The sequence below is a fragment of the Crotalus tigris genome, unplaced genomic scaffold (genome assembly GCF_016545835.1).
Source record: "Crotalus tigris isolate CLP2741 ecotype Arizona unplaced genomic scaffold, ASM1654583v1 scf7180000024427.8105951120:4207309, whole genome shotgun sequence".
Lineage (NCBI taxonomy): Eukaryota > Metazoa > Chordata > Lepidosauria > Squamata > Viperidae > Crotalus > Crotalus tigris.
In genome coordinates this window covers 3662813-3778626 of record NW_024100595.1, presented here as the reverse complement: position 1 = coordinate 3778626, position 115814 = coordinate 3662813, and the positions used below count along the sequence as shown (strand labels likewise).

The following is a 115814-nucleotide window of genomic DNA, read 5'->3' as shown; positions in this document are numbered from 1 at the left end:
AGAGGCTCTTTAGTTCCTCTTCACTTTCTGCCATTAGAGTGGTATCATCTGCATATCTTAGGTTGTTGATATTTCTCCCGGCAATCTTAATTCCAACTTTTGATTCATCATAGAAAGCTATGTTGTTTCATTCTATGGAGAGTCTGTCATCCAGGCCATGGTTATCCCAAAGGTGCTTTTTAAGGAGGCACCTGGACTTCCTTGTTTTTCCTTGAAGATGTTTCACTTCTCATCCAAGAAGCTTCTTCAGCTGTGACTGGATGGTGGGGAATGGAAGGATTTATACTCCTTGCAGACAGCTGGTCATTTGCATTCCTTTAGAGTAGGGGTAGGCAACCTTTGCTCTTTTATGACTCGTGGACTTCAACTCCCAGAATTCCTCAGTCATCACAGCTCAGCTTGGAAACCTCCCTTTCCCCTCAGCATGGCTGGCTCAGGAATTCTGGGAGTTGAAGTCCACGAGTCATAAAAGAGCCAAGGCTGCCTATCCCTGTTTTAGAGAGTTGTTGAGACCACTTGGAGGCTTGTCTGTGTCCTCAGGGGTCACCTGGGTGGTGCAAATGGGTGTGGAGCCTTCTTGGAACTGCCGAAAGGACTGTTGTGGAGCTGTGCTTTTTTGCATGATGTTTTCTGCCCTGTGTCCCGTTGTTTTAAGGACTGCTTTACCATTTCATTATACTATACTGCAGGGGTGTCAAACTGCCGGCCCATGGGCCGGTTTCATCATACCAAAGCCACGCCCACCCCATTGCTGGCAATGCAAAAAGAGTTGCAATACATCATGACACGTCATGTGAAGGGTTTGACACCTGTGCTATACAGATATAGGAGAATATTCGTAGGGTTGAAATGAGGGGTCCTTGGTGCTCTCTGAGCTTGTTTGGTTTTTTTGCAGGCGTTTCATTACCCAACTAGATAACATCATCAGTGCTCGCATCAATGACGAAGTTACCTAGTTTGGTAATGAAAAGCCTGCAAGAAAACAAACAAGCTCAGAGAGGACCAAGGACCCCATATTATACCATAGGATGGTGTTTTCATAAGCTTTAGAGCTACAGTACATGCTAAAAGTGGGCTAAGTGTACTGTGTGTGTGTGTGTGTGTGTGTGTGTGTGTGTGTGTGTGTGTGTTAAGGAGTAAAGAAGGCTGAAGCAGTTGCAAATATTTTACTATAGCCATTTCGCTTCTTTGAAACCAGGTTGTCCAATGTGGGGAAGAAAATTGGCTGCACCCACGGAGGGATTTGATGTCTAGAAAAGATGCTCAGTTACAATCTTTGCACCACTAATCTAAATGAACAGCATAAGATACATCTTTCATAGCTTCAGAATGCTTGTTATGCATTCAGGAGGGAGGAGTGTGTTTAATCAGCTGAACTTTTGGAGAAAAGTGCTTTCTGCTAAATGACAAGTCTTTAGGCCCAGCTAGCCCAGAACTGCCTACAGTAACTCTGTTTCTACGATCTGGTTTCTTTTGTTAACTGAGCTTTGGTTATGGATTAACCTAGTTAATGAAACACCGAACCAACTTTAGCCCAAGTTTGCCAATGTGGCAAAGTGAAAACGTTGCCTTCTTCCAGGAAGTTTTTAACTTCTTCAGTCTGAAATTTCTTGTTATCTTTCATCTAACTTCTAACCAGGTCTGGCATTATCTTTTCAGGATCAGCCAATGTCATTTAGATCAGAGATCTCCAATCTTTCTGGGCTCGCAGACCGGGAGGGAAGGAGAGCAGCTTCATAATTGGTGCGCACGTGCACAGGGCCACGCACACTGGCGTGCCACTAGTGGACCCGTTTGTGCATGCAGAATGTGCTGGCGGCATGTGCATGTGTGAACAGCCACACACACCCCCACAGCGACTAGCGGCGCATGCGGAAACAGGCTGTAGACACCCACCCTGCACTAGCGTCCCCGTTCGTGGCCGTGTGCATGCACGAATGGGGCCGCGGGCACTAGCACAAATGGAGAATGCGTGGGCACTAGCACAAATGGGGAATGCGTGCCCATGCGTGCACACACCGGCCAGCCATTTCTGCAGCCATCAGCCAAGAGCCCACAGCCTGGTCCCAGGCCGTGGACCATAGGTTGGGGACCCCTGCTTTAGATGGTTGCCTTGTGAGGGGCACAAGACATGGACTTTGTAACTTGTTAACTAATATTACATTGTATTTTAATTTGACTTATTTTTCTTTCTTTTAAAATGGTGATATGGGTTTATTATTACAGACTGGAATGTAGGAAAACTTTTTATCCTGTTGCTATATGAATTGATTGATAGTGTCTGCACAATGACTCCTCATAAGATAGAGACAGCTTTTTAGCACTAATTGGCATCTGGTCTGTCTCGTGAACTCCAAACAACCTTTTTGTTTATTAGCCTCCTAAAATTTATACACTTTCTGTTGGCATACTTCGTTTTAATGAACACGTGTGGTATTATGGGATGCAAATCAATAACATGACTACATGTAATTGATTGCCTATGCAAAGGGGAAGTTACTTTTATTCTGTCCAGTCACCTTTTTCTCTATAACAAAGAATGTTGGATGGGTTTCTAGGTTTTCCTTTTTCATAGGGAGATCCCACTTTATCAGAGTACTCTAATAAATTGCTTTTAAATTATCTTCCAGCTCAGTTACTTATTGGAAAAGGTGCACTGAGGCAGAACCTAAGGTCAGATTTGGCCTTCACCCTCTAGCTGTCCCTAAAGTAGAAAAGGTCAAAAATGTAGTTTTATGACTGAGCTCGTCCAGGGCCTGCAAATACGGCCTACCTATTCCAGAATTTGAGAAAGGAGAGGTCATTTAAAAATGACCCTTGACAAAATATGTTCCATGCATGCAAAAAATGTTGATTTCAAGAAATACCCACTTTTGCTTTAAGATAAAAAAAACACTACAGATTTCTGAATGAGGAATAGGAGTTTATAAGCTATGAAAATTACAATGTAAAATTAAACACTTATAAAATCATAGAGATAAAAATGTGAGCGGTTATTGCTAAATCAAACAATACTACACTTTCACTAACTACTACTGTCTTAACCTGGTATGAATGAATGTCTTCATTCATGATGCATTTAAGAAATTGTGCGACTATACCCTATAGGTCAAATTGAATGGATACAACGGCATTTCTTCCTTGAGGCAAATCCACAACTGGTGAACGACTTACTAATGCCACATACGTTTGCCAAATAATGCACACAAGTGTCTCTGGTATATATGGATTGTAAATGTGGATTGTCACAATTTCTGGATCACAGTGTTTCAAACACACTTGGAAAAAATATGTTTGGCCAATCTTAAGAAGAGGAAGCCCAAAGGACAAAAATGCATTCACACCTGTCCGTGAATTCTAATGAATTCTGTATCTTTAGTAAGTAGCTTACAACGTTTTTTTTCCTTCCTAAAAAAGTTAGCATTATTATTTTTGTTCTCTGGCTGCAACTGCACACCACAAGCATCTGTGAGGGCCATGTGACATCACACACCATGGTGCATTACAGGCAGTCCTCAACTTAAGACTATGCCAGTAGTCCTTGACTTACGTCCACAACTGAAACCACAATTTCTGTTGCTAAGTGAAACAGTTGTTCAGTGAATTTTGCCCCATTTTATCACCTTTCTTGCAACAGTTGTTAAGTGGCTCACTACAGGCCATGGGGATGTTGCAACGGTTGTGTGAAAAACAGTCATAAGTCACTTTTTTCCAGTGCTGCTGTTAGGTTTGAACAGCCAGGCACACTGGCTGAGGAATTCTGGGAGTTGAAATCCACAAGTCATAAAAGGGCCAAGTTTGAAAACCCCTGTCATAGGTCAAGGACTACTTGTATGCAAATGACTTGAATGATGCAGTTGATGAAAATGACATAATTACGGCACGACATTACAAACGTGGCTTCATTGGAGCTCCTAAACATGTCTCAGCCCTACTCATTCAGTGGCCAGAAGCATCCCTTATGAGAAATCATAAGCAAACTTCATTTTGCCTCTTATTATCCAGCAAACTATGGCTTTGCTCATTTTCCTTGACATCCTTCAACTCTGAGCCGTTGGTCTGCCTTGTTTGCCTTTCCTACCAATTAGTCTTGGCAGTGGGCATAAATGGGGCATCTTTGGGGTGGCAACTGAATCAAAGCAGAAACTCTTCCTGTTATAAGTGGGTTAGAGCGGATTTTTTACATTCTACAAGACTCCTGGCTTTTCTAACTACCCCAACTCCCAAGTTTTCAACAACAGAAATAACCTACAGGAGAAAATTTTCTCCTCAGAATATAAAGCCTGGTGTCTCAGGTGCATAGAATCTAGAAGTATTTGGGAAGAGGTCAAGATGGTAGCTTTGAACCCATGTGAAGAAAGCCCTGCACTTTTTAATGCCTCTATAAAAAGAGTCTTTAGAGCAGGGTGGGCAACTGGCCTTTTTATGACCTGTAGACTTCAACTCCCAAAATTCTTGAGAATTCTGGGAGTTGAAGTCCACGGGTCATAAAGGGGCCATAGTTGCCCATCCCTGCTTTAGAGCAGGAATCCTCAACCTTGGCAACTTTTAAGATTTGTGGACTTCAACTCCCAGAATTCCTCAGCCAGCAAAGCAAAGCTGACTGAGGAATTCTGGGAGTTGAAGTCCACAAGTCTTAAAGCTGCCAAGGTTGAGACCCCCTGCTTTAGAGCATTTCAGTGGAGACTTAATTCCAGGCCTTATTTGAGCCTTCACATCAAAGTTTGATCTGTTTTCTCTGCTGGCAAAGCAGCATTGGATGTGTCCTCCGCAAATAGAGAACATAGAATAATAGAGTGGGAAGGGACCTTGGAGGTCTTCTAGGCCAACCCCCTAGTCAAGCATGAGACCCTATACCAGTGGTGGCGAACCTATGGCATGGGTGCCAGAGGTGGCAGTCGGAGCCCTCTCTGTGGGCACGCATGCCATTGCCCCAGCCTTGCCTCCCCCTGCGACCCCCTCCTCACCAGCAATCCCCCTGGAGGAGAGTCAGCCCCGAGTGTGGCCCACGTGGAGCAGTGCAGCCAAGGACATGGCAGCCAGGCAGCGTAGACAAGACCCTGTCCTCACACCCCATCATGCACAGTTGATGCTGCGGGGCATGGGTAAGGGCGTGGCTGCCATGGCACTGCTGGTCTGCCTGGGCAATCTGCAGCAGGCCCTGGAGGCAGTGAGTGGTCCTGCAGGCAGGTGGGGTGGGGTGGAGCAGGGGCGGGGCAGGGGATGGAGCAGGGGCGGGGCCAATTTTGGGGCACTCGGTCTCTAAAAAGTTCACCATCACTGCCCTATACCATTCCAGACAAATGTCCATAACAGAGTCACATCTTGCTTGCCATTAGTTCCCAGGTTTTCAAAGCCTCTGGTATGTTACTTAACTTTAGCATTATTAAATAATTAAATTGTGCATCTTGCTCTTTTCCCAGAATATCTGTTTCCATGCTGCAAAATATGGATTTGGAATGGATATAAAATTGTATCCTTGCTTTTAAATTACAGGCTGCTCTTTCGTGCTGAAAAACTAAGCTAGAAGATAGAATTTAGGGAGCTTTCGACCTTCCTAATCTGTGGTTTAAAACAGAATTTTACTTTTACTCTCTCGTATTCCCAATATATAAATCACATTTCTGCATAGGTAACGTAAACCGCTTTTCTCATTTCTGTAAGTCTCCGTGATTGCTTCTGGTCATAGGCCTCCCTTCCCACAGCTATGTTTCATTTCCATGCATGCGTAAAACGTGAATGCTTCATATAAACAGTGTTGTCACAAGGGGGCAGCAGGCAGTACTGTGGCAATATCAGGTTGCAGAGACAAAAGGCTTGGACGCACCATATTTAGCTAATAGTATGTCACATTCTCCCACATAGATCCATCTATCACAGTGGTTCTCAACCTTTTTAATGCCGCGACCCCCACCTGGTCGTAAGTCGAGGACTACTCAACCGGTCGTAAGTCGAGGACTACTCAACCGGTGCACCACCATTTGCAGAATGGGACTTTTGGCGGGCTCAGCAGGGCAGAGACAGCCTGGACAATTCCTATTGGCTTTTGAAAGCCAATAGAATTAGACTCTATTCAAGAGAGTCTATTCTATTGGCTTTCAAAAGCCAATAGAATAAAAGGGAGTAGCACAGCTAAGGAAAAGGGGAAAAGAAAATGGCGGACTGCGTTGTTTGGCGACCCCCGTGAAATGGTCGTCCGACCCCAAATGGGGTCCCGACCCACAGGTTGAGAACCACTGATCTATCAGAAGAAATGGGAAAGACAGGCCTGAAGCTTGAGGTTACACTTCAGAGGAGGGGGTAGGCTGCGAAGCTTGTTCCTCTGTACGGATCCGCTTCAAGGAGGGGCCTTCTAACAAGAAGGACTCCTCCACTTCAGGTGTGCGTTCTTCCATGTCCGTGGTGAGTTCCAAACAAGCTGCTGTGTCCGTGGCCTGGAAGACAAGCAAAGGAAGTCCTTAACCAATGTTTCCCAAGCTCCGCAACTTTGTGCTGACTTCAACTCCCATTATTCCCCAACTAGCAAGCGTTGTTGTTGTTGTTAATTGCGAAGTCGTGTCCGACCCATCGCGACCCCATGGACAGCGTTCCTCCAAGTCTTCCTGTCCTCTACCATCTTCTGGAGTCCATTTAAGTTCACACCTACTGCTTCAGTGACTCCATCCAGCTCATTCTCTGTCGTCCCCTTCTTCTATTGCCCTCAATCTTTCCCAGCATTAGGCCCTTCTCCAGTGAGTCCTTCCTTCTCATTAGATGGCCAAAGTATTTGAGTTTCAACTTCAGGATCTGGCCTTCTAAAGAGCAGTCGGGGTTGATCTCTTCTAGGACTGACCGGTTTGAACGCCTTGCAGTCCAAGGGACTCGCAGGAGTCTTCTCCAGCACCATAGTTCAAAGGCCTCAATTCTTTTGCGCTCAGCCTTTCTTATGGTCCAACTTTCACAGCCATACATTGCAACTGGGAAAATCATGGCCTTGACTATACGCACTTTTGTTGGCAGGGTGATGTCTCTGCTTTTTAGTATGCTGTCTAGATTTGCCATAGCTTTCCTCCCCAGGAGCAAGCGTCTTTTAATTTCTTGGCTGCAGTCCCCATCTGAGGTGATCTTGGAGCCCAGAAAAATAAAATCTGTCACTACCTCCATTTCTTCCCCATCTATTTGCCAGGAATTGAGAGGGCCGGATGCCATGATTTTGGTTTTCTTAATGTTGAGTTTCAAGCCTACTTTTGCACTCTCCTTCTTCACCCGCATCAAGAGGTTCTTTAGTTCCTCTTCACTTTCTGCCATTAGAATGGTATCATCTGCATATCTTAGGTTGTTAATATTTCTCCCAGCAATCTTAATTCCAACTTTTGATTCATCTAGCCCTGCCTTTCTCATGATGTGCTCTGCATAACTCCCATTATTCCCCAACTAGCAAGCATAACCCTCATCTAAACACTCAACTCATCCTCTTATCTCAGATTCTGCAGCCTAAACCCATCGTTCAGAAAAAGGGGAAAGCCACAACATTGTGCTCAAAATCTGATCCCATATTTGTGCATGTCGAATAATATTGGGAAATTCTGCTTCGGAAATTCTGCTGGGACAGGATTCTCATTTTGTACTGGAAAACAAGGTAAAAACCCAACCTGCAATTCTGGGCGATGAGAGTACAGGTAGTCCTTGACTTATGACCTCAACTGAGCCCAGAACTTCTGTCGCTCAGCAAAACATTGGTTAAGTGAGGCTTGCTCCATTTTACAAGCTTTCCTGCCCCAGTTGTTGAGTGAATCACTGCAGTTGTTAAGTTAGTAATAAAGTTGTTAAGTGAATCTGGTTTCCCTATTGACTTTGCTTGTCAGAAGGTCACTAAAGGGGATCACATGATCCCGGGACGCGGCAACCGTCATATATATGAGTCAGTGGCCAAGTGTCTGAATTTTGATCACGTGACCATGAGGATGCTGCATGAAAACTGGTCATAAGTCACTTTTTCCAGTGCCATTGTAACTTCGGTCACTAAATGAACTGCTGTTAAGTCAAGGACCACCTGTGCCAGAATTCCCCATCCAGCCATCAAGATTACCAGAGGTTAGGGTTAGGGTTAGGGCAGTGGTTCTCAACCTTTTTAATACTGGTCGTAAGTCAAGGACTACTCAACTGGTCATAAGTCGAGGACTACTCAACTGGTGCAGCACCGTTTGCAGAATGGGACTTTTGGCGGGCTCAGCAGGGCAGAGACAGCCTGGACAATTCCTGTTGGCTTTTGAAAGCCAATAGAATTAGAGTCTATTCAAGAGAGTCTATTCTATTGGCTTTCAAAAGCCAATAGAATAAAAGGGAGTAGCACAGCTAAGGAAAAGGGGGAAAAAATGGCGGACTGCGTTGTTTGGCAACCCCCGTGAAATGGTCGTTCGACCCCAAATGGGGTTCCGACCCACAGGTTGAGAACCACTGGGTTAGGGGAAGAAATAATTAAAAAAAAAAACTAGAATGTGCAGAGATGGATAGACTTGCTATGAGGTTGAAAGAAAAAGAAGAAACAGAATACTATCAGACTTGGGACTTGTTTTATCAATGGCTGGAGAAAAGAATAAAGGGTTAGGAATTAAAAAAGAAAAGAAAAAGATTACCAGAGTTTAGTAACCCTAATCTTAACACTCAACTCACCTTCTGTTTCACATTCTCTGAACCCGTCTCTCAGAAAAAGAGGAAAGCCACAACATTGGGCTCAAAATCTGATTCTACATTTGTGCATGTCGAATAATATTGAGAAATTCTGCTTTGGAAATTCTGTGGGACGGGATTCTCATTTTGTACAGGAAAACAAGATACCGTATATTCTGGCGTATAAGACGACTGGGCATATAAGACCCCCAACTTTTGAGAAGATTTTCAGGGTTTAGAAAGTCGTCTTATACGCCAGAAAATACGGTACAATATTGAATTTCTGTTTATAGATGAGCACAATAGGAGCTCCATTCCTTTGCTGCTAGAAAGTGAGTGTTGCCCACCACTGCTTCCCTAATGCTTCCTGAACTCAGCTGGTATTGTTTTCCCCATATATTTTATTGATTTTTTAAAACATAAATCACTTAATAGTTGGTAAACAGTGTGTTTGCTGGGTTTACATTTGTAAAGAAAAATTTAAAAATTTAAATGGGATTTTTGAATGCTTTGTCCTGCTGGCTGTGGAATTCTGGGAGTTGAAGTCCACATGCCTTAAAATTGTCAAGGTTGAAAAACACTGTGTTAGTGCTTATTTCTGTAAAAAAAAAAATAGGGCTGGCCACTAGGGGACAGATTGGTTTTAAATTCAGAGAACAGCTACCCGGCGACTTTTGAGAAGATTTTCAGGGTTTAGAAAGTCGTCTTATAAGCCGGAAAATACGGTAAAAGCCAAACCTGCAATTCTGGGCAATGAGAGTACAGGTAGTCCTCGACTTACAACAGTTCATTTAGTGACCATTCAAAGTTACAACAACATTGAAAAGAGTGACATATGACTGCTTTAACAACTGTCGCACCTTCCCCATGGTCACATGATCAAAATTCAGACGCTTGGCAACTGGCATGTATTTATGACGGTTGCAGTGTCCCGGGATCATGCGATCACCTTTTGTGACCTTCAGACAAGCAAAGTCGTTGGGGAAGCCAGATTCACTTTACAACCGTGTGACTCACTTAACAACTGCGGTGGATTCACTGAACAACCATGGCAAGGAAGATCATAAAATGGGCGAAAATTCACTTAACAACCATCTTGCTTAGCAACAGAAAAGTTGGGCTCAGTTGTGTCATCAACTGAGGACTATCTAAGCACATAAGTATGTTGTGTTAAATTCAAGAGGGCGTTAAAAATTTTAAAGCCCCAAAGTGGATTGACCATTTTTAATATGTTTTTCTCTTTTTAAAAAAAGTTTTAAATTATTAAAATAATAGGATACAAAAGGGAGTAAGAGAATGGCTAAGGCAGAACAAAGAATAACTGCAAAGAAGACACCTGATCAGGGAAGACCAACAATATATTGTAGACGAGAGATGGTTTTGCTTCATTTTAATAATAATAATAATAATAATACAGTTGGAAGGGACCTTGGAGGTCATATAGTCCAACCCCCTGCTCAGGCAGGAACCTGAGTGTTGGAGCACTGAAAATTTTTAAGAAGAGACTGGACAACCATTTGTCCGAAATAATATAGGGTTTCCTGCCTGAGCAGGGGGTTGGACTATATGACCTCCAAGGTCCCTTCCAACTTTATTATTATTATTTTTGATAACGTTTTATTCATAATAATTTACTCATTTTCACACATTAAAAAAAGTCTCAGGCTTTGATTGCCTGGTGATGGCCATCTTGACTTTTTTGACCTCTTGCCCCCCCCCCAAAACCTCGGCTTTTTTCCACAATCAGCACAATCACCTGGAAATCAGACGTCTTAAGATCTGGTTCTTCTTTGCTAAGTTTGGGAGGGTCGTCACTTCCCTCGAGAAGGAGCACCCCAGAATCTGTATGCAGAAAAGGAATCAATCAAAACCGGCTATTCCCAGCATATTTTCTGAAAAATGCAGCCTTTCTTTCCCCTGCCCTCCATCATCTTAACGAATATCCATCCTCAAACTTACCTTTTGCAGACTTGGGAGAAGAGATTTATGCTAAGGTTCAAAACTGAAAATGTAGCGAATCAGTGGAAAGGTTCGACAGGATAACACAGCGAGAATGAAAAGCTTAAATACAGCTATGGCACAATGTACAATTTTATCAGGGCATAATAGCAGATCTCAGTTTTATAAATTGCAGGAAAGACCTGCTGGAGGGAGGGAAAATGAGTTACAGGTCCTCAACTTAACCGTTCCTTTAGTGCAGGGGTCTTCAAACTTGGCCCTTTTATGACTTATGGGCTTCAACTCCCAGAATTCCTCAGCCAGGCACGCTGGCTGAGGAATTCTGGGAGTTGAAGTCCACAAGTCATAAAAGGGCCAAGTTTGAAGACCCCTGCTTTAGTGGCTATTCACTGAAAAACATGGCTTAAGGCGGCTCCTTCCACTTTACACCGGCTGTGTGGTCACATGACCGAAACTCGGGTGCTTGGCAACCAGCATGTATTTACAATGGCTGCAGATCATGTGATCATTTGTGACCTTCCCAACTGGCCTCTGACAAGCAAAGTCAATAGAGAAAACTAGATGACCACAACAGAAATGGTGGTAAAATATCCTCAGTTATTAATGGGAGTTCCAGGCTTAATTATGCTCATATGTCAAGGAATGCCATAACACAGAACAGCTTCAATCTCTCAAAACATCATCCCAGTTTTCCACATGCAGAAGGTTTGCTGGGCCAACACCACTGGCCTGCCTCAATCCAGAGACAGGCAAACTCGGGCACAATCTTAGAAGCAAATAGTCCTTTTTACCTAAAGCTAAAGACAGCAATAGAAAATTAGTCAGAGGCTTAGCCCAGGTCAAGATCTAAACATGGGAGGAATGGATTGTGAAAAAAATCAGAATTTGCTGAATAGCAAAGATGACCTACTCACTGGGTCAGAGAGAAAAAACATCAAAAACTTTTTATTAAAAAAAAACTGGAAACCATATAGGGATTTTCTGTTGAAAGAAGAAAAAAAATGATATAATGATTTATGGCTTCAAAGATGGAAAAAATGTGGATTTAAGGGCTGGATTGAAGGGATTTGTGTAGTATCCAAGAGGAAAGAGGGGTGATAAGGTTGCAAAACTCTGTTGAAAAGAAGGCTGGAGCTTATTCTATCTCATACCTCTCTTTTCTTTTTTTCTTTTAATTATGCACTTTTAAAAATGGCTTCTCTCTTTTTCTTCAGATATTTTTATTTTGGGTACAATTCTCAATACAAGTAAATTTTTAAAAAGAGACCAGGGATCCAATAAACAAGGGGACTGGAGGCTAAAACATATAAGGAAAGGTTGCTGGAATTGGGTGTGTCTAGTTTAATGAAGAGAAGGACGAGGGTGGACATGATAGCAGTATTCCAATATCTCGGGCTGCCACAAAGAAGAGGGAGTCAAGCTATTCTCCAAGGCGCCTGAAGGCAGGAAAAGAAGCAATAGGTGGAAACTAATCAAGGAGAGAAGCAACCTAGAACTAAGGAGAAACTTCCTGACAGTTAGAACAATTAACCAGTGGAACAACCTGCCTTCAGAAGCGGTGAATGCTCCAACACTGGAAAACAGCTCAGCTGAGGTTTGAAAAGTTGTTTTTGATGGGGAGGGCACTAAGTAAGCCAAACAGAGCCAACACTACCCCAAACGCCTGGGGTTGGAGTCTACTGCTCGCCTAGTTTGGAAAAGCAGGGGCATCAGCCTGGCAACCAAATGTAGGCTAGTTTGGTCTATTTTGTTCCCCGTAGCTACCTTTGGTTGTAAAAGTTGAGCTTTAAATAAGCAAGACAGGAAGAAAATCATTTGAGCTATGGGGCTGGAGAAGGCGCCTGCATATTCCTTGGACAACAATGGTGACTAACAAGCAAGTATTGGAGTGCATAATATTAGACATGTCAATAGAAGGCCAAATCACAAAACTGATCTCATTTCGGCCATATCATATAGGGGCATTCACTGGAGAAAGCCATTATGTTTGGAAGAGTGAATAGAATAGAGTAGAGTAGAGTAGAGTAGAGTAGAGTAGAGTAGAGTAGAGTAGAGTAGAGTAGAGTAATCTTTATTATCATTGTGTAACTCACAATGAAATTAAGTGCTGTCCACAGCGCACCCTACACACAAGTAAAAACCAAATAAGAACATATATTATATACAAACATCCTTCACATTCTATTCACCATTGTGCTGCCCCTAATAATGCACTTCAATGTTGCACTATACCAGGGGTAGTCAACCTTGGCTCTTTTATGACTCGTGGACTTCAACTCCCAGAATTCCTGAGCCAGCTAAGCTGGCTCAGGAAGTCTGGGAGTTGAAGTCCACGAGTCATAAAAGAGCCAAGGTTGACTACCCCTGCACAGTAGTATTTAATATGATTACAGCTCTGGGACAAAAACTCTTTTTCAGCCTATTTGTCTTTCTTTTTATTATCCTGTACCGTCTGCCTGATAGTAATAGTTCAGAAAAAGAAGGAATGGTAATTATTGTAAAAGGAAACCAGGCCGTCAAGGAACATCAAAGCTAACACCAGGCAGAGCCGAGAAAAAACTCAAAAGAAATAGGGCACGATCGGAAGAAAGGGAGAGACCTGGCCCACTGAGTTGCTAGGACATGACTGAAGGGATAATATCTACATCTGCCCTCCAGAGCTCAGCCTTATGGATCCTCAAAGCATGCTTCTGCTTGGGGCTGAATGGCTGCTGTCAGTGGGTGCAGACAAGGCAGGGGGTCCTGGGGGCTTGTTGGATCAGCCTCCGCCAGGATGGATCACTAGCTTCAATCTTGCTCGAATCACCAGGACTTACAGGTAGCCCTCGACTTACAACAGTTCATTTAGTGACCGTTCAAAGTTACAACGGCACCGAAAAAAAAGTGACCTATGACCGTTTTTGATAGTTACGACCGTTGCAGCATCCCCATGATCACGTGATCAAAATTCAGATGCTTGGCAATTGGTTCATATTTATGACCTTTGCAGTGTCCCAGGATCATGTGATTCCCTTTTACGACCTTCTGACAAGCAAAGTCAATGAGGAAGTCAGATTCCCTAAACAACCAGGTTACTAACTTATCAACTGCAGTGATTCACTTTATAACTGTGGCAAGAAGAGTCGTAAAGTGGGGCAAAACTGACTTCACAAATGTTTCGCTTAACAGCAGAAATGTTGGGCTCAGTTGTGGTCATAAGCTGAGGATTACTTCTTTATCCCTAGATGCTCCCTACTCTATATCCGCCTTGCAAGATAGTCCACACAAGAAGCATGCCCAGACATACTAACTCTAAGGCAGGGGTTCTCAACCTTGGCAACTTTAAAACTTGTGGACTTCAACTCCCAGAATTCCTCAGCCAGCAATTCTGGGAGTTGAAGTCCACAAGACTTAAAGTTGCCAAGGTTGAGAACCCGTGCTCTAAGGCTACATTAACGCATGGGTGTCAAACTCAATCACGTCACGATATGTATCCTGACTTTTTTTTGCCTTTGTGAAGCCGGGGTGGGCATGGCCTGCACGTGACGCATCCGGCCTGTGGGCCACTAGCTTGACACCCCTGCATTAACAAAATCGTGCCAGTCTGAAAGTACATCTCTCCCCCCCTCGCCTTTACAATGAAAGAAACTAGGAAGGATCCCTTTTGGGATATTTCCAACGGCCCCATTTGTTCTGCAGGCTCAGCTGCCTCAAATCTAACCTTTGCATGGCTCTTTCTCCTGTCTCCCAAAGGCAGCCATTCCCACATATCATTATAGTTTGTCAACCTGGGCAACTTGAAGATGAGTGGACTTCAACTCCCAGAACTTCCCAGGCTGGAGAATTCTGGGAGTTGAAGTCCGTGTATCTTCAAACTGCATAGGCCAGTGATGGCAAACCTTTTAGAGACTGAGTGCCCAAACTGCAACCCAAAACCCACTTAGGTATCGCCGGATGCCGGGTGGACATGGCCCATTGGGTGGGCATGGCCCATTGGGTGGGTGTGGCTGCGGTGGTAACGGCAGTCTGGGTGGGACTAAAAAGTTCAATCAATCAATTCCAACTTTGCGAGATCTTTTTTTTTCCCCCTTGAGAAGTTGAAGTTGATTGATAGAACTTTTTTTTTTTTTTTGCACACAGCAGCAGAGGCCTAAAGCGAAAAGGTTTTATAAAACCCAGCTGAAGGCCTAGGACTGGGGCGACGGCGTGCGTGCCACCTGTGGCATGTGTGCCACAGGTTCGCCACCACGGGCATAAGCTGAGAAACTGTCCTCCTTCTCCTCCCCCTTTCCCCATTGCTCTTCCTCCTCCTCCCCCTCCTCCTCCTCCTCCTCCTCCTCCTCCATCCAGCCAGGCACAATACAAGACAACATGGTCTGTTGCTTAATGCCAAGAAATCTCTTCCCAGATGCTTACCTCCCTCTTGCCCCAACAAAGGGGGCTGCTCATCTGTCTTCAACTCTCCTAAGAGGGTGGGAGTCACTGTCTGGCTTCGATCCGGGGTGGGGGTGGGGCTTGTGTCACCCCCTTTCAGCAGGGACGTCTCCGAAAGAGAACTCTGGCTGCTGTTCTCATCTGGTGGAAAACAGAAACAGGACCATGAAGAACCGTATCTGGAAAGTGGGAAGGGTTTTTTTTTTTTATCACTAGGGGTGCATGGAGACTCCAGGTTCAGTGACAGCGTGCCATTGATGTCCTATGAGTGTCTTGGTCTCCGCTGTTGGAACCACTATGTGGAATGAAAAAGGATGAAGCTCAAACCACATTGATAAAAAAAAACCAACACCAATACGATTGGGAAGGAACAAAAATCATTGGGCATGCCAACACCTGCCACACGTGTGAATTTATTGAGGCCTCGTATTCTACCAAAGGAGCAATTAACAAGCATATTGATCTAGACCAGGGGTAGGCAACCTTGGCTCTTTTAGGAGTCATGGACTTCAACTCCCAGAATTCCTGAGCCAGCATAGCTCAGCATGGAAACCTCTCCCTTTCCCCTCAGCATGGCTGGCTTAGGAATTCTGGGAGTTAAAGTCCATGAGTCCTAAAAGAGCCAAAGTTGCCAACCCCGATCTAGACCCAGCATATGAATATGTAGGAATTCAGACCATTCGAAGTGCCAATCAACAAGAGAACCAATCAGCTGCTCAGAATTTAAATATAGCTCCAAACGAACAACCAATCGCATGACCAACTGACCACGGGACATTTATAAGCTAAGGAGAACAGGACAAGGAAATCCTGATGATGATGTTACCTAGTTTGTAATGAAACGTTCAGAAACTATATTGAAACAAGCTTGGAGAGCGAACCACTGCCAAAATATGAGGGGGGGAGGAGGATAGCAGTGTTCCAATATCTCAGGGGCTGCCCCAAAGAAGAGGCAGTCAAGCTATTTTCCAAAGCGCCTGAAGGCAGGACAAGAAGCAATGGATGGAAACTGATCAAGGAGAGAAGCAACCTAGAACTAAGGAGAAACTTCCTGACAGTTAGAACAATTAACCAGTGGAACAACCTGCCTCCAGAAGCGGTGAATGCGCCAACACTGGACGTTTTTAAGAAGAAACTGGACAGCCATTTGTCTGAAATGGTATAGGGTTTCCTGCCTGAGCAGGGGGTCGGACTAGATGACCTCCAAGGTCCCTTCCAACTTTATCATTATTATTATTATTATTATTATTATTATTATTATTATTATTATTACTATTATTATTATTATATAAAACCCGAGCTACATTTATTTTCTATTATTTCAAAGATGAAGCGACAAAGAGTGAGGCAAGTTGTAATTCAGTGACATCCAAAGGACCAAAGGTTTCATAGAACCGTAAAGCTGGAATGTACAGGAGGTCCTCGACCTGTGAGCACAATTTCCGTTACCAAGCAATACAAATGTTAAGTGAGCCCAATTTTACTTCCTTTTTTTGGCCAGGCTTGTGTGGGACAACAGCACCCCCGTTCCAGAGAAAGAAATATTTTGGGAATGTTTCGGTTGCCACAGTGTTGGGAGGGGGGATGTGTGCTTTTAAGTTTAGTCAAAACAATAAATTGTCTGGTGGGAACCAAGGTCATTGCTGCCTGAGTTTTGGCGGTCTGAGACTTCCCTTTCCGTTAGAACGCCTGCCGGGGAATGTGATTTATGACATATTACTGGGGTGGGAAATGCAACTTTGGGACATTGTAACCTTTGAGAGGGAACTTCAGTCTTGGTTTCACTTTTGATGTTGCCGATACTTTGTAGCCAATAAATATGTTCTTTAAGGAAATCTCTTGCCTTTGAGTTCTGTTTTTACTGGTCTCATCGGAACTACGACACTGGTCTTTTTTTAAAAAATGGAATTTTCTCTCCTTTCTTAGTCTCTGGAATACAAGTACCCCTCGACTTAGAACCATTTATTTAGTGACCATTCAAAGTTACAAAGCACTGAAAAAAGTGACTTATGACTGTTTTTCACACTTACGACCACGGCAGCATCACCCATAGTCACGTGATAAAAATTCAGACGCTTGGCAACTTCGTATTTACGTCAGTTGTAGTGTTCTGGGGTCATGTGATTTTCTTTTGTGACCTTCTGACAAGCAAAGTCACATTCACTTAACAACCATATTGTTAACGACTGCAGTGATTCACTGTGGCCAGAAAGATCATAAAATGGGGCACAAATTTAACAATTGTCTCACTTAGCAACACAAATCTGGGCGTCTATTGTGTCAAGGCCTACCTGTATCCTGTGTAGGGAGGGCCTGAGATGCCAAATTTTACAAGGCCCTTGTTAAGAACTAGAAAAACATCCTTCCCTCCCCCTTCCTGTCCCAAAATGTACCGTTCAGGTCCAACATGAGCAGAGCAGAACTGCTTCGAGAAAACCTTCTCTCTTTGGTGGGCTGCTGCTCTTTGCTACCTCTCAGGCATCTTTTCTCCTGCAACAGAAGAGAGGGAAGCAAATAAGTGCAACTAGAAGGGCTCAAGACAAAGGCCTCATGTGAAACCAGCCAGCCTCTTTCTCACCTCGTCTCGAGGGTCCATAATAGGGACCCACTTGTAGATCCGTAGAGAGGTGTCTCCCACCGTCACCCAGCGCTTTTCCCTAGAAAGAGAAAAATGGCAGGATAAAATGGGACGGCTTGTAGGATCTCTCCACTTGTGACCTTTGGATGTGTTTGACCAAAAAAGTAAAATCTTCTCTGATTTGAAGGTTAAAAAATCATGTGAAGTATTAATACCACTTCACAATGCCTTAGTAAGGCCACACTTGGAATACTGCATCTAGTTTTGGTCACCACGATATAAAAAAGATGTTGAGACTCTAGAAAGAGTACAGAGAAGAGGAACAAGGATGATTAGGGGACTGGAGGCTAAAACATATAAGGAACGGTTGCTGGAATTGGGTATGTCTAGTCTAATGAAGAGAAGGATGAGGGGGGACATGATAGCAGTGTTCCAATATCTCAGGGGCTGCCACAAAGAAGAGGGAGTCAAGCTATTTTCCAAAGCGCCTGAAGGCAGGACAAGAAGCAATGGGTGGAAACTAATCAAGGAGAGAAGCAACCTAGAACTAAGGAGAAACTTCCTGACAGTGAGAACAATTAATCAGTGGAACAACCTGCCTCCAGAAGCAGTAAATGCTCCAATACTGAAAGTTTTTAAGAAGAGATTGGACAGCCATTTGTCTGAAATGGTATAGGGTTTCCTGCCTGAGCAGGGGGTTGGACTAGATGACCTCCAAGGTCCCTTCCAAATTTAGTATTATTATTATGGATCATCGCAGTCAGCCAGATGTTCAGACTGGATTTGGCATTTTGTCTACCTATCGAGTCCTTACCCAGGATCTGGGATAGGCAGATGTGGATGTTTGATGGTATTACAGATATCGTTGCAGAATGGAAGCAGTTCCTAGTAAGGCTGCCTTTTGCAATTAACTAATAGGGAATTTGTCAATGCCAATGGTGTTCAAGTGGTGCTCCAGTTGTTTTGGGATTGCACCCAAGAAGCCTATTACTATTGGTACTACCCTTGCTTGTTGGTATTATTATTATTATTATTAATAATAAAGGTTTTCCCTGTCCAATCATATCTGACTCTAGGGCAGACATGTCAAACTCGCGACATCACGTGACGTCGTGCAACGTATCGGGACGGTTTTGCCATTACCGGCAATGGGGTGGGCGCGGCTTCCGGATGACGCATCCGGCCCATGGGCTGGCAGTTTGACACCCCTGCTATAGGGGGCAATGCTCATCTCCATTTCCTAGCCAAGGGAGCCAGTGTTATGCAAAGACACTTATGTGATCATGTGGCCGGCACACACCAAGGTGCACAGAACACAAGGTACCTTCCCACTAAAGTGGTACCTATTTATTTACTTGCATTTGCATGCTTTCAAACTGCTAGCTTGGCAGGAACTGGGGCAAGGATGGGAGATCGCCCCATTACACAGTACTTGAGTCTCGAACAGCCAACTTTGGGGATAAAATTAGGGGAAGCTCTTGTGTGTGTCATTTTGAGCCCTTAGAGCAGAGGTCTGCAACCTTGGCAACTTTAAGACTTGTGGACTTCAACTTCCAGAATTCCTCAGCCAGTTAAAGTCCACAAGTCTTAAAGTTATCAAGTTTGAGGTCTCTTGCCTTAGAGCAGTGTTTCTCAACCTTGACAATTTTAAGGCATGTGGACTTCAACTCCCAGAATTCCACAGCCAGCACTGGCTGTGGAATTCTGGGAGTTGAAGTCCACATGCCTTAAAATTGTCAAGGTTGAGAAACACTGCCTTAGAGAAAAGTAGAGAGATAAGTGCAATAACTAACCACGTTAACAGCCACAGCAGTATTGAGCTGAGATGTTCAGAGATTGCATTTACCAGAAAACAAAATCAAATGATTTTGATAATTTCAGATTCAACAGAAACAGAGAAAGCAATCAGACTATACTCCCCCACCGGAAAAGCTGCTGGCCTTCAAACTGTTAAGTGGCTTCAGCTAACGCCCCTCATGTGACGATTTGAGGAGGAAAGGGGAAGGATCATGGGCAAGGCAAAATTACCCAAAATATAACATCAGACACTTGGATCAGCCGTTCTGGTGGCGGGGCGGGCAAGGGACAAGGAGGAGCCATTTGCAGAGATCCCTTCCAAGATACAGCAACATTTTGGCCTGCTCGTGTGGAGTGCAACCATCCTACCCCATTTCCCTGGGCAGACAGCACTGACATCAAAGCGGTAGAAAAACATCTGGCTTTCAGCAAGCCTTCCAAACCAGCCATGGGGAATTCTGGGAATTGAAGTCCACCTGTCTTAAAGTGGCCACGGTGGAGAAACGCTGATTAGAAGTACGCATGCTCTGCAGACATGGTGGAAACATAATCAACCATCAGTTGCTTCCCACCAAAACAGGTCTTTGAGGTCCCCTCCGAATGTCAAAGTTCACCCATCCTGTGCCAGTTTAGAACCCTTCTAAACAGTCACATCTGCAGGGGATAAGCTGCAGTTTCTCACCAAAGTCTTCCCTGGCTGCCCCCATCCCCAAATTGTGCTCACCATCTCCGGACATGCTCAATAGCAGCCATCACTTTCTTGATGTCATCTTTTGCCCTGCTCCTCGTTTCGGCTCGAATGGCACGTCCTGACATGAGGTCAGAAGTTTGGAGAGTTGGAAAGCTGCGGTGGATGGAGAGGGGAGACAATCGGGAGGTTTCTCTCCGGACTGTTGGTTCTGAGTTGGGCTCTTTTGTTCTCTTTATCCCATTTCTCTCCCTCTTTCTTTCTTTGATCGGTTTCTCTGCACCCTCTATCTTCTTTTGCTCACCGAGATGCTCGGAGTGCTGGGAAGATTCTGAATGCACATCCCTTTGCTATTAATCCATCAAATGTTGCCCACCACCTGTCTCTGTCGTGCCATCCATCGATCTTCCTCCGTCAGTTTATTCCAGTTGTTTTTTCCTCTTGTTTTCTAGTGTTTCTTTTTTTTTTCCCCTTCTCTCTATCTCTAATTTTTTTATCTCAGCCTTCATCTACTTCTTTTCTCCGTGGCTCTCCACCATTCTTCCTCTCTCTGTTCGCCTCCTTTAGCTGTTGTTCTCCTTTTGCCCAAAAAAAAGGAAGAGAAGAAAGGAGGGGTAAAAAAAAAAAAACAACGGAAAAAAAAGCAGTTCGCCAACGGAAGAACTATAATATAGTTCTTTCAGGTTGCTTTTTTTTTAAAAAAAAAATAGATATTTCAAACTTCGTGAGCGCCCTCTAGTGACTGGGAGAGCTGGAAACTGTACAGTAGGAACACAAAGTTGCATCCTTTCAAAAAAAAAATGTCCTGTCGTCCTGAGAAATGGTAGGAAGTTGGCAAAACAGAACAATCAGGGTTAAAAACATATATATTTAAAATCACCACAATGATATTATTTTGCATCACCATCCATCTTGGGGATCCAAACAGGTGACATATTTGAGCTGAGTGCTTTATGGAAAAATTCACAATGGGAATTAAATTATGTTTATTAGAACAGAATGAGCAATCAGTCATCCAGAAAGATTGGTGCAGATCCTGGATTTAGTGGTCTTATTATCCAAGGGTGAGGATCTTCTTTGGGCAAACCTGTACATTATTATTTATATTATTTAATTAGACATGCCTGCATGTCTAATTAAGTGTCCCTGACTATAAAAATATATATATTTTTTAGAAAAAGAAGAAAGAAGAAAATAAGAAGGAAGGATAACCAGGAGAAGTTTTTCCATAACTTGGGAATTGGCCTGAAGCTAATTTGATGCTGTTCTGGTCATTTCCTACTCTTCCTTGGTCACGAATATCCAACCTTTATTAGTCTGAGGATCTCCCACCAGTGAGTCCAAGGCCTGTTCTGGAAAGCTACAAGTAGTCTTTGATTTACAACTACAATTGAGCCCCAAATTTCCGATGCTAAGCAAGACAGTTGTCAAGTGAGTTTTGCCCCACTTTGCCACCTGTCTTGTACAGTTGTTAGGTGGCTCACAGCAGTTATCAAGTTAATAACACGGTTATTAAGTGAATCTGACTTCCCCATTGACTTTGCTTGTCAGAAGGTCGTAAAAGTTAATCACAAAACCCCAGAACTTCAATCGTCACAAATACATGCCAGTTACCAAGTGTCCAAATTTTGACCCTGTGTCCATGGGAATGCTGCAAGGGTCATAAGTATGAAAAATGGCCATAGGTCGCTTTTTTTAAAGTGCCGTCATAGCAATAGCAATAATATGTAGACTTATATACCGCTCCATAGTGCTTCACACTGCTCTCTGAGTGGTTTACAAGGTCAGTATATTGTGCCCAACAATCTGGGTCCTCATTTTAGTGACCTTGGAAGGATGGAAAGATGAGTCAGTTTTGAGCCGATCAGGATCAAACTCCTATGGCCAGAGTTAGCCTGAAAAATTGCATCATCATCATCATCAAGTTGGAAGGGATCTTGGAGGTCATCTAGTCCCCTGTTCAGGCAGGAAACCCTATACCATTTCAGACAAATGGCTGTTCAGTCTCTTCTTAAAAAATTCCAGGGTTGGAGCATTCACCGCTTCTGGAGGCAGGTTGTTCCATTGGTTAATTGTTCTAACTGTCAGGAAGTTTCTCCTTAGTTCCAGGTTGCTTCTCTCTTTGGTTAGTTTCCATCCATTGCTTCTTGTCCTGCCTTCAGCAGCTTTGGAGAATAGCTTGTCTCCCTCTTCTTTATGGGAACCCCTGAGATATGGGAATACTGCTATCATGTCACCTGTTGAGTCCTTGGCGAAAAGCAGACGCGAGAAGCAGTTGTAGTTCTCAGGTTTCCTTTTATTCTGTGTTCAGCTTACAAGTGAAGGCTTCAGCAACGCCCAAAAGCTCCTAGCCTCTTATATAGGCAGTTCCTGGGTAATTGTGTTACTTTTTCCGCGCCAGCACCCGCGCATGCGCACAGGCGCTGGCGACAGCCTGTCTGGTCCCGGGCAGCTTGCACCTGCCCGGGACTGCCTGCAAACGCCCTGAGCCCGTTTGCAAGGCTCGGGACATAACATCACCCGTCGTCTTTCTCTTCATTAAAGTAGACATACCCAATTCCAGCAACCGTTCCTTATATGTTTTAGCCTCCAGTCCCCTGATCATCTTTGTTGCTCTTCTCTGTACTCTGTACTCTTTCAACATCTTTTTTACATCGTGGTGACCAAAACTGGATGCAGTATTCCAAGTGTGGCCTAACCACTGCGCCGATGCAACTTTGAACGCTCACTAAATGAATGGTTCTACTTTGACTACCTGTACTTGAGGACTTTTAATAGGCATAGTGGGCACCTTAAGTATTTGAGATTGTTTTGTCTTGCAAAGCTTTCCAAAAATGTGATATAGGGCCCCATTTTTTCCCTCTCTGTTGAAATACTCTGAGGACCACAAAAGATGGATACATGAGGTCCTTTTTGCACCACATTCTTAAGTGGTTTATTTTGGGGGGATCCTCCCCCGTTTCCTAGTAATATGGGCTTTTACCGTAAGATTCAGATCAACTGCTTACTATATCTAAGGGAGAAAGACAAATTGAATGTGATCCTGAAATCCCCAATTCTTCAGTTTAGGACAGTCTTGGGGTCAAAATAATTCAGCTAAACTCTTAGATAAACTTGCTTGCAAAGGAAGTCCCACTGAATGTGTGAAATGTACATCAGAGCAGACATAGGCAAGATTACAGCATTAAGCTGGGCTCTGACAACATGCTAGACTTGGCCAAGTTGGATGGTTTGTGGATCAGCATAGTGTGTGAACTCATCTCTTTTGTTTCAGATTTATGATGTAGACATGGCGTTTGTAAACTTGTTTTTTGGGTTTAGCATGACTTGGGAGCCTGGCTTTAATCTCCATGTCCATGTGTTCTTCCTCTGGAATCAGTCCTAATCCAGAACAAAACTTTTCTGGATTAACTTGCTGGAGAGGGCGCTGCTCGTCCAGTTATTTTGCTAAGCACAAAAGAGATTTCTGGCAGGGGACAAAGGCACCATTGTGGCTGTACCCTGAGGGTTTCTGGGCTGCATGTTTTGAAAATACAATTACAATCAAATCTGTCTCTGGCCCTGATAAGAATAAATGAGTCTCCTTATCAAAGAGGGAGCCGGAATCAAAGGAAACACAGCCTCTTTTGTATTACCATAATAGAAACCAATAGGAATAGTGTTAATTAACCAGCAGAACTGTCACAAAGTTGAATCCATTATTAAGTGTTAGAAGATCATTTAAATTTTAGATCTTTCCTAGTTGGCATAGGATAGTATTCTTTAAGACAGTGGTTCTCAACCTGTGGGTCGGGATCCCATTTGGGGTCAAAAGACTATTTCATGGGGGTTGCCAAACAACGCAGTCCGCCATTTTTTCCCCCTTTTCCTTAGCTGTGCTACTCCCTTTTATTCTATTGGCTTTTGAAAGCCAATAGAATAGACTCTCTTGAATAGAGTCTAATTCTATTGGCTTTCAAAAGCCAATAGGAATTGTCCAGGCTGTCTATGCCCTGCTGAGCCCGCCAAAAGTCCCATTCTGCAAACGGTGCTGCACCAGTTGAGTAGTCCTTGACTTACGACCGGTTGAGTAGTCCTCAACTTACGACCAGTTGGGGGTCACGGCATTAAAAAGGTTGAGAACCACTGCTTTAAGACATATCCAAACACAGGCTGGTCACTCCTTCAGTGGACTGATCATCATAGGTTTGGGTGGACTTTCCAAAAAAAAAAAAAATCACAAAACTTGGTCACAATCATAGATCAGAAAGTAGAGGAAAAATCAACATAATGGAAATGCTGAAATGGTAAAACTATCACATCTAACTAGACAGCATACTAATAAGCAGAGACCTTTCTGACAAAGGTCTGTACAGTTAAAGCTATGGTTTTCCCAGTAGTAGTAGTAGTAGTAGTAGTAGTAGTAGTAGTAGTAGTAGTAGTAGTAGTAATAATAATAATAATAATAATAATAATAATAAAGTTGGAAGGGACCTTGGAGGTCATCTAGTCCAACCCCCTGCTCAGGCAGGAAACCTTATACCATTTCAGACAAATGGCTGTCCAGTCTCTTCTTTAAAACTTCCAGTGTTGGAGCATTCACCACTTCTGGAGGCAGTTTGTTCCACTGGTTAATTGTTCTAACTGTCAGGAAGTTTCTCCTTAGTTCTAGGGTGCTTCTCTCTTTGGTTAGTTTCCACCCATTGCTTCTTATCCTGCCTTCAGGCGCTTTGGAGAATAATTTGACTTCCTCTTCTTTGTGGCAGCCCCTGAGATATTGGAACACTGCTGACTCTGAGAGTCTGACCCTAAGGAAGGCTGAGCGGTGAAGAATTGATGCTTTTACACTGCAAATTGCTAGGTAAAGAAACATGCAATTGAAATTGTTGTTATAATCATAGATATTTCACTTTCATTTCCTGGTTAAGAGCTTCTCAGAACTTTTTTCAAATTATTTCAATAATAAAATAATTTTCCCCAGCCAACCACAGATAAAAGTAGTCCTCCACTTGCAACCATTACTTTGGTGACCATTTGAAGTTACAATAGCACTGAAAAAAGTGATTTATGACCATTTTCCACACAACCATTGCAGCATGATCAAAATTCAGGGGCTTGGCAACTGGCATGTACTTATGACAGTTGCACTGTACCGGAGTCATGTGATCACTATTTATAACCTTCCTAGCTGGCTTCCGACAAACAAAGTCAATGGGGGAAACCAGATCCACTTAATGACTGCATGATTCACTTAACAACCAGAGTGATTTTCTTAACAACTTTGGCAGTAAAGGTCGTGAAATGAGGCACAACTCACTTAACAACTACCTTGCTTAGCGACAGAAATTTTACGGTCAATTTTTATTGTATATCGAGGACTACCTCTGTGTCTAATTCCTCATTTGGGGATAAGGTGGTTAAGAAACCAACTGACTGAAACCAATCACCATGATCTCTGTTGAGTCCGTGGCGGGAAAACAGACACGAGAAGCAGCTGGAGTTCTCAGTTTCATTTATTCAGCGTTCAGCTTACAGGAAGATGGCTTCAGCCTCGCCCAAACGCCTCGCAGCCTCTTATATAGGCAACTCCCGGGTAAAAGGGTTACTTTTCCCGCGCCAGCACCCGCGCATGCGCACGGCGCTGGCGACAGCCTGTATGGTCCCGGGCAGCTTTGCACCTGCCCAGGACTGCCTGCAAACGCCCGAGCCGTTTGCAAAGGCTCGGGACATAACACCCCTTTCCCCCGGGCTAAAACTACTACCAACATACAACATTTATTTTATATGACATTTTGCTCCCCAGTGCTCCCACTGATTACTGGCTTTTGCCTTGCCAGCAATGTTATGTAATCTTCTAGATACTTAGGAGATTTCTTTGCTCTCTGTGACCTTCTTAGCTCTGGGTTACTGGCATAAGTCCCCTGACTGGAGGGAGGCGTGAGCCTGTTCTCTCTATTGTGCCCTGGTGTCTTCCAAGGACTGTGCCCCGATGCCTGGCCTGCTTGCTTGCCCACCGGGCTCGTCAGGCCAGGGCTTCTGTTACTTTGTGACCTGGTTGACCTACCTAGCTGTAGACCCTCAGGCCCCTTGAAGTGATAGCCGCTGCTGGGCGTCTCTGTAGAACCTCCTAGGTCAGTCCAAGACCTGTCAGGAGGCTGTCCATTCCCTGAACCCCATTCTGTGTTCGGGCTCATGTGGGTTTCTGTACTTTCCCAAAACTCAGGTGTTCCCTGATTTGTGCTAGGATTGTTGTAGTCGGGACTTGGTTCCTCGACTAGCTCTGTGTATGTTTGACCCCCTGTAGGATTTGGGGTAAGGTCAGGCCAACCTTGGGAATTGTGTGCCAGCTCTCTTGCGGGGAATGATTTGTTGGGATGCCCCGGGTATCCTCCGTTGCTGGAGTGCTGTGTGATGTGTGTGGAAAGTGAGTATGCCCCCGGGGTGACTCCCTGGCTGGAGTAGGCGTGAGTGCCTGTTGTGTGGGTAAGCTCCATGACTTTCTTTTCGGAGCAATTGCAGAACCTTGGGATGGAGCCGTTTGTGGCTCCCTCAGTGGAGATGGGCAGTAGCTCTTGCCCTTCCCTTTGCTCCAAAGGGTCCCCCTCCCCCCCTGGAAAAGACCCAGGAGTCTCAGCAGAAAAGTCTCGCCTAGAGCGAAGTTGGTCGATGTGCCGACGCAGGACACGACCGTTGTCCAGGGCAACCTCGTAGGAGAGAGGACCTGTGATCCTGGACACAGAAGCGGGGACCCATGTATGACCAGGCCCGTAATTGCGAGCCCAAACCGGGGCACCCACAAGTAGTTGTCTAGGTGCCCTAGGATGTGAGGTAGATGAAGGCAGTCTGTCCGGATGCAACCGGTCAAGTCTAGTAGTAAGTTGGCGCCCCCAACGAAGTTCAGCTGGACTTCTCCCTGTAGAAGTGGACGGTGTGGTGCGATAAGAAAGGAGAAAGTCAGCCAACCTGTGATGCCAGTCCCCGTAGGTGAGTCTCTTCAAGGCGTCCTTTGCGATGCGCACCATGCGTTCAGCCATACCGTTGGTGGACGGGTGAAAAGGCGCAGACGTGGCATGACGAATCAGGTTTGCCTGTAAGAAAGCTTGGAATTCGGAGGAGGTGAATTGAGGGCCGTTGTCGGACACAATGACATCTGGCAGCCCGTGTGCAGCAAAAATCCCCCTCAGTACCTGAATAGTCTTTGCAGTGGTGGTGGATGAGACAGGCACAACCTCAAGCCATTTTGAATGGCTGTCAACAAGGACCAAGAAGAACTGGCCCTGAAAGGGCCCAGCGTAGTCAATGTGCACCCTAGACCATGGGGACTGTGTTTCCTCCCATCTATGCACAGGAGCTTGGGGCATCTCTGGGCGAGATCGTTGGCACAGGTGGCATGCGTGCACCTTAGCCTCAATATCTTTATCTAAAGCAGGCCACCACAAGTGGCTGCGTGCAAGAGCCTTCATACGAACAATGCCAGGATGACCCTCGTGGAGGGATTCTAAGACCCTAGTCCTCATTGAGGTGGGAATGACAACTCTGTTTCCCCAAAGCAGACAACCCTGAGAAAGGGACAGTTCGTTTCTTTTGGACCAGAAACTCTGAAACTCAGGACTAGGGCAGTGCTCAGGCCACCCGGACAGGACCCAGGAGCGGACACGTGAAAGTGTGTGATCTGTACCTGTTTCAGCGGTAACATCCCTGGCACTAAGAGGGAGCTCGGGCAAGGCTTGGATTGATAGAATGTTGACAGCTGGCGCGGGGTCAGCTTCTACTACTGGCAGAGGCAATCTACTGAGGCCATCAGCATGGCCCATTTCTTTCCCAGGCTTGTGGAGTAATGAAAAATCATATGCAGACAAAAAAATAGACCACCTAAGCATTCTAGGGGAAATGATGTGGGGAGTCTGCTTACGTGTGGTAAACAGTCCCAGCAGAGGCTTATGGTCAGTGAAGACCGTGAAATGCCTGCCATATAGAAAATCGTGGAATTTTTTAATTCCAGCAACAACAGCCAGAGCCTCCCTGTCTATCTGAGCGTAGTTGCGCTCGGCAGAAGACAGTGTTCTGGAGTAGTATGCAATAGGAACCTGAGTTCCATCAGACCTGAGGTGACTCAGGACAGCTCCAACCCCGTAGGGGGACGCATCACAAGCGATGCACACAGGGAGAGACTCGTTGAAATGTGCAAGAACACTGTTAGAAGTGAGCAAGGCCTTGACTTCTTTAAAGCAAGCCTCATGCGCTTGTGACCACAGCCACACAGCCTGTTTGTCTAGTAGCCTGTGAAGAGGCTCAGCTACACTAGCTTTATGTGGAAGAAAAGAATTGTAGAAATTCAGGAGGCCTAGAAAGGCCTGAAGTTCGGCCTTAGACTTTGGCCTGGGTGCATCTAAAATAGCAGTTAGTTTGGATTCAGCAGGATGAATCCCAGCAGCATCAATTTTGAATCCCAGAAATTCAGTAGAAGGCACCCCAATCTGGCATTTGTCTTTTCTGAGCTTGAGGCCTGATTTCCTGAATCTTAACAGGACAGCCCTAAGCCTTTCAGCTAGAATGTGTGTGGAGTCTCCTGCAATCAAGACATCGTCAAAGTAGGGGCAGACCCCTGGTATACCTCGTAGTGTGTTTTCCATAACGCTTTGGAAAATCCCAGGAGCGACATTCACTCCAAACTGTAGCCTTTTTACTTTAAAGGCTCCCCTGTGGGTCACAATGGTCTGAGCTATGGCAGCATCATCATCAACAGGCAGCTGTTGATATGCTTGAGCTAGGTCAAGCTTTGCAAAAACACGCCCCCCCTTGAGAGAGGCCAGGATGTGACTGACCACAGGAACAGGATAGGCATGTTGCTGCAATGCCTTATTGAGTGTGCATTTGTAATCAGCACAAATGCGAATGTCCCCATTTGCCTTTAGAGGCGTGACAATGGGGGTCTCCCACGGGCTGGAATCAACAGGTTCTAGGATTCCCTGTTGGATTAGTTTGTCTAGTTCAGTGTCAATCTTACTTTTTAAAGCAAAAGGGACCCTTCTTGCTTTAATCCTAATGGGAGTGACAGTGGGGTCTAGCTTTAAGGACACAGGTGGTCCTTTGAATGTGCCCAGCTGGGGGCTGAAAACATCTGCAAATTCTGTGCAGACTTCCTGTAGGTCGAGTGTTTGTAAGCTATTGAGTCCTGTGACGTGTATCCCCAGGGCCTCAAACCAATCGAGTCCTATGAGACTCGTTCGTTCACCCCCTACTACTAATAAGTCTAGTGGACCTTCAAAACTCTTGTATTGCACGTTAAGGGTGGCCTCCCCCTTAACACACACTCTTGAGTTCTGAAAATCTGTTAATACAATATCAGAAGGCCTTAACTTGGCCTTAGACCCACTCTGGAACAAATCTTCCTAAATGTATGCAATGAAATGATGGACAGGGCAGACCCTGTGTCTAGTTCCATAGATAATGGAACCCCTTGTAGCTTCACGTTGAGTGACAGCTTTTTCTTCATGGGCTTGTGTGTGCCTGTTCTACAGATGCTTCTTCGCGAAGCGCAAAAACCTACCCTATTCTGGCTGGGGAATCTGGTACCCTTCAGGCGTTCTTCTTGGGGTTGTGCCTTTCGTCGGCCCAGGCACACAGCTGCAATGTGCCCTTGTTTACCGCATGCCCGGCAGGTAGCGGAGCGGAACTTGCAGTCGGTTCTCCTGTGGCGACCTCCACAGCCGATGCACTTGAGCGGAGCCGAAGAGCTTCCCTTCTGGTTCTCTTCCTTCGCGGGGTGTAGACGGTCGACTTCCTCGTCCGGATCCTCCTCGGAGTTTCGTCGGACGTCTTCCTGGTGCACGGACGCACCCTCTGCACTGTTTCTGATCGGCCGCATGTTTTTGATGGCGCCGCCTGCTGCTTCTTCTGCGGTGACTTCCCTTAAGGCGTCTTGGAAGGATAATTCTTCCTTTGCGAAAAGTCTCTGTTGTAGCTCGCGATGCCTTAACCCGCACACGAATCGGTCCCTCAGTCGTTCCTCGAGGTCCTTGAACTCGCAGGGCTTGGCGGCCTTCCGTAACGCGGCGATGTATTCCTTGGCTGACTCACCGGACCGTTGATCCCTTTGTTCGAAGGTGTGGCGCCATGAGATAACGGACACCTTGGGATGGAAATGCTCCTTCAGCAGCTTCTTCAGGTCTGCGTAGCTTACAGACTCTACTGGGACAGGTGCTGCAAGATTTTCTGCGATTTCGAAGGCGTCTTGGCCGCAAACGCAAAGCAGGGTGGCCGCCTTCAAGCTATCTTCCCTCACTTGGTTTGCCTTGAAGTAGTTCTCCATTCTGGATACGTAGGACTCCCACCGCTCTGGATGTGAGACGTCGAATTCCGAAAGCCTTCCGATTTTCGCCATCTTCGGATCTTCAGGAGACGGGTCTATCAGCCAGCCTACCCCCGAATGCGCACCGGATTGGCGGGCAGCTGCCGAGTCGACGCCGTTCCTCTTTCGCCGCTCAGGACTCCTTGGGTAAGCTTACACTTCTTCCTTTCCAGGTAGTGCAAGGCATCCCATCCTCGTCGCCAGTGTTGAGTCCGTGGCGGGAAAACAGACACGAGAAGCAGCTGGAGTTCTCAGTTTCATTTATTCAGCGTTCAGCTTACAGGAAGATGGCTTCAGCCTCGCCCAAACGCCTCGCAGCCTCTTATATAGGCAACTCCCGGGTAAAAGGGTTACTTTTCCCGCGCCAGCACCCGCGCATGCGCACGGCGCTGGCGACAGCCTGTCTGGTCCCGGGCAGCTTTGCACCTGCCCGGGACTGCCTGCAAACACCCGAGCCGTTTGCAAGGCTCGGGACATAACAATCTCCAGTTAACTGCTTCAGGCCATTCAAACTTAATTTAGAATATGGGCACCCGGATAGTCTCTTGGAAACAACAGAGAAACAGGATTTAGAAGTTTCCCTGGACAATGAGATCAAAAGTGCTGCCAAGGGAATCCACAGGATGTGTTCCCTTCTTGTTGGGTGACCATAGGCAGCTTTAGATTCAGGCCTGAAGCCCCACTGAGATTGATCTGGGTCCCGAAGAGGAATGCCTGGGATTATCCAGGATTTGGAGCATACAAATGTTCCAAGCATGTATTTTGGCTGGCGTCCTTAATCTTCTTCTAAAGTACCATCACTCCTGCTACCAGTGCAAAATAGCCAGACCTGTTATCTGGCCAAGAGATTCCAATGCGTTGTTAAGAGACCGTCTCTTGAAAGGCTGATCTGAAATTGTGTTGGGGCAAAGTTAAGTTCTGAACTTCCAAATGATGTTTCAACAGAAACCAATCAGCTAAAGATTCAGAGGCAAGAGAGGTTTCCATGTTGACCTGCCCGTCTTCAGCTCCTTAAGGCAGCCCCAGATTTATGCATTTGTTTATTTATTTGCTTGTACTTATGATATAGTCCAACTCCAATGGACTTTGGCTGGTGAACAGTTGCCCAAGGGAAGGAACACAAGGACTGGCAGATGGGTGAGTTCCCTCCATGCCCCCATGGCCCCCAAATGCACATTTCAACTCTCAAATCTGAAGTGCTGCCCAGCAGATGGCTGAATTCTTCACATTTTAATGCAATTAAATTAAATTAAAATTAAATTAAAGAATTCATTTCTTAGAACTGTTCTCCTTGGGTCAGTCTACCTCAGTGGTTCTCAACCTTTTTAATGCCGCGACCCCCAACCGGTCATAAGTCGAGGACTACTCAACCGGTTGTAAATCAAGGACTACTCAACTGGTGCAGCACCGTTTGCAGAATGGGACTTTTGGCGGGCTCAGTAGGGCAGAGACAGCCTGGACAATTCCTATTGGCTTTTGAAAGCCAATAGAATTAGACTCTATTCAAGAGAGTCTATTCTATTGGCTTTCAAAAGCCAATAGAATAAAAGTGAGTAGCACAGCTAAGGAAAAGGGAAAAAAAATGGCAGACTGCGTTGTTTGGCGACCCCCATGAAATGGTCGTTCCACCCCAAATGGGGTCCCGACCCACAGGTTGAGAACCACTGGTCTACCTGCTCTTTTACATAGTGTAACTTTTGTAGCTCTTATTTAAGTGTCTATACCAGTGTTTCTCACCCATGGCAATTTGAAAATACTGTATGTGGACTTCAACTCCCATTATTCTCCAGCCGGGAGGAATTCTAGGAGTTGAAGTCCACACATCGTCAGGTTGCCCAGGTTGAGAAACACGGTCTATTATACTATGAGAGAACTGTGGGACGACCATGATGGCTAGGCTCAAACTCCATCATTGAACAGATTCGTGGATGACACCAGGAGTAAGGCATGATTTATTTATTTTGGCTTTGCCTAGTTTGCTATGTGAAACCCAATTTAATGCAATTTGGCATGACTAAAGCAGGGCTTGGCATGACAGGTAAACCACGTGGCATTTCAAAGGATTTCGAATTTATTGGGGCATAAAATTCTACATTCCTGCATCCGGATGAAATGAGCTGCAATCTAGGAAAACCTCCTGCCATTAAAACGTGTTTTTTAAAACCTTGAAATGGCTTTTTGTGGTCCCTTTTCCCTTTACGGTAACTTACTGAAGAGTTATTAAGATTTGCAGTTTTTATCTTTTTTTCATATTGTGATTCATCTGCCCCATCCCTTTAGCAATGTGGATGAAAAGCAGGATGTGAGTACAGTATAAAAAGATAGTTTTATTATATTTATTATCAACTCTGAGTTCAGTTAAAGTGACAACATAGACATTTAGATAATGTTCTGCGCAAGATTTTTTTTTTTTATGACTTCCCGGTGTCCCATGACTTCTTGGTGTTTTCCCATCCAAGTTTGAACCACCCAGCTTATCTTTTTTTTTCCCCTGCAGTTTCCGTTTCTATTTTTAGCCTTGGGAAAACAGATAAAAGTGTACTATAGAAGATACAAAAATATATTACCACCTTTCTTTTTTGTTTCCCCCAACCCAGAACAATTAAATTTACCTAAAAGACTTTTTTCCCTCTGAAGAAATAGATAAAGTACATTTGTTGTCTTAATTTTGCAAGAATATAGTAACTACTTCTTCTTCTTCTTCTTCTTCTTCTTCTTCTTCTTCTTCTTCTTCTTCTTCTTCTTCTTCTTCTTCTTCTTCTTCTTCTTCTTCTTCTTCTTCTTCCTCTTCTTCTCCTCCTCCTTCTTCTTCTTCCTCCTCCTCCTCACTTTTTAAATTATTTTCAATCCAGAGCCATTTTCCTTTCACTAAAGACAATAGAGTCCCTTCCTTGTAGTTCCATAATTTTGGAGTCTCCCAGGGTTTTTTCTGGAGTGGCATCCCATGAGGGGAACGCCTTCTCCTCAGAAAGGCCTCAGGCATCATTTCACCACCTTGCAAAGACCTTTCTGTATTTCCCTCAGGCTTTTCTATGGGCTTTTATTTATATCTTTTCCAGTTTTTCAAGGAACGCCCCGCGGCTTTCTAGTTTATGCGGGTTTTTTTATTCTAGTCCATCCTGTACTATTTTCTCAGTTTTTTGTATTACTGGAAACCACCCAGAGAACTTCGACTATTGGGGGAGGCGGGGAATGGGGGGGGGGAATGTGTGTTCAATTTTTAACAACTCCATAAAACGAACTATTGTTTCCTTTCTCTCCTGGGGAGGAAAAGAAGCTGCCCCACCCGCCACCCCCTTTCTTCCTTGATCCATCCAAGGTGTCCTTTTTCTCCACTGGTTAAGCAAGCCGCCCATTCCTGCCCAAACCAGCGGAGGGGGGCGGGGGCGGGGGGGGCAGAGAGAGAGAGAGAGAGAGAGAGAGAGAGAGAGAGACGAAAGGGAAGCCGCCGGTGCAGACTTCGGTCCCAAGCAGGAGGCGGGCTGTAGGTGATCTCAGCCTGTTGCAATCCTCCATCCCGGGCCGGCGCGAGGACAGGGGGCGTGGCCAGCCGCTATAAAAGGTCCGGCGAGGAAGGGGGCGGGCAACGAGTGGCGGGAAGAGGCGCCGGGGAGGGTCGCAGGATGGAAGTGCTGTCAGGTACGGCGAAGTCAGCCAAAGTGGGGGGGGGGGAACCGGGGAAGGGGGGGGCGAGCGAGGTGAAGCACAGCACGTGCTTTCCCAAAGTTTTCCTCGGAGTCTGCAGGTGTCTCTCTCCCCCCCCACCACCACCCGCGAAGAGGGACGGGGGAGGTTCGGTTCAAAGGGGCTCGAAACGATTTCGCGTGTTATCCGCCGCCGTTCGCGGTTCTGGAACGCTGCCGTCTCGTGCCCAGCGGCGGTGGCAAGCTCGCCTAAGGCTGGCTGATCGAGAGAAAATAAGCCACGGTGAAATAAACTCCCCGAGGGGGAGGCATCGCGCGTGTCCCATCGCACTGCCACAAACGCCGGCTTTGGCGCGATCCCAGAGGCTCAGGTTGCGCCGCGAAGGTCGAATCGGGGTGCCAGGGAGCGAAGCTTGCTGAAAGCGGCGGAGCGGGCTGGGGAAGCAGCGGAGGTGGGCGGCAGCCGGGTCCTTCTCGAGCGAACTTTTCCCCCAGTCGGCCGCTTTCGTTCCCTGTTCGTCTGGCAAGCTGAAGGGAAAAGCCAACGAGATTGATTGATTGATTAGATTGATGGATCGAATATGCCCACCCATCTCACCGAAAAGGCGATTCTTGGGATGAATGACTGGAGGCTGCATTGGACCCTTCTGGCAGCTCGGTGGCCGGGTTCACACGACCCGGATGACTGGTGCTTAAGTGAAGCGTGCGTTCCCAATTGATCCAATTGCTTGCATTTTTTACTTACTGTATTGGACTGTCAACAAAGCCACACAGCCTGGTTTTGCATGGCCAAATAGCCAGCCACGATATTTCTCTTTACAAAGTCGTAGGAATGGAGCGTTTTTCCAAGACCTGTTTTTTTCCTTCCCTCCTTCCTTCCTTCCTTCCTCCTTCTTTCCTTCCTTCCTTCCTTATACCGTGTTTGACAAGAATTACCAACTTTCTGTGGGTTTTTTACAGTTGCTTTTTGTAAAAGACAGAGACCTGTGCTTTGGATTCTCTGAAGTTATTTAGGAAGCCCGAGGGAGGGACTTTACCGGTTGAACCACTGCCTTTCCTGCAGCACGGTTAGTGCATGCAGTCACTTCTTGAAAATAGCAAAGCTCCAAATACCGTTAAGGATTATGGCTGTTGTAAATGATCTTTTGCTGGTGGGATGAATCCAGGTCAATGAGACACAAGTGCTTGCAGGAAGATGGCCAAGCTGCTTTTTTGGTCAAATGTATTTCATGAATGTAAGATCATCATATTTATCCTCTGCATGCATCATTCAGAAGAGCTCATGTAATGCCATGGCTGCGTTCACACACATTACCAAGCTGCCAAGCCTTTTGTTGAATTTGTGTTTAACATTTTGTTAATTATGAGCAAATGTTTATTTGCAGATGTAAAGCAGATCAATATAACAAAAGTTTCAAGTAGAAATTTGCCCCCTAACATCATGATTATTACTGGACTACCTTAGGGCAGTGTTTCCCAAACTTGACAATTTTAAGGCATGTGGACTTCAACTCCCAGAATTCCACAGCCAGCGTTGCTGGCTGAGGAATTCTGGGAGTTGAAGTCCTCATGCCTTAAAATTGTCAAGTTTGGGAAACACTGCCTTAGGGGGACTATTACCTCAGTTTCCCAGCTGTAGTGAAAGTTTAATGTTAGCTAACTTTGGCATTCAACTCTTAGCACTGTTGCTGAAAAACTTTATAACCTATAGCTTTTTTAAAAAAAACCTCCCTCTGCAAATAAAACTCTTTTTGATAATGATGAATTTTGCATCATTCATGGAATCTTGCAATCTCCCAAGAATTCTGAACTTTAATAGTGTAGCATCACTGAAATGAGAAATAATTATAATCAGTTAGATACATCCAACATCATAGATCCCAATGTTTGCTTGTTTGTGACACGGGCTTCTGTAAATTCGGATTTATGTTTCTTGTGTAGCCCAAACCCAATTGGTTGTAGTTGATTCAGGAAGACCTGTGAAGTAAACCATGGTTTAAGAAGGTAGATGGAGGAAGTGTTTCTGTGGTTTCTTCCACTAGACTTTTGTACATGGACTAGCAGCGCAGTTTCAGGTTTCAAGAGGAGCAGTTGAGTGCATAAAGATTGAATGAGCCCAACTTGTAGGGATTCACATGACAGACGATCAGTTAACTCCCATTGCCTGATTCACACAACCAAAACCAAGATAGATTGTATAAGCTCAGCCTTTGAAAACCCTTCTCCCTCAACAGCAGTGTTTTCCTAACACAGTGGTTCTCAACCTGTGGGTCGGGACCCCATTTGGGGTCGAACGACCATTTCACGGGGGTCGCCAAACAACGCAGTCCGCCATTTTTTTCCCCTTTTCCTTAGCTGTGCTACTCCCTTTTATTCTATTGGCTTTTGAAAGCCAATAGAATAGACTCTCTTGAATAGAGTCTAATTCTATTGGCTTTCAAAAGCCAATAGGAATTGTCCAGGCTGTCTCTGCCCTGCTGAGCCCGCCAAAAGTCCCATTCTGCAAACGGTGCTGCACCAGTTGAGTAGTCCTCGACTTACGACCGGTTGAGTAGTCCTCGACTTACGACCGGTTGAGTAGTCCTCGACTTACGACCGGTTGAGTAGTCCTCGATTTACGACCGGTTGGGGGTCACGGCATTAAAAAGGTTGAGAACCACTGTCCTAACATGTTGCCTCTGACTAGTACTGAACTGCACCCGCACAACATTTGGTCAGTGTGTCCAAAGCCAACTGAGGTTGATGGGAGTCTTGGGCCAACATATTTAATGTGGAGAAAGCTTGGACTCCGCCTCCTTGATTGTTTTGGACCTTGCATATTAAGCACATATATTTTGCCCACCCCCTTTTGGTTGTTCATGTCCTCTGTCCAGATTATTTCCTTCGTTGTAAAACCTCTGGAATGTTCCGTTCTCTTCATTCTTGCTTTCTGCCTCCGGCACCTCCCCCCATCCCAAAGAACAACAGATGTAAAGACTGATGACCTCACACCTTGAACTTGAAGTTGAAGTTAATCATTGATCTTGGAGGGTAATTTTAAAAGACATTTACCGCTTGGCAGTTAGAATGCCTGGCACAGGAATGTACAATTTGCATTTAGAATGGCCAGGGAGAATATTTGGTATTTCCAGATAAAAGAGCAGACAAATTGAGGAAGGGTAGGTTTCTCCTTCATCCAATCAAATGTAACTCCTGGGTCTTATTTTCTATGTCTTCATGCAGTTTGCCAGCCAGATAATTTACCACAGAGGGACGCTTGTGTTGCTTGGTTCCCAGAATCTTGTATACTGCTCTTGAATATAGAAGATCCACTTAGTTATAGTTAGAAGCTATTGATACGGTAGATCAGGGGTAGTCAACCTTGGCTCTTTTATGACTCGTGGACTTCAACTCCCAGAATTCCTGAGCCAGCTTAGCTGGCTCAGGAATTCTGGGAGTTGAAGTCCACGAGTCATAAAAGAGCCAAGGTTGACTACCCCTGCGGTAGATCTTTCTTCTCTATCCTAGTTTGAAACCTTTAGCAAACATCCTCTTTTTTTACTCACTCTTCATCCCAGTCTCAGTTTTCTTCAATCAGGCACTTTCCAAATTTACTGGCCCTATAATTCCCAGAATTCCACACCAGATAGGAATTCTGGTAGCTGCAATCCTAACTCTTGGTTGTCTTAGAGTCAGACAATGTTCCTCAACCTTGTCGGTTTTAAGATTGGTGGACCTCAACTCCCAGAATTCCCAGCCACAGCAAGACTGGATGGGGAATTCTGGGAGCTGAAGTCCACTCATCTTAAAGCTGTCAGGGTTGAGAAACACTGATCTGAGGGGTGTCTTCTTCTAAGAGGGAAGGCAGAGCCCATAGGAAAGGATTACAGTAGACAGAATAGGCAAAAAAAAGTTTATTTTTAATCAGATAAAGTTATATAGTACCATTCAGTTCCACAAATATCTCCCCCCAGGTAACTAGGAAAAACACATACAGCTGATGAAAAGACCAGTAGCTCACAAAAACTTATGACCTTAATAAAACATGTTAATCTGAAAAGTTGCCGCCGGGTTCCTGCTGCTTTGAAGTTGCCATCAGTAACCCACGATCTTCCCAAACTGCATCAGGCTGCCTTGAAATTGGCAATCTAATTGAATAAACTTAAAAGGGAGACATTCTAGGAAGGATTAGAGGCTTGGCACAATTTTGCCTTTGTTAGATAAAAGAATTTCTATATAAATTATCTCTGTGAGTGACTTAAGAGCAGGAGTCCCCAACTGGTACTGGGCCACAGCATGCCAGCAACCGGTCCACACAAACAAGCAAAGCCCCATCTGCGGGATGCAGGCAGCACACAAAACCACGCACTCTCCAGTCCGTGGAAAAACCCCTGTCCATGGAACCGGTTCTTGGTGCCCAAAGGGTTGGGGGCCTCTGACTTAGAGTCTTTTTGCTGTTGAACACATCAGCTTTTTCCAACTGGGTCCTCCAAATATGTAATGGCCTTGCTGTCTGGAACAATTAATAGTAGTAGTAGTAGTAGTAGTAGTAGTAGTAGTAGTAGTAGTAGTAGTAGTAAAGTTGGAAGGGATCTTGGAGGTCATCAAATCCAACCCTCTGCTCAGGCAGGTAACCCTATACCTGGAAGGATGGAAAGATGAGTCAATTTTGAGCCAATCAGGATCAAATTTCTATGGCCAGAGTTAGCCTGAAAAACTGCATCATCATCATCATCAAGTTGAAAGGGATCCTAGAGGTCATCTAGTCCAGCCCCCTGCTCAGGCAGGAAACCCTATACCAGTGTTTCTCAACCTTGACAATTTTAAGGCATGTGGACTTCAACTCCCAGAATTCCACAGCCAGCATTACTGGCTGTGGAATTCTGGGAGTTGAAGTCCACATGCCTTAAAATTGTCAAGGTTGAGAAACACTGCCCTATACCATTTTGGACAAATGGCTGTCCAATCTCTTCTTAAAAACTTCCAGTGTTGGAGCATTTACTGCTTCTGGAGGCAGGTTGTTCCACTGGTTAATTGTTCTAACTGCCAGGAAGTTTCTCCTTAGTTCTAGGTTGCCTCTCTCTTTGATTAGTTTCCATCCGTTGCTTCTTGTCCTGCCTTCAGGTGCTTTGGAGAATAGCCTGTTCTTGTCCATCCATTTAAGACCCAAGAATAGCCAGTGGCCATGCATTAATGGGAACTGTGTGATACTCTTTCGACCCCTTCTGTTTTTCCACCGAGAGATTAAAGAAAAAGGTGAAACTTCATAGCCAAGCTTCAGAGTTTTTCCTGTTTTGCACACAAAATGATGGAATTAGATGAGATTTTGTTTCTTGCCTGCATTCAAAGGGTGGTCCTCAACATGCCATCAACAGGTTCCTCCTCTGTGCTATTTTAGAGGCTTCTGGACCAGATGATAGCAGTTGTAGGATATCCGGGAGTCGGTGGAAGAGTTTCCTCCTTTCTGTAGTTAGCAAGTGTCAGAAACTTCAACATGCTTTGACAATCATTCCTGGTCCTTCTAATAAGCCCTGCAGTTTCAAAGTCCTTTCCTTGAACACAGATAGAAAAGTTAAAAAGAAAAATAAATGTGCTGAAATCTACAGGTGTGTCCAAGACGCACGCAGGTCACGGGAAGGAGAGTACATTGCAAACCAGAAAAGAACAAAAGTCTCTGTTTGAAAGAGTTTACAGGCCAGGAACTCCAGCTACATCTGTGTGGCACAAAATAACAAATCCTTAAAAAGAAAAGAAGAAAAAAAAAGCTTTTAGAGTTTTTTTTTTTTTAAAAAAAAAACACAGCCATGCAAAAGGCCAGGACTTTTCTACTTGGCTACATTTTACAGCATTAAATGCTGCCCAGAGAACATGTATGCTAAACAGGTGACAAAGATCTTTATTTAATGAGAGCTGCGATTCTCAAGAGATCTGCCTCCCTGATTTTTGGGACTGGCAACTTCAGCATTACTTCATCACTTTACAATTCCATATGTCAGTGATGGCGAACCTTGTAGAGACCAAGTGCCCAAACTGCAACCCAAAACCCACTTATGCATCGTCAGGTGCCAGGTGGGTGTGGCCCATTGGCTGGGTGTGGCCCATTTTCTGGGCGTGGCTGCGGTGGTAACAGCAGACTGGGTGGGACTAAAAAGTTCAATCAATCAATTCCAATTTTGTAAGATCTTTTTTTTCCCATGAGAAGTTGAAATTGACTGATTGATTGAACCTTTTTTTTTTTTTTTGTACATGGCGACGGAGGCCTAAAGCGAAAAGGTTTTATAAAACCCAGCTGAAGGCCTAGGACCAGGGTGACGGCGTGCGTGCCCACAGAGTGAGTGCCGCCTCTGGCACCCGCGCCATAGGTTCGCCACCACTGCCCTATGCTATCTCTGGAAAATCCTTTGGACCTCGGGCTAATTTCTGGCATCTTCAGTATTGCTATCCTTTTTGTCTTCCCTTTACTAAGTGTGGGATTGTAAGTTCGTTTTGAACTGTAAATAGCAGGTATCCACCTGTTTCTGAAACACCCAAAAATAGGATAGGACAGGATACCATTGATATTATAGGTAGATACAGGTAGTCCTTGACTTACGCCCACAATTGAGCCCAACATTTTTGTTTGCTAAGTGAAACATTGGTTAAGTGAGTTTTGCCCCACTTTATGGCCTTTCGTGCCACCATTGTCAAGTTGTTAGTAACACGGTTGCCCCATTGGCTTTGCTTGTCAGAAGGTCGCAAAAGGTGATCATATGACCCCAGGACATGGCAACTGTCATAAATATGAGTCAATTGCCAAGCACCTGAATTCTGATCACTTGACTATGGGACGTTGCAAAGGTTGTAAGTGTGAAAAACAGTCCTTTTTAAAGTGCTGTTGTAACACTACATGAACTAAATGAACTGTTGTAAGTCGAGGACTACCTGTGCGGCATAGAAGTGTTTCTCAACCTTGCCAACTTTAGTTATGTCTGGACTTTAACTCCCAGAATTCCCCAGCCAGCCTGCTGGAATTCGAAGTCCATACATCTTAGAACTGCTCAGCTTGAGAAACCCTGCTGTGTAGTATTTTTCATCCTTGCTCACTTCTGATGCTGTACCCTAGAATTTGAGTTATTCTTTACAATGAATTGGTTTCCTTTTTTCTGTCTCTTAACTCTGTCCACCCACCCGGATGTCTTCTAGGTTCTGTGGCCTGCAAAAAGCAGGATAACATGCATGGTATTATTGATACAGGTATTTGAATGTTTAGAGGTTTTTAAGAAGAGACTGGGCAGCCACTTGTCTGAAATGGTATAGGGCCGTGGTGGCGAACCTATGGCACGGATGCCACAGATGGCACGCAGAGCCCTCTATCTGGGCACACGCGCCGGTGCCCCAGTCCTAGGCCTTCAGCTGGGTTTTATAAAACCTTTTCGCTTTAGTCCAGCGGTTCTCAACCTTTGTGTGACGGCGACCCCGTCACATGGACGCGCCGCGCATGTGCGGCAGCGCCCCCATGCGCGGCGCACATGTGCAGCGGCGGCCCCTGAGGGGGAAAAATGGCGGATCGCGTTGTTTGGCGACCCCCGTAAAATGGTCGTTCAACCCCAAATGGGGTCACGACCCATAGGTTGAGAACCGCTGCTTTAGTCCTCCATCGCTGTGTGGGGGAAAAAAAAGGTTCAATCAATCAATCAATTTCAGCTTCTCGTGGGAAAAAAAAGATCTCGCAAAGTTGGAATTGATTGATTGAACTTTTTAGTCCCACCCAGTCTGCCGTTACCACTGTAGCCACACCCAGCCAATGGGCTACACCCACCCAATGGGCTATGCCCACCTGGCACCCAACGATACATAAGTGGTTTTGGGTTTCAGTTTGGGCACTCGGTCTCTAAAAGGTTCGCCATCACTGGTATAGGGTCTCCTGCTTGAGTAGGGGGGTGGACTAGAAGACCTCCAAGGTCCCTTCCAGCTCTATTCTGATTGATTGATAGTTACTAGTTCTTGGGCCTAATGTTCCTCTCGATTCTGTCTGCAGTGGATTTGCCGATGTCCTCCGGATGTTCTCGCACCCAGCAAGAAATCGCTGTAAAGATTGAAAGGACGCATAATCTCGCCCTCAGCATGCAATTCAGCTCAGGACAACTGCTGTCAAGCTATGTGAGTCCTGAATATAAGTGGAACAAATTAATGGAGGGTATGGGCCTCTGTCCACAATGGGGGAAATGTGTTTTATTTAATTTACAATGCTTCCAAAGTAGAACAGAAGAGTGGACTTTGGCCTATGCAAATTGATAATGATTTGAATTTCCTGAATGAAGGACCTTGGTATTTTTCTCAGAACAAATGTGTAAAAACTGTTGTACCGTAGCAAGTGCACAGAAACAACTTGTTAATAATTCTCGGTTTTTCAGAATCTCAGATAAAGATGTATAATGTATGGCAGAGGTCCTCAACCTTTTGGGCACCAAGGACCGGTTCCGTGGAGAAAGATTTTTTCATGGACCGGAGAGTGTGTGGTTTTATGTGCTTCCTGCATCCCACAGATGGGGCTTTGCTTGTTTGTGCGGACCGGTTGCTGGCATGCTGCAGTCCAATACCCGTCCATAGACCAGAGGTTATTTCCTAACCACCCCACTCCCAGCCCCAAACCCACTGGGTGACCACAGACCAATTCTAGTATCTCAGCCAGACCTAAAACTGTCTAATAAAATGAATTGAGAAAAGTAACTGCAATGGTCTTATTCACTCATACATTCCCCATCTACCCAGTAATATGGATAGAAATAGTCCTTGACTTATAACCATTCATTTAGTGACCATTTGAAGTTATCAACAGCGCTAAAAGAAAGTGTTTTATGACTGTTTTTCACACTTCACAACCACTGCAGCATCCCCATGGTCATGTAAATAAAATTCGGACACTTGGCAACTGGCACATATTTATGGTGGTTGCAGGATCCCTCCAGGTCATGTGATCCCCTTTTGCGACCTTCTGGGGAGCAAAGTCGACGGGGGAATGCCAGATTCATTTAACAACCTCATCACTAACTTAACAAATGCAGGGTGTCATGTGTCTGACTAATGAAACACTTCAAAGAACTTTCAGGCATTGTTTAACCTAAAAAGCCTTTATTAGTGTAACGGAGTGTCAGCACGGCATGGAGGATGCCAAGATCTGAATTTCCCTTCCTTTGCACATAACATTCCAGGCATTTCCCCTCTCCTATTTTGGGGTCATGATTCACATCTTCCAATTAACCTGGAGGGCAAAGATTCACACGCTTTTCCCTCCCTCTCTCAGTCTCATCTGAATTAACTCTAAAAATACCAAACAGTTCTGCATATTTTGTCAAAGCAAGAATATTCAATATAAGCAGCATTGACATCCGGCCCCCCTTACAAAAAGGATAGGTCCTGTATGTGAATAAAAGCATAGGTCAGGGATTATTTCTTGGTTTGTTGGGGTGCTTCGCATGAAACCTTTTGATGAGTCTGTCAGCTTTCACCTCACTGGATTTCACCCAGGTGGCTTCAGACGACGGGTATCCCTTCCACAGGGATTCACTTAACTGTGGCAAGAAAGGTGGTCAAATGGGGCAAAACTTACTTAACAACTGTCTCACTTAGCAACAACAATTTGGGCTTAATTCTGGTCCTTAATTGAAGACTATCTGTAACTTAGTCCTATCGAGAAGGTGTCCGTCGTTTTCTGAAGATCCAAAAATCCAACTTTCGAAGAACTGACGGTCTGACTTCTCTCTGTTTAGGTGCATCACCAGGGGATGCCATTTGGTGATCCTGATTTCAACCCACCCATTCAACCCTTTCCAGGAGTCCCGTTGCCAACCCTGTCTACCACAGACTGGCTGGGTCTCACTGACCAGGAGCGGCTGCAGCAGAATGCCTCGGCCTTCTCCAATTTGCCGGTGTACTTAAACAGTGTGAAATGCCAGCAAATGGATCTGAATCCATTGGAAACCGAATTACACCGTCAGTTCGAATCTTCAAGCCTGCGCTGCCTGGGTCTGGAGAATAACCTCAAATCCATCATGTCTTCCCTGGACATCGCGCCGGGTCCAGCCGTATCCGCTCAGCCTCTGGAATCTGACAACAGCTTCCTTATGAAACTCACAGGCTATTACATTTGCCATCTCTTCCGAGACTGGGTCAACAGATGTGAAAAGGACATTGCCTTATTAACTAAGAAATATCCTGTCTAAAAATGCTTCTCCTTCCACATTGAGCAATGGCAGAGCTGGAAATGTGGAGGGCACAATGTGCCCCTCTCCCTGTTTAACTAAACCATGGGTTGGATCAATTTATCCTTTTTCTTGAGTTCACACAAAAATTAGCTATGAATATGCAGCACCTTTAACCACCGAGTCAGTTGCAAATCTAATGGTTCTGGTAGTATCCTGAAACTTGCTTAGTTTTAAGCTAGTTTGTTTGCATCTTATCCTGTTGTGCAAATTCGGCTTCCTTCTGTTAGCTTATGGTTTGATTACCTGTTCTGTCCAAGAAAATGGGTTTACTTAGTAACCAGGTTAAGGGCGTTGCAGCTATTGAACCATACTCAGAGTGCAGGGCTGCAGTTCGCCCAATTGTTAACGTGTCTTACAACAAACAAGGCTGAAAGTTAACAACTGTCTTCAGATCAGGAAACAAGGACTTTCAATTAAGAATCTATCTATATGCTATTAGAACAATTACTGACAATCCTTGACTTACAATCATTTGTTTAGTGACTGTTCAGAGTTAAAACAGTCCTGAAAAAAGTGACTTATGGCTAGTCCTCACACCTATAACTGTTGCAGCATTGCCACAGTCATGTGATCAAAATTCAGACATTTGGCAGTTGGCATGCATTTAATAACTGCCCTGCTTAGCCACAGATATTCTGGTCCCAATAATAGTCATACGTTGAGGACTATATACAACTTAAAGCTGTATAAAAGCTCTGAAATCACAAATAAACTTTGCATGGTGGACAACTTAGCTTATTAATATGTTCCAGGTGGGGAGAGGGTATCTCTTTTCTACTTAGTGAGAACCCAGAAGAGATGGCATGGTGTTTTCAAAGCAAAAGGTTTTCCATTGCATCCTTCATGGCTGCAAAACTGGCCAGTTTCTTTCAGTGAGCTTCTCCCAATCTGGTTTTCTCTGGAACTACAGCTCCCATAATCCCATAGGCAACATGGGGGATGAGATTGTAGGCTGGACAGCCAATTCTGCTCTAATCACATCTTTCTCCTTGGCAAGGCCAACAAAACAGAGATGCGATAGTCCACATTTGGAGGGCGGATTTGCAAACATGCAGCCCAATAAGTCACTTTGATGCACCATCCCTTCTGAATGTGGAAATGAGAATTATGGCTATGTGCTTGATTGTAGGCTCTAGTGCAGGGCTTTTCAACCTTTTCACCCATTGTACCACTTTTAGGATATGGCAATATCCGAGTACCACCAGTCGCTTAGCAAGGTGTCAAAAACTTGATGACCCCAAAAAAAAAAAAGGAAAAAAGTGATAAAGTAACAGGTAGTCCTCGACTTACAACAGTTCGCTTAGGGACTGTTCGAAGTTACAATGGCACTGAAAAAAGTGCCCCCCAAGCCACAGACGAGAAGACACCTGCCCGCCCACCTGGCAGCGTTCTTCCTCCTGTCCAAGTTGTTGTGAGCATTTCTGTTGAGGATTGGCAGCGGAGGTGGAATGGGGGAGTGTTTGGTTTTTATTCCCTCCGTCTGCTGGGTGGTTGCAGCAGGTTTTGGTCCCTTCACATGACCCTGGGACATTGTGACCGTCATAAATATGAATCAGTTGCCAAGCATCTGAATGTAAATCACAAGACCCTGGAGAGGCTGCAACATTCCAGCTGATTGGCGCTTCTTCTGGGCTCAGCAGAACTGCCAGGATCAGTGCCGAGCTCCAGCTGGAACCTGGCGCTGAGCCTGGGGCTTCCGCTGAGCCCTGACAGTCCTGAAGAAGCGCTGATCAGCTGGAAAGCGGCACTGATGCTGGTGCTTCCACTGAGTCCTGACAGCCCTGCAGCTCCAGCCGTCTCTTGCTTGTGCAGTGCTGCCACCAGTTCAGCTCATTCCCCTCCCCCGCTACCACTTTTCTAGGATGGTCGCGTACCAGGTGCCAATGTACCACAGGTGGTACCCGTACCACTGGTTGAAAAGCTCTGCTTTAGTGCAGGGGTAGGCAACCTTGGCTTTTTCATGACTCATGAACTTCAACTCCTAGAATTCCTGAGCCAGACATGCTGAGGAGAAATGGAGAGGTTTCCATGCTGGCTCAGGAATTCTGGGAGTTGAAGTCCACGAGTCATAAAAGCCAAGGTTGCCTACCTCTGCTCTAGTGGGAAATATGATTCAGCTGACTTTTAATTTACAGAGCAAACCCAGGTTGCTAAGGTGGCTGAGTTTTAGGAGTTTGCTTAATTTTAGGTTTTCTGAAATAATTCCATTCTCCCCTCTGAATCAGTGTTTTTCATTAAAAATGTATGGACTTCAACTCCCAGAATTCCTCAGCCAGCATAGGGAATTCCCCAGCATGCTGGCTGGGAAATTCCAAATCCACATACCTTTAACTGGTTGAGGTTGAGAAGCATTGCTCTATGTCAGTGTTTCCCAAACTTGACAATTTTAAGGCATGTGGACTTCAACTCCCAGAATTCCACAGCCAGCGTTGCTGGCTGTGGAATTCTGGGAGTTGAAGTCCTCATGCCTTAAAATTGTCAAGTTTGGGAAACACTGCTCTATGTAATACTGAATATTCAGAAACTGGTCCTCAGTGTTGAAAAACTTGGGCAGTTTATTGTCCCTTCATTGATGCTGTTTATTTCTCAGTAGCACCATCCCATTTTAATGATGAGTTCAGGTTGTGAGGGAGGATTTTTTTAAAATTGCTTTTTTTTTACTTTTGTATTAGTTTTAATATTTGCTATGTTCTTTATCAATTCCTCCAAGATTCTTAGCATTGTGAATTTTTATCCTTTCTCTTTTCCAGCTAAAATTCCAATTGTGAAGTTTCTTTCCTCTTGGATGTATCTTCCCAGCTAAGGGATTTTTATTTCTATATGGTTTTCTAATTAAATGTATATGTATTGTATATAGAGCAAAACTTAAATTTATAATCGTAATAAAACTATTTTAGTAGAGCCGATAGGTTTTTTTCCTCTTTTTTTCTTCTGCTGCAATGAACTTATAATTTACTAGACTGATTCGCTTCTAGGGAAACAGTGCAAGCCTTTCTGTTGCCAAGAAAACTTCACAGTTGTATGAATAAAATCACCAGAAATTAGTTTCAGATTATCTTAAGTTGAAAAATTCACCTAAATGAGAGCACCTGACTGATCCTGGCTGATCTCCAAAAGCTACATAAAGTTGGATGTTATTATTACTTGGAAGGGAGACCACTAAGAAATCTCATGTAAATTTGGGCAGGCAAAACAACATATCTGAGGAAGGTAACAGCCAATGATTGATAGGGCTGTATCAGTCATTGGGACCCAAGCTGGACTTGAAATCAGAGTTTTAAAAATAGTTTTACCCAAAGTGATTACCCTAATTCACACATCTTACTAAGCCATAATTAAGTATAATTTATTTGATTGACTGATTTTTATAGCCACCCATATCAGCAAGTGACTGTGGGCAGCATTGATCATTAAATATAAAGACAATTAAAAACCATTTAAAATGGTTGTTGCTACCATTGCCTGAATACCTTAAATCAGTGATGGCAAACCTTTTAGAGCAGTGGTTCTCAACCTTTTTAATGCCGCGACCCCCAACCGGTCGTAAGTTGAGGACTACTCAACCGGTCGTAAGTCGAGGACTACTCAACTGGTGCAGCACCGTTTGCAGAATGGGACTTTTGGCGGGCTCAGCAGGGCAGAGACAGCCTGCACAATTCCTATTGGCTTTTGAAAGCCAATAGAATTAGACTCTATTCAAGAGAGTCTATCCTATTGGCTTTCAAAAGCCAACAGAATAAAAGGGAGTAGCACAGCTAAGGAAAAGAGGGAAAAAATGGTGGACTGCGTTGTTTGGTGACCCCCGTGAAATGGACCCACAGGTTGAGAACTACTGTTTTAGAGACCCAGTGCCCAAATCGCAACCCAAAACCCACTTATTTATCACAAACTGCCAGGGCCGCATCAGCATTGTGGTGCCCTCAGGGGAGGGCATGGGGGCATGGCCCATTGGGTGGGCATGGCTGCAGTTGTCACGGCAGACTGGGTGGGCATGGCTGGGGTGGGCATGGGCACCTTGATGTTGCTCATGGAGCGGACACCTGCAGGGACCGGCCATGGTTGGGGGAGATCCAGGGGGTCTCTGGCAGGTGGGGCGGTGGGCAGGAGGCCCAGCATAGATGGGGAGACACGCAATCCTAGCTGGCACTGGGGGCCCATAGCGTCGATGGGGATCCGGCTTTCCTTGCTCAGGGTGGCCTTTGGCTTGCTGGGTGTGGGTGTGCTCTACGACCTCTACTCGATCTTGCTAGCTGGTCGCTTCGCCTCCTTTGTGCCCGGTGGGGCTGCCGCTCTGGGCAGTGGCAGCAGCCTAATGGACCTGCGCAAGCTGCTGGCAACGGTGGCGTGCGTGCCCACAGTGCCATAGGTTCACCACCACTGCCTTAAATCATTAAAGTCAAAAGCAAGCCAACCCTATCATAAAATATGGTGTTCCTGAATTATGACTTCAACAATCAACTACAGCTCCTTTAAACCTTACTTCATATATTTATTGCTTTCCACAAAGATGCACAAAGATCTTTACAGCTGAAGCTAACTGATGGTGTGAGAGTGCCTATTTCCCAGTTCTAATGCCAATCTGAAGAATTTAGGGGCTTTTAGTTTACGGGCCAAATGACCTACCTCAAATTAAAACATCCCAATCTGAGACATAGGTAGCAATGCCAAGCTGTGTCAAAGAGACATGGTCCCCCAAATATCTGAATGCAGCTCTAAGAGGCTTGTCAAACGTTTTATGCCAATCTATTGTCTACAAATAATCCTTGAAGTACAACTATTTGTTTAGTGACCAAAGTTACAACAGCACCGGAAAAAGTGTGCTTTATGACCAATTTTTCACACTTGCAATAGTCACATGATCAAAATTCAGACCCTTGGCAACCGACTCATATTTATGACGGTCGCAGTGTCCTGGGGTCGTAGGATCATCTTTTGCAAACTTCTGACAAGTAAAGTCAATGGGGAAGCCAGATTCACTTAACAACCCCAGGTTACTAACTTAATAACTGCAGCGATTCATTTAACAATTTAACAAAAAAAAGATGGTAAAATGGGGTAGAATCCACTTTACAAATGTCTCACTTAGTAATGGAAATTTCGGGCTCAGTTGTGTTCTCAAGTCGAGGACTATCTGTATTTTGCCTGAAGGGCATACATGGAAAACTAGAGATGAATCATATTCCAATAAAAGGAACATAAACATAAATTTAAATATTCTTCTGATTGTAGCATTCTTTTGGGAAGTGTGTGCCATAGCACAATTCTGACATGCATTGTTCGAATCTTTCCCAAAGATAAACAATGAATTTTGTCTCATTTACCATTGTTCTTCCTTATCTGCCAAATGTATTTGCTCTGGGAGAAAATATACCTGATCCAGGGAAAACGGGTGTTTACCTTTAAATGAGAATTTATCATTTGTTCAATTCATCTGTTTCCTGGTTGCACCTATTCATTGGAAAACAGGTAAAAAGGTTTTTTAAAAACTCCAATCCAGGTAGCTTTGGGGAAATGAAATACATCTCTAGACTTCCAGCAGACTTTGGTTTCTTCATCTGCAAACATTGGGGCTTCATTTTAACACCACATCAATTCAGCCCTACCTAATATAAATAGGATTCTCAACTGCTCAGAAGCCAGAATCTGCCCCGTTGGTGCTTTTTTGTGGCAAATTGTCAAAAAGCAAATGACAGAACATATTGCAGTTTCATTCTCAAAAGCTATGTAATGTACTGACAGTAATCTGGCTGATTTTTAAAATATATTTATATGAGTGGGTAGGCAGTTATGGGCACACCTCAGTACATTCAAGTAACACAACTGCCCAGTGGTGGGATTCAGCCGGTTCGCACCACTTCAGCAGAACCAGTAGCTAATTTTTTGTTGCCCAGGCCCAGAATGGACTTCCAGAAATGGCATCCATACAGAGAACCGGTTGTTCACATATTTGAATCCCACCACTGCAACTGCCCCATGTGCTGTCCTGGTTCTCAGTAGACTTCCAGGTACAATTTCAAGGTATCAGTTGTCACCTCTGAAGCCCTACCTGACATGGGATCATAAGACCACCTTTCTTTCTGCCCACCCCATTAGAGCCACAGGGTGGGAATGCTCCAGGATCTGTGGATCAGGCAGGATCCAAGAATCAGGCTGTCTCAGTTTCCTTCCGTCTAGGTCAGGGGTCTTCAAACCTGGCGACTTTAAGACTTATGGACTTCAACTCTCAGAATTCCTCAGTCAGCCATGGAGGAATTCTGGGAGTTGAAGTCTTAAAGTTACCAAGTTTGGAGATCCTTGCTCTAATCTAGATCAGTGGTGGCAAAACTATGGCACGCATGCCAGAGGTGGCACTCGGAGCCCTCTCTATGGGCACACGTACCATTGTCCCAGCCTTGCCTGCCCCCATGACCCCCTCACCAGCAGCCCCCCCGGAGGAGAGTCGCCCCCGAGCATGGCCCATACAGAGCAGTACAGCCAGGGACATGGCAGCCAGGCAGCCAGCCAAGGACATAGCAGACTCTGCCCTCACGCCCCATTCCGCACAGTTGATGCTGGGGGGCGCAGGCAGAGGGCGTGGCCACCATGGCACTGCTGGGCTGCCTGGGCAATCTGCAGCGGGCCCTGGATGTGGTGAGTGGCCCTGCAGGCAGACAGGGTGGGGGCAGGGCAGGGGGTGGGGCCAGTTTTGGGGCACTCGGTCTCTAAAAGGTTCGCCATCACTGGTCTAGGTCATCATTCGTGCTGATATTCTTTCAGAAGTCCTTGAAGATGTTGGAGGTCCCCTCAGCCATAGGATCTGGAGATTAGGTGACCCCCGTCACTATTTCTCATTGTTATCATGGGAGCTGGGTTTGTGTAATGGTATGTAGGAATGACCTTGGGAGACCTGGCAAAGAAAGACTGCTCAGGGAAAGATCAGATAAGAGGGAGTATAGCCCACAGCTGTATAGTGGTTGGAGCAAGAGGTTCTTGAGGGTCTCTCTCTATTCTTGGGCTATAAAGGAGATAGCAGGAGAATTGTTCTTCCAGACATTAACAGAAGATTTTGTTAATGTAACTTTACAATAAAATAGAATTAACTTCATTGACTATGCAAAAGCTTTTGATTGTGTGGATCACAACAAATTGTGGCAAGTTCTTAAAGAGATGGGAGTACCAGACCATCTCATTTGTCTCTTGAGAAACCTATACGCGGGTCAAGAAGCAACAGTGAGAACCGAACACGGAACCACTGATTGGTTCAAAATTGGAAAAGGAGTCCGGCAAGGCTGTATACTGTCACCCTGCCTATTTAACTTATATGCAGAGCAAATCATGAGAAAGGCAGGGCTAGATGAATCAAAAATTGGAATTAAGATTGCCGGGAGAAATATCAACAACCTAAGCTATGCAGATGATACCACTCTAATGGCAGAAAGTGAAGAGGAACTAAAGAGCCTCTTGATGTGGGTGAAGAAGGAGAGTGCAAAAGTTGGCTTGAAACTCAACATTAAGAAAATCAAAATCATGGCATCCGGCCCTCTCAATTCCTGGCAAATAGATGGGAAGAAATGGAGGTAGTGACAGATTTTATTTTTCTGGGCTCCAAGATCACCTCAGATGGGGACTGCAGCCAAGAAATTAAAAGACGCTTGCTCCTGGGGAGGAAAGCTATGGCAATTCTAGACAGCATACTAAAAAGCAGAGACATCACCCTGCCAACAAAAGTGCGTATAGTCCAGGCCATGGTTTTCCCAGTTGCAATGTATGGCTGTGAAAGTTGGACATAAGAAAGGCTGAGCGCCAAAGAATTGAGGCCTTTGAACTATGGTGCTGGAGAAGACTCCTGCGAGTCCCTTGGACTGTAAGGCGTTCAAACCGGTCAGTCCTAGAAGAGATCAACCCCGACTGCTCTTTAGAAGGCCAGATCCTGAAGTTGAAACTCAAATACTTTGGCCACCTAATGAGAAGAAGGACTCACTGGAGAAGGGCCTAATGCTGGGAAAGATTGAGGGCAATAGAAGAAGGGGACGACAGAGAATGAGATGGCTGGATGGAGTCACTGAAGCAGTAGGCGTGAGCTTAAATGGACTCCAGAAGATGGTAGAGGACAGGAAGACCTGGAGGAACGTTGTCCATGGGGTCGTGATGGGTCGAACACGACTTCGCAATTAACAACAACAACAACAAAGAATTAACTTATCTGTTCATATTTCTTATCTGGTCTTTATAAGGCTGACAGTTTGTTTTCAGCTACTTTTTGTATTTATTATCCTGCATGTTTGTTTGAATTACCTAGCATTGCAATGGTGAGATGTTTATATACATTGATTTAAAAATGTATATAATTGCCCAATAAAAGTGAGCTGACCCTCTCTATTTAATATTCTCTGGATTCTTCCCTGTAGCTGCTAACTCCAAGTACCTGCCCAAAGTCCATTCCCTAGAATTGCTCAAACTCCATTTTAAAACAAGTAAAAAAGGAATTGTTAGAGTGGTGATTTTGACTACACCTTTAAAAATGGTAGTACAAAACCTGGACTGCAGGTACCCAGATGGCCACTAGATGGCAGCATGTAGACACAGGAAAAAAAATCTACCCTGTTTTTTGCTCTCACCTAGTGGGCACAAAAAGTTTATATATTGGGTATACTATTTAATTTGTATGAGAGGAAAATACCCCAAGTGGAGAAAATTGAGAAGTTAAAAACATTTCAAGTAGAGGAGTAGGTCCTAATTGGCCTACTGGGCAATTGAATCTAGCTGCCATTTTCATTTCTCACAATGCTTCAGCCAAACATCACACTGGAGAATTATGGGAAATATACAGGAAAAGTACATCCCGTAGACCAGGGCTGTAATAGGCAGGAAGAATAACCTTGAGGAATGGGAGGAAGTCACACAATCAACACAATGGTCAGATAAAAGAAATCTGGGTTTGGGCCAGAACTGTAATATGAAAAAACACCTCAGCAGTGAATCCTCCCTAGTTCTTAGGAAGTTATAAGTTCTGTTGATGTCCTTATAACAAGAATAGGAGTGCTGTGGTGTGGTGGCACAGTGGTTAGAGTGCAGTATTGCAAGCTAATTCTGCCGAGTGACAGGAGTTCGATCTTGACGAGGTCAAGGTTGACTCAGTCTTCCATCCTTCCGAGGTCGGTAAAATGAGGATCCAGATTGCCGGGGGGGGGGCATATGATGACTCTGTAAAACTGCTTAGAGAAGGCTTTAAAGTACCATGAAGCGGTATATACTGTAAGTCTACGTGCTATTGCTATTAGCGTGTATGCTTCAGTTTCCAAGTAGCCTAACTTGGAAGGCTGATAGGAATAATACTAGAAGGACCCTGACTAAGTATCCTCGTCAGGGACTTCAACAAAAACTTTCTGAAATCTTCTCAGAAAGGATAACTACCTTGGCCCAGAATAAGGTCTGTTTTCTCCAGTCTAGATTTCTACCTTTTTTCTCCTAACTTTTTGGCACTCTTTGATCTTTTCCTGGCCAAATGCTACTCAACAATCCCCAGGGGTGTCTTCCTAGTACAGCCATGTAATAATAATAATAATAATAATAATAATAATAATAATAATAATCATCCCCCAGTGAGGCACTACCTTGACGTGGTTGTGGGGCTTGTGTACTCTGAGGAAGATGAGAGCTATGCCAGAGGTTCAACCATACTGGTCAGGTCTCATCAGAGGAGTCAGACAAAGAGTGTCTCTCCATAAAAAAATATGGTGAGACGTAAATTGCAGAATGCCATACCGGCTCGGACGTCGCCCGGGTTAACAAAGGTCCGCACTAGATATTGAGTTCCGGGATATCTGGTGAAAAATGGGTTACAGGACTCAGGACTGTTTGGCTGAGCAACCAGGGCCAGCAGCTGCAGAACTACTGGAAGAAAAGGTGTTTACACCGTCGCAGATACACAGTGATGGAAAACAAAGAAATAATGATCTGTTACTACAGATCAAGTCCAACAAGAAGAGGATATCTAAAACAAATGCACCAGTTCTGGAAAGAACAACATCCAGAATCAGAAATAACAGAACAGAGACTAGCAGATCAACGCCGATTTATAACACGAAATAAAGTATTCACAGAAACAGAATTGGACGAACTGCAAAGGTTTACCCAGGGCAAAGAAATCAAAGCCTTACCAGAAGTAATTCAGAATGTAGAGGCAAACCAGGGGGAGTTGGCAGTGAAGGAATCCAGCAGAGATATACAACTGTTCTCATTTGGAAATCAGGCACCTCTACCTCAGGAAGAACAAAACCCTCTAACTAAAGAAATAAAAGAATTGAAACAAAGAATAACTGAGCATCTAGAACAGCACAAAAACAACAGAATAAGGCTACCTGCATTGAAGCTTGTTCCAAAGAAACAGCTAGCACAAGCATTAACAGATGCAAATATTGCAATATCAAGTATAAGCACCAATTCATTGCAAGAAACAAACCAACTAATGTACAGCACAGCTGCAGTTATAACAGAATACCTGGGATGCAAAATCAACAAAGAAGAAAAACAAACAAACAGGGCACCAGAAAAATGGAAGGTTAGACTAGAAAATAAGATCAGCAAATTAAGATCACATGCAAGCAAGCTAGAACAGATGAAAGAAAAGAAGCTGAAGAACAAGAAGACAAAAGAATACCTAATCAAGAAATACCACTTAGAAACAAGGAAGATCAAGGAAGCACTGGAAATAATAAAGCACCAAATAACAGCTATAGCCAGGAAAATCCGTAGATATGAAGCTCGAATTGCAAACTATAGGCAGAACCTCCAATTTCAATCCAATCAGAAACGTTTCTACCAATCCATCAATGGAGAAACTGCAAGGAATCAGTCAGTACCTGACAAGGAAGAAACAGTGCAGTTCTGGAAGCAGATATGGGATAACCCAAAGAAATACAACAAGGATGCGGCTTGGTTAAAAGAGGTGGATGCAAATAAAACAGAAGTTGAAATGAAAGAACTAGCAATAACAACAAAAATGGTAGAAAAAAGAGCAAAGAAAATCAAAAATTGGTCAGCACCAGGTGAAGATGAACTGCATGGGTTTTGGTTGAAACATCTAACTGTTATACACCCACTCATTGCCAAACAGTTCAACAATATACTACAAGGAGGAGAAATTGAAAAGTGGCTAACAACTGGGAAAACCTACCTAATAATGAAAAATCCAGCAAAAGGGGCAACACCAGGTAACTACAGGCCAATTACCTGCTTACCAACAACTTTCAAATTACTAACTGGTGTAGTAGCTGATGCAGTACAACAGCATCTAGTTGAAAACAATCTCTTTCCACCTGAGCAGAAAGGAAACCGCCCCAATAGCAGAGGAACAAAAGATCAACTCCTAATAGACAAAATGATCTTGGAAAACTGCAAGAGAAGGAAGACCAACCTGAATGTGGCATGGATTGACTACAAAAAGGCATTTGACTCTCTGCCACATGATTGGATAATAAAGTGCCTAGAAATAACAGGAGTCAGTAGAAACATCAGAAAATTTGTGCAAAGATCGATGGCACAATGGAAGACACAGTTGCAGATCAATGGTGAGAGGCTGGGAGAGGTTAATATCAAGAGAGGAATATTTCAAGGAGATTCATTATCACCATTACTATTTGTTATTGCACTGTTTCCTCTGTCAACAATACTGAATAACTCAGGACATGGCTATCAAACATCAAAAACATCTGCCAGACTATCCCACCTCCTTTATATGGATGATCTGAAGCTGTATGGAAAAACATCATCTGAAATAGAATCGCTGCTCAACACTGTCCGTATATATAGCCAAGATATTGTAATGGAGTTTGGCTTGGACAAATGTGCCACACTTACTATCAAACAAGGAAAAATAATGAAAACTGAAGGAATCAAGATGCCCCACGAAAATAACATTAAGAATCTGGATGAGGAAGAGTACTACAAATACTTGGGTATCCTTCAAGCTGACAACATCAAGCACACTGAAGTCAAGAAAAAGATTAGAGGTGAATACATCAAGAGAGTGAAGAAGATCTTAAAGTCCAAACTCAATGGAGGAAATACCATAAAGGCAATCAACACCTGGGCAATCCCAGTCATTAGGTACACAGCTGGAATAGTGGACTGGACTCAAGCAGAACTAAAAGCAATGGATAGGCAGACCAGAAAAATAATGACAATGAATCATGCCCTTCATCCACGCAGTGACATTGATAGACTTTATCTACCAAGGCAAATAGGTGGGCGTGGAATGCTACAAGTACATCAGATGGTTGAAGAAGAAAAAATGGCTTTGGAAGAATATCTGAAGAACAATGATGAAGATGCACTGAAATTAGTATATCAGGAAGGCTTACTAACTACTGGAGAGACCAAACTGGCCTACAAGAAAGACCAAATGAAGAACAGAATAGAGGCATGGGAAGACAAAGCACTACATGGCCAATATATGAAAAAAATAGCTGGGAAAGCAGATAACAATAAAACCTGGCAATGGCTAAGAGCAGGAAAATTGAAGAAAGAGACCGAGGGACTAATTCTGGCTGCACAAGACCAAGCCTTAAGGACAAATGCATACAAAGTCAAAATTGAGAAGACAGCAACAGACAGTAAGTGCCGCCTATGCAAAGAAGCTGAAGAAACAGTGGACCACTTGGTAAGCTGTTGCAAGAAGATTGCACAAACTGATTACAAGCAGCGGCATGACAAAGTAGCAACAATGGTGCATTGGAAGATCTGCAAAAAATATCATTTGCCTGTAAGCAAAAACTGGTGGGATCATAAAATAGAGAAAGTCATAGAAAATGATAAAATTAAACTGCTCTGGGACTTCAGAATTCAAACAGACAAGCACCTGCAACATAACACCCCAGACTTAACAATTGTCGATAAGAAAGACAAAAAAGTCTGGATAGTGGACGTGGCAGTGCCTGGAGATAGCAGAATAGAAGAGAAAGAACTGGAGAAGATAACAAAATACAAAGACCTACAAATAGAAATAGAAAGACTGTGGCAAAAGCAAGCAAGGGTAGTACCAATAGTCATAGGCTCCTTGGGTGCAATCCCAAAACAACTGGAGCACCACTTGAACACCATTGGCATTGACAAATTCGCTATTAGTCAATTGCAAAAGGCAGCCTTATTAGGAACTGCTTCCATCCTGCGACGATATCTGTAATACCATCAAACATCCACATCTGCCTATCCCAGGTCCTGGGTAAGGACTCGATAGGTAGACAAAATGCCAAATCCAGTCTGAACATCTGGCTGACTGTGCGATGATCGATAATAATAATAATAGAAAGACTGTGGCAAAAGCAAGCAAGGGTAGTACCAATAGTCATAGGCTCCTTGGGTGCAATCCCAAAACAACTGGAGCACCACTTGAAAACCATTGGCATTGACAAATTCGCTATTAGTCAATTGCAAAAGGCAGCCTTACTAGGAACTGCTTCCATCCTGCGACGATACCTGTAATACCATCAAACATCCACATCTGCCTATCCCAGGTCCTGGGTAAGGACTCGATAGGTAGACAAAATGCCAAATCCAGTCTGAACATCTGGCTGACTGTGCGATGATCAATAATAATAATAATGATAATGATGATGATGATGATGATGATGATGGTGATGGAAGGGACCTTGGAGGTCATCTAGTCCAACCATCTGCTCAGGCAGGAAACCCTATTATACCATTTCAGACAAATGGCTGTCCAGTCTCTTCTTAAAGACTTCCAGCGTTGGAGCATTCACCGCTTCTGGAGGCAGGTTGTTCCACTGGTTAATTGTTCTCACTGTCAGGAAGTTTCTCCTTAGTTCTAGGTTGCTTCTCTCCTTGATTAGTTTCCATCCATTGCTTCTTGTCCTGCCCTCAGGCGCTTTGGAGAATAGCTTGACTCCCTGTTCTTTAGGGCAGCCCCTGAGATACTGGAACACCGCTATCATGTCCCCCCTCGTCCTTCTCTTCATTAAACTAGACATACCCAATTCTAGCAACCGTTCCTTATATGCTTTAGCCTCCAGTCCCCTAATCATCTTTGTTGCTCTTCTCTGTACTCTTTCTAGAGCAGTGGTTCTCAACCTTTTTAATGCCGCGACTCCAACCAGTCGTAAGTTGAGGACTACCCAACCGGTTATAAATCGAGGACTACCCAACCGGTCGTAAGTCGAGAACTTTCCCTGCCTGGGAGCGCCGCGCATGCGTGGTGCTGCCCCCTGCGCCAGCCGAGGCATAGCTGGCAAGTAGCAGAGATGGCGCAGGCCGACCACCGGCTGGGCCACCAGCTGGCCCAGCCCAAGGGAGGTAAGGCACCTGCCGGGCCCCACGCGTGCCAGCAACCCTCCCTGCGCCCGCTGGCCTCCCACCTCCCACCCCTGGCCCTCTTTTACTTACATTTTTAGTAGTTGCTCAGCAGGGAGGGGTGGAAACTTCCAGACAGCTTGCCTTAGCTGCAGACAACTTGCAGCACTGTTTGCAGAATGGGACTTTTGGCGGGCTCAGCAGGGCAGAGACAGCCTGGACAATTCCTATTGGCTTTTGAAAGCCAATAAAATTAGACTCTATTCAAGAGACTCTATTCTATTGGCTTTCAAAAGCCAATAGAATAAGAGGGAATAGCACAGCTAAGGAAAAGGGGAAAAAAATGGCGGACTGCGTTGTTTGGCGACCCCCATGAAATGGTTGTTCAATCCCAAATGGGGTCTCGACCCACAGGTTGAGAACCACTGTTCTAGAGTCTCAACATCTTTTTTACATTGTGGTGACCAAAACTGGATGTAGTATTCCAAGTGTGGCCTTACCAAGGCATTGTAAAGTGGTATTAATACTTCACGTGATCCTGATTCTATCCCTCTATTAATGCAGACTAGCACTGTGTTGGCCTTTTTGGCTCATATTTAAGTGATTGTCCACTAGAACTCTGAAGTCCCTCTCACAGTTATTACTATTGAGCAAGGTACCTCCTATACTATACCTGTACATTTTATTTTTCTTACCTAAATGTAGAACCTTACTTTTTTCACCACTGAATTTCATTTTGTTTCACCACAAAATTTCATTTTGTCCTCCTTCACCTGTATAGATGGGGAGGGATTCAATATTCTGTAGAAAAAAAGAAGGGGCAATCACTTTTTTTTTTTCACTGTCAAGTTTGCAACTCTAGTGGGAAAACCTGATGGCTAGGTCTTCCGGGTACACAGTTCGCAAGCCAAAACAAGCACAAACATTCCTACAAAACATTGATACTCGGCCAAAATTGCCACTAAGGAATATTTTTACATGCTAAAATGCTCAGTTGAAAACAAATGGCACACAAAGAGCCAAACGCACAACTGAATGTGACTGTCTAATGGTCTGTGGGACCAGACCAGCCCCCCAGAGAAAGAAATATTTTGGGGAATATTTAAAAGGCAGAATATATTTCCCCAAAGGAATAATAGAAAATCTTAGGCAGAAACCACCAATCCCCAAGTCTCTCTGTCCCAAGCAGAAATCAGGCCAGCTTTTAGAAATGCAGATGTAATAATCCATTCAGGAAGGTTGGAGTCAGGAAGCTAGAAGACTAGGAAGACAAAGACAGCTAAAATCTACATACCCCACCCAAACTCTAAAAGACATGACCTTTGGGGACACAATAGGGTTAACCCACCAATACCAAAAGGACACACTCAGACTCAGGTCAAAGTACATGACACAGGAAATACAAAGATTCAAACAGGAAGAGCTCCAAATACAAAGCCCAAAGAAGATATAAAAACCCACCACTCCTTACTACATGTGGTCAGTTTTTCCAGAGCGATCTTTCTGTCTGGCTCTCCTCTTCAATAAACTGCAACCTTCTTTCTAAAGCAGCCTCCATTTTGTTTATTCCCAGCTTGGACTGGACCCTGATGAAGATTTCTCTCTCAATGGGTCCCTTCTCCAAAGAGATTACAGCTACAGTCCTTCACCTCCAGCTTTTTTCAACTGCTACCTGAGCCGTCTCACACAACCGCCTTCCTCTCCCCCATCAAAGAGAGACAGCGATTCAAAAAGCTGCCCCTGTTGAATTTCTGCCCACAAAGGCAGAGTTGGGACCCCACCCTTCCAGTTTAGCGCCATGCCACGGAGGCCAGAAGAGCTGGGGATAAAGCGTGCCAAGGCTCACCCATCAGGGGGCAGCAGTGGCCAAGTCTGTAAGTGGCGAATGGCAAGAAGGAACCATTGTGAAGAGGGCAAGCGAGAGAAGTCAAACCCAGCATGCCATAGCTGCCACTACTTAGAAGTCCGCGTTTCAGAGACCACACTCAGCCTTCATAGCTTCCGCTCGTCACTCAGCTGTTTCATCCATCAGGGATGCAAACATTCCCATCAGATCCACTGCTGTTTATCATTTCAAGAGCCAGGAACCGAATTCTGAGGAAAAGAAAATTGGACGCAGTTTGTGCCCTTCCTCTTCTCCCACACCCATGAAGAACAAAAAGAGTCTTATTTCCAAGGTTGGGGAACTCTGTAAGCAGCCTGCCAGGACATTGGCATCCTTTTCACTTCCTGAGAAGTGACGCAGAGCTTGACTGCACGAGAGGCAGCTTCTTTCAAGGATAATGAGTTTTTTTGGCCTCTGGTAGAGGAAGTGCCCTTTAAGTAGTGCTGGAGAAAGAAAAGAAGAAAGCCATGAGATAAGCAAGCAAGTGAGAAAGCAAACAAAAAAGAACAAGACTCAGCAGATGTATATCTACTCTGTCAGTTTTAAGAACAAACACAAAAGCCTTGCTTAAGTCAAATAAGTCTGAAGAACCCTTAACAAAACAAAAACAGCCAAAGGTAAAGGTAAATCAGCCAGCAAAACCAAGATCAATTAAAAGCAGCATGCTGCTTTATAAACGCTGGAGAAGTTTTAGAGGGGAGAAAGTAATCTTGCTCTTTTGATTGACAGGTGGTCACTCAAAAGGACAGGTTAATTTCTCTCCCAAGTAAAAACAGGCGGCAAAGGGATCAGGAGCATAACAGATGTTTCTGCATATTACAGAGGGCTAGACTAGATGGTCTTTCTGTTTCCTTCCGACACTACAAAGCTATGATTCTAGAACAGGGGTAGGCAACCTTGGCTCTTTTATGACTTGTGGACTCTGGGAGTTGAAGTCCACCGAGTCATAAAAGAGCCAAGGTTGCCTACCCCTGTTCTAGATCCTTTTAGGGTCCAGGGGTTCTCAACCTTGGCAACTTTAAGACTTGTGGACTTCAACTCCCAGAATTCTTCAGCCAGCAGGCTGAGGAATTCTGGGAGTTGAAGTCCACAAGTCTTAAAGTTTCCAAGGTTGAGAACCCCTGTTTTTAGGCAGCTATTCATATCCTGGGATAACCACTTGAAGATCCCTTTTTTCAGGCAATGGTGGAGCAGGAAGGAGAACAGGTTTCATGTGTGGCAGCAGCAAAGACATACACGAAAAGTGCAAGAATATTTCTTCCAGTTTTTAGTTTTGGCTGAGTTTTGGTTCCTGGCCAAATATAAACAGAATTCTGGCCGAAGATTTAATCCATTAATTTGCCCCTTACATGTTACACCACATTTCTGGGACAACACAGTATACTGTTATAGTAATGTGAAAAGTAAATAAATTAATAATGAATGAGCTTTATGAGCAATTAAGACCTCTTTCGCAGCCAAAATAACCAACAATTTACCTGCTATCTAGCCCACACTTCATTTTATTCCATTTATGCTAAGTCCTTAAAAACTTCATGGTAACTCATTCAAGCTGGATAGGACACTACACTGAACCTTAGTTTCTTTTAAGTCCTGTTTAACAAGTGATATTGGCCCAGTTGGTACATAATGCAAAAACATAAACCAGGATTTACAAACACACATCACTGGACTGCATGAAATTTCAGCTACACAAATCATACTGTGTCACAATGTGGCATGTATACTCCCAGACTTAAATAGTCTTCACATTCTCTGTAGAGTTGATTTTGCAGGATCATTTCAGCACCATCTTCAGCCTAATTTTGCTGAGATTTTAGCTACCAGAATTAGGATGCTAAGAGAGAGATTCTTTGGCACCAAGCTAGAAACCAGGAGGCTATGAGTTCTAGTCCTGCCTTAGGCATGAAAGCTGGCTGGATGACTTTGGGTTCATCACCAAGAGATAGTGAGTTCTGGTCCCAGCTTAGATATGAAAGCTGTCTGGGTGACCCCCACTACCACCCATCCCCGCTCCGCCGTGCCCGCTGGACCACTCACCACCTCCACGGCCCACCACAGATTACCCAGGCAGCCCAGCAGCGCCATGGTGGCCACGCCCTCTGTCCGTGCTCTGCAGCATCATCTGCGTGAGACGAGGCGCAAGGGCGGAGTCTTGTCCCCGCTGCCCAGCTACCAGGTCCTTGGCTGCGCAGCATTGTGTGGGCTGTGCCGGGGGCAACTCTCCTCTGGAGGGCTGCTGGTGAGGGGGCCGTGGGAGGAGGCAGGGCTGGGGCAACAATGTGTGTGCCCACAGAGAGGGCTCCGAGTGCCGCCTCTGGCACGTGTGCCATAGGTTTGTCACCACTGTCCTAATTGCATTAGAAAGAAAAAAAATAGGATACAAAATTAGGGTGCAAAAATCCAACTAACTCTAGATGGCAGCAAAATGATTAAAAAACCCTAAGTTTTGGTTGCCACCTAGTGGAAATCCAGATACTTACAGCCCAGATGTGATTGTCCCCACAATATTATTCTCCTTAACCAAAGACCTCAGTTTGCCCAAACCTTCTCCCAAGAAAGGCTCAACATGCATTTTAAGATGTGAATTTTTATTATACAAAATAAAATTTTGTGTACAAATGTAGCAAACAAACACCAGGAGATTCCGCAGGAGACGCAGAGGTATCAAAAATAGAATATTTTATTTGTTTAAGTTACTTAAAAATGCTGATTTCATGACGTCAATTCATCTCTACAAATGCGAAAGTCTTAAAATGTAGAAAAACCAGGTAGCAAGTCTGTGCATAAATTGCTCTGGAGAATTCAGTCCTACACATTTGTATAAAATCCATATCAACTCTGAAAACAAGCAGAGAGGCTTATCCGGTATCAGTAAATATAGCTACAAACATCAAATGATTGAACTCCATTATTATGTAAAGCATGTTTTTTGTACCATCTTCATTTTATTATTATTATGTAAAGCATGTTTTTTGTACCATCTTCATTTTACTATTTATTTTGCCATTATTTTTTCATCCTTTTTTTAAAAATCACACACACCATTTGCAGAATTGTATGGTCAAGTTTTATAGCATTTTTGCCCAAACCCAGCATTTTTGGCAAAACTGGCCCATACTGAACTGGGGTTTTTTTTGGGGGGGGAGCAATTTTAGCTCGCGGTAACTATTCTCCAAAACACCAAAACATCTTAGACTAAGTAAAGACTTAAGTAAGACTTAAGTAAAGACAAAAATCTCCTCCCATGGTCTTTCATTAAATACTATATAAATAATGCATCTAAATATATCTCTGATATAAATTATTATTATTATTATTATTATTATTATTATTATTATTACTACTATTAGTGTAACAGTCTTTGCATTTTACCCCAAACAGGACTCCCAGAACGGCTAGAGAAGATCCATAGCATAGACCATAGACCTACCCAAAGGTCAAAAAAGTCAAGATGGCAGCCACAATGACATGATTTAAGTCCCACCCCCTTTTTTCAAACATGTTTCACATGCAAAGGGGCAGGATGGGGCTCTGATCACATGGTAGAGGCCACCATCTTGACTTTTGGGATCCCTCCTCTTGTGGCACCCCCTACACAAAAGGAATTGAAGTAGGGAAAGAGAAGGCAAAGGAAATTCACACAGTATGATCAAATTCTTTTACAACCCACTGAAATCAAAGGTCTTTTAGTAGTCCAGACTTTAGCAAATGGGATTAGCATTCCATCTGGTCTGTCAGCACATGGTATGACTCCTGCCCCGTGCAGGAATGTTATTTAGTGTTATTTCTTCATCCCTGTCCATGTGGGCACCCAGCAAAGCCTGGCATCACAGTAACCTCAGATGTCAACTTGGCCAGCAATAAGACTCAGCCTCTCTCCCTGCTGTCCATCCAAAGAGTTTGAAAATGTCAGTAGGAACTTTCTGCTCATAAGAGAGAACTGAAAGACTGTGTTACACATTTGCCACAAACCAGAGAATACAGGTAGTCCTCGATTTATGACCAATTGCTTAGCAATCGTTCAAAGTCACGACAGATCTCTCCAGAAATACTTACAACCTGGTTCTGAAATCTGATGTCAATCTCTCCCCTGTGGCCACATGATCACATTGGAGGTGCTCAGCAATCAGCCCCTATTTATAGCCATTTGCAGAATTGTACAGTTAAGTTTTATAACATTTTTGCCCAAACCCAGAATTTTGGGCAAAAATGGCCCATATCAAACAACCGGTTGGCTTAACAACCGTAGCATTCATTTAATGACTTCCACAAAATAGGTCACAAAATCAAGTCAATCATGTGGGTCACGACTTGCAACCATAACGGGTATGTTCCATTATGGTCATAAAGTTGAGGACTACATGTAAGTACAGGTAGTCCTCAACTTACAACCGTTCATTTAGTGACCGTTCAAAGTTACAACAGCGCTGAAAAAAGTGACTTATGACCATTTTTCACACTTATGACTATTGCAGTCCTTATGATCATGTGATTTATATTCGGATATTTGACAACTGACTTATATTTAGGATGGCGTTTCACGTTTAACAACTGTTGCAGCATCCCCATGAATATATGATCAAAATTCAGGTACTTAGCAACTGGTTCATATTTATGACGGTTGCAGTGTCCCAGGGTCACTGTGATCACCTTTTTGTGACATTCTGACAAACAAAGTCAATGGGGAAGCCAGCTTCACTTAACAACCGTGTTTCTAACTTAACAATTACAGTGATTACAAATGTGGCAAGGAAGGCTGTAAAAATGGGGCAAAACTCACGTCACAAATGTCTCGCTTAGCAACATAAATTTTGGGCTCTATTGTGGTCGTAATTCAAGGACTAACTGTATTGGTAAATCCAGAGAGCTGCCAAAATGGGTCCATAATGCCACATTAGGGAGAATCCAGGGAACTGGAGTCCCCAACACTTTTGAACATCCTTGCCCTACAGAAGGCTGGCAATGCTCATAATGAAAAGCCCTTGGAAACCTGATCTCTGCTGAATTAAAATATGTGTTTTCCATTGAAAAATACAGGGCTTCAGTAGAGCACTACTGAACAGATGCAAGAGACATCTCTAAACCTCATCAAATCAAAAGATGCATGTAAGAGAAGAACCCCCATGTCACAACTGGCTTCTTGCCTTCAATTATGCTCCAGAACTGACTGTTGGCAACATTACAAGAGAGCCAATCAGCACCATGCACAGCCAAGCAAGGAAGCCAATCAGCTCAGAACATTCTTGGTTTCTTCTGAAGGCTTGAAAACTGGGATTTTCCAGGACAGAAGTCTGGGTTAACTTAACAAGAAAGTTCCCAGATTTATCACACTACGGTGTGCTTGTCTTTTGCCTATACCTAAATTCCCTGAGAAATCTACAGTGGGGTGTAAAAAACAGCGGGGTGTAAGAATTATCTTCCCCTCCCAAAACACTTTGAATAAATCTTAAAAAGGGTATTTCTTCACAAGAAGATTGAAGTCTCGTACAGTCCGATCAATCCATTGCTTGTACGTGGAACACACCACGTATCCCCGAACTTTTTTCTCAAAAGTGTTTGTTTTAACTGCGTCCAATGTGAGAGGGTCAGTAACAGGCGAGGGTGGGGCCCTCAAGGCAGATATGATGATGGTCAAGTTGTTAACAAGGCCCTGGACCTGGAGCCGGGTATCTTTCAGCATGTTTAGAAGGCCATCTTCGGTGGGATTGAGTTCAAACTGATCATCCCAGACCAGCTGCAAGAATTCTGAGATAATGCTATAAGCCTTGTAATTCTTGTCCAGACGGTCAAGGTCACTGAGGAGTCGCCATTCCAGGAAAGAAATGGCAGCCGCTGGGACTCCATCATAACTTAGTCCTTGGACATGGAAATCTTTATCCGTAAATGGACTACCTTGATGTCTCAGCTGGGGGGAAAAAAAAGAAAGATACAGATATCAAGAGAAAACGTAAAGTGAGCACGATACACAAGATTGAGTTGACAGCATCACACATTTAACTCCATTGTCAAGTCAACTCTGCTGGGCAACTTTCTTTCTTTCAAGGTCTACTTGGTGGGCAGAGCTGGGGAAAGCACTGAACGGAGCATCTTATGGTCTTTCTCTTACTCTCACCTGACCAGTAGGCTGAGGAACAGGACAAATAGTTAAGGTCTCAAGAGCTTTTGCAGACAGCATTTCGAATGAGAAATTTAGAGCAGGGGTCCCAAACCCCCAGGGCCACAGCCCGCTACCAGGCTGTAGCCTATTCAAAACCAGCCTGTGCAAGTGGCAGGCTGGTGCGTGCGCGCACGCATGGCTCAACTCACACCAGTGGTGGGCTAGCATGCACACGCCGCATATGTGCATGCACTGGCCCACTGCTTGCGTACATTGAGCTGCTCACACATGTGTGCGTGTACCCTTCTGCCTTGCATGGCCCAGTTCTTGCGCAGTCTAGTTCCTGCATAGCCCAGTTCCCTGTCCCTTCCTTCCCAGCCAAGCCACAAAGGTTGTGAACCGCTGCTTTAAAGCATCAGATTGTCCATCTCAGCTCCAGAAATGAAGCTGCAGGTAACCAGATCTTCAAAACAGGAGCTTTTAAAGCAACTACAGGAGAGAGATCTTTCTCACATCCTTCTCACTGCTGCTACCAGAAGAGTTTATTTTCTTGGTTATGGCTTGGGTTCTTCTGAGGACTATCTCCATAGTCCAGGGGTCCTCAAACTTGGCCAGCATGGCTGACTGGGGAATTCTGGGAGTTGAAGTCCACAAGTCTTAAAGTGGCCAAGTTTGAGGAGCCCTGCCATAGTCTAACGTTAATGCTAGTTCTAATTCCATCCAGCTAGTCCCTAACTGTCTCCCCTTTAATGTATGTAGCCATAGTGTCAAATGGGCATCAGAACAATAGAGTTTGTGGCATGGAGCCCAAACTACAGGTAGTCCTAAATTTAACGACACAATCAAATCCAAAATATCTATGGCTAAGTGAGACACTTGTTAAGTGAACTTTGCCCCACTTATGACCTTTCTGGCCACAGTTGTTAAGTGAATCTGGATTCCCCCAAGGACTTTGCTTGTCAGAAGCTCACAAGAGGCGATCACGTGATGCTGCAACCGTCATAAATATGAACCAGCTGCCAAGCATCTGAATTTTGATCTGCTGACCATGGGGACGCTACAAAGGTTGTAAGTGTGAGAAACGGTCATAAGGTCATTTTTTCAGTGCTGTTGTAACTTCAGGCCCTAAACGAACTGTTGTAATTTGAGGACTATTTGTAAACAGAGAGGACCAAGATAACAGTAATCTCCAGTGCTTGAAGAGCCCAAATGGTCTACTCCATGCCCCTAAAGGGAATATCGGCTGAAATTATTAGAAAACTCAAAGTTTTCTAGAAATAGAGCAAAAATCTCTGGAAAAAAATAAACCTTAAGGAGAACCCTCTCCTTTGGTGTGCTGGTTAAAGTATTGGACTGACATTAGAAGAGAGTGATTTTAATCAGTTCTCAGTTGTGGATGCTCATAGAGCGACTTTGAGCTGGTCTCCTTCTCTATGTCGAGCCTATTCACTTTGTTGTGGCTGTGGAGCAAAAGAGATGCTCCTGAGAGAGCGCTGGGTCCATCCCTTGAGCACCTCACCAAAATGCAGAGTAAAAATCTAATTTTAAAATATAAACAATATCAGTGGGAACAAAACAGTGATGGAACCGATCAGGGGGGAGAAGCAGAGAGTGAACAAGATTAGCACCAGGGCACTCAGTTTTACCATATGTTCTTGGGGGTGTCTTCTGGGGGGGGGTCTTTTGTCAGTTTCTATGAAGAGGAACTAAAGAGCTTCTTGATGCGGGTGAAGAAGGAGAGAACAAAAGTTGGCTTGAAATTCAACATTAAGAAAACCAAAATCATGGCATCCGGCCCTCTTAATTCCTGGCAAATAGATGGGGAAGAAATGGAGGTAGTGACAGATTTTATTTTTCTGGGCTCCAAGATCACCTCAGATGGGGACTGCAGCCAAGAAATTAAAAGACGCTTGCTCCTGGGGAGGAAAGCTATGGCAAATCTAGACAGCATACTAAAAAGCAGAGACATCACCCTGCCAACAAAAGTGCGTATAGTCCAGGCCATGGTTTTCCCAGTTGCAATGTATGGCTGTGAAAGTTGGACCATAAGAAAGGCTGAGTGCAAAAGAATTGAGGCCTTTGAACTATGGTGCTGGAGAAGACTCGTGCGAGTCCCTTGGACTGCAAGGCGTTCAAACCGGTCAGTCCTAGAAGAGATCAACCCCGACTGCTCTTTAGAAGGCCAGATCCTGAAGTTGAAACTCAAATACTTTGGCCACCTAATGAGAAGGAAGGACTCACTGGAGAAGGGCCTAATGCTGGGAAAGATCGAGGGCAACAGAAGGAGGGGATGACAGAGAATGAGATGGCTGGATGGAGTCACTGAAGCAGGAGGTGTGAGCTTAAATGGACTCCAGAAGATGGTAGAGGACAGGAAGACCTGGAGGAACGTTGTCCATGGGGTCGCGATGGGTCGGACACGACTTCGCAATTAACAACAACAAAAATGATTCCAGGATTCCACCTTGTTGAAGCTAAGCCAATACAAATTGGTTGGCTACTCAAAGACCCCCAGGAGCCCTTAAGCTCACTTTGTATTGGCTGAAACACTTAATATACTGAAGTCTATGAAAGCTACCGAGAAAATGATCAAAATCTACCCTTCCTTCCTGGACATGTGAGTCTACTTTAAGATGGGATTTCCAAAAGTTTAACTATTGTAAGTGAGCTAACAGGATGTGGATGCTTGCTTTGTCACCTCTCAGTAGCGTTGGGGAGGGGCTATCCATCCAACCCAGCCTCTTCATCCCTTAGGAATTCCTCGCAGGGAGGGCTGAAGCCCCCCCCCCCAAAACAGACCTCTACTTGTTTCCCAAACCACTCAACCACAGTTCCTCCTTGAGCAATCCTTTTCATGGGCACTGCAGGCATCTTGGCCGTCTGCCTGGCTCTAGGTTGTAGATGACCTACTCCGTCTGGCATCTGGGGCCTGGGCAACTTGAAGGAGTGAGGCATGGGAAATACTTGGGCACCCAGCCACTCTCTGCGGGATGAAAATAATGCCAGTCGAACGGGTGGCAGGTTGGAAGGGGAACGGGTTTCTCTTCTTCCCCCCTCCCCCCCCCGATCGTGTTGCAGAGCCAAAACACACTGACAAGAACAGTAGGCTAATAACCAGCTTTTCTCGTCTGGATTTGATGGCAATAGCAAATTGGCTCTGGATTCTACCAAGGCACAATGGTACAGGGATTCTGCCTTCCCTACAGGGTGTTCTCCTACAGGTAGTAGTCCTTGACTTACAACCACTCATCTTGTAACTGTTCAATGTTATAACAGCGCTGAAAAAAGTAACATGGCAAGTTTTCACACGTATGACCCTTGTAGCAACGCCACGGTCATTTGATCAAAATTAAGACACTTGGCAACTGACTCATATTTATGATGGTTGCAGTGCCCTGGGGTCATGTGTTCACCGTTGGCAACCTTCTGACGAGCAAAGACAACAGGGAAGCCAGATTCACTTAACAACCAGGTTACTAACTTAACAACTGCAGTGATTCACTTAACAAACTGTAGCAAGAAAGGACATAAAACGGGGCCAAAGGTACTTAACAACTGCCTCCCCTTAGCGAGAGAAATTTTGGGCTCAACTCTGATTGTAAGTCAAGGACCATATTCATTTGCTTGATTCTGTCATCTGGAGACGGGCACTTTGCCCGAGCCATAGTATTTTTTGGCATAGGGCAAGATCAGTCCTGCATTTCCTACTGACACTCTGGAAGGAGGTAGGGGCTGGCTGGTGACCAGCTTTTAAGCAACTAAGGAATCCGGTGGCCCTCCGAAGTAGCCTTCTCCAAGGGCACGTAGGTGAGCACAAAACATATATTACAATGCAAGGTCTACCCCTTTGTGTGACATTTGGGCACCACTACAAAAGAATGCCGCCTGCTTCGTGATGTTACAAGATGTGTTTCGTGATTTCGGCATCACTGTGGTCAGACACAAACCCTCCAGAGGTGCAATTTCAATTTCCCAAATTTTCAGGAACTGATGTTCACACCCAAGGTTGGAGAAGTTACAGGAACTGATGTTCACACCCAAGGTTACAGAAGTCCACTTCAGCTGAACTATAATTTCTATCTGTCCCCTGGATTGTAGTGTAAATTGTAGTTCAACAGGTTATGAATAGTTGCGTGATCGCCACCACTACTGGCTCAGTCCCTTCCTTACAGCTATTTCCTGACAAAGATGTACATATTGTGCAATTATAGAAGGATTGTTGCTTTTTTTGGAACACTTTGACCTAACGGCTTCTTGTGCTATCAATCAAAATGCATGCTAGATCAGTGGTTCTCAACCTGTGGGTCGGGACCCCATTTGGGGTTTAACAACCATTTCACGGGGGTCACCAAACAACGCAGTCCGCCATTTTTTCCCCCTTTTCCTTAGCTGTGCTACTCCCTTTTATTCTATTGGCTTTTGAAAGCCAATAGAATAGACTCTCTTGAATAGAGTCTAATTCTATTGGCTTTCAAAAGCCAATAGGAATTGTTCAGGCTGTCTCTGCCCTGCTGAGCCCGCCAAAAGCCCCATTCTGCAAACGGTGCTGCACCAGTTGAGTAGTCCTCGACTTACGACCGGTTGAGTAGTCCTCGACCTACGACCGGTTGGGGGTCACAGCATTAAAAAGGTTGAAAACCACTGTGCTAGATAAAAAGAAAGATGGAAGAAACAGTGCATCCACCTTCTCCTTGGTGGGGAAAGTGGTAGGGGCGCAGGTTATGAGAGTTGAGTACTGCAACACATGGATTATCTAGACACGCACAGCCTATACTACTCAATCTGGACACAGGATTGAAAACATATTGCTTAGCCTCATGGATGACTTGTGACAAAGCTTAAAATCAGTGTTCCTCAAACTTAGCAATTTTAAGATGCCTAGGGAACATCCTGGTTGGGGAATTCTGAGAACTGAAGTGCAGACACCCTAAATTGCTAAGATTGAGAAGCACTAGCTTAGATGGGAGACTCATGACCATCCTTGTCTACTAAGTGGCTTTTGGTACTGTTGATTACAGTGTGCTCCTGGACCACCTATGAAGGCTGGGTCTCAAAGCTGGCATTTCACAATGGTTCCATCCTTCCAAAGTGAAAGGTTTGAGTTAGTTGTCAGGAAGAAGTCACCCATTTAAGTGCTCCTCAGGGTTCATTCGTCTCCTCGCTCCTATTTAACAACCACTGGGAAATAGCAACTACTAATTTGAAGTGAGGTATCACGAGTCTTCAGATTATACCCAATTATAAATCTCCATCCTGGCTCAAAAGAAGGATGTGGGAGAAGCCCTAATCCAAAATTTGGAGACCGTCAGGATCTGAATGGGTAGATTTTGAGTCATTCCAAGCAAGACGAGGTGGATATTTATTCAGAAACCTGCTAAATCTGGATTATACCATCCTGAACTCTCAACGTACCCTTGGAGAAGAGGCCTGGTACCCAAAGGTCCTTGTGGCCTCAGCACTGCTGCTGGAAGGACCTTTGGTCAGCTTAAGCTAATACATTAATTATGACCTTATCTGGAATAGGGGCATACTTGTCATTTCCTATATAGCAGTGGATGGCGAACCTTTTAGAGACCGAGTGCCAAAAACTGGCCCTGCCTGTTCTGTTTCAGGAAAAGAGGCATTGAGATGAAGCAATGAGTTCCAACAGTCTCCTTTATTGCAACACCAACAGAACAGGTTTTAAAATGGTGCAGCCCCCTTTTATAGCCCCCCTGCACAATACCTTGCTGGCCAATCATTGCAAAGGTTGGAAGCAGCCTTTCTTGTCCCGGGCATCCACATGGTCTGCCCGGGCCAATCGCTGCAGCCTGGGCCTGCCGGTCCAGAACTTAACACTGCCCCCACTCCACCCTCTGCATCACCCCCACCATGCCTGCCTGCAGGGCCACTCACCACCTCCAGGGCCCGCTGCAGATCGCCCAGGCAGCCCAGCAGCACGATGGTGGTCATGACCTCTGCCCGTGCCCTGCAGCATCAACTGTGCACGATGGGGCATGAGGGCAGAATCTTGTCTACTCTGTCTGGCTGCCATGTCCTTGGCTGCACTGCTCTGTGTGGGCCACACTTGGAGGCGACTCTCCTCCAGGGGGGCTGCTAGTGAGCAGGGGGTTGTCGGGGGAGGCAAGGCTGGGGCAACAGCACGTGTGCCCACAGAGAGGGCTCCGACTGCCGCCTCTGGCACACGTGCCATAGGTTTGCCACCGCTGCTATATAGATTACCACAATTTGCTTTACATGGGGCTGTCTTTGAAGAGTACCTATCAATCTATAGGTGCAAAATGCAATGATCCATTTGCATACTGGACACTCTTGTTAGGTCATGCTACAAAAACCAGGCAATCACCAAGATGTTTTCAAGTTTAAGTGAAGAGCCTGATTATCATCCATAACGCTACATCTGGTTCATGGTCTTGGTATCTTTCAGACCATCCTCTAGAATTCTGTCTATTCGGTCTGAGGGCCTACAGAATGCCAACTGAAGATCCTTTCCCATCAAGAGCTTCAATGGGAAGAGTCCAAAAGCAGGCATTCTTCATAGGGACATCTGGCCCTTATGATAAGAAAGGTCTCCTGGCCTACTGAAGCTCCAATTTTGCTGCACTGGATGGCCTTTGGGACTTTTGATGCCATAGAACCGGCTGATGCCAGGAACATGCATTTTTCTAAACTTTCTAAATTATGCACCGTGTTTTTAAAAAGCGTATTATTGCATTTTATTGTATTGCCTACAGTTACTGCTTTTGAACACTCGTTAGAATTGCCTTGACTTGAAGTGGTTTATAAATGGATAAGTAAATTAAAATAATAGGGAGTAAAAATATATGATAGGAAATTTTATTTGCATAATGCTGCTCTTTTATTACAGCAGAATGGGACTGGGGGAGAATGGTCTTTTTAAAAACGTTTGTTTAATGATCACTGCTGAACAGTGACTTTTCAAATGTTCTCATCTTTCTTATTAAGGAATTTTGCAGGATATAACTCAGGGAATTCGCCATAACATTCACGGTGGGCACACTTAGTACCTACAGGTAAGGGGACTGTTCTACTCTCTTGGACCTAGCAGAAATTGAGAATGTCACCTATTAAACACCAGGCAATGCTTCCTTGTTCTGATGGGTGGTCTTTCTTGGTACCCTGAGAACAGAAGCAACTTCAAGGAAAGTTTGAGATTCCCCCAAAAAGTTTGCAGAGCCCCGATGCAAAATCTGTACAACTTGCTCAAGATCTCCAGATCTTTCAGGATAAATAACTTACATAGGTCTCAAGGAGGATGGAACTATTGCCTTTCAGATGAGAAGCCAAGTTGAAGGTTTGCTGGATAACAGTCTTAACAGGACCATCCTTTTCAGGAGAGACAGCATGGACCAGGCTTGCGCAAATTAGGCAGAGGCTTGTAACTGGGGGAAAAAAAAAAGAGAAAAAAAAACGCATCAGGTTTGATGGACCTTCATATGGTTCCCTTTCCTGGATGAGCCATTGCCACCCTTGTGTTTGCCCTCTTCGGTAAGACTCATCTTGATGACTACCCAGAAGGAGATCATCAAGACCAAGGAAGGTGTTCAGAGAAGGCCAATGAACCAGTGACAATAGAAAGAAGGAATAACAGAACAGCAGAGTTGAAAGGGACCTTGGAGATCAACTAGTCCAGGAATTCCCAATCTTGGCAACTTTAAGACCTGAAGACTTCAGCTTTCCAGAATTCTGGGAGTTGAAGTCCACAGGTCTTAACTTTGCCAAGGTTGGGGACCCCTGGACTAGCCCAACCCTTTGCTCAAACAGGAAACCCTATGCCACTTCAGACAAATTGTGTCCAAATAATGCCTGAATTGAAAACCTCCAGTGTTGGAGCACCCACAATGTCTGGAAGCAAGTTGTTCCACTGATTAATTGTTCTAACCATCCGGAAATTCATCCTTAGTTTTAGATTGGTTCTCTTCTTGATTAATTTCCATCTGTTGCTTCTTGTCCTGCCTTCAGGTGCTTTGGAGAATAGCTTGACTCCCTCTTCTTTGTGGCAGCCCCTGAGATATTGGAATACAGCTATCATGTCCCCCTCGTCCTTCTCTTCTTTAGACTAGACATACCCAATTCCTGCAACCATTTTTCATATATTTTAGAAACCGTTCTTCATATATTTTAAGGATGGAGGAGCCATCAAGGCAAGGGTCTCCAGAAGAGAATCATCCTTTTGAAGGAACCGGGGCCTTCGCCAAGCTCCGATGATGCTGATTTCAGAAACCCAAGTCTCGTTCAAAATTCAGCCTCCTCTTCCACTCAAATCTACTGATGCCCTTTGCAGCTTTCATGATCTTCCTTCTCCTTGATCATGTTCTTGGGATTGCAACAAGAGACCCCCTCATAAACACGAAGAGATGGGTCCAGACTGAAATGGTTGCAAAGCCACTCTCGCTAGTCGACTCCAACCATGTTGCCTCACAAGGAACAATCTCATTCACATGAGGCCACAAGTTGGCGAATACTGTTAATGTGCAGCAGCAAATTGTCAATGCTTTTGCTTATTGTTTTAGGCTTATCCTTATGAGGAATCACCCAGGAGGCCCACTTTCAAATGCTTCACATTGTCTCCAGCATTTACACCTCAAGTAACAAAGATACAACTGAAAACTGGCTTTTTTCAGCATCTTCATCCAAGAAAAAAAAATTGCAATAGGCACCCCTGACTTTAAAGATCCATAATAATAATAATAATAATAAAAAGTTGGAAGGGACCTTGGAGGTCATCTGGTCCAACCCTCTGCTCAGGCAGGAAACCCTATACCATTTCAGACAAATGGCTGTTCAGTCTCTTCTTAAAAACTTTCAGTGTTGGAGCATTCACCGATTCTGGAGGCAGGTAGTTCCACTGGTTAATTGTTCTCACTGTCAGGAAGTTTCTCCTTAGTTCTAGGTTGCTTCTCTCCTTGATTAGTTTCCATCCATTGCTTCTTGTCCTGCCTGTCAGATGCTTTGGAAAATAGCTTGACTCCCTCTTCTTTGTGGCAGCCCCTGAGATATTGGAACACTGCTATCATGTCCCCCCTCATTCTTCTCTTCACTAGACTAGATATACCCAATTCCAGCAGCTTTTCCTTATGTTTTAGCCTCCAGTCCTCTGATCATCTTTGTTTATTTATTTATTTATTTATGAGACTTATATACCACTTTAAGTGCAAGCACTCTCTAAGCGGTGTACACCAGTAAGCAATGTATATATATATATATTTATATTGCCCCCAACAATCTGGGTCCTCATTTTACCTACCCCGGAAGGATGGAAGGCTGAGTCAACCTTGAGCCGGTGAGATTTGAACCACTGACCTGCTGAACACAGTCAGCTAAAGTGGCCTGCAGTACTGCACTCTTAACTGCTGTGCCACCTCGGCTCTTATTATTGTTATTGTTGCTCTTCTCTGTACTCTTTCTAGAGACTCAACATCTTTTTTACATCATGGTGACCAAAACTGGATGCAGTATTCCAAGTGTGCCCATCCCAAACAGCAGGGTCACAACAGTCCTCAAAGTTTTCCACCCGCTCCCCAAAGAATTCTCAACCCCCACAGATTTGTCAGCCTCAGAATGGCCCATCCTGAAGACTTACCCAAACCTGGATTCATGACTAACTTGCGAGTAAAGTTGGCCAACCGTTTTGAGTCCCTTGGGAAGACAAGCTCCTATCTGTCACCCCCTAATGGTGGATGAAGGTATCTCTTCTTTCCAAAAAAAAAAAAAACTTTTCTGAGTGAAAGATGCTCAGGTGCCTTTTCTCCTCCTCTCTGTCTTCTTCCTCCCTCCCCGTCTCTTCAGACCCGGCGCTCCTTTGTCGGAGATGGCAGCTCGTGGTTGGTACATGAGTTTCCAAGAGTCAGCTCTTTATAGACAGTCCCCAAGGTGTTATCCCCTCTGAAATTTCCCAGCCCTTGGTCCCTCCCCTTGGTAGCAAACACTCCCACAACAGAAAAGGGGGGTAAAATAGCCTCATTCTTCCTTCTAGCTCCTAAAACAGAAGCAGGGGGGGTGCCGGTAGAGATGCAAAGGCGTGTGAGAAAGGGTGGGGCTGCTAGTGAAAGCTGTTGAATTTCCTGGACAGGTGAGAAAGAAAGGAAAGGCATGCACGACAATGTTTGGAAGCTCATAGGGCAGATTTTTTTTTTCACCTCCAGAGAACTATGAGCTGTCAAACAGACAGGATGCTGCAGGTTGCTTTAGCAAGATTTTTTTCTCTTAGGCAGGATCTGGCTTTGGATGCTCCAGACCTAAATGCTCAGGGCAACCATTCCTAGCCCTTCGTACTGCCTTTTTTCTTACCTTATGTCTCTAGTCCAGCATATCTCAAAGTTGGCCACTTTAAGATGTGTGGACTTCAACCCCCAGAATTCCCCATCCTGGGGAATTCTGGGAGTTGAAGTCCACACATCTTAAAGTCACCAGGTTTGAGAAAGACTGGACTAGACACATGGCCTGGGAGAAGAAGGGGCTACCCATTTCCACCCCGCCAAGGCTTCTGACACCCTTTCCGGGCTGCCACAGATCATGGCGGGCATTCCTCAGCCACAACTGCCAACAGATTGGGCAGACTGGAAAAAGGATAAGAAGAGGAAGCGGAGGGGAAATTGATGGCTGCCTCGGAAGGCTGTGAAACTGGCACGATGCCAAGCCTGTCCATCATGGACTGAGGATGGTCAGGTTGCTCACTACCTGTCAAAGCAGCCGATTCCTTTCTCAGAATTGGGTCCTGAGTGGAAGATCAGCCTCCAGTGTTAACTCCACAGTGGAACCAACTCTCCGCCTAAGACTGTTTGCTATGAGGTGGGTGGCAAATAAATTCAATAAACAAATAAATAAAAAATACAAATAATTCCTAGCTGCAATCCACGCCGAGTGGCACCCGACAGGCAAAGCTTTAGAAGAGCATATCTGTAGCTCGGGGTTGAACTCTGGGGTCTTTGATGTCCTCTGAGCTTGGTTGTTTTCTTGTAGACATTTCATCACCAAACTACGTCACATTATCAAGCACTAGTAGGAAGAGGCAGAGAGAGCAAACCCCCTACCCAACCAGTCCTGATGATGTTACCTAATTTGGTAACAAAATTTGGTCTGCAAGAAAACAAGCAAGCTTAGTGGCCACCAAGGACCCCACAGGCAAAGCTTTTCCTGTTGTCACAGCCACAGCCAGGGAGGACCCTGTTGGATTTCTGCTCACTGTTAAAGCCACCCAATCCACTAGATCAGGGGTGTCAAACTCAATTTCATTGAGGGCCGCATCAACATTGCGGTTGTCCTCGAGGGGCTGGGTGGGTGTGGCCAGGGTGGGTGCAGCCTACTGGGTAGGCGTGGATGTAGTGGGTGTGGCCTACTGGGTGGGCAAGGCCAGCTCTACATTGTTCACGTCAAGGGTGCCTGTGGGGGCCTGGGCAGGAGTGGGACAGATCTGAGGATCTCTGGCAGAAGGGGGTGGGACCAGGGCAAGTACCAAGGCATGGTCCATTTCTTCATTCCTCACAAAGGGTGACACCTCCCCAGCATGCACCCAGGGGGCGGGGCCAATGCGGCAGGGGCCAGTCCCTTGCTGTTTCTAGATGGCCTTGTGGAGCTAAGACTGAATGCGTTTCAGCATAGATGGCCACCCCAAAATTGTACATTGGCTCCCAGCCGGCCTGGGCTAGGGCCAAGGCAGCAAGGGCTGTTCCCTCACTGTTTTCAGGATGGCTTCGCGGGCCACATGAAACCACTCCGCGGGCCGCATCCAGTCCCCGGGCCTTGTGTTTGACATGTCTGCACTAGATCTTCCAATCTTGAATTTTGAGCCATCTCAAATCTGAGCCTCCAGCTGAAACTTCTACCACTGTTGTGGTCCAAGTATTTCCAGGAAGGAATGCTCCTGCCAGGGATGGTGTCAAGACTCAGATCCTGGCACTTCCTCCTCCTGCGAAAGGGGACTATGTTGTCACACATCGCTCTGTATACCTGGGGCTTCCTGGACGATGGTGAAATGAGGGAAAGTTTAAGTGCCACTTTTACTAGCAAGGGGGGAAAAATACCCTCTCAGCAGGAAAGAATCCAGGGGCCATCAGAGATGGCGAGTGGGCAAATAACTCCGGACCGCGTTGTGCCTTACCAGCTGCCAGTTACTGGCCTCTCCGCACGTCTTGGCATCAGGTTACTATTTGCACAGAAATTGCAGAAGTTGAAGAAAGAGGAGCTGCTGACAGAACTGGGCGGGCTGCCACTCCTGAGTCTTATTCCAGCTCCATGGGGTATACGGGAGGAGGCACTGGCGGGAGGGGGGGCAGCTGGGGGGGGCAAGCACTTACTCTTCTTGGCCTGGCCCCAAAGGAGGAGGAGATGCCCGCCTGCTTAATCGTCCTGCAGCCAAGCAAATATCAGCAGGTGAAGCTGAGGTTCCTGGTGCCACTAGACTGTCCAGGTGAGAACAACTAAATTCTCCAGGTGGGAGGAACGGACTTGGCACTTCATGAATACGGCAAAAATAGAAGGTTGGGTTGCCAACCCCCACCCCCCCACCCCCCCACACACACCTTCCCCAGCCAGGCTCCTATGTTTACATGGCAGACTGAAATCCAACAGGTGTGGCTTATTGTTGCAACTGGCTTTTCCTTCTGACCTTCTACAGCTTTCCCTTTCTGCTAAAGGTCTTCAAGACCGCCTTTGCCACACTCTCCATCATACGTCAACAGAAACCAGCTGCTAGAAACTTTCTTACATGCCAGGGCTTATCCCTTAACCAAAGGGGACAGAAAGTGACATCACTTCGTTGACTTCGTAGACTTCCTGGATTTCAGGCAATCAGATCAGCCAAATGGAATTTCCACCTTCTGGGTTATTAATGGCAAAAATCCTTGGAGGGAGAAGGGCTGGATTCGTCTGTCTAGGAGATTAATCAGATTTGGCAGAAAAATCTCAGATGGGTTATGTCATTGTCCCGTCTCTGACCTCCATCTCCTCATGCATATGTATGTGTGTGTGTGTGTGTGTCTCAGCCAGCGTGGGTGTTTCTTTCTTTGGCCAAAAAATATACACCAGGTCTGCTAGTAGGAATGCCTCACCCTGCCCTCCAGGTTTCTCAACCTCAGTTTCCCCTCCCCAGTTCTTGTTAAGTAGGTTCCAGCAGAGAATCTGGAAACAAAGTAAAATTATTATTATTATTATTATTATTAATAATAATAATAATAATAATAATAATACAGTTGGAAGGGACCTTGGAGGTCATCTAGTCCAACCTCCTGCTCAGGCAGGAAACCCTATACCATCTCAGACAAATGGCTGTCCAGTCTCTTCTTAAAAACCTCCAGTGTTGGAGCATTCACCGCTTCTAGAGGCAGGTTGTTCCACTGCTTAATTGTTCTAACTGTCAGGAAGTTTCTCCTTAGTTCTAGGTTGCTTCTCTCTTTGATGATTGATGAATGTTTGCCTGGCCTCTCTCTACAGGTAATCCTCAACTTACAACAATTCATTTAGTGACCATTCAAAGTTAAAACAGCACTGAAAAATGAGACGTATGACCATTTTTCACAGTTAGGACCTTGGCAGCATCCCCATGATCATGTGATCAAAATTCAGCTGCTTGGCAACTGGTTCATACTTATGACCGTCGCTGTGTCCCCATGTGATCATCCCCTTTTGCAACCTGCTGACAAGCAAAGTCAATGGAGAAGCCAGATTCGCTTCACAACCGGGTTGCTGCCTTATCAATTGCAGTGATTCACTTAACAACTGCGGCAAGAGAGGTCTTAAAATGGGGCAAAATTCACTTAAGATATGTCTCACTTAACAACAGAAATTTTGGGCTCAATTGTGGTGAGAAGTTGAGAATTAGCTGTCTTCTCAGAGGGACATAATGGCTGTCAAATGTCAGGAAAGGGCAGTGCGTCTTAGACAGCATTTTTGTGCACCTGTACAGTACAGTACTCCATCAGGATGTGCTATCAGGCAGATGAAGGTAAGTAGGAAGTAGCTAAAGAGCCTCTTGATGTGGGTGAAGGAGAGTGCAAAAGTTGGCTTGAAACTCAACATTAAGAAAACCAAGATCATGGCATCCATCCCTCTCAATTCCTGGCAAATAGATGGGGAAGAAATGGAGGTGGTGACAGATTTTATCTTCCTGGGCTCCAAGATCAACATAGATGGGGACTGCAGCCAAGAAATTAAAAGACGCTTGCTCCTGGGGAGGAAAGCTATGGCAAAACTAGACAGCATACTAAAAAGCAGAGACATCACCCTGCCAACAAAAGTACGTATAGCCAAGGCCATGGTTTTCCCAGTTGTAATGTATGGCTGTGCAAGCTGGAGCATAAGAAAGGCTGAGCACCAAAGAATTGAGGCCTTTGAACTATGATGCTGAAGAAGACTCCTGTGAGTCCCCTGGACTGCAAGGGGATGAAACTGATCAGTCCTAGAAGAGATCAACCTTGACTGCTCTTTAGAAGGCCAGATCCTGAAGTTGAAACTCAAATACTTTGGCCACCTAATGAGAAGGAAGGACTTACTGGAGAAGAGCCTAATGCTGGGAAAGATTAAGGGCAATAGAAGAAAGGGACAACAGAGAATGAGGTGGCTGGACAGCATGACTGAAGCGGTAGGCATGAGCTTAAATGGACTCCAGAAGATGGTAGAGGACAGGAAGGCCTGGAGGAACGTTGTCCATTGGGTCGCGATGGGTCAGACACGACTTCACAATTAACAACAAGGAAGTAGAGGTATACATCTACAAGTAGTCAAAAATGTTGCCCAAAAATGCTGGGGAATTCCGGGAGTTGAAGTCCCCACATCTTAATGTTGCCAAGGTTAAGAAACGTTGAGTTAAAAGAGCTGGCCTAGATATGGGTCTCAGCCACCTCCTTTTGCAAGTCATGTTCCCTCAATCTCCTTGACTCTATTTGAAGCATAAAAAGTGGAAGATGAAAGACAAAGAGGCTTGAACTCTTTAGAACTCATAATCGTCAATTAGTGGTGAGAATTGGCCATGTACTGCAATTAGATAAACCTGCAGTCCAAATAATAATAATAATAATAATAATAATAATAATAATAATAACCTCCTTTATATGGATGATCTGAAGCTTTATGGAAAAACATCATCTGAAATAGAATCGCTGCTCAACACTGTCCGTATATATAGCCAAGATATTGTAATGGAGTTTGGCTTGGACAAATGTGCCACACTTACTATCAAACAAGAAAAATAATGAAAACTGAAGGAATCAAGATGCCCCACGAAAATAACATTAAGAGTCTGGATGAGGAAGATACTACAAATACTTGGGTATCCTTCAAGCTGACAACATCAAGCACACTGAAGTCAAGAAAAAGATTAGAGGTGAATACATCAAGAGAGTGAAGAAGATCTTAAAATCCAAACTCAATGGAGGAAATACCATAAAGGCAATCAACACCTGGGCAATCCCAGTCATTAGGTACACAGCTGGAATAGTGGACTGGACTCAAGCAGAACTAAAAGCAATGGATAGGCAGACCAGAAAAATAATGACAATGAATCATGCCCTTCATCCACGCAGTGACATTGATAGACTTTATCTACCAAGGCAAATAGGTGGGCGTGGAATGCTACAAGTACATCAGATGGTTGAAGAAGAAAAAATGGCTTTGGAAGAATATCTGAAGAACAATGATGAAGATGCACTGAAATTAGTATATCAGGAAGGCTTACTAACTACTGGAGAGACCAAACTGGCCTACAAGAAAGACCAAATGAAGAACAGAATAGAGGCATGGGAAGACAAAGCACTACATGGCCAATACATGAAAAAAATAGCTGGGAAAGCAGATAATAATAAAACCTGGCAATGGCTAAGAGCAGGAAAATTGAAGAAAGAGACCGAGGGACTAATTCTGGCTGCACAAGACCAAGCCTTAAGGACAAATGCATACAAAGTCAAAATTGAGAAGACAGCAACAGACAGTAAGTGCCGCCTATGCAAAGAAGCTGAAGAAACAGTGGACCACTTGGTAAGCTGTTGCAAGAAGATTGCACAGACTGATTACAAGCAGCGGCATGACAAAGTAGCAACAATGGTGCATTGGAAGATCTGCAAAAAATATCATTTGCCTGTAAGCAAAAACTGGTGGGATCATAAAATAGAGAAAGTCATAGAAAATGATAAAATTAAACTGCTCTGGGACTTCAGAATTCAAACAGACAAGCACCTGCAACATAACACCCCAGACTTAACAATTGTCGATAAGAAAGACAAAAAAGTCTGGATAGTGGACGTGGCAGTGCCTGGAGATAGCAGAATAGAAGAGAAAGAACTGGAGAAGATAACAAAATACAAAGACCTACAAATAGAAATAGAAAGACTGTGGCAAAAGCAAGCAAGGGTAGTACCAATAGTCATAGGCTCCTTGGGTGCAATCCCAAAACAACTGGAGCACCACTTGAACACCATTGGCATTGACAAATTCGCTATTAGTCAATTGCAAAAGGCAGCCTTATTAGGAACTGCTTCCATCCTGCGACGATATCTGTAATACCATCAAACATCCACATCTGCCTATCCCAGGTCCTGGGTAAGGACTCGATAGGTAGACAAAATGCCAAATCCAGTCTGAACATCTGGCTGACTGTGCAATGATCGATAATAATAAAAATCATTAAATCATAATCATTGTACTAACGACTTCCAGGCAACAAATTGGTTGGTTATACCTTAAATGCTAGCAAACTAATTCTGTATTACATTTGCTGTATCATCCTTGCTCTGCTTTGTACTTTCTTAAATATCCTTGTGTATTTTATTATTTAACTCTACGATGTATCTGTAAGACGCTAAGAAAAAGATGCAGGTATGTCTTGAGCAAAGGTTTGAAGTTGCAGGACACAGCTTGACAAACTCTGTGAGTTTATTGCTTTTTATATACTTGTTACATACACCAGCTTAACCATTAGATGCTGACAAAGGTTTCTTCATTGGAAAATGTCTTCATGTGAGCAACCATTTCCTAGTAACACATTACATGATCAAAGACCAGGTAAAGAGCAAACAGGAGAAGGAACTAACAAAGGCAAGAAAAGATAGGAGAAGGAACTAAGCATATTATCCATTTAGATAGGTGAGGCATTAAGTCAAAAGAGTATGACATTCTGGCTGCTTCACTGGGACAAAGAGTATCAAAAGGTTATGAGGTTTGTGGGGGGGGGGGAAGCACGGCAGTTTGCTGCGTGTGCATTTTTCCCCACAGTATCTATATAGCACCGTATAAATGTATAATAGCTGTATGTATAGAAAGATCTTTTAATCAGATATATTAAGCCATCTTTGTTTTAACCACAGTTTGTCAAACAAGCCACAGATTGTGCACATCTAAGAAACAGGGTCATAAACTACGGTATGTCTTCAGGTTCACACAGTGGGCTGAGACCAAATGAAATAATAATATTAACTAGCGTAAAAATAGCAACTCTTCTGGCTACTTCACTGGGAGAAAGGGTATCAAAAGTTTATGAGGTTTGTGGGGGGGAAAGCATGGCAGTTTGCTGCACGTGTGTTTTTCCCCACATCTCAGTCTTCTCTATTTTATTAGTGAGGACATTATCCTAAGCTGGAGTAGTTAGTGGGTCTTAGTCAGGGGACATATAACTTTGCATTTGTTTATATAAAACATAATTTGTTCCTGAGGTAAGTTAATGGTAGTTTAGTATGGAAAATTGAAAGTAGAGAAAAAAAAGACATTGAATAACCATATATGTGCATAATTAAAGGATACCTCTCAAAAGGAGGTAAATTTAAAATTCTTTGACTGACATGTATATAATGAGGTTTTTTAGGTGAAGTAGTACAATTGACCATTTTTGCACAAGTAAGATTTGTAGGAACAGCTACAATTGGTGTATGTAAAACAATAGCATCAAGGAGTAATATGTAAGAAGCAGGACCCAAGTTTGACATAGTTGCATAATGAAATTCATTGTCTGATAGAAAATTTGCTTAAACCAGTATAATTTTTTAAAACTGAAGCTGGAACACACACAGGTATAAGACGGGTAGAGAGTAGATTTTCCATGTCATATGATTCAGAAATACAAAAGTCTGTCACTTGTGTTACATTAACTAATTGCACCCAAATTTTATACTTCATCTGTGATTCTAAAGGATGAGGTGGGAGAGCTTGAGCCCCTACACAGCAATTAAGAAGGAAAGAGAGGCAAAGAATGACTAAGAAATTTGCAGTCAAAATCACAAATATGGCAGTGCATAAATTCTCTGGTGTAGGTTCTTTTCCCTGTTGCCGCAGAACCTCCTGTGTTTTGGATGTTAGGTTCTTCACATTGCCTCAGGTCGTTGGCCGACTGCGATGGAGAGAGCAAAAGGGACGTTGTGCTGTCTGAAGAGTCACCTTCTTCATTTCTGGTATTGGGTTCTGGATTTGATGCCATGACATCTTTGGCTGGTCGCACACACCGGGCTGGAATCCAGAGAGGGCCTGTAGGAGCAAGCACAACAGCATAGCCTCGCCCCCAAGTTAATAAGGGAATTGGACCTAACCAGGTTTTATCAGGCAATTGCCGATAATATACCAATGGATTAGGGAGCACAGTTTTCTGCTGAAAGTGATGCTGGTAGGCAGTAGTTTTTTGAAAAGAAATATTCAGCTGATTTAAAGTTATTAGGACTTTATTAACTTGATGAGTTATTCATGCCAAATTAGGTACCCTTGATCCCTCCTTTTTTATTTGTTTGTAAAGGCAGTCCTTAAATGACTGATGCGTATGTGAGAAACAAAGTATAAATGCTTTCAGCCTTGTAATAATTGCTGTAAAGTTAAAAACAAAGCCATAAGATTGGGGTCGATCCTGGGCATGATGTAAGCACCTGGAATATTAAAAATAAGTTGGCACACATAATGAGAGTCAGAGATTAAGTTAAAAGTTTGTTGAGAAAAAATGTGGAAAGCTAAAGTAGCAGTAGATAATTCTGAGCGTTGTACTGAGGATTGCACTGCAGTGTAGCCAGATGATATGAAATACTGCCTATATAGGCAGCTAAAGAGCACTGAAGAGATAAGTTATTCTGAAAATAAAATTGAAAATCAGATTTTGGGATAGGAAGAACAATATTAATTAAGTCAGTCTCATTTCAAGGACAAGCTTGATTGTGTCCTAAGGTTATTATTTCAGCAACAGCCTGGATAAAAGATAAAACATTTTGGGATGGGATAAGTAAAACTATTCAATACAATATACTTTTTGTGCTTCTAATACAGCTAATACTCCTGTAAGTAGCTTACTAGTAAGAAATATCAAAAGTGTTAAGTGACAATTTTTATGTGGAATTCTGTCCACAAATTGAGTACTCAAGATGTCATTAATTTGCTCACCTGTGGCAAGTGCTGCAGGTGGAACTACAATGAGATCTCCAGGTTGTTTTCCTTTGGTCAATACGTCAAATTCCAAGTTAATCAAATACCATTCAGATGGAAACAAATTTCCATTAAGTTGGTTAAACATTTAGAAATTTAAGCAAAACAATTCAGAGTAATTTCTTTTGGTTGATGGATATAGAGGTCTAACTAAACAATTTAAATTCAACAATTCCCCCCCCCAAAAAAAATTGTCCAACAATTACTGTCTCCTCTTTCAAGTAAAAATTTGCAAGCTGAAACTGCAAGAATGGGTATTAAATTTCATCCCCATTCTCAAACCAGAATTCTAAGCAGAGAAAAAAAAGTTTAAAATGAACAGTCCCCCCCCCCACTCTTCTTTCTGTCTCTCTCGCTCTTAAAGCAACACAGCCAGTGGAAAAACAAAACAGACAGGATATTTTTTTCTTTACAAACTTCTCACCACTAAAAAATAGTTTTCTCTCCTTCACATGCATTTTCCATAAATTCTCTCACACATTCTCCATGGGACTCTTCTCATGCAAACACTTACTATTGCTTTTCAATTTACTTTTACAACAATAAAATCTGCAATTTACTATTTCTTTCACAGCCTGGGAGGGAGTGGGTGGAGGGTGGGGTTTGAGGGCTAACACAAACACTTAGCAAATTAATTCATTCACTTCCATTCTAATTGCTTGCATAAATAATTCCACATACAAATATTTCATTTCATATTTTCTCCAGGCAAATCATTAATTTTTAAATAAGGCCTTTTTGTGTGTTGTTATTGGAGAGGGTTTTGACCCTCTTCCAAGTCTTGGAAATAACACAGAACAACACAGACAAACATATATACACAAATACTAATAAAACAACATTGATTTAGACATATGGCTTGTCCTGCAAGAAGCGAGAAAAATCAGGAGATGATTCCAACCAAACATGTGATTTTTATAGGGCCCTTTAACCATCTCCTATTTTTCTCACTATTCCAAGCCCAAGCGTAATGTTCTGAGTGGCCACACATATACATAAACAAAACACACACACATCAATTTGGGGTTTGAGGTTAAAACAGGCCTCCCCTTTTTATTAAAGAGGAGGGGAACATTTATGGTTATTTCCAATTTATCCCAGCAACTTTAAAAGACAGTGGGGAAAGACTAAAAGGAATATTGAAGGTGTGAAAGGAGGAGTGGAAAGTAGCAGCCTCCTCTCCTCACCTTTGAGAAAGGGGAATTGAATAGAGCCAGATTAAAGGGGAAAGAAGAAAAAAAACTTGCTTTCAGTTCTTTGAATTTTCTTGTTTTTTTCTTCCATGGCTTTAGTTGTTATCAGATAAACTAGCCAACCAGAGGTTTACAAAGTTTTTCAATGTTGTCTTGTTAAAGATTATTTGTACTTCTACATATCAACACAAAGCACCATCAGACATTGTCTGACAGGGTTAAACTTAACAGCTACTTGAAAAACATCCCAATTGTTCAAAACACATTGCAGAGGAGTACATTTTGATTTAATTTGTTTCTTTAAATTCCTCTGACGATTCCCCATATATTATTATTATTTTTCTACTTCAAGATTGCTCCTCTAATATTTTCCTTATGGGGGTGTATGATGGCCGTAAGGAGGCAAAAGAATTAGCCTCTTCAGAAGGAGCTGAAAATCCAATTAAGGATGCTTTTGGAGGCACGCTTTTTACTTTGATCCTAATCAGGTGGGAGGCTTGTAGTTAATTGTTGCCCTGCTGAAGCATCTGAGCCAAATTTTTCCACTGCTTGATGGCACTGATGCCATCAATGTAATACCTGTACCGGAGCCCAAGATTCAAGATGTAAAGTATGCCCTATCTTTTCCCAATCTTGTAACCTAAGCGTCCAGCGCTTAGGATATCAAGGGCAATGTTTCCCTACCTCCTCCACCAGCTTCCTTATGTCTGCCTCAGGCATTTTCACACCTGAGTTGTGTAACAGGAATCTGAGTTCCTGTACATGTTTCTGCTGGTTCTGAGATAGATTGCAACCCATACGTACCACTGAGGGGTCCCATAGGACGAAAGTGCACAGGGGTCTGTTCCAGACGCTGGTAAGTATGTTGGCTGTTGCTTTCCCTCGGAAGAGGGGGCTGTCCCAGTTCAGGGGCCATATGTAAGACGCTAAGAAAAAGACGCAGGCATGTCTTAAGCAGAGGTTTGAAGCTGCAGGACACAGCTTGACAAACTCTGTGAGTTTATTGCTTTTTATATACTTGTTACATACACCAGCTTAACCATTAGATGCTGACAAAGGTTTCTTCATTAGAAAATGTCTTCATGTAAGCAACTATTTCCTAGTAACACATTACATGATCAAAGACCAGGAAAAAGAGCAAACAGGAGAAGGAACTATCAAAGGCAGGAAAAGATAGAAGAAGGAACTAAGCATATATCTGTTTAGGTAGGTGAGGCATTAAGTCAAAAGGGTATGACCTTCTGGCTGCTTCACTGGGACAAAGAGTATCAAAAGGTTATGAGGTTTGTGGGGGGGGGAAGCACAGCAGTTTGCTGCATGTGCGTTTTTCCCCACAGTATCTATATAGCACCGAATAAATGTATAATAGCTATATGTATAGAAAGATCTTGCAATCAGATATATTAAGTCATCTTTGTTTAACCACAGTTTGTCAAACAAGCCACAGATTGTGCAGATCTAAGAAACAGGGGTCATAAACTATGGTATGTCCCCAGGTTCATTCAGTGGGCTGAGACCAAATGAAATAATAATATTAACTAGCATAAAAATAGCAACTCTCTTGCATATATTACTGAAGGGTACAAGTTGCTTTACCAAAGATACTGTGGAAAGAAAAATCTTCATCACAATCCAGACCAAACTGGGAATAAATAAAATAAAGACTGCTTTAGAAAGAAGGTTGTAGTTTATTGAAGAGGAGAGCCAGACAGAAAGATGGCTCTGGGAAAGCTGACCACATGTAGTAGGGAGTGGTGGATTTTTATACCTTCTTGAGCTTTTGTTTGGAATTGTTCTTGTGGCATGAACTTTGAGCTTAGTCTAAGTGTGCCTTTATGGTATTCTGATGGTGGTGGGTTAATCCTATTATGTCCCAAAGGTTATATCCCGCTTCCCCGGGGGTGTGGCTGATGACTATGTCCTGTGTTGGATTTTTTTGGTGTGAGGGATTGTTGATTCTAGGGATCTTTGTTTTTCTAATCCCATCAGTTCTAAGCTTCCAGGTGCCAGTCCTTCTGAAAGGATTATCACATCTGCATTTCTACAGAGCTGGTTTCTGCGTGGGGGAGGGAGACTTGGGGCTATTAAGAAAAACTGGACATGCTTTTCTGCTTTTTAAAGATCCTTTGAGAAAATATAATATTTTTCCCTTTTTAATAGTCCCCAAAATATTTCTTTCTCTGGATTCTTCCCACAATAGGGAATGGATGGGACCCTCATTGCCCAGTATTACTAGGAAGAACTGGGAGGATGGGAGTTGTTATCCAAGATTCAGAGACACATACAGTTCATTCCCCACACTCATATTGAGAATAAGCCCAACCGAGTGCAGTAGGAATAAAATGAAATTCCATGCATAAAATCACTTTGCAAATGTGAAATTTAAGGGACCCAAACAGAACTGGAAAGGCCAGAGGAATCAAAGAATTAATCTCCACTGTCTGGAAATTCTGGGGGGGGGGGAGTGTGTCCCACAGTGCTGAGCTAACTAAGCAAAGCAAAAGGGACTTTTTACAAAATGTTTTATTCCCTCCCCGTTCTTTCTTAATGCCATCATTAGATCAAAAGGAAGTTGACTTTCAGAGGAATTGTGCCTGAATCAAGGAGGAAAGAAGTTTATGTTTTTATAGCTTGTAAAACAAACAGCCCGTCACACATCATCCCTTTAATGTTACAGTCCCGAATGATTATTTTATATTCTTTATCGGTTTCACTTTCTCCACAGTCGCTGCTAGGGGTGGGAAGGATTCTAGGCGGCACATCTAATGAATAAGATATTCCCTGTGATGTTGGTGACAAAGGTAACTATGTTGATTACAAGAGAGGCGTGGAAGACAACCATATTTGGCCTGCAAAAATCTATTCTAGACGATACTAGATGGCAGCAAAAGCTATGAAAATCTACCTCATGGTCACTGTTTTTTGGCAATTCAGATCAGGGACATTTCTTGATTTATACACAATTGTGGGTTGTGGGTGTTCTAACGTTGGAAGTTTTTTTAAAAGAGATTGGACAGCCATTTGTCCAGAATAGGGTCTCCTGCTTGAGCAGGGCTTGAAGACCTCCAAGTTCCCTTTCAACTCTGTTATGCTGTTAATTATAAATCATAATTGGCTTTAACCAATGTGTGTTGAAATACACATAACAGGTTCAGATAGCAGGTTATCACAAACCAGACATACTCCATTGGAAAGATTGGCAATAGTGATTTAAACAATTAGACAATCGGACAGACCTAGACTCCGATTGGGCAGGGCCTTCTGAGATGACTGGGGCAGGTCTTAGCCCAGTTTTATGGGATGAATTTGAGTCTGTGACCGCTGAGGATGTTGACAGAGCGGTGGGAGCAATGAGCGCCTCCACTTGTTTATTGGACCCGTGTCCTTCCTGGTTGGTCTCGGCTGCCAAGGAGGTGACACGAGGCTGGCTCCAGGTGTTGAGAAACGCTTCGTTGAGGGGGGGGGTCTTTCCCACTATCCTTGAAGGAAGCGGTTGTGAGACCCCTTCTCAAGAAGCCTACCCTGGACCCGGCTGACCTAAATAACTTCCGTCCAGTCTCCAATCTCCCCTTTTTGGGGAAGGTTGTAGAGAGAGTGGTGGCGCTCCAGCTCCAACGGTCTCTGGATGAAGCGGATTATCTAGACCCTTTTCAATCTGGCTTCAGGCCCGGCTTCAGCACAGAAACTTTGGTCGCGCTGATGGATGATCTCTGGCGGGCCTGAGACAGGGGTTATTCCTCTGTCTTGGTGCTACTTGACCTCTCAGCGGCTTTTGATACCATTGATCATGGTATCCTTTTGCGATGACTTGAAGGGGTGGGAGTGGGAGGCACCGTTTTATGGTGGTTCTCCTCCTACCTCTCTGGCCGGTCACAATCGGTATTGGTGGGAGGGCAGAGGTCAACCCCAAGGCCCCTTGAATGCGGTGTGCCACAGGGGTCGGTCCTCTCCCCCCTCCTATTTAACATTTACATGAAGCCGCTGGGTGAGATCATCAGACAGCACAGGGTGAGGTTTCATCAGTATGCTGATGATACCCAGCTATATATCTCCTCCCCGAGCTCTCTCAGTGAAGCGGCTGATGTGATGGGCCGTTGCCTTGAAGCCATGAGGGTCTGGATGGGGGTTAACAGACTCAGGCTCAATCCTGACAAGACCGAGCAGCTTTGGATGTTGCCTCCCAAGGAACATGTCGACTGTCCAGTGTTGACTCTGGTGGGGGAAAATATACCCCCTTCGGAGCGGGTTCGCAACTTGGGTGTCCTCCTTGATCCACAGCTGAATTTGGAACATCATTTGACGGCTGTGGCTGGGAGGACCTTTGCACAAGTTCATCTGTTGCATCAGTTGCGACCCTACCTGGACCGGGAGGCTCTCCTTACAGTCACTCATGCCCTTGCCACCTCACATTTGGACTACTGCAACACGCTCTACATGGGGCTATCCTTGAAAAGTATTCGGAGACTACAGTTGGTCCAGAATGCAGTCGCGCGAGTGATAGTGAGTGCTCCTCGATACACCCATGTTACACCTATCCTCCGTGAGCTGCACTGGTTGCCTATTGGTCTCCAGGTCCAATTCAAGGTGTTGGTTATTACCTTTAAAACCCTATATGGCTCAGGGCCAGGCTATTTGCAAGACCGCTTACTACCTCATAGTTCCCTTCGTCCAGTTAGATCCCACAGGCTGGGCCTCCTTCGGGTCCCGTCGGCCAAGCAGTGCCATTTGGCGGGGCCACAGAGGAGGGCTTTCTCTGTGATGGTGCCCACGTCTTGGAACCAGCTCCCACCGGAGATTAGGACCGCTCCCACCCTGTTGGTTTTCCGTAAACTGCTTAAGACCTGGCTTTTCCGGCAGGCCTGGGGTTTATAAAATCTGACCCCTGGATGACTGTTATTGTACTGTTTGTTTTGTCATGTTTTATGTCGTTTTTATTGTTAGCCGCCCAGAGTCCTGCGGGAGTGGGGCGGTTTATAAATTTTAAAAATAAAATAAAAAATAAATTTGTACAGCTGCCCATCTCACTGCCATGGATCTGGACAATCTACAAGGATTACAGTAAAGCCAACAGTAAAAATTAGCAATCCCCAAAAAATTGTCTGAGATAAGAGGAAGAATGAAAAAAGTCAATCCTCAAACAAAGCTGGCTCCATCTCCTGGCCTAAATGCCTGGGAGAAAAGGAAGGGAAGAAGGAAGGAAGGAAGGAAGGAAGGAAGGAAGGAAGGAAGGAAGGAAGGAAGGCGGGCGGGCGGGAGGGAGGGAAGGAAGGAAGGAAGGAAGGAAGGAAGGAAGGAAGGAAGGAAGGAAGGAAGGAAGGATCTGGCAGAAGTCAAAATATCTCTAGGTCAGTGTTTCTCAGTCTGGCAATTTTAAGGTGTTTGGACTTCAACTCCCAGAATTCCCCAGACAGGTTGCTGGGAATTAACAACAGGCTTAACTGCTGTTGTTCTCCTTAGGGCAACCACACCTAAGCTGACTAGACCAGATCAATGTCTAGACCAGCCTGGGGAATTCTAGAAGTTGAAGTCCATACATCTTAAAGTTGCCAAGGTTGAGAAACACTGCTCCAGATGGGCCAACTCAAACTTCAAGGCACAGAGTGTTCCCAGGCAAGCTACCATAGACATCCTTCTAGTCTTTGAACAAGGCCAGGATAACATATTCATCCCAGAAGCTCCTAATATCCACCTAAAGATTCCAATCCACTCAGGAACTGCAATTTCTGTTTTACTCAGGCGCCATAATTTCTGAGATGATCAAGCCATACTTCCAAACAAGCTGACATTTCTTCACTTCTTCATTGCCTGGTGCTCAACTCAGAGATGGCAACAATGATCTCAGAGGCTTAACAATTGCTTACCTACTTCGCAATCTGAACCCAACATTGTAAGAATAGAGAGAGCAGAGGGCCAGTCTTGCCAAAAACATAGAGAGCTATGATTGGCTCTTTGGCTCAGTTTCCCCAAATTATTTTTTGCCACTAAATTTCTGCTCCTCTTCACAAAAAAGGAGGCCAGAACATCCCTTCGGTTCAACATGCTTATTTTACATTATCTCAAAAAATGAACAAATTTCCCATTCCTCTTCTGTTGAAGGAAAAGTCTTCATCATGGTTCATCCAACCCAGGAATAAACAACATGGCGACTGCTTTAGAAAGAAGGTTGTAGTTTATTGAAGAGGAGAGCCAGACAGAAAGATGGCTCTGGAAGAAAAGAGAGAGAGCACATGTAGGGAGTGGGTTTTTATACCTTCTTGAGCCTTTTGTTTGGAGATGTTCCTGTGGCATGAACTTTGACCTGAGTCTGTCTTTCTAGTATTCTAATGGTGGTGGGTTAACCCTATTATGTCCCAAAGGTCAACCCTGCTTCCCTGTGGCTGTGGCTGATGAGTGTTGGATTTTTGGTGTGAGGGATTGTTGATTCTAGGGATCTTTCTTCCTAATCCCAATTTCCTGACTCCAGTCTTTCTGACAAGATTATCACATCTGTAATTCTGTAGACTTGGTTTCTTTTTGGGACAGAGAGACTTGGGGATGGGGTTGGTTTCTGCTTTTAAAATCCTTTAAGGAAATATATTCTGCCTTTTAAATATTTCCAAAAATATTTCTTTCCCGGGGGGGGGGGGAATTGACTTCCTACACTTCCTTTAAAAAAACAACCCTCAAACTGATTACAGCTGCTGAAGCAAGAATCCCCTAAACTTTAATCGTCATTCAACAGAACATCTCTGATAAACAGCACAGCATGACTTGTGGATTTTTCAAATCATTCTTTACTGCCCAAAGCAGGAAATGCTTTAATGATTTAACGGAGAAATAAACGCCTGTCCCTCAGCTCTGTGATGGAATGCTAGAGGGCTAAAAATAGATTTCTTTTTCCTTTTAGCAGAATGAATCATTGTTATACCTTTAAGGGAAAAATTACTTAGAAAAAGTTATGCAAATGAAACTCTTCCAAAAGGGTTTACCTAGTGAACTACTGGATATTTTTGATTTCTAGGCAGGAGTGGCTATACTCCAAAAGCAACTGGTTTTTTAAAAAACTTGGCAAATTTAAGCATGCTGGCTGGGGAATTCTGGGAATTGAAATCCACACATCTTAAAGTTGCAAGTTTAAAAAACACAGGTTTAAAGAAAAGGTTGCCATTAATCAGGAATAGAATGGAATGGAATGGAACCGAACTGAACAGAACCTTGGGGGTCTTCTAGTCCAGCCCCCTGCTCAAGCAGGGGAACCTATACCAGTGATGGCAAACTTTTTAGAGACCGAGTGCCCAAACTGCAACCCAAAACCCACTTATGTATCATCGAGTGCCGGGTGGGCATGGCCCATTGGGTGGGTATGGCTGCGGTGGTAACAGCAGACTGGGTGGGACTAAAAAGTTCAATCACTTAATTCCAACTTTGCAAGATCTTCCCCCCCCCCCGGGAGAAATTGCACTTGCCCACAGAGAGGACTCTGCGTGCCATCTGTGGCACGCGTGCCATAGGTTCGCCACCATGGGTCTAGTCTCTTCTTAAAAATCTCCAGTGATGGGGCATCCATGATTTCTGAAGGCAAGCTGTTCCATGGGTTAATTGTCCTCACTGTCAGGAAATTTCTCCTTAATTCCAGGTTGCTTCTCTCTTTGGTCAGTTTCCAACTACTTTTTCTTGTCCTGCCCTCTGGTGCTTTAGAGAATAGTTTGATGCCCTCTTCGCTGTGGCAGCCCCTCAAATACTGGGAGATACAGAGATATGGAGCAGAGATATGGAGCAGAGAACTGTCAGAGCATGCAAAGTCTTATTCCGCTGAGATAACCCAGGAGTAAATGCAGTAAACAGTGGTCTATATTAAATGGTGGTTTCTCTTAAACTATCTACAATATCATACACCAGGAACAATATACATATACGTGTTAACACAGCAGGCTCCAACACACAACAGTTACAGCAGAAAAGCAAAAGAGAGAGCACACATCTGCAGAGCCTTGCCTTTTATACAGAGGCTCTTAAAGAGATACAGACCCTGCTTGCTCTTAAAGGGACATAGACCCTGCTGAGTCATTCCCAACATTACATCATACATTACATCAGCTGGTTAACTTCTAAATCATTACCTTAACAAGAACACTGACTATAACATCTAATAAAAAGGCTCAAACTGTCTCAGATTGTCCTTGAGTCTTGGTGATTGCAGAGATACATTCACACTGTTTTCTTAGGAAGACTTTAGTTGCTCCGTCTGACTTTTTTGTTTTCCAGTTTCCTAATCTAGCCAGCCTTTTTGGACTTCCTCATGAGGGCTCATCCAAGGGCTAACCAGCTTACCTTCTGAAGCTCAGTGAAGGTCCCTGACTTGTTGAAGGTCATCAATTTGAAGAACTTAAAGAGACACTGATTTGAAGAAATTTGAAAGTAAAATTTTTCTGTGGCTCAGAAATGTTACCCCTACGGATATTAGAAGATACTATGCTTTAATCTAAAAGAGGGTACAGTAATTGGCAGGTGTTTGGAAACCTATCTGTTGCTTTTACATGTTAGGTCAACCAGACACTCATGTTATGTTAAGTCATAAAATGATCGTTGGAGATTCCCAGTCATCCAGGTCATGGTTGTCCCAAAGGTGCTTTCTTTTAAACAGCAACTGGACCTCAACTAGAGGCTAAAACATATAAGGAACGGTTGCTGGAATTGGGTATGTCTAGTTTGATGAAGAGAAGGATGAGGGGGACATGATAGCAATGTTCCAATATCTCAGGGGCTGCCACAAAGAAGAGGGAGTCAATCTATTCTCAAAGCTCCTGAAGGCAGGACAAGAGGCAATGGATGGAATCTAATCAAGGAGAGAAGCAACCTAGAACTAAGGAGAAACTTCCTGACAGTGAGAACAATTAACCAGTGGAACAACCTGCCTCCAGAAGCGGTGAATGCTCCAACACTGGAAGTCTTTAAGAAGAGACTGGACAGTCATTTGTCTGAAATGGTATAGGGTTTCCTGCCTGAGCAGGGGGTTGGACTCAATGACCTCCAAGGTCCCTTCCAACTTTATTATTATTATTGTTGTTGTTGTCGTTGTCATCAATATCATTATCATTATTATTACTTTCTTGTTTTACAGTATATTCAAAGTCATGTGGTCACTACCCCTCTTTCTAAGAGTCATTGAGGCCACTCGGGGTCACCTGAATCCTGCAATCTACATTTTTTTTCTGGAAATCCTTCTGTAAGGAGTGTGCAAGAGTATGAAAGGATTTCCAGAAAAAATTGCAGACTACAGGAGTCAGGTGACTCTGAGGGCACAGATAAACCTCCAAGTGGCCTCAACGACTCTCAGAAAGAGTCATAACGACCACATGACTGCAAGGAGTAACAATCCTTCTATTCTCCACCACTCAGTCAGAACTGAAGAAGCTTCTTGCATGAGAATTGAAACATCTTCTAGAAAAACAAGGAAGTCCAGTTGTCCTTTGAAAGAAAGTACCTTTGGGTCATGAAATGATTGATTTGTGTCATCACCCTGGAATTTACCTTGTTGCGCAAGACTTTGGCTTAGATACACCAAATTTCAGAGTCTTCTGAGGTGCAGAAGATAACCAAGATGAATGGTGATCAGACATTGGTTTGAACCAGGTCTGGTTGAAAACCCTATAGCTTACCTTTATTTCCTTTGAGCTCAGCATGTTGTGCTAATTCAGATAATGTGGCTTGTCAACCATCATTTGTGGCTAAAAACCCAGATCCCTAATCCTAGTCAAGTTAATATAGTAGGCAAAGAACTGGCTACTATACCTGGTGAGGGAGCCACAGATCATGTGTACAATCAGAAAATACCAATTTCTCAGGTAGCAAATCACAGCTTCTCTCTCTCTCTCTCTCTCTCTCTCTCTCTCTCTCTCTCTCTCTCTCTCACACACACACACACACACACATCCCTGAGGGGTGAGTGCTGCAGCCCACTGGCTGTTTTCTATTTAATTCTAAGGGATTTTGTGGAACTTTTGGACATTTCTGCAGCTTAAAGCAGACTTAGCATGCTTTTTAATTTGTTCAAAGTCAGAAACGTTGAAAACAGAAAACTGACAGCAAGTCTCCCTTTTGAGTTTATTTTTTTTATTTTTTGTTGGATGATGGACATGCGTTTATTCCAAGCATGTTTAAACTCAGTTACTGATGATCACACCTAATGAGAAGGAAGGACTCACTGGAGAAGGGCCTAATGCTGGGAAAGATGGAGGGCAAGAGAAGAAGGGGATGGCAGAGAATGAGATGGCTGGATGGAGTCACTGAAGCAGTAGGCGTGAGCTTAAATGGACTCCAGAAGATGGTAGAGGACAGGAAGACCTGGAGGAACATTGTCCATGGGGTCGCGATGGGTCGGACACTTCGCAATTAACAACAACAACAACAACTGATGATCAACCCTCTCCATCTGCTGGAAGCTGGTTCCAAGCTTCCACTTGCTCTTTCTGCGAAGCCATACTTTCTAACATGACTTTTGAACTTCCCTCCTGCCAGTTTGAGGTTATGCCCCGTTCTTGATTTTTGCTTAATGTTGAACATACCGCTTTCTAGAACCTTATTCACACCCTCAATATATTTAAAAGCTTCAAACAGGCCCCCACTAGGTCCTCCGGGCTGCACATATTCAGTTCCTCTAGCTCAGGGGTAGGCAATCTTGGCTCTTTTATGACTCGTGGACTTCAACTCCCAGAATTCCTGAGCCAGCCATGCTGGGGGAAAGGAAGAGATTTCCAAGCTGAGCTATGCTGGCTCAGGAATTCTGGGAGTTGAAGTCCACGAGTCATAAAAGAGCCAAGGTTGCCTACCCCTGGCCTAAGAGGATCACCGCTTAGAACAAGAGGACTTAGGACAGGGGTAGGCAACCTTGGCTCTTTTATGAGTCGTGGACTTCAACTCCCAGAATTCCTGAGCCAGCCATGCTGAGGGGAAAGGGAGAGGTTTCCAAGCTGAGCCGTGCTGGCTCAGGAATTCTGGGAGTTGAAGATCATGAGTCATAAAAGAGCCAAGGTTGCCTACCCCTGGCCTAAGAGGATCACCGCTTAGAACAGGAGGACTTAGGCCAGGGGTAGGCAACCTTGGCTTTTTTATGAGTTGTGGACTTCAACTCCCAGAATTCCTGGGCTAGGTTTCCAAGCTGAAGGCTCAGGAATTCTGGGAGTTGAAGTCATGAGTCATAAAAGAGCCAAGGTTGCCTACCCCTGGCCTAAGAGGATCATAGAACAGGAGGACTTAGGCCAGGGGTGGCAACTTTCAACTCCCAGAATTCCTGAGCCACCATGCTGAGGGGAAAGGGAGAGGTTTCCAAGCTGAGTCGTGCTGGCTCAGGAATTCTGGGAGTTGAAGTCCATGAGTCATAAAAGAGCCAAGGTTGCCTACCCCTGGCCTAAGAGGATCACCGCTTAGAACAGAAGGACTTAGGCCAGGGGTAGGCAACCTTGGCTCTTTTATGACTCGTGGACTCCAACTCCCAGAATTCCTGAGCCAGCCATGCTGAGGGGAAAGGGAGAGGTTTCCATGCTGAGCCAAGCTGGCTCAGGAATTCTGGGAGTTGAAGTCCATGAGTCATAAAAGAGCCAAGGTTGCCTACCCCTGGCCTAAGAGGATCACCGCTTAGAACAGGAGGACTTAGGACAGGGGTAGGCAACCTTGGCTCTTTTATGACTCGTGGACTCCAACTCCCAGAATTCCTGAGCCAGCCATGCTGAGGGGAAAGGGAGAGGTTTCCAAGCTGAGTCGTGCAGGCTCAGGAATTCTGGAAGTTGAAGTTCACGAGTCATAAATGAGCCAAGGTTGCCTCTCTAGCTTCTCCTGATATTTTGTCCCTCGCACCTCACACCGTTTTTGTTGATTCTTTGTACAAACTCAAATTTATTATATTTTTTTGTCAGCTGGAAAGCCAGCAGCTCAGAGTTCAAGACCCGAGCACCAAGCAACAGGGTGAGCTCCCCTCCTTGCCCCAGCTCCTGCCAGCCTAGCAGTTTGAAAGCATGCAAATGCAAGTAGATAAATAGGTACCACATCGGTGGGAAAATAACAGCAGTCTGTGACATCATGGTGGTCACATGACTGCAGAAATGTCTTTGGACACCGCTGGATCAACGGCCTCAAATCGGAGATGAGAATTGGACCTTATAGTTGGCAACGATTAGCAGAGTAAAATCCGCAGGACTCCTTTACTCTTAGCTTGCCTCCAGAACTGGACACAGTACAGGTAGCCCTTGACTTACAACAGTTCATTTAGTGACTGTTCGAAGTTACAACAGCGCTGAAAAAAGTCAGCTATGACCATTTTTCACGCTATGACCATTGCAGCATCCCCGAGGTCATGTGATTTACATTCAGATACTTGACAGCTGGTTCATCTTTATGATGGTTGCAGGATTCTGAGGGTCACGTGATCCTCTTTTGTGATCTTTCTGACGAGCAAAGTCGATGGGGAAGCCAGATTCAGTTTACAACCCAAGGATTACTAACTTAAGAACTGCAGTGATTCACTTAGCAAATGTGGCAAGAAAAGTCGTAAAATGGGGGCAAAACTCACTTAACAAATTTCTCACTTAGCAACATACAGTCACGGTCGTAAGTACAGGACTACCCTGTATTCCAAATGGGGTCTGACTAAAGCCGTTTATAAGGGATGAGGACTGCCTAACTCAGTGGTGGCGAACCTATGGCACGTGTGCCAGAGGCAGCACTCAGAGTCCCCTCTGTGGGTACACACGCTGTCGCCCCAGCCCTGCCTCCTCTGTAGACCCCTTCTCCCCAGCAGCCCCCCCGGAAGAGAGTTGCACCCAGGCACAGCCCACGCAGAGCAGCACAGCCAAGGACATGGCAGCCGGGCAGTGTGGGGACAAGGCTCCACCCTTGCACCCCATCGTGTGATGATGCTGCGGGACGTAGGTGGAGGGCATGGCCACCATGATGCTGCTGGGCCACCTAGATCAGTGATGGCGAACCTTTTAGAGACTGTGCCCCAAAACTGGCCCCACCCCCACTCCACCCCCGTCCCACCCCTGCTCTGCCCCCCCTTCCCCTGCCTTGCCTGCCACAGGACCACTCACCACCTCCAGGGCCTGATGCAGATTGCCCAGGCAGCCCAACAGCGCTATGGCAGTCACGCTCTCTGCCCGTGCCCCACAGCATCAACTGTGCACAATGGGGTGTGAGGGCAGAGTCTTGTCTACGCTACCTGGCTGCCATGTCCTTGGCTGCGCTGCTCCGTGTGGGCCACGCTCAGGGGCAACTCTCCTTCGGGGGGGCTGCTGGAGAGGGGGTCACGGGGGGGGAGGCAAGGCTGGGGCAACGGCACGTGTGCCTATAGAGAGGGCTCCGAGTGCCGCCTCTGGTACCCGTGCCATAGGTTCACCACCACTGACCTAGGTGATCTGTGGCAGGCCATAGAGGCAGTGGGTGGCCCTGCGGGCAGGGCAGGGGGCAGAGTGGGCCAGCTGGGGGCGGGCGGGGGTGGTTTTGGGGCACTCAGTCTCTAAAAGGTTCACCATCACTGGCCTAACTCAACCTACTGATGCATTGGCACTTGCGTGGATGCTCTGCTGAAAATTTGACGCTTACAAGACCAGGAGTGCCTGGCCCAGGTCTAAGCCAGCAGGAAATGTGTGAAATCGTTAACAACTAAACTGCACAGAATCTGACCTGGGTTTCAAGCTCCAATTCAGGACCCTGGAGGGAGTCAAAGCAAATTGCATTTTGCTAAATGCCAACCCGTGCAGAAGAACTTGGCCGCGACAGCGCGGCTGAACCAAGAAGAGAAGCAGAAGGATGAACATTGTGGAGGGGTGAAACAATCAGATTCTTCAGGATCACTCCGGCATGGCTGACACAACACCCAGAAAAAAATTCTCTAGAAAAATGTCCAGAAAAAGGGAAGCTAGTCATCTCCTCCTGCTTAAGCGTAAAGCTTGAATTAAGGGCACTTCCGGTGATGGGTATACTTTAGATCTGAGAATTTATCAGCAGGTGAATAATTGTCCTAAAAGCCATCATGGCACAGGGGTTAGAAGGCAGGCTAATTCTGCCAACTGCCAGCAGTTCGATTCTGACCGGCTCAAGGTTGACTCAGCCTTCCATCCTTTCGAGATTGGTAAAATGAGGACCCAGATTGTCTGCGGAGATTCTCAGTCATCCAGGTCATGGGTTTTTTTTTTTTTTCACGAGGCAAGTGAACTTTCTTGTTTTTCTTTGAAAACATTTCTCTTCTCATCCAAGAAGCTTCTTCAGCTCTGACAGCACCACCCAGTCAAAGCTGAAGAAGCTTCTTGGATGAGAAGCGAAACATCTTCCAAGAAAGACAAGGAAGTCCACTTGCCTCTTCAAATAAAGCACCTTTGGGAGGACCCAGATTGTTGGGGGCCATATGCTGACTCTGTAAACCGCTAAGAGAGGGCTATAAAGCACTGTGAAGCGGTATACAAGTCTAAGTGCTAAGTGCTACTATTCATTCTGGTCACCTGCAATTATCTGCAACGAAGCTGTGAAGTAGGTTGAGCTGAGAGATGGTGTGTGGTCCAAAGTTCTCCAGGGAGCTTCTGAGACTGGAGGGTGATTAGAAACTGGGTCTCACTGCCCCTTAACCAACATTTAACTATATCCTAGCTAGATCTGAGTGACTATGATGCTCTGAATGCTTTTTCTACCTGTTCCAGCAGCTTTAGTCTTACCTTTTTCTCTGTTTGTACATCATGCCAGATATTTCAAAATGGAGAATACCCTATACCAGGGGTAGGCAATCTTGGCTCTTTTATGACTCGTGGATTTCAACTCCCAGAATTCCTGAGCCAGCCATGCTGAGGGGAAAGGGAGAGGTTTCCATGCTTAGCCCTGCTGGCTCAGGAATTCTGGGAATTGAAGTCCACAAGTCATAAAAGAGACAAGGTTGCCTACCCCTGCACTATACCTTTGCCATGTTCCCACACTGCACCCGAGCATACGTTGCCTAATCATGGTTTGATTCAAATCCTGGTTCCCAATAGGCCAAACCAGTTTTTCAAATTTGTCGATTTGAAGATGGACTTCAAATCCCAGCCAGCACATTGCTGAGGAATTCTGGGAGTTGAAGTCCATTCATCTTAAAATTGGTAAGTTTTTTTTTTTTAAAGTGGGCTAAACTACAGGCCTACAATGGCTGGAGCTAAAGAAGTTGCTAAGTAAAATCAATCCGGTTGCTGTGGTGGATGGGCCACTCCCTTGTTTATTTATTTATCAGTTTTATGCAGCCTCTCATCTCAAAAACAAATGATTCTTCCTCCTGGGAACTGAAATAGTCACAGCGTTCCCGCTGACTTCATAACCTGAAGCTCATCCAAACAATTTCCACCCACCCTCTATGACTTCAATGGGAAGAAATGCACGGTTAGCATTCAGAGACAGCGGGGCTTTCATTCAGTAACAATGCCTTTTTTTTTGTTTTGTTTTGCTATTGCAGATTATACAGCTTGCATGAAACATCTCCTAGCTGTGATACTGTATCTGAGTGCTGCCCCCTTGTGGGCCAGCTGCACAACATCTGGCTCATGAACTCCCAATCTGCTAGATCAGGAGTGTCAAACTCAATTTCATTGAGGGCCTCATCAGCATTGCGGTTGCCCTTGGGGAGCTGGGTGGGTGTGGCCAGGGTGGGTGCAGCCTACTGGGTGGGCATGGATAGAGTGGGTGTGGCCTACTGGGTGGGCGTGGCCACCTCTACATCATTCGCATCAAGGGTGCCTGTGGGGGCCTGGGCAGGAGTGGGACAGATCTGAAGGTCTCTGGCAGAAGGGGGTGGAACCAGGGCAAGTGCCAAGGCATGGTCCACTGGAGGAGCCTCACTGTTCCTTTCAGGCCATGCAGGGGAGGGGCTGGATGGTAGTACAGGCTGCCCGGAGCCCTGGGCAGCAGAGGTCAAATGCCCAGCCTGGCCCTCGAGCATCCGTGGCACCAAGCCCAGCCCCGTTTCCCCAAGGGGGTGCCCAGCTGCACTTACCTCCTACTCAAGGCTGTTGCTGCTGTGCTTGCTCTCCTTACCCAGGTTGCTCATGATGGGTATGAGGGCAAAGTCAGAGGGAGGCCCATTCCCTCTCCATGGGAAGAGACCTCGCTTTGTATCCAAAGCTTCCTTAGCAATAGAATGGGAGACCCCAGGATAGGCCAGGAGGAGGGGGCAAGGGGATGGTGAAAAGGCATCAGGGCAAGACTAAGGCAGGACTTCCCTAAGACCCTCCCTCTTCTTCTTTCCTTCCTTCCTTCTTAAGTACAGAGTGGTGGAAAAATATTTGAGATGAGGGAGGGGAAAAAACAGGCAAGAAACGCAGCTGGGGAGGTGTCACCCTTCGTGAGGAATGAAGAAATGCACCATCACCTGGAAGTAGCCAGCACATGGCCCTCACCTATTTCACATATCTGGCTTGGTGGGCTCTGGGGGAGGGGATGCCATGAGCAGCATGAGAGTCAACATTACCTGTGCAATGCCACCCAGCCCCCAGCCTGCCTGGTTTCGGCAGTCAGCGGGGCGCTCTCCTCACAGCGCCAAGAGGTTGGCTGGGCGGTGCAAAGCTCGTCAGCTTTGCACCTTGCTGCCTGCTGAAACTGGGCAGACTGGAGGCTAGGCAGCATTGCACTTCTCATCAGATTCACGCCCCGGCTCAGCTCTTGGCGCTGGGAGGAGAGTGCCCCGCTGCCTGCCGAAACTGGGCAGGCTGGGAGCTGGGTAGTCTCACTCTTTTTGAATTTGTGCCGCCTAGCTCAGCCTCTCAGCGCTGTGAGGAAAGCGCTCCGCTGCCTACCGAAACCCCTCTCCTGGAGCCCATCAAGCTGGATAGGTGAAGTAGGCGAGGGCCATTTGCTGGCCACTTCCAGGCGATGGTGCATTTCTTCATTCTTCACAAAGGGTGACACCTCCCCAGCATGCACCCAGGGGGCGAGGGCGATGCAGCAGGGGCTGGTTCCTCGCTGTTTCTAGACGGCCTTGTGGAGCTAAGACTGAATGCGTTTCAACATAGACGGCCACCACAAAATTGTACATTGGCTCCCGCCAGCCTGGTCCAGGGCCAAGGCAGAGGGGGCGGTTCCCTCATTGTTTCCAGGATGGCTTCACAGGCCACATGAAACCACTTCGCGGGCCACATCCTGCCCCTGGGCCTTGTGTTTGACATGTCTGACCTATACCATCTCAGACAAGTGACTGTCCAGTCTCTTCTTAAAAACCTCCAGTGATGGAGTACCCATGATCTCTGGAGGCAAGCTGTTCTACTGGTTGATTGTCCTCACTGTCAGGAAGTTTCTCCTTAATTCCAGGTTGCTTCTCTCTTTGGTCAGTTTCCAACTATTGTTTCTCGTCCTGCCCTCTGGTGCTTTGGAGAATAACCTGGAACCCTCTGCTTTGTGGCAGCCCTTCAGATATTGGAACACCGCTATCATGTCTTCCTTATTTCTTCTTTTCTTTAGACTAACCAAACCCAAGTCCCGTAGCCATTCTTTGTATTGCAGCATCCCCATCGTCACCTGATCAAAATTCAGACCCTTGGCAACTGGTTCATATTTATGACGGTCGCAGTACCCCGGAGTCATGCGATCACCTTTTGCAACCTTCTGACAAGCAAACTCAACGGGGAAACCAGATTCACTTAACAACCATGTTACTGACTTATAACTGCACCGATTCACTTGACAACGGTGTCAAGAAAGGTTGTGAAATGGGGCAAAACTCACTTAGAAAATGTCTTGCTTAGCAACAGAAATAGGGGGGCTCAATTGTGGTCACAAGCCGAGGACAACCTGCACAATAGTATCCTCCTCACCCTCTCTGTAGGTTTACGCAACTCTGCACGTACAATCTTATCACATAACTGTGGAATCCTGCAGGGCAGGGCAGGGTAGAAAGTCTTCCTCCTTGCAATCCATGACCCGTCCAGGAAGAAGTCAAGAAAAGTTCCAACAGAAGAGAACATGCACAGTTTAGCTTGAACTACCGGGAGGATGATGATGTTGTCTAGTTGGGTAACGAAACATCTGCAAGCAAACAACCAAGCTCGGAGAGCACCATGGACTCTGCAGTCAAGGAAAAAAAACCTCCCTGAAGATCTACCACCAAGCAATGTAGACCAGGGGTCCCCAACCACTACCGGGCCACGGCCTATTGACCACTGCGTTTCCTCTGTGGCTGGCTGGTGTGCGCATTTGTGTACACACACACAGCCCCACTCGCGCGAGTGTCACTAAGAGCATCGTGGGTGTTTGCAGCCCCACTTGTGTGTCATGAGCATCGTGGATGTTTGCTGCCCACTCGCGTATCATGAGCATCACAGGCGTTCATGGCCCCACTTGCGCGAGCATCACAAGCATTGTGGGTGTTCGCGGCCCCACTCACACGAGCATCATGTTTGTGCCCCGCTCGCGCGAATGTTGCAGATGTTCACCCCCGCATAAAACCATCCCTTTTCCCCCCCTCCCCACACTCTGGGTTGCCAACCCCCAAAAGTTGAGGAACTCTGATGTAGACAATACCAGAGTTGAATGATCATTTATCTTCTCCCTTCTCATGAGCCTAACCGTCACCAAAAGGCCAGTCAAAAGTGGTGAAATCTAGATACAAACAGAAGTAGCCTGACAACTGTGTAGTATAGCTTTCCCCTGACTTTCTATTTTATTTGGGCAACTTAGCGACTGCCCATGCTGACCTAGAGCGATGGGAGTTGTAGAGCTATGCACCTGGAAGGCTCCAGATTGGGATAGATGCCTATAATAAACTGGTTAAAGCAGACAATTTCCAAGATGCATTTGGATCCCAAATCAGCAAACATAGCATTAAGCATAGGCTGATGTTTCTGTAAGCACAACCACAGAAACTGATGGACTTCATCTCAATCAATTAAGTTCTACCTTTGGTGAAGCAGCTAAATAAAGCTAGTTGTCAGATTCCTTGCTTTCTACTTCATTAGCCATCAACCCATGTAATGTTCTTCTATTACCATGACAACCAATCACGTACAATGACATAGCCATTTTTTTTTATCTTCCTCTTTCAACAATCAAAGGTTTACTAAAGATTTCCATGATTTTAGTTACCTGGATACCAAGGCAACATTCTTTTCTCAGTTACCTGCTGCCAAAAAAAACCCTATTCTGGCCCTAGGAAGCAAATATCCTATTCAACTGATGGGTCAACAACATTCTTCTTTTTCAGTGCTGCTTCAGAAACCAAATTATTGCCCCACAGATTACCTTAGCAATCAACACATCCCTCTCGCGGCAGTTAATTACCCCAACCAAACCAAGGGACTCAATTTTGTAACTCGGGGAATTGATCCATGGCTTTGGAATACGATCCTGTTGTGCCGTTCTAATAATCAATTATATGGAATCAACTTGAATAAGCCAAAGACCCTCCAGTTGTCTAACTCTCATCATTTCCAACTACAAAATAATCTCAGCCAAGAGCTTCTTCCACCCTCCGTCGATCTTTCTGGTGTGGTCCATCAGCTGTCACAAAATCAAGAGTTATTCCTCCATCGGATCGCCTTAGCAATCAAGGTGATCTCCACTATACACCCAATCCTGTGTTCTTCCAGCAGGTTCACCTCCATTATGCTTCTCTGCCATTTGACTGCCCTTTTTTATTCTATCCCCCATTGCCATCCCAAAATCCTCATGGAACAAGGGTCAATCCAGGGAGGGGGCGGCAGGGACAGCGCGGATGATGCAAAGGATGGCGCCCGTGACGTGGATGTCCTCTGAGGAGAGAGAATTTGTTCTGAGTCCCCATCCCCCGATAGGCAGGCAAATGCTGTCCAAACGTCCCGGGGACGAGGTCTGACTCCAGGGAGAGGTGCTGGGTCCCTGTTGTACTTGCTGGTGACGAATGAGAGGTGAGGATCGGCCAAGCCTTTGCCACAGAGAGAGTGCAGTGGTAAGGCCAAGCCCCCATGTGGTCTCGCTGGTGCACCGTGAGGTAGGAGCTGTCCCCGTAATGCTTGCCACACACGTTGCACTTAAAAGGTTTCTCCCCGGAATGGATCATCTGGTGGCGGATGAGATGGGAATTCTCCGAGAAGGGTGCACAAGTACAGCTTGACCCCAGCATGTGTACGCTTGTGGCGCACCAAGTCCAACCTCTGAGAGAAGCTCTTGGTGCAGGATCGGCACCCAAAAGGTCTCTCTCCAATGTGTTCCCACTGGTGCCGGATCAGGTGGGAACTCAGAGTAAATCGCTTCCCGCAATCAGCAGTCAAAAGAATCGGGGGGGGGGGAGATCGTACCCGCACGACGGAAGCTGAGACAATAATATTGGTTACCTCAGGAATGTCTCCCCCTGGCGGTGTTTTCCCCTTGGGGACTGGTTTTCCTGTCCCCATCCTGGACACTCCTGCTGTGTAGAGCCTCACACGCCTCCTCCCAGTCCAGGACTTGTGGGGGGACCTCAAAGTGGACCTTTGGGATCCTGGCTCTCATTGGCAACTAGAGATTCTTCTTCATCTTCCTCTTCTTCCCAGTCTTCATTCTCTGTAGTCCTTCCAGCCTCTAGCAAGACCCACCAAAATTATAAAGGAATAAATATGTGGGGGTTTTTTTATTAAAATGTTTATATTTTCAATTGCCGAGAGGAATGGATGGGGTCTAAACAGGACATACAAACAAATAATTCAATAAATGTTTTAAACTCCATTTCGTGTCTCTACCGTCAATAGCATGTAGATACCATTCATTCGTTCATTCATTCATTCAATTCACAGTTTCGTTATCCACTCACCTGCGTGGGCATCTTGTTTGCTTTCCTTTTCTTCTGGTTCTTGGCCCAGGTTTTCATTCACAACCTGCAGTCTTTCCCTTTGTTCCATCAAAGAAATCATGCTGGATATCCCTCCAGGAAATCCCGCCCAAGAAAGAGAAAGAAATAAGCTGTCAAATGTGCTCATCCCCCTGTTCTATTGACCAGCCCTCTTCTTCTTTCCTCTTCACAAGCATCTTTAGCTGGCCATCTTCTGGGATGCAGGAATGGATGGACCATTGCCCAACTCAGGGCAACATAGTGGCAAGAGTGGGAGATAAAGACCAGAGACAACCAAATTCAAATCCTCACTCGGTCATCAAGGTCTACCTCCAAGCTTCATAAAAGGTAAATATATTCCAGCCACCTCTGACCAGCATAAAAAATTTGCTTCCAATCTCAAAGTTGAATTTTGGAGCAAGCTTTCTACTATCTGTACCAATCTCTTTCTTAAAAAGCTTATTTATCTTTTATTTTTTTATTTTACTTTTAACATGAATTCCTTCCTTTGCTTTTATCCTTTCAACAACCCGGAAAGTTAGTTGGGATTGAAGATGGGCTGCAGGTAGTCCTCGACTTACAGCCATTTTTTTTAAGTGACTGCTCCAAGTTACAACGGCATTGAAAAAAGTGGCTTCTGTTTTTCACACTTCTGACCACTGCAGCCTCCCCATGGCCATGTGATCAAAACCTGGGCACTTGGCAACTGACTCACTTATGACGGTTTCAGTGCCAATGTAACTTTGAATGGTCACTAAATGAATGGCTATAAGTTGAGGCCTAGCTGTACAGAAATAAGAGGGGGAAACCCTCCCTTTGAGCACCGAAGATGTTACCTAGTTAGGTAATGAAATGTCTGCAAGAAAACAATCAAGCTCAAAAAGCACCATGGATTCCACCGTTCAATCCTGAACTACACATATTCTCTTCTACTGATATAAGATATATATATGTTTAATTAATTGATGTCCATCCGTCCTCTAGGTGGAGCCTGAAGATTTTTCCCCTCACATTAACTTCAGGGGGTTGGCAACAGACGTGGCCTCCTTCAGGCTTGCACAATGGAGCATGTACACTAGGGTCCCTCCAATCCCCCTGCCCATTTCACAAAAAGTCTCTTGGTGCATCTTTTCTCAATCTCTTACCAACTGCTATAGTGCCACTTCTGCAATTCCTGTCTCCAAGAATGATGATGCCATAATAGCGTGTGCTAATTACTCAGGAGCAGTTCACCCTCCTCTTTGGGGCAACTACACAGAAAGGCGAGTTGTACTGACCGGCATCGAACGGGGCAGCCCCTCCATCCCACGCGTGCATTGACAAGCTGCCCTCCTATCTGACAAGAAGCCATGGGAATTCCCAGGATCCCAAGGTTGGTTCTGCCCTGTACCATCACCCCTGTTGAGAGAAAGAATACAATACTGAATAATAGAATTGGAAGGGACCTTGGAGGTCTTCTATCTAATCCGACCCCCTTGCTCAGGCAGGACACCCTGTACCATTTCAGACAAGTGGCTGTCCAGTCTCTTCTTAAAGAGAAAGAGGGAGCGAGGGAGAGAGAAAGAGAGAGAGAGAGCGCTCTCTCCATTTTCAATCAATCTCTCTCTCTCTCTCTCTCTCTCTCTCACACACACACACGCACGCACACACACACACATACACGCCCCTGGACGGAGGGACCAAGAATTTCCCCCTCGCCCACCCCCAATTTTCTAGCTGGTGCCCAAACTCTGGCTTTTGCAAGGCTCTTGTGCTGGGAAAAGCCTACAGTACTCACGCACAAAAAATATTTCTTTGCGGTGTGTGTGGGGGGGTGGGATCCAGCTCTTCTATCCACCCAGCCCGCTTTTTTCTTGGGCAGGGGGCTGCGGAAGGCTGGGATATTAGGGACCCAGCCCCACCCACCCCTATACCACTCCCAGCTGCTGGAAAGGCAGGCAGCTTCTCTGCCTCCACCTGCGCGCTCGCGCATGCGCACGCCCTTCCCTCCGCCGACCGGAAGTTCCCATCCCAATTCAATGTCCCTCCAAGCTTCATACGCTGCCTTCTTTCTGTCTAGGAAGTGGAGGCGACCCCCAGCTCTATCATTTTAACTCCTCCTTCTGACCCAGGATGGATTTTTTTGCATCTGATCGTTTGAGTTAGAGGACTATTCTCAATGAAGATATGACCCACTGTGTAGAACACTGTCTGTGATTGTTGCACTGATGGTCAGAACTAGTTTATTTTCCAGGGAACTATCTGACAGGTCTCCAGAAAGATTCATACTAACCAGCATTGTGAGAAATTGAGGTGATGGCTTACTATTGCATCCACATGGAATGTGGATGCAGTAGTAAGCCATCACATCAATTTCTGACAATACTGCAGAAGTACTACTGTAGTATAGTATTGTACTATATCCAGGGCACTGTGGGAAATAGTGTCATTTTTTTTTAACTGCAGGCACATTGGCACACGTTAAAAATGAAATTCTGAAAAGTGGACACATACATAATATATATATAAACATGCTATATACATATATATATATACCTACACGCTTACATATAAATACTTATAAATATTAATCATTGCCCATCTTGAATGCATAGTGGAAAGAAGAAGCTTGAGAGTTCACAAGGTTGATACTATAAGGAACAAAACTGACTGAATCTGGATGTTGTGCTTTGGATACTACGGAGTCTCATCCCAGAAGGTAACAAGGAAAACAGGTCGTGAAGAGGATGTGTAGCATCCTAGACAATCCTGCGGACCTTGCTCAAGCAATGCTTATATGCTATGTCCTGGATAGAAGGAAGGAAACTGCCAGTAATCTTTTCTGCCATCCTTACCACTCTCTGCACCGCCTTCCTGTCTGAAATAGTAACACTTCCAAACCAGACTGCAATGCAATATGACAGGATGCTCTCAATCGTCTCTCTATAGAAAGTGGTAAGGAAGATGTACTTTTCTCATGTGATGCAAAAAAATGCAGGTGTTGCTGTGCCCACTTCACCAGTGTCTCGATGTTGAGTGACCAAGCCAGCCTACTCATTAGCTACAGACCCAGAAATTTGATGCTGCTAACCATCTCCACAGGTGAATCATTAAGCAAGACACATGTCAGCAACAGTCTCCACCTTCTTTTACTTCCCAGGTCTACTGGTTATTCCAAGGCAGGATGTGGAAATGGCTGTCAATAAAGCAGAAGGATAGCTTCTTCTACTAGCCCTCCATGGAGCAATAGGCTGCTCCAGGCAAGACACTCCTTCTCATTTGATGAATGGATCAGCTGAGAACTTTCAGTTTTAGCATGCTTTGAATCTTTCCTACCTATCCCAAGAAATACCATGCCCGTGATTATCTGATGACGCCCTGGAAAATTAAGAGAACAGACCTGTCTACCAACCGTATGAATGCAGCAAAGAAGAAGGGAGATTAGTAATGGTCAACTGAATTAGGACTCTGTGCAGTTAATACAGTGGTTCTCAACCTATGGGTCGCGAACCCATTTGGGGTCGATCGACCATTTTTCGGGGGTCGCCAAAGGCGGCGATCCGCCATTTTCTCCCCTCCGGGGGCGCCGCCGCACATGCACATAATGTTTGTGTGATGGGGGTCGCCGTCACACAAACGTTGAGAACCGCTGAGTTAATAGTACCCAGGTTTCAAATATTGGTAACCAATCTTCAAAGATACCAATTCTCCTGGGTGTTTTTTGAAAATTTTGGAGGTTATTGGAACGTCTTCATAAGGACCAATTTCTTAAGGTGCCAGCAGGATTCATGTGACCAAGATATCCACTAAGGAAGTGGTTCTCAACCTGTGGGTCGGGACCCCATTTGGGGTCGAATGACCATTTCATGGGGGTCACCAAGCCATGCTGTCCGCCATTTTTTTCCTTTTTCCCTAGCTGTCCTACTCCCTCTTATTGGTGGCCACACCCACTTGGGGGTCACCACAACATGGGGAACTGTATTATGGGGTCACAGCATTAGAAAGGTTGAGAATCACTGCACTAAGGTGACCAACTGTCCTCCTTTAGGGAGGACGGTCCTCCTTTTGTAAGTTCTGTCCTCCCTCAAAAAGTGTCCTCCTTCATGTCCTCCTTTTCGATATTTGAAGACTAATCTGCAGGGCTTTTTTTCCCCTCATGGAACGCTCAGAACGGCGTTCCGGCACCTTTTTTTGATGTTTTTTTTTCAACTTTTGCATGAGCTGTGCTACTCCCACTATTGACTTTCAAAAGCCAATAGGAATTGCTGCTGAGCATGCCAAAACACCCGGCTGGCAAACTTTGCACATGCGAGTTGTCTGTATTATTATTGCAATGAATAAAATGTTTCTTTTATTTACAATATTTTTTTCTTCAATTTATTTGTGTCCTCCTTTTCATTGTAAAAAGTTGGTCACCTTATATCCACATAAGCCAGGGTTTCTCAACCTTGGAGACCTTAAGATGTACAGATTTCAACTCTCAGTATTCATTGTTGTAGACATTGAAGGAAGATAACTATGTTAGTCTTTGGAGGGAATAGCACCTTTTCTGACATTTTGTTAATGGACAGAGGTTTTAGTGGACTCAACTTAATAAAATGTGTTCATTGGAAAAGATGCCAGCAGACTCCTGATCTTTTTTTACCCAGTTGAGATTGTGAATTATCTACTTTCCTGATCACGAAGAAGCATCTTCTAAACCAAGGGTCTTCAAACTTGGCCCTTTTTTGACTTGTGGACTTGAACTCCCAGAATTCCTCAGCCAGTGTGGCTGACTGAGGAAATCTGGGAACTGAAGTCCACAAGTCATAAAAGGGCCAAGTTTGAAGACCCCGGTTCTAAACATTATTGGTAGAATATTTATAGCTCAGAGGAACTGTAGAGTTCCTGGTGCTATCTGAGCTTGATTGTGCACTGCAAACATTTCATTACCCAACTAAGGAACATCATGAATGCGAAGGTGAAGTTTGTGGCTGATAACAGTGATGCCCTAATTCAGAGGTCCCCAACCTTTTGGGCACCAGGGACTGGTTCCATGGAGAGAGGTTTTTCCGTGGACCGGAAAGTGCGTGGTTTTATGTGCTGCCTGCATCCCGCAGATGGGGCTTTGCTTATTTGTGCAGATCAGTTGCTGGCATGCTGTGGCCTTGGTACTGGTCCATGGACCGGGGGTTGGGGAACTCTGCCCTAGTTGGCTAACAAATGTCTGCAAATAAACAACCAAGATCAGCACTAAAAACATTTTCAGGCTGCATCTCAGATGGGAAGGACAGGAACACAGAAATATTGAAAGCCATAGAACCAGCCAACATTAGAAGGGGGCATTGGTGGTGTGCAAGATATCCTTGGGTGTTTTGTCCTTATGGGGTCTTGACAGTCCAAAAGTGTTTTAATGTCAAAACAGCTCAGTTCCACATTCAAAAGAGGTGATTCAATCTTGCAACTTGGTTGGAGCAGCTCTTTCAAACTTAAAAGATTTCACATTGGAAATCACAAGGTTTCACCACTAGAAGGCAACATTTAGTTAGGGTTTATTTCCATGAGATTCAAGGGAGAAAATTCAATGTACTAACTCAGTGTTTCTCAACCTTGACAATTTTAAGGCATGTGGACTTCAACTCCCAGAATTCCACAGCCAGCATTGCTGGCTGTGGAATTCTGGGAGTTGAAGTCCACATGCCTTAAAATTGTCAAGGTTGAAAAACACTGTACTAACTAGAGGTCTGCACATGGTAATAATGATAAACACACCAGATACAACTGGATGAAAAGAAAGTATGGACAATTGATGTGGCAATACCAGGGAATCAAAGAAGAATTGGAGAAGATTGCAAAGTATCAAGATCTGGAAATTGAAACTGAAGTATTATAGTATGGCATAACCTGGATGTGGTAGTCCCAGGGTTATTGGCACATTGCCAAAAAAATTCTTGGCTGGTACTTAAAAAATTTGCATTGACAAAATTTTCATCTGTCAATTGCAATAGGCCACTGCTTGGATCCACAGATACACCACATTGATAAATTGTGACAACCTAGGTTTTTGGGAAGAAATCATTGCATAGGAAGACCAACTACCAGCTAAAGAAGTGTCAAATGTAACATCGTATTGTTATGAAGAAATAGTAATAATAACACCATAAAGCACCCCAGATCCAACAAATGTCAATAAGAAAGACAGAAAAGTCTGAATAGTAGATGTCACAGTAGCTGGGGGCAGCAGAAGAATTCAAAATACAAAGACCCACAGAAAGAGGTAGGATGATTGTGGCAAATGAAAGCAAAAATAATACCAAAGGTGCAATCCCAAAACATCTGGAGCACCAGCTGAGCACCATCAGCATTGGCAAAATCACCATCAGTCAGTTGTAAAACACAACTTTACTTGCAACATCGTGTTATGATATCTTTAAAACAATTAAACAAGTGCATATGCCTATCCCAGGTCCTTGGGAAAGGCTTGATATGTGGGCAAAAGTGCCAAATCCAGTCTAAACATCAGGCTGACTGTGACCAGCCATAATAAAACAAACATCCACACAAAATATTCAGATATATTTCTACTTAAAGGAGAATACTCCATAAATTTTCTATACTTATATAGTTATCACTTTTCTTGAGATCATTTTATGCACATTATTGGTTTCATTTTGATGTCAGGTCTACAAATATGCACACATATGTTCACACAAACATGTTAGACAGACATTTTTCACTATTTCATGTTGCTTCCCAGCTGATTCTGAGATATACAAATAACACTCTTATACGGAAATAGTCAAGCCACAAGCAAGCTTAAATTGTCAGATTTAGGCTTTAGCTCTTGGTATGTTGCTATTCAGTTGTAATCAGAATATCCATTCATAATAGAAATGTTTATCTCAGTATTTGAAATATTGCTCATGAATTGTATCTTGTTTAAATCCATTGGAACATAATTTGATGATTTTTAAATGGATTAATTACTTAGTCCGAATTAAAATGGCCATTATAAATTTGAGTTTTTAGCAGGTTGGAATTATGCTTTCTATTGTAGAACATGGAATGTTGTAATGGTATTAAAAACCAATATTTTTCCTTACATTTTTATTTTTCTGAATTCACTTTGGCAACCGATCCATTTCTACTTGCAAGTTCTTTCCTCTTTAAGAAAAAATGCAAATATCTTCCCGTGTAAAAAAAAACAACCCTGCACATGCTCAGACATAGAAACAGAAAGGGGCGGTTCTACACATGTGGATTGGTGTAGGGTGTAAATTGTTAATTAAAATAAACCACAGTTAATTATTAATTTCAATTGAAAGTGAGACTCTGGCCAGCGTTTTTTAAACCACTTCCCACAATTCCATTCGACTGAATTTACCCCCCCCCTCTCCGCCCACCATATTAATTGTAGTCCAGGTGCTCTTGAGGTTTTAGGAACCAATGATATAAAAATACGAAGGAACGGGCCGTGAAGAGAGAACTACATTCCCATGATGCTTGGTGACCATCTTACACGTAGTCCAAATACGTCCCTTTGAGAGCAAGACGCAATAGAATACGATGGGTAAGCAAAACTACCTTTCCCATGAAGCAGTATCGTTCCAGCTGCCGTCTGCCATTCCAGCTGTAGTCCAAAACACCTCTCTTGGCCATAGCAACTAAGGCACACGAGGCGTTGAGCCGGAAAAATAAAACCACACTCCCCATACTTCCTTGCGCGGAATCTTTGCCTGCCATATTCACTGTAGTCCCCATTTCTCCCCAGCGCTCCTAGAGCCGGATGTCGAAAAAACTACCATTCCCATCTGCCCGCGCGCGGCGAGTGTTCCCTTTTGGGCTTCCTGGGGCCGCCATGATGGTTTTGTGTGTATGTGTGTGTATGCGAATATGTGTGTGAGATGTGTGTATCAGTATGCGTGAGTGAGTGAGTGAATGTGAAAGAG

The 115814-nt window shown here is 44.7% G+C and overlaps 3 protein-coding genes and 2 long non-coding RNA genes across 6 annotated transcripts; 2 read left to right on the top strand and 3 right to left on the bottom strand.

Moving 5' to 3' along the window:
- Nucleotides 1–6121: 6121 nt before the first annotated feature.
- On the bottom strand, nucleotides 6122–20750 carry BCL7C (BAF chromatin remodeling complex subunit BCL7C). The gene is made up of 6 exons (XM_039330509.1): nucleotides 20121–20750; nucleotides 17600–17678; nucleotides 17415–17511; nucleotides 15004–15162; nucleotides 10406–10491; nucleotides 6122–6434 (listed from the first exon to the last, which is right to left on the bottom strand). Exons 1-6 carry the CDS (start codon nucleotides 20210–20212, stop codon nucleotides 6282–6284), a joined length of 666 nt encoding a protein of 221 aa, XP_039186443.1. The 5' UTR covers nucleotides 20213–20750; the 3' UTR covers nucleotides 6122–6281.
- A 13262-nt stretch (nucleotides 20751–34012) lies between these two features.
- CTF1 (cardiotrophin 1) lies at nucleotides 34013–45791 on the top strand. The gene is made up of 3 exons (XM_039330459.1): nucleotides 34013–34053; nucleotides 42055–42176; nucleotides 43787–45791. The coding sequence occupies exons 1-3, from the start codon at nucleotides 34038–34040 to the stop codon at nucleotides 44237–44239; spliced, it is 591 nt and encodes a 196-aa protein (XP_039186393.1). The 5' UTR covers nucleotides 34013–34037; the 3' UTR covers nucleotides 44240–45791.
- A 341-nt stretch (nucleotides 45792–46132) lies between these two features.
- Nucleotides 46133–47185, top strand: LOC120302290. Its single transcript, XR_005555107.1, has 2 exons — nucleotides 46133–46193; nucleotides 46362–47185. It is a non-coding gene; the product is annotated as an uncharacterized LOC120302290 (long non-coding RNA).
- Nucleotides 47186–65238: 18053 nt separating this feature from the next.
- LOC120302313 (cardiotrophin-2-like) lies at nucleotides 65239–76522 on the bottom strand. The gene is made up of 3 exons (XM_039330487.1): nucleotides 76157–76522; nucleotides 73813–73955; nucleotides 65239–66360 (listed from the first exon to the last, which is right to left on the bottom strand). Exons 1-3 carry the CDS (start codon nucleotides 76170–76172, stop codon nucleotides 65902–65904), a joined length of 618 nt encoding a protein of 205 aa, XP_039186421.1. The 5' UTR covers nucleotides 76173–76522; the 3' UTR covers nucleotides 65239–65901.
- A 28610-nt stretch (nucleotides 76523–105132) lies between these two features.
- LOC120302237 lies at nucleotides 105133–109848 on the bottom strand. Of its 2 annotated transcripts, none has more exons than XR_005555101.1 (3): nucleotides 109689–109848; nucleotides 107890–109305; nucleotides 105133–107660 (listed from the first exon to the last, which is right to left on the bottom strand). It is a non-coding gene; the product is annotated as an uncharacterized LOC120302237 (long non-coding RNA). The 2 variants fall into 2 exon arrangements; XR_005555100.1 differs by having other exon boundaries at nucleotides 109685–109834.
- Nucleotides 109849–115814: the final 5966 nt, after the last annotated feature.

Excerpts from the sequence above, each read along its gene's own strand:
- BCL7C (XM_039330509.1), bottom strand. The coding sequence starts at position 20,212 with ATGTCAGGACGTGCCATTCGAGCCGAAACGAGGAGCAGGGCAAAAGAT. Across the intron at positions 17,512-17,599 it reads TTATGGACCCTCGAGACGAG|GAGAAAAGATGCCTGAGAGG; the intron begins GTGAGAAAGAGG and ends CTTCTGTTGCAG. Across the intron at positions 6,435-10,405 it reads TTAAGACGTCTGATTTCCAG|GCCACGGACACAGCAGCTTG; the intron begins GTGATTGTGCTG and ends CTTGTCTTCCAG.
- CTF1 (XM_039330459.1), top strand. Across the intron at positions 42,177-43,786 it reads GACAACTGCTGTCAAGCTAT|GTGCATCACCAGGGGATGCC; the intron begins GTGAGTCCTGAA and ends CTCTCTGTTTAG.
- LOC120302313 (XM_039330487.1), bottom strand. Across the intron at positions 66,361-73,812 it reads CCATCCTCCTTGAGACCTAT|CTGAGACATCAAGGTAGTCC; the intron begins GTAAGTTATTTA and ends TTTTCCCCCCAG.